This window comes from Notechis scutatus, chromosome 3, assembly GCF_049901735.1.
Source record: "Notechis scutatus isolate UNSWTSFEM ecotype Mainland chromosome 3, rNotScu1.2, whole genome shotgun sequence".
NCBI lineage: Eukaryota > Metazoa > Chordata > Lepidosauria > Squamata > Elapidae > Notechis > Notechis scutatus.
The window spans coordinates 34,450,313-34,566,805 of NC_142011.1; the positions used below are offsets into that span (position 1 = coordinate 34,450,313).

The 116,493-nt window shown below is 36.8% G+C and overlaps 3 protein-coding genes across 10 annotated transcripts; 1 reads left to right on the forward strand and 2 right to left on the reverse strand.

Annotated features, from left to right (window-relative positions):
- Positions 1-3,928: 3,928 nt before the first annotated feature.
- On the reverse strand, positions 3,929-18,529 carry LOC113422854 (uncharacterized). The gene is made up of 4 exons (XM_026683994.2): positions 18,026-18,529; positions 13,455-13,496; positions 10,526-13,239; positions 3,929-8,478 (listed from the first exon to the last, which is right to left on the reverse strand). The coding sequence occupies exons 2-4, from the start codon at positions 13,489-13,491 to the stop codon at positions 8,410-8,412; spliced, it is 2,820 nt and encodes a 939-aa protein (XP_026539779.1). The 5' UTR covers positions 13,492-13,496; positions 18,026-18,529; the 3' UTR covers positions 3,929-8,409.
- A 184-nt stretch (positions 18,530-18,713) lies between these two features.
- Positions 18,714-38,679, forward strand: GSS (glutathione synthetase). 7 transcript variants are annotated; one of them, XM_087959457.1, is made up of 14 exons: positions 18,714-18,986; positions 21,006-21,142; positions 22,527-22,672; positions 23,925-24,000; positions 25,861-26,000; positions 27,382-27,498; positions 28,691-28,771; positions 30,734-30,811; positions 33,390-33,456; positions 34,314-34,508; positions 34,754-34,835; positions 35,400-35,589; positions 37,711-37,873; positions 38,236-38,679. In XM_087959457.1, the coding sequence occupies exons 1-13, from the start codon at positions 18,788-18,790 to the stop codon at positions 37,832-37,834; spliced, it is 1,632 nt and encodes a 543-aa protein (XP_087815583.1). In that variant the 5' UTR covers positions 18,714-18,787; the 3' UTR covers positions 37,835-37,873; positions 38,236-38,679. The 7 variants fall into 7 exon arrangements, with proteins under 7 accessions (XP_087815583.1, XP_087815589.1, XP_087815587.1 ...); XM_087959463.1 differs by having other exon boundaries at positions 18,714-18,874; XM_087959461.1 differs by having other exon boundaries at positions 18,714-18,772.
- Positions 38,680-40,260: 1,581 nt separating this feature from the next.
- On the reverse strand, positions 40,261-94,760 carry ACSS2 (acyl-CoA synthetase short chain family member 2). Of its 2 annotated transcripts, XM_026684006.2 has the most exons (19): positions 94,492-94,760; positions 90,939-91,134; positions 73,147-73,238; positions 67,163-67,266; positions 66,104-66,176; positions 64,125-64,200; positions 63,221-63,335; positions 58,637-58,675; positions 53,282-53,419; positions 51,992-52,162; positions 51,489-51,622; positions 50,202-50,334; positions 49,665-49,721; positions 48,190-48,270; positions 46,615-46,723; positions 45,615-45,683; positions 44,524-44,700; positions 42,660-42,734; positions 40,261-42,080 (listed from the first exon to the last, which is right to left on the reverse strand). In XM_026684006.2, the coding sequence occupies exons 1-19, from the start codon at positions 94,619-94,621 to the stop codon at positions 41,953-41,955; spliced, it is 2,097 nt and encodes a 698-aa protein (XP_026539791.1). In that variant the 5' UTR covers positions 94,622-94,760; the 3' UTR covers positions 40,261-41,952. The 2 variants fall into 2 exon arrangements, with proteins under 2 accessions (XP_026539791.1, XP_026539792.1); XM_026684007.2 differs by lacking the exon at positions 58,637-58,675 and having other exon boundaries at positions 94,492-94,736.
- Between the last annotated feature and the right edge of the window lie 21,733 nt (positions 94,761-116,493).

A 116,493-nucleotide genomic window follows, 5' to 3' on the forward strand; every position in this document is an offset into this window, starting at 1 on the left:
TCAGACATGTGAACATTGCTTGGATGTATGTAATTCTGGAAGCACCTTGAAGTCACATTGTTGATTAGAACTAGCATGTAAAATTGCACTCAGAAACCTATTGGATCTGAGATGCAGGATCCGAGAGATACATGTAGTGGATTATAGGAACTAGTGCAGTCAACAAGCAGGCTCTTGTGTTTTATATCAACTATAGTGTGCACTGCAGGAGTCTAGCCATACAGCTATATGGACATGAGTCACTGCAACCAAATCCTCTTACTCAAGGAACTGCAATTGGTGGGTAATCTGCCCATCTAGCAGCAGCCAGGAGTCCAAAGGAACCCCCCATGGTACAGGCCTGCTCCCTCAAGGGCAGTGCTGAAGCTCATAAACTGAGCAATTTGGTCTTGCTTGGCTTCAACTTTAGCTTTTAGCCTGTTTCATTCCAACCACCAGATCCAACAGCCTCCAAGCACTGGGACTGAGGTCTGGCAGCAACTTCTGCTGGGTCCAGAGGGGCAATATCATTTATAAAGCTAATGGATTCACATCTTGATTTTTTTAAAGCTGTATTTACACAGCATACCTAACCAGATTAATTACATATGTAAAATTGCATTCACACAATATGCTAAGTTTGCTAAAACCTAACTTTAGTTTTAAATAAAGATTTCTGTGCCTTAATATACTGAACAAACCCACTCTATTAGTTTAGGGTCCAATATATTGTGCCAATACAAAAAATAGGTTAGTTCAATAGTCAATGGTGGTATTGTATAGCCTGCAGCTACTGCTTTAGTATGTCCTCCTTACTTACTCTGCCATATATAAAAAACAAGAGAGTGGGGAGGCTGCTTATGAAAGTAGTTTAGTTTTGTTGAGTACTTTATTTTTTGCAGGGCAAGTACATGTGCATAGGACCAGGTTTCAACACCACCTCAGTCAGGGCCATGTCAAAGCTATTTATTCCTTCCCTTTTCTTGCTGACTGTGTATTGAGTTTCAATTGTCTGAGCTTTAGGCAGACCTTGAAAGGGGAAGCTGCATCCTAATGCCAGAGTCTTTCTTTGATGGTTCTGCAGCAGACACAGGAGAGGTTAACAAGCATAATGAGCTTTTCTTCAGACTTTCCAGGATGCTATTTTTGGCAAACAAAGATAATGTCACAGTTGGTCTTGTTCATCTCTTGTAGCGTATATGTGCCAAATGCTTACCATGACTGCCATTTTTAAAGACAATCTAACCTTCACTAAGCTGTGTGGCAAGCCTCTGAGTGTAATAGAGATGAGAATGGTCTTCATTAACAAACCCTTCTCACAGGATTATAGTAATGGAAAGAGTTCCATGTTAAACAACATTTCTACTTCAATTTATCATTTAATTCTATTCTGTCACGAGATAATATACACTTGTAACTTCATTTATCTAACTTAAGATTTAGTAAAAAGATAATGTGAACATCTGTGTAATCAAGAACAATCAATAAGAAGTACAGGAATACAAAAGAAACACACCTATAAATATCAGAAACCAGGGATAAACAAATGAACATGCTTGAGAGTTATACAGGTAGTCCTCAACTTACAATGTATAAAGCATTACTGTTCAAGGAAAGTGGAAGCCGGACAAGGCTTTTTTTTTTTTTTTTTTTAAAGGTGCAGTTCAGTAAGTAGGTACTGCTTGAAATTAAGCAAAGGCTTAATTTAGTGATTTTCAAGTTTAGCAACTTTAAGACTTGTGGACTTCCCAGAATGCCCTAGCTAGCCTCCTGATTACCATTGTAATTTTCAACCCTGGATGCAGTGTACCTGTGGTTGGTATATTAGTATGTTTCTTTTTAGTCTGGTCTCTGCCACTTACCTATTCCAGTTTCAATTTATTTCATAGCCAAAATGGGGTTCTTTTGGGAGAAAGTAGGTACCAATACTTTGGCCAGTATTTGTAGTTACTGGACAGGAGTCAAGCCCTGAGGCAGGGTCTGGGGAGTGACCTCTCTCTTCCCCAACCAACACTGATTGGAATCAGCCCTCAGGAAGGATAAGAACCACCATAAAATGGTGCACTCAATTTCTAATCCCTACAGCCAGTCCAGAAGGATATCGTAATCAAGAGCATCAAAAGCCACTGAGAGATCAAGAAGCATAAAAATCAAGGCATGTATTCAATTCCACCACAGATCATCTACAACTAGCTATAGAAGCATGCTGTGCACTTTAACTTCAAGGCATTGGATGCATGGTTACTGATCTTATTACTCATGAATTATCAAGAGTCTTTCCTATATTCAAATTTCTTGGATTTTGAAACAGAAGTAGAAATTATAAATGGGATACCACATGTCAATTTGTTTTTTTAAAAAATGGGGTATTTCCATATATTTGATATCTTTTTTTGCTTACTCCTAAGTAACATATCAGAAGAAATCATATCAAATTGTGAAAATACAGACTTACATATAGCCTATTAAAATTATATGTATTATATGTATTAGTTCCAGCAATAACCACAAATAAAAATTGTATTTACAAATTAATAGGATTCACAAATTCAATAGTTGAGCTGATAAACAAGATAATTTATTTTTTCCAGAATTACTTAACTTATTCCATCAATGAAGCTTTTTATTTGAAACTCAAACCTAATTTACATTTCCATTATTCAAGTAAATTCAGTTATTAAATTTACTATCTGCTACAATCAAATTTTAAAGTTATAGATGCAGACTGTTTCCAACACACGTTTTTAATTACTCATGATTCCATTATTAATCCTGTTTACAATGGACCAGATCCAGACATTGCATACCAAAAGCATATAAATCAATGGGCTTATTAACAATGGAAGGTTAATTCCCATTGATTTCAACAGGATTACACTAATCAGGTATTATTACGTCTGGATCTGAGTTAAATTTTTAGGCTTCAAAACTTGGCACATCTTTAATGAACTGAAGCAACAGTGAACCAAAATAAATGTGAATGTTATCCCCTGGAAATCTTGTTATATCACACTCACTTTTTTTTCTAAAAAGCTTTGCAATCGGGGATCAGCTTTTCTACTAAATCAAAATAAATGCAGTTCTACCATTAGGTCCAGAAATGTTTATGAATATAGATCAGTTCAATATGTTCTGTGATGTTTAGAATGTTTTCTAGAATCTCAAACTCCAAAGGCTTTTGTGATATAATTATAAGCAAAGAATAATGATTTAAGTAGACTTTTTAGTACTTTACAAAAGGAGGGGGAAAACTGTTCCATTTAACAGGTATTATAAAATGATCTCACTCCAAGGTAATGGTTTCAAACTGAAATTACTGCCGCCTCTGAAAAATTTCAATTGAATAAGCACATTTAACTAATGAAATCAGCAAAAATGTACATTTAAGGATTTCATACTTCACAGCAGATACTATCTTACATAAAACAGGAAATGCCTTTCCCATTACGGTAATTTTCTTGCCATCCATGTATTATAATTTCAGTATTAATTAAACAAATAATTCATATTTTCTTTTAAATATATGGCACTAATTAGTTGGCAACATCAGTGTGCACAAATTTTATGCTTTAGGATCTAAGCAACTGATTAAATATTAGCAGATCTTCAAATAGGTTTATCTCATTTGTTTATTCCTACAAATGTAAAAGAAAAACCCATTTATATAAATGTTTTTTAAAGTCGACTGTCCCTTTGTTATGGTTAAAAAACCATCAATAGTTTTTTAAAACTAATAAAAATACAAGTTGCAAATTGTTTATGGATGGGCAATTCCTTGTGCTATGAACAAGTCCCTGTGAAGAATTCCTTTACATTTATATGCTGGATCATGCTTATGATTATACATTTTTCCATTCTCAAAATGAGAAAAATGTTTCCCCCAAACAAGTGGAGAAGAAAAATTAAATATAAATATTTATTGATATTCCCAATTTCAGTTTTGCCATAATTGATTTGAACTTCTGTACGCTTGTTCTTCCAAAGTTTATAAACTTTTTTTTTGTTCTGACATATTAACCTTATTACTATGTCCATAAAATCTGTCTCTGGCAGCTTTCTTTATAAATGCATCTAAATAGTAAAATCTGGTCAGTCAGCTTCTGCTATACAGAAAACAAGTCTAGATTTAAATTTCTATTTTGGGACACAGAGCCAACAGGCAATTTTCAGAGAAATGACACTTGCTCAGCTGCTTATCAGTAAAGGTTCATCAAGTGATAAATTTTAACTTCAGGATAAGAAAGAAATGTAACTATCCAGAGGTCATAAAGTGCAAGCCACAGACTATTTTATAATTTGACAGAAAATTAATTTATAAATTGTCAAGTGTATTTAAATTTTGTAATTAAACCAAACAAGATTATTTTATGGATATGAATCCAAACTTAAAAAAATTAGTCTAACAGAAATGCATTAAGATATAGGATATAACACTTAATGGGAATAAAGAAATTAGTCAAAGCTAACCATTGTAAAAGGGGCATCTTTCTGAAAAAAATGTGACCTTCAAAGCATAAAAAGAACACAGTCACTTTTTTTCCCCAGTCTTTTATTGTTAAATTTTCATAAATATCTGAATGGTTTCCTGAACTTCTAAGTAACAAATAACACTTTCTGCAAACTACATACTGCAGTAGAAAATGTCTTGCCATAAAATACTGCCATCGTGTGGCTGTTTAAATAGAAAACATATTTATTTCTGAGTTTACATTTAGGGATTCATGAATTAATGAAAGAACATTAATCTTACAAACATGTTGACTCTTTTGTTGGAGACACCAAGTTCTTCATCACTAGTCCTTCAAGGAATATATAGCCAAGCTAAAGTTCTGCTTTTGAATTATCTGAAGCAGATTTTATATTGGTTTGATATTTTAAGATAGCAGGATACTTTTACACAGTACATTTTTATGACAATACTTATTGTTATCTTTGTGGCCATTTGTTAAATAATCTGACACAAACTTGCCCTATCCCCAAAAAAGTTGGCTCCTATATTCTTTTGAGTTTACATTTAGATTGTTGAAATGCTACAACTCTCCCAATAACAATGGTACCAATTTCTTCAAGCAAGATTTTCATGAATTTCTGGCTTGTCTGGATAGTAAATTTTCAGGTGCACAGAATTTCTCTGTCACATTCTAACAGAATTAGTATTGTGTGCTTCTCCTTCTGCACCTTGTTACTATTATTGTTAAAGCGATTTAAGATTTTGTGATACAAACCTGACGTGGCCTACAAGAGTTGGCATTAGCTGATTCAACTAGTGTTGCCCATTCTACACCAAGATCTCCAAGATAACCAAACCGACTATGTAAGGAAAGCAGCAAATGTAAACAATTGGGTTAGGATTCTAGATTTTATGAAATAGCCTGAGCTACTGGAAACTTGTCTTGTTGGGCATGTGGGTATAATCCTATCTGGAGGAACAACCAACAAGAAAAACTTATTTGATTGAGCAATTGAGCCCAAAATTTCCACTGTTAAGCAAAGCAGTTGTTAAGTGAGTTTTGCCCCACTTAAGACCTTTTTTGTCACAGTTATTAAGTGAATCACTGAAGTTGTTAAGTGAATCACATAATTTTTAAGTGAATCCAGCTTCCCCCAATGAATTTGTTTGTTAGCAGCTGACTGGAAAGGTTACAAATGGTGATCACATGACCCCGGGACAATGAAACATATAAATACATGCCAGGTACCAAGCGCCCAAATTTTGGTCATATGACCATGGAATGCTGCAACAGTCATAAGTGTGAAAAACAGTCATAAGTCACTTCATTCAGTGCCATTCTAACTTCAGTTTCTAAACAAATTGTTGTAATTAGAGGATAACCTGTATTTCTTTTTCTTTATGTCTTTCACCCCCAGTAAACCCTTAACCCTGATACAAAGGCTCAACTTTCTTTACCAAATCAGCACCTTCATCATGAAAGGTGTTCTTTAGCATACCTCCCTGCTTGACTAAGTTACAGAAAAAAGTCAGAGACGCCTTGGTAATCCCCCTCTCCTCTGTATAAATCCATGATAAAAAAAATTTCCTCTTATGGAATAAAATGGTGAGTGTTTATAATAAGCTGTCTACAGGAGTATGGATAATTACAGTGGAGATCATAGGAGAAAAGCCTGAGAAAGGGGGATGATGCATCATATCTCAGGTGTCTGTATGCCCAGCATTACAAGTTATATGATTTGGTTTAAAAACAAACAAACCCTGATTTTTACCACCTTTTTTCTTCACTATGTGGATGCAGCATCTATCTCTCTTTTCCAACTAAATCTGCTGAAATAAATTCTAGCAGAAGACTGAAACATAAATAGTAGGGCAGCAACAAATATAATCCATGGCCTATACCTAAACAGTGATATTGTGGATTACTGCAACAGGTATAAGTGGAGTACTTCATTTTTTGTTACTTTCCTGTATAAAATAGCATTTTTCTGTGTGTTTGTGTGTTTGTAAGGCTACTTCAAGTTCTTTACCCTGTGCTTCTTTGCCAAGCACAGACACTTTGCTAAATAAATAATTCCCTCAACACTGTCAAACTATTTACTAAGTCTGCATTACTATTAGTCTTCCCATCCTTCCTTTCACCCATCTCCTCCCACTATGACTGTAATTTTGTTGCAGGTATCCTTGAGATTTTTTTAATTGACTGTTTCCTAGTATGATTTGATTGCTTGTTGTATCCTATGACTGTTATTAAGGGTTGAACCTTATGATTATTGATTAATGTATATTTTCTATTATGTACACTGAGTGCATATACACCAAGACAAATTCCTTGTGTGTCCAATCACACTTGGCCAATAAAGAATTCTATAACTATCAAACAACAAAATATAAACATATGAAATTAAGAGGACAAGTAATTATATATACTTTGGCAAACCTAGCTGGGAAAGATGCTATATGCTTACCAGAATAATCTGTAGCTGCTGAAGATAAGGGACTCCCAACTATTGAAAAATTGTGAATTTTTATCTTGTATTTAGTCAACTGAATGTTACTGTCTTGTTTTGTTGCCATGTCCATGGTTATTTCTCGTTCTATATTATGCTTTGCAGTTAAGATTTTGCTATATTTTTCATTCTGCAGTTTGCAAGCTATCACTCCTTGTGCTGGCAGCACAAAACAGGGTTCTTCTGTCTATGCTGCCATCTTGCCTCCTCCACAAGCATCAGTTGCCTCCTTCCTGCCTGGCTGTGCAGATTCCTATAGCAGGTAAGTCTCTGTTCCCCTGCTGCATTTACCAGCTTCATCCTGGGGCTATACCCTCACCCAGCACCTGGATCCTGGGCCAGCAGCAGGAGTAAGATGATGGCGAAGGTAAGCTGGGGTAGGGCTGGAAGTGGTAGGTGGCAGAGTGCTAGGCCAAAAGGGCAGAGATAGAAGATAGGTGGGCAACGCATATTGAAGAAGTCCATGAGAACATGACCATGTTCTATGGTTGTAAATGCAAGCTGGTCACCCAAATTTTGATCATGTGACTACAGGAGTGTTGCAACAGCTGGAACTTTGACAACTGATTGACTACCATTCACTCAGTACTTGGGGTGGGATCACTGCCTGAAAGAGAGGGGGATCCTTTAGAGCAAGACTGTGAAACTTACAGCGTCACTGCGTCATTACATGATGTATCATGACTTTTTCCCTTTGCTAAAGGCATGGATGTTACCAGCGTATGACGCATCTGGCCCGCAGGCCACAAGTTTGCCACCCCTGCTTTAGAAGGATTAAGGAGACATTCCAGCTTGGAGTTGGTTTGGTGGAGGAAACCTCTGAGGTCAAACCCCTTAGACCTATGTCTGCTGTTTTTCAGGGGCATCTGGTGAGATTCTTGCTCTTTATTGATCGGCAATAAAGCATTTATTTAGATCTATTCACGGAATGGTTTTGGTTGCCTGCACCTGACAGCACTGTTACAATTTGTATGAATGGTCATTAAGTGAGGACTACATGTATATGTGATGGTGATGACCGAATCTGCTTTAAAATGAATTGTCATTGCTTGATTTACAGCACAACTACCTGATTTTGGGGGAACTAGTCTATGAAAAGGTAAGCTGTTATTAATATGCTAGTTTGGGATACTTTTTACTATTTTTGCTGTAAGAGGCCACTGTTATCTACCCCTCTGAAATTTATCAAAGCCATTTTCTATTTAGTATACATTATTAAGAACTTAATTCTATGCATATTTATTCAGAAATAAGTTCAACTAAGTGTAATGGAACATATCTCTGCAGGAAGCTTTTATCTTCTCACCCGTTATACTTTGGAGCGGAATGTGTATTCTTCATCGGTGAAATTATACCTGTTTACGCCTCTGTTTTTGTGGTACTTCAATGGATTTTCTCTGAAGTTCATATCAAGATTTACCAACATTTCATTATTTTTAAATAATCTTTTTCTTACTGCAAATGACTGCATTAATTTTTTTCTTGGCAGTATTTACATTGTTCAGATCTCTTCCAACCATGATTAAACTTCGAAGACTCCTAAGAAAAATAAAAACATGTCAATAATGAAAGACTACCCTAAAATACAGATTACTTGCTTCATTTTGAGCTATGTTTGATTTTGCAAAATGTATCAAAATCTAGAGCTTAGTATATTCAGTAATATCTAAAAATACTATATTTTTAGTGTGACTTTATACACATGACTACAATGTACTTTATTATACAAATATAATCTACCTTTTCCAGATACTTAATACAAAAGCAGTGAAAATAATATATATTACATTATTAATTTAATTTTGTTTACACAACTGGCTGCAATTTTTTTCTTTGATCAGAAGGCAAGGAAAGAAAAAAGCAGTACTTGCTTTTCCAGTTATACAAAGTAATATATCATTTGTAAGAAAGCCTTAAGTTAACAAAAATCATTTTAGCATTTATGTCTGGTCTAAATACAGGCAAAACCAAATGGAAAAGACAATGTTATGCAAAATTTATTTTGCTTTGATGCTTGCTTGTACTTTAACTGGTATGTGGAACACAGTAAGTTTGATTGCATAACTATAGTACGTAATTTACTAAATATTTGTATCATTTATTTTATTCCATCTTTATTATTTTTATAAATAACTTCAGGTGGTGAACATACGTAATACTCCTTGCTCCTCTTATTTTCCCCCACAACAAACAATAAACAAGCATAAAGTTTTTCAGCTTCAATAAGGGACTGAAGATGACTCATAACTCATTTAACACTAGTCAGCAAATATAAATAATATTTAAATGATAAAATATTCAATAATTTACGCTATTTAAACTAAGGTAAGCAAAATCATTTAAAACAATATTTTTAAAAAATAAATATACAATTATCTTCTAAACATAATGCTTTGGAATCTGGGCCATAGCCTAAGACTTTCAGCCATGACTTATGAAAGTAGACATATACTGGATCTGGTTTTTATTTATGAACAGATAAGTAACGTAGATATATAGGATATCTATCTTTTTCTTTGATCAAAACTCTCTGGTTAGGATATGACTCCTAAAGAGCCTGCATCTATCGAAGGGGCTATTTAAGATAGTCCACCCCAGACACCTGATGGACATTGATTAGTGTTTGTGAGAAAAAGTAACCAGAGAACAAGATTGCCTCCTAATTTCCAAAGATGAAGTGAAAAATTGCCCAATAAAGATGTCACCACATAAAAAGTGAGAACAATTATCTAGTATTGCAAGCTAAATAGCAGCTATAATATAAAATAGCAGCAAAGTAGGTGAACATCTCTCCACTCCATGTGGAGAGATTCTTGTTTGGTAAACCTGTTCAGAATAGTCAAGTTTCTTTTAGGGAAGGACAGGAAAGATATAGTGCCTGCAGAACAAATCAATGATTTTACAAGCTTTGGCAAGCTCATTTTTGTTCAAGGCTGGGTTTAGCTCTGAGTAATCATGTAAGTAATTGCTGTGACATTTTGCATTTTGACCTAGGATACTTTGGAATTATTCAAACTTAATAGCTCTGAAATATAAACTGTGCTCCTGAGGATTGGGTCTGTGCCCTTGCCTGGTGCTTCTGGCAGAATATGTGTGATTCAATGTAGCTAATGACACTTTAAGGAAGGCAGTGATGTGTGGCTCTTTTTGAAGAAGCCATTTTTAAATCACAAATGTATTGGACAACTTCCATCTGTCTTCAGCCTCCCCATATGAGAACAGTTTCAAAATGCAATAGCCAGGAAGCTAGCAGAGAAACCTATTATTGACAACAGCAACATATTTTAGGAAAGCATTTTCTCAACATACATGCAAAATCTTTTGGGATAACACTAGTATTTAAGATTGAATCTATATTATAATGCATTGTAACTATTGTCTTGCTTGTCAAGAACACATTAAATAAAGACAACATCTAAAAGTACTAGTTGCTTTTCTTAGAATTAAAAGTTAAATGTATTTTTCTTCTAAAAGTATTAACTAAAAACAATGGGCTAATTCCTAGGTAAATGCACACTGTACCACAGCATTACTCCAAATTAAGTCAAATTAAACGTGTGAGTGTGTGTGTTGACAAAATACAAACCTGGGTAAGTTTGGGATCCTTCCTTTTTGAAATCTCGGATCTGTTTCCTGAATATACATCAATTTGCTCAGGCTTGAAGAGAGAGATTTCATGGGAACATTTACACTGCCTTTTAATTTGCCGATTAGGATCCACTACAAATATACTCTCTCTATTGAGATAGTTCTTTGGCATGTGGTTTTCTGAACCAAGACAATTAGACACTTTTGATGTGCTGAGATGTTCTTTAACAGCAGTCTGGCAGCATGAACATTCAGGTTGATAAACAAAATGTTTTGGTATTTGATGACATTCATTAGTTGGTGATGAAATGTGTGTGGTTAAAAGATCAGCCTCTTGTAAATCTGAACCTAGATGAAATTTGACTTTTCTTTCACCTATTTTCACTGTTTCACTTTTTTCCACATCCTCTTTCAAATTCCTTATGGGAAATCCATTTTCAAATAAAGATGCTACTTCAGTAACCTGGTTTCTTGGAGCTTTGTGTTTGCATGGATTGTGCGAAGAACATGTTGGAGAGACATGGTGACAATCACAGCACACTTTCTCTGTGTTGAAGGTTCCTGCAGTAGAATTCCATCTGTTTGAGGCAGACTTATTGGCTTTCCAATTACTATCTGGAGTTGGTCTAGTTTTTCTTCTACCCGACTCTGAAATATTGTTGTTAGGAAACAAACCACTTTGTGACATAGTTCCACAGGAGCACACTGAAAACTTCTTCAGGACCAAACCTCCATCTGCTATCTGATTAATTCCAAAGTTAAGTTTTTCCGTACTTCTATTATTACACACATTTAATTTATTTGGTAGCAGTTGTGTTTTAGAATTTTCACAAGGGGAATGGCAGGTGCTGTATTTTCCATAAGATTCCACAGGACTCCAAAGATCCCTCTTCATTTCCACACAGGGAGCAGATGAATGCTTACATTCATTTGGAAAAATGTGCAATGCTCTAGGACTCCTTCTCTCTGTTTGCAAAGAAGGAACATGTGAATGTTTCATCTCATCTACAAAAGATAATGTTGTAGGAAATGGAACAGAATAATTATTTGAATGTGGATGAAGTGGAACAGTTGAACTCCTTTTGTCAACTGGCATATGTGAAATAAAAGTATCATTTGCCTGTATCTTTGAAGTCAGAGAAATATCCTCTTTAAATTGTTCATCTCTGTTCTGTCTGCCAGTCCAGCCTAAAAAATAATTCAGTATGTTTTGCATCTTCAAATGATTTTTTTTTCTAATTGGAGAAATATAGTGAAGCCTTTCAAAACTGTTTTTAGGACTTAGCAAATAACAAGAGGAAAATCTATGAATGACTTTGCCAACTCGAGTTTGTTTGTGAGAACTTCTGTGAAGAGTTAAAAAATTTTCAGAATTTTTGTCTTCAGAATGCAAATCAACAGTTAAGTCAAGCAATGGGCTGCAATGGCATTTAGATGTCTGATTTAAAGACACATATTGTTCTTTTACTCTATTTTTGTCTATAGGTTCAAAGTCCAATGCTTTAAATGAATGAAATTTGGAGAAGATAGATGGCTTACTTTTATATTTTCGGTCTCTTTGCGATGTTTTCTGTTTGGTAAACACAACTGATTTTACAGGCTTGGACACTTCTAGTTTTCTTTTTTGAAAAGCAGATTTAACTGGATTTTGGGGTGATGACTGAAGAAAAAAGTGAGGTAGCTGATTTGCCTGTGAATATTTGAAGGGTGGGAAACATGAATATGAGGACCAAAGATTTGATGTAGGTAATGCTTGATCAGAATATTCATTGGAAGAACTAGATTCTCGTGGATCTGAGTGAGTTGCTAGAAGATAATTGGCTTCATTGATTAGAATTTGAGAAAGTTCTCCCTGCTTTTTAAAATGTATGGCCTGTTTTTGTGGCACTATAATAAGATGCAACTTCTTAAACAGTGGGTTATGTTCAGAGTCTTTAAACTGAAAAGCTAAAGCATGCCTCTGGGAATCTTCATCCTCACTCACATCTGAAAGTTCAGAAATAGAGTCTTCTGAACTGGAAGGTGAGCAGATTTGCTCAGTAATTTGGTTGTTAATTTGATAAGAATATTCTGAGGAGTATTCTGAATGGCTACTTACTAAATGACTTTCAAAACTAAGGAAGTTTTTAGGTTTCTTCAGGTCTTTATTTATCTCAGTAGATATTGGTGATTGTTTGAAAGATTTATAGCAAATATTGTCCTCTATTTTTATTTCTGTAGAAGAAACTTGCACAGCTTTGTTTTGCTTTTGAGGTAGAGAGTTACCATCTGATGACTGCTTCTGATGGAATTTATCAAAAGCACAAGCTTCTTTCACTGTATAAATGATTTGTCCTTCAGTGGAATTTTTAGTAAGGGTCTGTTGAGGGGTTGCTTTATTTAAACACAAATAGTCTCCATGAGAGGTACTGTATATGAATGGAACTATTTTGCTTGAAAAAGATTTCAGTGACTGGCCATTTGTATTATACTGGTAATTCTTACATTTGAAAAACAATATGGATTCCAATGATAATTCTTCTTGCAATTTGCTAGTGCACTCTACTTTTTCTCCTTGCAGCAAAGGATTCTCTTTGCAGAAACTTGCACTGTTTGCTTGGCTATTTTCCAATATAAGCACTATGCCATGCAATTTCTTTTCCCCTTTTTCTTTTTCAAACAAACTGCATGAATCAAAATCGAAGTAATTTTCAGTGCTAGAGTCAGTCAAATCTAGGAAAAATAAAGGAAAAAAACAGAAACATTTGCTTTCTAATTGTTGATGTTTACAAAATTCAGCATTACAACAAAAATGTAAACTGCCTGTGCTAAAAAAAACCCAATACATTAAGTAACTTAGAAAAAGCAGTGAAAATACCAATGAGTTTCCTTGTTGTCTGGCATCTTTACACTTTGTTCCCAACAGTCAGAATAAAAATCACACTCACCTTCTGTGTCACAATCCGCCAGGATTTTGCTGGACATAGCATCTGAAACAGAAATATAGTATGATATACATTTTATCAGAAATCAAAATAAAATTAAAATGTATCTGACAGGATTTCCATACTAAAATCATATCTCAATATTACAAAGAATTAATTTTTAGAATCCATGGTCCATTTATATTTTTGTTCATTTATTCACATAAATCAATAGATTGGATGTAATGAACTCATACCACTTACCATAAATATCACAATATATAAATTTAGTTATAATGTTCCTAATATGTAAGCAGAATCAGCATTTAAGAATAAAAATATTTTAAGAGATACAAATATTCTATTTATATGTTAATACCATATGTAGGTTTATAACATATAGGAGTACATGGTATTCTTCTAAGTAAATTAAATCAACTAGCGGTACCTGAACACACTTGTAAGTGGATCATAAGCTTCCTAACAGACAGGAAGCAGCAGGTGAAGCTAGGCAGAATCACATCTGATACCTGTACAATCAGCACAGGGCCCCCCCAAGGCTGTGTGCTTTTTCTACTTCTCTCCTCCCGATATACCAATGACTGCATCTCAAACGATCCATCTGTTAAAATACTGAAGTTTGCTGATGACACAACAGTGATTGGTCTCATTCGAGATGATGAATCCGCATACAGACAGGAAGTTATACAATTTGCCTCGTAGTGTAACCGGAACAATCTGGAACTGAACACACTCAAAACCGTAGAAATGATGGTAGACTTTAGAAGAAACCCTCCCATACTACCACCTCTTACAATACTAGACCAACACAGTATCAACAGTAGAGACCTTCACATTTCTAGGTTCTACTATATCACATGACCTAAATTGGACACCTAATATCAAAAAACATCATAAAAAAAGCACAATGAAGAATGTTCTTTCTGTGCCAACTCAGAAAGCTCAAACTGCCCAAGGAGCTGCTGATACAGTTCTACAGAGGAATTATTGAGTCTATCATCTGCACCTTTATAACTGTCTGGACAACAGGACAGACACAGACTTCAGAGGATAATTAGGACTGCAGAAAAAACAATTACTACCACCCTACCTTCAATCGAGGACCTGTATACTGCACGAGTCAAAAAGAGGGCTGTGAAAATATTTAGACCCCTCACATCCCAGACATAAACTGTTTCAACTCTTTTCCTCAAAATGATGCTATAGAGCACTGTACACCAGAACAACTAGACACAAGAACAGTTTTTTTTCCTGAAAGCCATCACTCTGCTAAACAAATAATTCCCTCAACACTGTTCAACTATTACAAAGTTTGCACTACTATTACTGTTAATCTTATCACTCCTTATTACCCATCTCCTCCCACTTGTGACTATATGACTGTAACTTTGTCGCTTGTATCCTTATGATTTGACTGTTTCCTAGTATGATTTGGTTGCTTATTGTACCCTATGACTATTATTAAGTGTTGTACGTTATGATTCTTGACGAATGTATCTTTTATGTATACTGAGAATATTTACACCAAGACAAATTCCTTGTGTGTCCAATCATACTTGGCCAATAAAGTATTCTATCTATCTTCTAACTGTACTATATGATTTATGTTTATTTATACCATAGAGAAGGATTTGGATATATTATCTATATATACTAATCTCTCTAAGAAGCAATAAATTAGAATACATCCTACATTTTCTAAATCATTCTTTCTTGTTCTTTTAACTACTTTTCTAATGCTCCATGTGTAAGTTATGTAAACATATCAGACTATTTTTAAATATTTCCGATTTGATCTCTTTGAGATTTTCATGTCTTCCACAATTATTTTGCATGACAATTACTTCAGTGTCTCTTTTAGAGTACATATCAACATGACTGTCACTCCTGATGATTTCAAGTCCTACCTGTTGCTTTTTCTATTCAGTTGTTATCCTAATATCTTAGCGCAATCATTTACATCTCCTTGTCTTGCTGTTCTCTGAAATTCAGTGTTTATTCAACAAATTTTCCTTTGCCTCTGTTGTCTTTTGCTTTTTGCCCTTCTTCAGACGTTTTTAGGATATCAGTGAGCATCCCTTTTCCCTCTTTTGCTTTTTGCATTTTGGGAACATTGGGAACATTAATGTGACAAAATTCAGTCTGGTGTATTTTAGGTATTCTATTTATCAAATCTAATATAATCCAATTTATTTAATCTGTAATTTTCATTGCATAACTATATAAAATGCTGCTGTTGTATCTTATTGGTTTCATGACTTTGTTTTCTTTAATTAAGCCATAATTTTGCAAGATGCTTGCGATTCAAGCTGCAGTCAGCACTAAAGCTTTTCCATCTCTATTTGTGGAGCATAGACTATCAAAAATAATATTTTATGTTGCTGAGATTCACTATTAAATGCTATAATCATTTTTTAATTTAGCTTTCAACTGTATAGTTTCAGATACCTAGGCCAAATGTATTAATTATTCAAAATGCTATTTTACATTTCCATTCAGTCCATAATAAATGTGTCATTGTTGGTGCTGTGTAAACACTGCATCACAAGTCATCATAGAATGTTCAGTTTCACTTCCTCTGAATCTCTGGTTGGAGTATAGATTCAAGTAACTGTAATATTGTAATGGATTTGAACTAAGATCAGTCTATCAGTTTTGGGGGTGTATCCAAGCATGAACTTTGGCATCCTTTTAATAATGGATACCCTATTGCCTTAGTCTGCAGAAAAACGGATGCTTCTCTGATGTGATATGATCCATTCCATTCCATTTTAGTTGCTGATTCCCAGAATGTTAATGTTCCTCTTGACATTTCTGCTTTGATCACACCAAGTTTGTCTTATTTCCTGGATTTGACATTCCACATACCAATGGTATACATATATATTAGCAGTACTGCATTTAAGTCCCCTTTTGTCTCTGGCTACAGCAGCAGCTGGATGTTCTTTCAGCTTTAATCCTGCCACATTAAAAGCACTAGTGCTTTTCATACTTGCTGTCTTCTCCCCCAATAGCTTTTTGGATATCTTCCAAACTGGGGATGGGGCGTGTCAAATTTCAGTGTCATGTCAAGTTTATCCTAGCTGAGAGTATCTTTTTTGTTTTCTTGGCAGAATACTGAAGTGGATTGCTATTTCTTTCTTAACTATTTCTCCCTTGGAACCTGGCATGTTTGGAATGTTTACTTAATAATTGCAGATTGGTATTGGTGAACCTAAAATTATGTTGTAATTATATATACACTTCCCTGGGATTAAAGTTCATAGAAGAAATAACATTTACTTTTGAATTGATATGTATAGAATCACACTATTAACTAAATTATTTAAATAATTAAATATTTAAAATAAGCAGGCAAATATATTTTATTGGACCTATTTAAATCAATAAACTAATATGCAAGATTTCATCAACCTAAAGTGATCTAACAAAAGTTGTTACTTTTTGATAGCACTTACTACATCAATTTGAACATTAAAGCCCAAAACAAACTGCACTTGAAATATTGCTATCTAATGGACCAGGTTATTCTCAATTTTCCAGGAACCTACTTCTCTGCATGACTATTGGAAAACAACAGACAAAAGGTTAAAAAAAAGATTGCACTGATCTTAACTCTCTTCACAAACTTTGTTATTTACATTAAGTGAATGCCCTACCTTGTTAAATTGTATTATTGACTCATTCTTCAACTGAAACACAAACATGAAATGTGCTATTATTGATCCGTATATTGCTTATATAGTCTGAAATTATATAGTCTTCTCTTCTACAAATAAAAGATGACAAAGGTAATACTCATTACTGACCATAAAGTTTAATTCGGCTGAATTAAAAATGATTTAAGACTGCCTTGTTGATTGGCTAGTCATAAGACAAGGCCACTGTTATGAAGATATATAAGTAACAGGGAAAAAAGATGCTGTTGTGCCGTGGTTCAATAAAAATGGAAAAATACCGAGTCTCTCAATTCCGTTATTACTACCAATTGTAAGTTAGCAACTCTTTGTATGATGCCTATTTACAAAACGTTCTTGCTCCACAGCCTGTATAATTCAAATTTTACACAGAAGAAACAAGGAGTAGGTATCAATATCAGGCTGACCTTCTCTTGACTAGGTAGGGACATGTCAACTCCTACTTGGATAAGAAGCTGCCAGGGAAACCCAATAGGTGGGAAACTATGGAACTGTTTGTTTTTCAAAGTGTCTGAAACAGTATTAAAAAGAGAACAAGAAGAAAGAGGGGAGGTGAGAAGGAAAAACAAGGATCTTCTAAGTCAGGGGTCTCCAAACCTGGGCAACTTTAAGACTTGTGGACTTCAACTCCCAGAGTTCCTCAGCCAGCTCTGCTGGCTGAGGAACCCTGGGAGTTGAAGTCCACAAGTCTTAAAGTTGCCTGAGGTTGAGACCCCTGTTCTAAGTGACAGCTATTTTCACACATGGATACATTTGTGATATGGATAAATAAGAGGGTTGTACCGATGAATGCTTGGATAGTAAAGCATTGGATAGTAAAAAGAAAGAGCCTGTTCCAGAAAAGGAAGGCTCTCCATTCCGATTTTTGAACTTCACCTCAACCGTTTGGAGGACCCATGAACGCCCCCTTGGAAGGTTTACTCCTGTTCGCCCTCCCTCCTTTCCTCAGTGTCCATCTCGTTCCACGACGGACGCTTCTCCTCTCACCCGCCGGGCGTCCCCTTCGCAGGTCTTAACAGCAGTTCATCCGTGCAGGGTTGTTGTTGTTTTTTCACCCCAAGGCAGCAGACGTGATGTCAAAAACGCTCACAAGTCTGACGCGTGACCTCTACACCCCTCTGTGACCGGACCCCTACATGATGAGGTCACCTTTCCCGACCTACAGCCGTCTTTGCAAGGAAAACAGCAGCTTCCATAGACAGCTTCCCGGTTGTAAAAATGGCCTGTAAAATCTTTTTGCCCATCCCGTTTATTTTGACTTCAGCCCCAGATTCCAGCCCCTCCCTCCTTCCTTGCTGCGGACTGGCCACCATCCACATTCAAATATGGCGCCCGGATCGTGAGGGAAAAAGCGTGAGGGAAAAAATCCCTAACGGAGAAACATGCAACAGGTAAAGAGCAAAGAGGGGAAGGCGCCGGGACCCGCCTCCGTATTTGCATAGGCTCCTCCTTTTTCCTCGGCGTTTGCCTTTTTTTTTTTTTTTTTTTGTGGGTACTTCTCTGATATGATTACATCCCTGTCAATCAGTGCAACGGACACCGTGGATAGGCTGAAAGGGTAGCCAATCTGCGAGGGACTATCTGAGCGGACATAGTTGTGGATTCCCGTCAGAGTGGTCTCAGGTACCGGGTGGATGGATGGGCGCCTGGGCGGCGGGACATATGTCTTCTGTTTTTCAGTGGTTGCATAGAAATTTAAATCCGCGGAAAGGGCGCGGTGTGTTAGTGAGTATCAGTGCTCTGAGCCGAGGATGTAGCAGCCGGCGCCCTTCCCCACCCACTGGTAGGGAGAAATGGGAGGACCCAGTGGTGCCCATGAACCCACAGCCTTTCTCAGGTGACAAAAAGTGGGGTGCGGGACTATTGAGGGCAGAAGGAGGCAGAGCAGCGTTTGTCCTTTCTAACAATGAAGTGGGGTGGTTTCTGAAGAGTTAAGCCGCTGCCGAGGGACTTGGGGAAGCAGAAGTGGACCGAGACCAAAGCTAGCCAATATCTGGGGTGCAGAAGTCAAACCTGAGAGGCAAACGTGGCTATAGCTTCTTTAAAAACTACTATAACGGAACTGTCTGTTCATTTTATGATGGAAAAGAAGGCACTTCGGGCCCACAGATTCCTGACTGAGAATGGGGTAGATCTGTTCTAAAAGATGCTGTGGTTTACAGAAAGTGAGGGAGGGAAAGAGTGATTAAAAACAATTATTAACTAGAGACAGGCCATAGATGATTCAGCATTTGCTTTTTGTGTACCAACAGTTGAGATCCCCCCCCCCCACTTTGTTTGCCTTCATTTATTTTAATGTTAAAACAATACTAGAGTGTTCTAGAAACAATGAATTTTTTCTTCCATAGTTTCAGCCGTAGATATATGATATTATTTTAATAAATGGAATTGGTCTTATATTTTTTTCACATTCCTTTGTAACAGAGAAGAAAAATGAATTATTGCAATGTGTGTAGCTATCCAGATTTCTTCCAAATAGGCTTAAGGTTGCAAGATGCTCTAGGTACTTTACTGAACCTGATAAAACAACATTGTTTATACTTGTTCAGCTAAATAGCTTAAATTTTCTAAAGTAACTCATTATTAATACTAGAGGTTGGTTACATTGTTTAGCATAAAGCTTCCTTTGAACAAACTACTTCCATTAGCCTGGGTTTCTGTATAATGTTTAAAAGATCGTAAATGCTGTTCTGACATAAGTTGTCAAGATCTATATCTATAGGGATTCATTATTGTACTTCTTGGCTCATGGAAATATGCATTAATAGATTACTGCTTTGCCCAGAGGTATAACTGCCAGATGAACTTTGTTATTACACTAAAAATAACTAGAAATGGGGGAATTCCTCTAATAAAAAAAGATATTCAGTCAGTGCATTTTTTCTAGCATTGTTATTAATAGAATATTTCTCTTTCTCACAAATAGAGATACATGAAAAAATGTATTTGTGGAGCTCAGACACAGGATACATAGACACAGACATTGTTACAAAAGGCAGCATTATAATTTGATGACTGTGTGAAATCTATACTAACAAAGAGGAAAGTTCTGGACAGAATATAATGATACTTCAATTGTGTATTCCACTCATTCTGTTCACTAGTGGTCATGAAAATCTGATTTTATCTGCAATACTATTTCATTTTGAGGTGCTATGTATTTAGGAATCATTTAGTTTATTTCTGTAAAACAATGTTTTCCCTCTGTGTGTGTGTGTGTGTGTGTGTGTGTGTGTGTGTGTGTGTGTGTGCCTATGCGTAATTGGAAGGAAAATTGCTATCCTGCTACCCAGGAATTTTGTAATTTTTGTTTTTATATTTACTTCAATAAAAAATAATCAGAATTAAAGTTCAGTCTCTTAACTCTTTGTGCACTTATATCATGGATCTAAGAATTAGATTTGTACTCTCATGTCTTTGGTCAAGTGTGAAGTTCACTAAAGATTCTACTCTATAAAGTACCACTATATTTTTGTGGGATATATTCACAGATATATATTAGACAGATTGTGTGTTTTTAGGATAAATTACATAATTATATCTGTGAATAAGATCAACTTCTTAGTGGTGGCTCAAACTTCTACAAATTCATTCCAACATATTGTGGAAATTTTAAATCAAACTTTAAAATTTCATTATGTTCCAATTGCCTTTTGCTAAATGTTTGGATTGTTAAATATTGAGCTTCTGAACTTTTTAAATGTGTTACACAATTTAATATTACATGATTTCACCTTGGATTTTTTTAATTTATTGCAATATATTTTTAATGGATATTGAATATTATTTTTCTCCTACACATCATCTTGGTGTGTGTGTATAAAATAATATTTTTAGAATTTTATATCTTTTTCAGTCTTTGCGATGACTACGCCTTGGAAAGATATTTTGCAAAATGTGCAGCTCATTCAATATGTGGCTCCCATTGCAATAGACAGAGCACTACTTGAAGGTGTTCTAATGAGGACTAAAGATGACCCCAATGCTTCTGATGTAAGTTGAAAACTAGAATTCATGTTGCAAAATCTTTGTAGCACCATATACCTATCCATAGATACCGACTTGACAGGTCTTAAAACAAGTGCTTATGTTATTGTATAGCAATGTTGTAGTATTACTCAGCAGTTATTTAGCTATTTCTATACCCCCTACAATTTTATTAATTATATGTCCTTTATTACTGGATTAATTTTTTCATGTTTGTTCAATAGAAAATCATATCTATTTTATATTCTTTATATGTACTGCTCATTTTCTGCTATCATTTTATATACTTTCAAACTTCAATGGGTAGATAAATTCACTCATATACTTGTCAATGAAGATAGCTGACAATTATCTGCATATAAGCAAAGTTCTCAGTAACTTGTCTCCATGTGATAATTTTTTTCATGTATGATACCGTTAACGAATCTGGCAACATGTAGTGATCCAATGTGAGCAAGCAGGCCAAAGTGACACAACGTACATGGAAAGCTTTGTTTCTTTTATTTACTCCCGCTTGCCTTTCCTTTGTAGCTATATTATTTATGGAACATTTGTTTCCATTAAAGCTCCGATTCTGAAAATACATAATGCTGTCAATATAATTCTGCTGTAGTTCTATTAAAGTTGCCTCCTTACATACCATATTTTTAGCTCTATAAGCCACACTTTTTCCCTCCAAAAAGAAGGTGGAAATGTCTGTGCATCTTATAGACTGAATGTTGACGAAGCCCCACTCACCTGCCGGCCCCCACCCTTTGGCCTCTGCTTCCCAGCAATTGGCCTCCTTGCAGCAAACAGCCTGGTCAGCTTCAGCACAGCCTGATTTAGCATGAGCAGCTGATTGGTGGTTGGATCAACCTCCTGGAATACCGCCAATCAGTTGTTCCAGGCTGCGTCCCATTTTCAGCTCTTTCCAGGCCTGGCAATCCACAGTGGCGATCGGTGGCGGTGATAGGTGTGGCGGCAACAATCCCTGCCGTCTGGAACAGGCTGAAAACGAGACATGTAGAGGCTGAAAATGGGACATGCGGAGGTGGTGATAGGCGGCAGCGATGGCAGCGACGGGTGGTGGCGATCCCTGCAGCCTGGAACAGCTGATCGGCGATATTCCGGGAGGCCGATCCAACCACCAATCAGCTGCTCTTGCTAAATCAGGCTGTGCTGAAGCTGACCAGGTTGTTTGCTGCAAGGAGGCAAATTGCTGGGAGGCAGAGGCAGATTTTTTTTTTTTTCCTTCCCCAAAAACTAGGTTCATCTTATGGCCTGGAGCGCCTCATAGTGTAAAAAATATGGTACTTCCAGTATGCTTAAAAAATTTGAAAGAGCTTCATTTCATTACTTGTTCAAAGGGAATGAGCCAGAATATCCATTACTTTTTCATGTTTAACAGGTTGTGAATTTTGCACCTTTTACACTGTTCCCATCTCCAGTATCAAAAAGTCTGCTTGAACAAGCCTATTCCACTCAACAAGACTTTAATCTACTAGTGGATAAAGTTAGTCAGGATACAGAATTCCTAGAGTGCACTCTTGCCAGGTATGTCTGCCTATTGCATATTAAGAAAAAAAGTATTTCAGATGCAGTTTTCATAGTTGCTAGATGGGTAATCCTCAGTAAACAATTTCCCTGTATAGTGACTTTTCAAATTTACAAGTGCTGAAAAGTAGCTTTACATCTGGTCCTTGAACTTAAAATTATTGCAGCACCCCTTGGTCAAGTGATTGTGATTCAGGTGTTTTTAAACCAGCACATGTTTACCACATACGAGCTTCACAGCAAAATCAGTGGAGAAGCCAGCAGTAAGTTGCAAGTCATGATCACATGATAGCATTCTTAAAGATTGCAGGTGAATTGTTTAACAACTGCAATTAAACATATCGTAAGTCATGGAACAGTTGCATGATGTTTCACTTAATGATTATGTTACTTAGCAACTCAGTTGTGGGTCCTAATTAATTATGATCATTAAATGAGGACAACTTACATTAAAATTGATTTAGTGGAATGTGGAAGGAACATGCATACATTCTTCCTCATTGTTCACATCAGGTTACTGTCTGCCTATTCCAGTGATATTTTTAATTGTTTGCAAATGACTGGAAAACTAAGGAAATATATTATGAATGTATTTCTAAGTAAATAATATCAATCAGCATCCCATTTCATGTTCTATCATGTTTAAGAACAATATATATTATAGATTCCAAGATTGCTATACTTTTTCATGTGAATGGTCTTGTGATTCTTGTGGTTACATGACAGTTGGAAATACATAATGTGAATTCCCAGGTATTATGTGTATGCTGAAAATTCATGTATACATTGTGAGGGGATTTTTTGTGCACAAAAATTGTTGCTGGAGGTCCAAATGGCATCAGAAATATGAAGAACTGGATTTTTAAGATAAATAACAACTGCATTACATATTAAACTGAGGAATACAGTGGGAAATTTTTTCCCCAGTAATATTATTTTTCTAATATGGTATAATTTTTTTTAAAATGTAGGCTCATTCAAGATCTTTTCCTGCTAACCTATTTTATATAATGAGCTACTTGTTCCAGAAATATATTAGGAAAAATTATTGAAGAATAAACATCACTCTAAAATATTTGGTCTAATATTTGGACTTCTCCATCCCTTGTATTTTTATAATTCCTTAACTTGTGAAGAATTCTAGGGAACTGAAAGTTTCAATGTTACTTTGTGTCTTTTTTAAAAGTGGTTCTTGTATTTTTACAATAAGTCCGAATTCTACATATGATATCTGTTTTCTACTTTTTCCTAGTATCATTAAAGTGGATGACTTTACAGCTCAACTGTTTAAAATTTACAAGCAGGTTTTGGATGAAGGAATTGCTCAGGTATTTCATAAAAGCTGTAAAGCTGCTGATTTATTTTTAATATGTAATCCTTATAGCACTTAACTTTAAAAATACCAATAATGATGAAGACTCACCCCAACGCCACCTACAGTTTATTGTGAAATGAGCAGCTACATAAATATGAGGAATAAATGAATGTTCTAGCCACTTATTAAATACAGTCTTGGACCTCAAGGAAACCTAACCCTAGATTACTGCCCTACTGGCATATTTTTTTTTGCCCTATCAAGTACCTTGATAGGTAGTCCTCAGGTAACATAAACCTAACATTACAATTTGGCATAAATCAGCCAGGAGCAAAGTGGTTTGTGTAGTTAAGATTTTGGGTTGGAGGTTTCCAAGCCCCCATTCAAGGTGTGTTACCATAGGGCAAGGTGAGTTCCCATCCTTCACACCAGCTCCTGCTGGGGATATGAGAGGAGCCCCCCAACTGGGCACTGCCCGGGAAACTGTGATGTCATTGGCTAATCCTTTCCACCTAAAAGTGCCTCAGAGTTCTTACACGAGTTCAGTAAATCAACCTAAAGCTAATCATCACATGAAAATGAAACCAAGCTGTCAAAAATCCCTAATTTTGGCCCTAATTTCTCACACCTCTGCCAATACAAAATTTTAACCTAAAAAATTTACTAGTAAGCACTTCCTAAAACATAGCTTTTCCCTGTTACTAATAGTAATCATTCACTCAAAAAGTAACCTTCACATTAAATGTAAGTGTAAAGCAAAAAGAAACCTAACCCTAACAATAGGGGAAAATACCCTAAATGTTATCTCGTCAGGCAATCTCTATTGTAACAGAGGGCAGGTTGTCTTTGCTTAACAATAATTCCTGCTGCAAAATTATGCAGTCATAAAGTATGACCTCACATGACTGCACCAAATAGTGATTGCAGTTCTAACTGTTCCCCATTACCATTAAGTGAATCACAAACAGTTAAATGAGGACCTAATAAGATTGCAACTTCTGATTTCATACTGACTTCCCCAATGACTTTGCTTGTGAGAAGCCAGTAGGGAAGGTTACAAAATGCAGTCAAGTGACCACGGGAGTGCTGTGATAGCTAGAACTTCAAGGACCATTCATAAGTAACATTCATTCAGCAGTCATAAGTTTGGTCACTCAATAAGTGGTTATTAACTTAGGATCATCCAACCTGTTATTGAAACAGGTTATCCTATATAATTCTAAGACTACCATTTACCCTAGATACTTACAATAAAACTAACTCTCATATCATGCTGAATCAGAGACTAATCTAAGACTTCAGCAAATGATAAATGGCTTATTACCCTGGTGATTTCAATCTGCATTTCTTGGGAGGGGGTCTGATGTGGCTCAGAAGTTCCTGGCATCAATGCCAGGCTTGGATTATCCCAGGTCATTCAGAACCTGACACAAGACATCGGTCACACACCCAATCTGGTTTTCCTATCAAAGCAGTGGCAAAGTGATCTAAAATTTGGGGAGTCTCACAGTTGCTCATGTACTAGCCAACTCCCATATGGATTATTCTAATGTATTCTACAAGGCAGTGTAACCATTTATATCAGCCAATCCCATGGACGCCTAATCCTAGACCTTCATCCTATTAACAATAGAAAAGTTCTTCTTTAAAATTTCCCTTGCCAGTCAGTCCCTATGGAAACATGAACCTAGTACTAGAACCGCTGTCATGTAGATTATCTTACGGTTAAGTGCTCAGTGCACCCAATAAACTGATGAACAAATTGATGTTCAATGAATAATAATGCAGAATAAATAGTCCTTTTGGAATACTTGGAATACTTGCCTGCTATCGTGGCAAGTTTCTGTCTTACTTCTGTTTCTGTCTTACTTAGTCATTGGTTTTAGGAATCAATCGCTCTGATTACATGTTTGACTATGGTGCAGATGGTTCTCCAGCTCTAAAACAAGTAGAGATAAATACCATTGCTGCAAGTTTTGGAGGCCTCACATCTCGAACCACTACAGTACACCGGTAAGATTGCCAGCAAACTTGGGTTTTTTCACTGTATGATTTTAGCAGAGCAAAGTTGACTGGAATTCGCCCTTGGCTTGCTTGTATTTATTCAGGGCTTTTTATATTCTGTAATAGGGATAGCTTAAAACTATGTAAAATGCTGAAGAATTGTCCTTCACCTTTTGTGATTTCATCCAACAAGTTTTCAATTCTTATTTTAAGGCTACTTAAAAATATCATGTATCACTAAGATTTTGGCTAACTCAGGTAGAGCAGAAGTGCATGGGAAAAGGTTAGTTGAAATGCCTTAGTTAACGTCCATCTAAGAATATAAGCTACTTATATTCACCCTCTGAATCATCATGCCCCTCAAAATGAGATCCACTCCCATCTTCTTGGCCTTGAAAGAGCGTCAAAGCCTGGCTCTGCCATTTGGCCCTGGGCTCTGAAGGGAGTGTTCCATGCTGGAGATAGTTAGTGGACAAGGAAGAAGATCCCACCCTCCCAGCCCACTGGATTTTGTTCTTTATTTCATCTGTCTATTTAAATATTTAATATTTTAATGTTTTGTACTTGGTTTTTGATATTGATATTATGAACTACCCAGAGTCACTTGACAGAGAGATGAGTGGTTTATAAATTTAATAAATAAATAATAACTTGAATCCAAAGCTGCCAGCTTCTCATCTACACAACAACCTATTTGTGAGCTCATTGCTCATCCAGTATACAGCAGAATCCTTTCTCTTAAAAGCACCAGCATAAAATTCTGAATCCTTCTAACGATCAATATAATAAATTAATTCTCTATGCTTACTTGTTTTTATTAAAAATAAAAAGCTGAGTTTCTTCAAAATTATTCATATGAATTTTGCCTTGAATTATTGTTGCTGTGCTTGTGCTTGTAAGATGCTGTTATAAAACATAGACAGTTTTGATACAATGGAGTATAAGTAGCTCAGGCTTAAACTATGGAGACTTTGGTACTTCTGAAGTTGGTTTTATGCTTGGAAATGTTTTGTTGTCCCAACTAGAAAACATCAGTGTGAGTGAGGGACGAGTTTTTTTTCTGTTTATATAATATAGTCTGCCCTCCCATTTTGGTGGGTTGTGGTTTTCTCCTTGATAAAACCTGTTGCCAAGTCCAGAATGACATTTATTAATGGCACCCTTGAATAAATTGATGCTTTGATCACAAAATATAAGGCAATAATAATCTTTCCATGCTTGCTTTAATTTTGCAAGTGAAAATGTTTTGCATATATGTGCATTACTCATGAAGGATTTTTAGAGTATATGTTTCAGAAAGTGTTTAGGTCTTTAATTTCTCTAATAGCTTTGTCCTAGCAGTTATGTATTCTGAAATCTTTTATGACTTTTGTATCTATCCCAATCATAGGCATGTGCTGAATGTTTTGGGGAAATCAAAGGACGCCTCCAAACTGCTTTCCAATAATCCATCAAAAGGAATTGCTATGGGCATTGCAAAAGCTTGGGAACTCTACGGCTCAGATAGGTAAGTTAAGCAGCCTATAAAATATCTGCATAGCGCTGCATGTTATTTTTATGAATAAGTGATGCTCTGTGACAGATAAGGCATGTTTCCTAGGTTTAATCAAAGGAACATAAAGCACACCCATTCTGCCTAATCTCACCAGAAGGGCAGAAACAATTGGAGGAATTGGCAACTCCTCAAATAACCTGGCCCTATGTCATAAAAGGCTTTATAAGTTGCAATCTTGAACTGTGTCAGGAAGCCCCTGGAAGCCATCTAGTAACCAGTGCAGTTTGCAAAGCAGTAAATGTCAACTGCTTTAGGCTTATCATAGCATACTAATTACTGCCAACTTTGCCATATTTTGGACCAGCTGCAGCCTCCACGTAGTCTTCAAGGGCAGCCCCATTTAGGATGCGTTTCAATAATCCATGAATAGTAATAGTGGTGATCTTTGAAACCACGATTGAAGACAATAAGATCTAAAGGCAGCAAGTAGAATTTTGGTAAAACAGTAACAGAAGAAGACTATGACTGGAGTTTCAAAAAATCAGTTGAAATAAGCAGGAAGTGGACTGAGGCCCTGCAGTATTTATTGTATTGTATGTAAAGGATGGACAACCATATTGTAAGCAAAGAGACAAATAGGAGACCATCACAAACACCTTAGAGCAGAGGTGTCAAACTCAAGGCCTTAAATCTGGCCCACAGGGCCAGTCTGAAAATAGCAAAGGACTGGCCCGCTTGCGGAACCCCACGGCCCATTTTCGGCTTCCTGCAGCAGTCTGCCAGCCAAAATGTTTTGGCTGGCAGGGTGCTGTAGGAGGTGTCCATCCTGTCTCTCCCCCGTCCCCGCCCTGCCTTGCCAGCCCATGGAGGATAACTACAATGCTGATCCAGCCCTTGAAAAAATCCAGTTTGACACCCCTGCTATAGAGGATTGCATAAAGATGAGATTTATGTATACATAAGTGTACAAAGTGGAGATTATTTTTGTAGATTGCTTTTTGTGGGTGGCAAAAACAATTACCTAGAAGAAATATGAGACTGATAATACTAGAGGGATGAAATCCATTATTTTTAAGGAAATAGCTTTATTACATCTGTTTTTTTATATTTCTTCCTTTTTTAATAGCATTAAAAATGCGCTACTCCTAGGAACATTAGGATATTTTATTTAATGCAATTACTACATAATGTATTTTTATTTCAGAGCAGTGGTGATGTTTCTGGTTGAAGAGGCTCAGAAAAATATTTTTGACCAACGTTGTATAGAAAATGAATTATGGATAAGGTAACAGTCTCATATAATTAGGATCAGCTTGCTATTCAGTAGTGCTGGGCAAGATATCTTAAGCTGAAAGTTTCAAATTTGAAATAAGAATTTTGAATTTGAAACAGACTTCCTTTTTCTGATCTAGAAACACTTTTTTAAATTCTCCAAACAGTCCTGCTTTGTACTTGAAACAGCTGTTTTACATTTAAGGTGGGAATGCTTTTTGCAATTGAAATGTTATATTTCAAATCTGAATACTTGTACATATCTCTGTTATTAAATTCATTCCGTGAGAGCTTACATCATTAATATTTGGTTCCTTAAAATATATTTTAAAATATATTTTGAATGTTCAAATTTTAAAACTATTTTAAAAAGGCTGATAAACTCGTAGCTTCACACAATTTCTAAATCTTTTTTTTTTTTGGGGGGTAGGTCCAGGAATTATACTATGAAGTGAGAGAAATAACCCACTAAGTAACAAACTTTAAAAATAAATAAATAAAAAGGACAAAAATCAATATCTTCCCCCCAAAAAATCTCTTCCAAAATCTCAGGCATGTTCATTTTAATTACTTAACTATCTTATACGTAGTAGCTCTCTGCCAAAATAATAATAAGAAAAGTATGACCTATGACCAAAACCATTCATTCTGAAAAATACAAACATGGTTTGCTATCATCTTCCTTGATTTTGGAATGTTGAATTAATATGCAGTCCCAGAATTTTAACTGTTTTCTATCCTGAGAGATTCTCATTTTATTGCAAAGAGCAGTTTAATTTTCCAGCTTGAATTCTGCTAACTATGCCATTTGTTTTGTTCTGTGCAAAGCTTTTTAATTTTTTTTCTGTATCAAAACTACAAAAATTTATGCTCTGTGATGCTAATGCATAAAGCACATAGATATTAATAAAGAAAGGGACATGCCATTGTATGATTCTTCTCAGCTACCAGGACCTCCACAATCAAATATAGTAGTCCTTGGGACACCAGTGCTGCCACAAGGCTGTGTAACTTCCTCCTCAACAGCTGTGGCTCGGGGCTTAACCAAAACATTGTTTTATGTTAGTCCAGTTTACATTGGATGCCTATTACAGAAAATAATAGTCATTTGATGCTTAAGAGAAAAGCATATCAGTATATATTCTACATCTTAAGATAACATTGTCAACTAATGTTACGATCAACATGTCAGAATCAACTCACACTGCTAGAGTTGCCACGCTATTACTTCCCCAACCAAGCTCATCCTGATCCTATGTGAAATCTTTCCAAGTAAGTAAAAAGATTGTGAACTCTGGCTAAGGAAAAGCTATTTCATTAATAGAATAGAATAGAATAGAATAGAATAGAATAGAATAGAATAGAATAGAATAGAATAGAATAGAATAGAATACCTTTATTGTCATTGCATTCAAAATACAATGAAATTTGAAAGCTACTCCAGCACAGTGCCCCAAACACCACATCACAATCACACTACACAGTATTTAAAAAGTAAAATAATTAAAGTAATAATAATAATAATTAAAAACCTAGTCTAAAACCTATTTAAAACTTATATTAAGTTAGTTTCAAAATGCCACTTTATACATAGAACTAAATCACAAATGCAAGCCAAATGAAACTTAACCCAATAATAGGCATATCTATATGTTATCAAATGTAGAATATTAATAATAGATTATTGGATTATAGATTTGTGTTATGAGGAGGCACTTTGTCCCTCCTCATAACACAAATGACTTCTCTTTGATGTTCCCACTATGTCCCATTAAGTCTAAAAGATAAATGGGGTCAGATTTACCTTTACAGAAACTGTTCTGATTCTTCATTACCAACCTTGTCTTTTAGTATGGGTACTTAGGTGAGGAAAACTTCTTGTCTTTTCTGCATAAAATGGAAGCCCTTTTTTTATTTGAAAGCACTTGATCTTTATTTAAAATTCCAATTTTCCTTGTCTTTCTTTCACTCTAAGGAATATCAAGGTGATCCGAAAAAGTTTTAAAGATGTGTTTGAAAAAGCATCCTTGGACAGTGAAAAGAAACTGTATATGTAAGTAGTGTCCATAGGTCTGCCTCTGAATTTTGTTAAACCCTAATGATAATACAATATATTAATTATCTTAGGTGGAAAATTATCTTGCCTACATCCAGGCTCTAATGTCATTTTAGAAAAACTTTGTTGAATCAAGGCAGTAATTCTGCCACAACATATTAGCCTGTTTTAACTAACGTTTTCCATAGCATGTAAAAGGCCAGGTTTCTTTGCAGTGTCTCACTTTCCAAAGATCTTTCCTCAACATGCAAAGCAGTTTTTGTGGTTGGCACAGAGCAGTAACTATCAGCCAGATAAAATGTTTAATGATATTCCACATAGGAACAGATGGTAATTTCACAATTCTTTCTCCCAGTTACAGATCATGCAGCAACATACACTGCTCAAAAAAATAAAGGGAACACAAAAATAAGACATCCTAGATCTGAATGAATGAAATATTCTTATTAAATACGTTGTTCATTACATAGTTGAATGTGCTGACAACAAAATCACACAAAAATTATCAATGGAAATCAAATTTAGCAACCCATGGAGGTCTGGATTTGGAATTACACTCAAAATTAAAGTGGAAAAAAACACTACAGGCTGATCCAACGTTGATATAATGTCCTTAAAACAAGTCAAAATGAGGCTCAGTAGTGTGTGTGGCCTCCATGTGCCTGTATGACCTCCCTACAACGCCTGGGCATGCTCCTGATGAGGTGGCGGATGGTCTCCTGAGGGATCTCCTCCCACACCTGGACTAAAGCATCCCCCAACTCCTGGACAGTCTGTGGTGCAAAGTGGCATTGGTGGATGGAGCGAGACATGTCCCAGATGTGCTCAATTGGATTCAGGTCTGGGGAACGGGCGGGCCACTCCATAGCATCAATGCCTTCATCTTGCAGGAACTGCTGACACACTCCAGCCACATGAGGTCTAGAATTGTCTTGCATTAGGAGGAACCCAGGGCCAACCGCACCAGCATATGGTCTCACAAGGAGTCTGAGGATCTCATCTCGGTACCTAATGGCAGTCAGGCTACCTCTGGCAAGCACATGGAGGGCTGTGCGGCCCCCTAAAGAAATGCCACCCCACACCATTACTGACCCACTGCCAAACTGGTCATGCTGGAGGATGTTGCAGGCAGCAGAACATTCTCCACGGCGTCTCCAGACCCTGTCACGTCTGTCACATGTGCTCAGTGTGAACCTGCTTTCATCTGTGAAGAGCACAGGGCGCCAGTGGCAAATTTGCCAATCTTGGTGTTCTCTGGCAAATGCCAAATGTCCTGCACGGTGTTGGGCTGTAAGCACAACCCCCACCTGTGGACGTCAGGCCCTCATACCACCTTCATGGAGTCTGTTTCTGACTGTTTGAGCAGCCACATGCACATTTGTGGCTCACTGGAGGTTATTTTGCAGGGCTCTGGCAGTGCTCCTCCTGTCCCTCCTTGCACAAAGGAGGAGTTAGTGGTCCTGATGCTGGGTTGTTGCCCTCCTACGGCCGCCTCCACGTCTCCTGATGTACTGGCTTGTCTCCTGTTAGCGTCTCCATGCTCTGGACACTACGCTGACAGACACAGCAAACCTTGCCACAGCTCACTTTGATGTGCCATCCTGGATGAGCTGCACTACCTGAGCCACTTGTGTGGGTTGTAGACTCCATCTCATGCTACCACTAGAGTGAAAGCACCGCCAGCATTCAAAAGTGACCAAACCATCAGCCAGAAAGCATAGGAACTGAGAAGTGGTCTGTGGTCACCACCTGCAGAACCACTCCTTTATTGGGGATGTCTTGCTAACTGCCTATGCTTTCCACCTGTTGTCTATTCCATTTGCACAACAGCATGTGAAATTGATTGTCAATCAGTGTTGCTACCTAAGTGGACAGTTTGATTTCACAGAAGTGTGATTGACTTGCAGTTACATTGTGTTGTTTAAGTGTTCCCTTTATTTTTTTGAGCAGTGTATAATAGGAAGGATTAAACAAAAGATTTTGTTAAACAAGGATTAAACTAAAATTTTAGATTAGGGCATGGATAGCTCGTATGTGAGCTTAATTTTCATACATCTGTAGTGTTTGAGCATTACAAAATATTTGTGTTGCATTTGTTAAAAAAATAGTATCAGATATTTGTAAATGTTCACATGACCACCAGAATGTAAATCAAAAATTATTTTTAACTGGATTTGTGAAATACATTTTTAATAAGTAGCTAATGAATGGCTAAATTAGTACTGATGGAAATAGAATTCATTCAAGGGTTTAAGTGAATGACATCCTGGTTACTATTAAAGCAGTTTCAGTCCTTAACACATCTAGTTGTGTCCTAATTACTGAAAGGTTGGAAATCAGTTATTATATTTATCAGCAGAACTATAAGAGAGTGATCTGTTTGATAATGCTGATTTTACAGTATTTCAGTAATTGTACTGTTTTGAAATGTAATCAAAGCATTCAACATTAATAGAAATCTTTGTGTTAATGGAATGTGTTGCACGGTTTCTGTGTCTGTGAGAGAGAGAGAGAGTGGGGGAGAGAAGGCTTGAAAAATGGAGAAAAGTGCTTACATATTTCCTCTCTGTTTCAGAGATGGGGAGGAAGTAGCAGTGGTATATTACAGGGAAGGCTATATGCCAACAAGTTACAATGAACAGGTTAGTACCGTAATGATCTTTGACAGCTAGGCATAAGGTATATAATTTATTTTAAGGACCATTTGTACAATTATCACATATTTCAGGATGAACTACAACAATCTCAATCATATAATAATTAAATAGAAATAATGCAGAAGTCTTGTATATATTTAAAATGAAATCATTCTAAATACATTTTGGTCCATGAGCTGTGAAATTAATTGAAAATTATTCAGGTCTTCCTATGATAGTTGGCTGTTTTTCTCTGAATTAATTTCAATAGTTCATTGCCATTTCAAAAAACATTGCTAAGATGTTTATATGACTTCCTTTCTAAATTATTCAGAAAACAATGACAAAGTTCTGAAGTGATTTCGGTTGGAAGAGGGGGGAGAAATAATTTGTAAATTTAACAGCAATTACTTTGGCTGACATGTCAAATTCAGGCTGGCTATTTCAGTGGATAAAGAGGTATTTTTATGAGGATGAAGGTTTGTTCTCACAAGCTTGGAAACGAACCCTCATTCTACACCCAAGCTACAGATATTTGTGACTATTGAAAAGATATTTTTATGTATATCTTTTGCTAATATTCAGATATCCAGAAGGTTATCTGGATTTCTTTTTACCTAATTAAACAGTAGTGATATATATATATAATTTTATCAGTTTTTATACTAAAAGATTCTGCAGAGATGTGCTAATCTGCAGTTTTCATGGAGTAAGTATTTGTTAGCTTATTGCAGGAGATGCAGACGCAAGGTAGAGAAGGAACATAAAAGTTTCCTCAGCTGCATGACCTACAATAATTGTGCAGTGTCTTAAATATTATGCTACAAAAGCATCTGCAATGAGATTATTTTGTTTGTTTTAAGAACTGGGAAGCACGGTTATTACTGGAAAAGTCCAAAGCAGTTAAGTGTCCTGATATAGCTACACAGCTGGTTGGAACCAAAAAAGTTCAGCAGGAACTCAGCCGACCAGGAGTCCTGGAAAGATTCTTGCCAAACGAACCAGAAGCAGTGGCTCGATTGAGAGCAACATTCACAGGTCTCTACTCTTTGGAAATGGTAAGCAGCAATGTGTTGTGGGAAATGTACACTTAGTATATGCAGTGTTATAATGCAGTACAAAATTGGAAAGCACAGTATTGATAATACATAGAAAGTATATACCTTTAATAAAATATTTTGGTAAATTGTGAATCTTATTTTTTGTCTAGGGCTATTATGTCTGTTTAATATGCACTAGAATTTTGTTGTTAAAGCTTAAGCACTTGGTTTGGCTACTTTGCAACAGTCTTCTTTTCCTCAAGGATGAAGAGGGTGATAAAATGGTTGCCATTGCTATTGCTGACCCAGATCGATTTGTGTTAAAACCACAAAGGGAAGGAGGAGGTAATTATTTGCTAGGCTTGTATAATGAAAGTTCTAATTATTTATTTTTTAATCATAAAAAATAAGTGGTTCTAAAACCACTTAGCCACTTATACCATCAGATATTTAAGTTAAGAGTTATACAGTAGTGGTTTAAATATGTTCAGGGTGAGAATGTTGTTTGCTGATAGTTTTAACCAAAAGATAATTCTGCTATAATGCTGAAAGAATTTAGTTATTCCATAATCATTGTTCATCTGCAGTCTGTCTAGAAGTACTTAGTATCATTTATTAAATTGCAGCAAATCTAGCATTAACTAAGCAATAAAAAGACATTCCACTATGAAGTTAACTTCCACAAATCCTACAAAAAATGTTCTTTATCAGATCACACATACACATGTTGTGCTGTAGAGTTTGGGGGATAAATGGAAATCTGCCTATGTAAATGTTGCTAATTATAAGAAACTGTTTCTCTTTTTATCCTTTGCACTTGTCTATTATTTCATATTGCTGGATGGGACAAGAACCTACCATACAAATTAGCACCTTTTTGTCTAATATTAACTTCCATTGCATTGCCAGGGAATAATCTCTATGGAGATGAGCTCAAACAAGTTCTGGAGAAAATTAAGGACAGTTCTGAGAGGACTTCTTATATTCTCATGGATAAGATAAAGGCTCTCCCAACACTAAATTACTTATTGAGGGCTCATTGTCCACTGAAAATATCAGAATGTGTGTCTGAATTGGGAATCTTTGGAGTCTATATCAGGTGAGAAACTGGCTGTAATTCCTAGAGATACTAAACTTTTATATTCCTGTTCGTTTGCAGGTTTTCAAAACAGTTTTTTTGCTAACACTCTGGATAAAATCTGCACATTAAGTTCATAAGGAATAATTATTATCTGGGAAGTGTTTGTTCCTGTTGGCCTTGAAAAAATGGACAGGTCCTGGGTGCTGTGAGTGCATGCACCTGTATTTTAGATCCATGCCTCTCTTGTTTCATGTAAGACCTACCAGGAGGTAGCATGAGATTGGGTCGAAGCAATGGAGAATTCTTCTGTGAGAGGGGATGGGCCTCAGCACAGCTGTTGATGATAGTTGTATATCTCCACTGCAAACCTTCTTGTGATACTATTGTGTGAAGGCCATAGGGACTTGGATGAGGAAAAACAGGTTACCCTCATAAGGCCTAGTGACTGTAGAACTCCCTGGATCCAGAGATTTCCTGGACAGGTCACACTTCTTCAAGTAGAACTAGTGCACAATATATGGGTCCTTATAACTTGTAGCTCTTGCTTGAAGAGCAGGTAGCAGCTATGATTCAGCTATGCAGAGTTCTACCTTGTTGCCAGTTGCATCTGCATCTGGATCAAACAGACCTATTTATGACCACTCATGCCTTGGGCATCTCAGATGGATTATTACCATGTGCATTAAATGGGGCTACCCTTGATTATCATTATCATTGCTGTTTAGCGGTGAGCTTCCAGTTGTAATTGAAAGTACTGATTCTTACCTGTAAAACCTTTCATGGCTATGGGCCAGGTTATTAGTGGAATTGTCCATCTTGAATTATTTCGGCTCTTCTGTAAGATCGTACAGGGTTGGTGTGCTCAGGTCCTATCATTTAGACCATATTCTCTAGTGAGGATGGAACAACAGCCCCCTGAGGTTCATTGGCCCAGACTTCCTGTCTTTGAAAGGTATTAAATATCTATCATTTCCCCAGTTATGGGTCAAGGAGCAGCATGATTCTGTTAGTTGAATTTTTCCTGATACTTTATGTCTTAATGTTTATGTTCTTTTTTAAAATTATTTGTTCATTATATTGTTCTTACATATATAGATTGTGGATTGTTTATTGATAACGTATGACACTCTGAATCATATGCAAAGTACCCAACACACATATACACACGTATGTATGTGTGTGTATATATATGTATATTTTTAAACTGAAATTTAATTTAGTATTTTAATAAAATATTTGTTGGTAGAGCATACTTTGTATGCAAATAATCACGTTTCAGTTTTTAGCATCTGAAGCTGTGGCTTAAAAAAGTATTATGCTAAAATCTCAAGAATTGTTCATAGTAGACAATACCAAGCTAAATAGACTGGTGATCTAATTCAATTTAACTTACTGACTATAAAGATGAACTAGGTGTTAGAAATCACTAGATGTTGTATTAGACTTACCATGTACATCTAGGGATATCTGCCCAGTCCTCAGTACAACTAGCTGATTTAAAATAGCACCTTGCTATGTTTAATGAAACCACATAATAGGGGAATGTAAAATAAATCAATTTTAGAAGAAAGTAATCCTATCTGCCACCTCCTGGCACTCTTCCTGCTACTTCTAATAGAAATACAATAGGGGGGAAAAAACAAGTAAGCATAGTTCTCGATATTCTGCGCTTGAGTATTACCTGTTAAGCTATATTGATTAAATAGATTTCTGATGGATTACAAAAACAGTCTCATGCTCTAAAACTCCAGAACTGTCTTTGTGTTGGGATAATAAAGTTGGAACCAAGGGGCTGTATAGATCAGTGATGTAGATGATGGTGTGGATGACTGTTTTTTCTAGATTTTTAAAATGATTTTTGTGTTTTTAATCATTTGTTAGCTGTCCATAATTGTGTGCCATAATACAGGCAGCCATATATTTTAAATAAATAAATTATTCCATTGCTTACAACTGAAATATTTTCAGTGATATTATAAGAACAGTGAAGTATTTTGGCTTGCCGTTGCAGAATTGTTGAGCAAGTATATATAGACAAATGATCTGCTTAGAATCAAGCAGCTTTGCTTTAATGGAACCCTAACAAGATTATAGATAAAAGGTTGAGTAATGTTATATATCCCTTTTTTTCCCTTGCAGACATGGTCAGAAGTTTGTGCTGAACAAGCATGTGGGTCATCTCTTGAGAACAAAGGCTATGGAACATGCAGATGGTGGAGTGGCAGCTGGTGTAGCTGTCTTGGATACTCCCTATGTGATATAAAAAAGGACACTTTTTTAAGGCATGATTGCCAAATACCCTGTTTTTCCAACAATACGGCCCTCCCCCAATAGGAAGTCCCAGCATGTTTTATAGGCATGAAATGAAATTAAGCCCCTCCCCCCAAATTAAGGCCTATATTAAAACATGCGTAATGGGGGGGAAATGGCGGGAGGGCTTGCTGTTAGGAAGTACTTTTGTTGCACACCTGGATATGGTGCTGCCTGCGTTGACCCTGATACAAAGTGCCCCACCAACGCCGAGGTCAACATCCAAGCCGTCGCCGCCCGCCCTAAGATGCAAGGGGGGGGGAATTAAGTCACCCCCGAAAAGACGGCCTAGCCGTTTTTTCGGGGCTCAAAAAAAAAATAAGACCTGGCCTTATTATATGAGAAACACTGTAGCAGACTTCGTAATCAAACTTAAAATTCTGTTTAATAATTTGCAGTCCTACTCAGAAAATAGAGGATTCTAAATTACCTACATTGAAATTTTCTGATGCACGTCATGGACGTACTGTGCTTTTAAAAATCATGGTCAACTGGTTGATAAGCATCTCCTAAAAGAGCATGTGGATTTCTGATAGCAGAAAATATTCTTGATAACTTTCTACATATTCAAAATGTAATTCCATTTTTCTCAGAGTAGCATTAAGGAATGAAATTCTTCCAGAATTACAGTCTTTTGGGAAACTTCTGTTTCACTCTGTTTCTGCCTAAAAATGACCTGAGAACAAATAAGAATCGTGTATCCATATTGGTTTTTATGGTGCTTTTGATGAGCTCCTTTAAAAGATGCACAAACACTAGCATTGGATAAAGGGACATAATAAAAATTTCAGTTTCAGTGATTCTCTGCAGCCATCTATTTTATAAAGCAACAAACCTAAGAAAAAGGTGAAAGATGTGTTTAGTAGGAAATTATTTCAAAACCAACTCTTAACATGCAAAACGTCTATAGCAGCCAGGTTTACTAGAACTAATTTGAGCTAAAAATAGTAGTGAAACTCATCAGTTCTGACTATTTCATGTCTGAGTAAATGATAGGTGATTACAAAAAATGTGTCAATACTTCTTGAAAAAGAAAGCAAATGTGTAATATATTTAGAAATCAGATCTACTGATGTGAGGAACATATATATTAATATAGTTATTTTTTTAAAACTCAAGATTCTTAAATCTCCAAAAGCTGTGAAACAATGGAATTTTTTGTTGCAGAAAACTGAATATTCTTCTTGTAATAGCACTGACGGTATAATATCTTTTCAGCCTTTCACACCTTTATCACTTTGCTTTAAAAAGATGACATCTCTATATGTCTCTGTTGTTCAAGAGCACTGTCTCACTTTACACATAGATATCTTGACTACAGCCTTAATGCATTTTAGAGGACAGACTTAGAGAATTAATGGAGCTATATGAGGGCATAAGTATTAAGAATCAGTAGAATAATTTTCTAAATAATATACTTGATATCGATTGGAAATTATTCTGAAAAATAATGGGTGACAATTGGGTCTGCCACCCCCACTTTTCCTCCTAAGATTAAGACCAGGGGGGTACCTTGTTGATAAAAGTTGACTGCAACCAATTAATAATCGATACCACAACAAGGATATGCATTGCTTTGGATTCAAAGGCAAAAACATGCCCTGGGGGCACAGGGACATTTACACAACACAGCTTTGCAATTTTTTAAAGCAGCCACCTCTTCTTGGGGTTGCATGGTTGATGTCTGCAATTGCAACACACTCCTAGAAAAAGATGTACTTCGTTTAGGGAGATGCAGCCAGGTGCTGGTACATCCTCCAAATCACCTGTTTGCCTTTGAATCCAAAGCAATGTACAGCCCTGATAATGAGTCGCAATTTGAAAACAGGTAGTCCTCGACCCACAGTAGTTTGTTTAATGATCGTTCAAAAAGAGCACTGAAAAAAATAACTTATGACCATTTTTCAGTTACAACCATTCCAGCATCTCCATGGTCATGTGATCAAAATTCAGACACGTGGCAATTTAGTCATGACAGCTGGGGACATGTGATCACCTTTTGCTACCTTCTGAAAAGCAAAATCAATGGGGAAGCAAGATTTACTTAACCCTATTAGTAATTTAATAACTGCAGTGATTCAGTTAACAACTGTGGCAAGAAAGCATAAAATGGAACAAAACTCAACAACTGTCTTGCTTAGCCACAAAAAAAATTGGGTTTAATTGTGGTTGTACGTTGAGGACTATCTGTAAAGTGTTTAATAGAAATCTTACTTTATAGAACCAGTTATGTTGGGGCCTTTTTAGTAGACCCTTTAACTGTTAGGTTTACTAATTTATAAACAAATGCAAACGGAAGAAACGATGCTAGAAATGTTAAGCAAAACAGGTGAGACTCCTGGTTTATCATTCAAAACAAGGAACATAAAACATGTGTAATAGGTTTTATCTTTTTAATTTATTCCAATTAAAACATTTTTCCCATTTTCCCAGCCATATTTATATCATTCTGTGTCCAAAAATAAGAGGAATTTGTATCAACAGCATTTAGTAAGCCACTGGCCTACTAACGGTGCTGTAGAACACAGTTATATGCATATCAATGTTGCAGATCACACACAAGTACACTTGGACTACCACCAGCAGATTAAAAAATGAAAAATATACTCATGAGCAAAGATAAAGCAATGGTCACAGTAGTCAAATACACAATATGAGGGGCATACAGATGTAAGTTGTTCTATGGATAATGCAGACATCTTCAGGGATGCAACAACATAGTTATCACAGGCAAAAAAATGTTTCAGATAGTAAATAGCAGTTTCCAATACAAAGACATTTCAAGGTGAACAGCACTATGTGCTGTAATGCCTTGGAAATTTTGAAACAAACCTTTCCCATTGTATATATTTATTAATCTGCAAGGATTAAAGAGTTCACATTTTCCTCACCTAAGTACCCATATCAGATCTAAAACTAAATTTGATTTTGCCTTTGCTCTTTCAATGGGAACCACTCTAATTTCAAGAAGCAAGAATAATGAACTATGAATAAAGTCATCTAACTGAAGAAAATGTGTCTGCTGTTTGGTGGCCATTTTTCTTTCTTTCATAAGAGCAGCAGCTTGACTTTGGTCATACACAGGATCTACACCTGGAAGACATTTCTTCAGTGTAACCAGACCATTCCAACAGTCCAGAATCTCTGAATATATTTATTCATTTCCTTTATGTGATTGTGGAACACAAGCTGATCAGACAATGACTTCCTTTAATATTTATAACATCTGTTGCTCACCCATTAATGAAAATAGTTATATCTCCCCAGATTCAACCGGCATTGACATTGCACCAAATATTTCTAGCCAAAAAAACCCAAAAAACCTCCCTCTACAGAATATCTAGGCATACAGCATAGCTTTAATGACTAGAACAGCTGAAGTTGCATCCATCATGGAACAATATACTGCAAAAATTAAAATGTGTGCATTCAAGCACACAAACATTATTGAAAATTAGAATCTGTAGATGATAATATTCCTTTGGGGGAACAAAAAAGTATAACAATCCTTTCCAGTCTACATTTTCAACAGAACACTGGAAAAATAATTTTACACAGCTTCATATTTGACTTCTTTAAAATGTCTCATTTCCTATGCTGTGCAGCTGGGGTACTCAGGAAATATTTTGTTAAAACAAATGCTTAATTGTTAAAATATGTATTTCAGTAATACTGCCTCAACATGAGGATTACTGCTTAATCTATTAGTTCTCAAGCCTTTTAAAGGCTCATAACTACAGCTCAGGAGGAAAGCCTCTTTCATACCAATATCTGCATGTTCTAAGCTCCACCAATTATAGCATGTTAAATGTAAAACTAAAAATAATTGAAATTGGGTGAATGAGGCTGAAATGTCATATGTGAAGTATTGGACAATTTAACATAGTGCTAGAGGCACAAAGCTAGATTTACAACATGAAAGGATTGGATATTGGAGCACCAGTTTGTCTTCTCTTCAGGATCTTATATTCAGAGCAGCACATAACAATTTCCCATTTCAAGTCATTGTCTCTCAGGGGCCATATTCTCATCAAATTCTTGCATTTCTGCTGTTTTAGTAGGATAGCTCTGCTACATTATTGTCTCACACCTGTTACTGAAAAGATGGTTTATAACTGCTGGATCTGCCACTGTTGAGGTATCGCCCAGTTCCCGGTCATTTTTTGCAATTTTCCTTAATACCCGCCGCATAATTTTACCTACAAAGAAAGTACAGTATTAAGTTGACTTTGATTATGAGAAAGAAATGAGGGAATTGATTATTAATCCTGTACAGATAATAATTTATGTGGCCCTCTAAATCTGTCATGCAAAGAAGCTGAAGTCAAATGATTTGTAAAACTGTAAGATTTATGCATCTGTACAAAGTGTAGGATTCTAGACAATTAAAATACACTCACAAATCAAATCTGACACAATGGATACTCCCAGGGACCCTGGATCCTAAAATAATGAGATTATAAACTGAAATACCAATGTTTGAATTTTTCTGGGCCTTGTTGTACAAATATGTTTTGCCAAAAGAATAATTACTGGCCTTATCCTATAATGGATATACACACCTACACAAAGCTTGCAATACATGTGTCTTTAGTTCAGTGTGTATGTATGCAAATAAAATGACTGTCTAATTTACAAGCTGTATACTTACAGATTAGTTGCCAATTAATTTCTAAAGACTTAAATTCTCACACTGATTCTGGAAGCACAACAAATATAGCATTTAGTAAGTAGCAAGAGCCTGCAACATAGTAACAGGTATCAAAATCAAAACATACCTGAGCGGGTTTTGGGCAGGCCAGGAGCATTCTGGATATAATCTGGAGTTGCAATAGGACCAATCTTTTCTCTGACTGCAAATAAGAAAACTCTTTTAGCTCCTGTGAACAAAAAAAAAACTGAACATGTTTTTTAAAAAGTTAGGGTTCAGAAGTCATTTGACCTCTTCTATGAGATGGCTGATAATTGGGGTCTTGTCTCTATTTAAATATGTTCAGTCTCAGAATTGCAATCTGCCACTAGAGCAGGGGGGAGACCTTGGAAACTTTAAGACTTGTGGACTTCAATTCCCAATTCTGGGAGCTGAAGTCCACAGGTCTTAAAATTGCCAAAGTTGGAGACCTCTGCACTAGAGGATGATACATATTCTTCTATACAACACATAGAGATTCCATAACATATGTTGTTGTAGTTGTAATGGGAACAAATATATGTAACTCAAGGTGGCATGTTGCCTTGCTTCTTTGTGGCAGCCCCTTAAATATTAGAATTACATGTCTATAACCCAAAAAACAAGTTCAAAAAACTCAAGCAAGGCAACGTGCCATCTCTGAGTTACGCATATTTGCCCCCACTACAACTATAATAATGTATGTTATGGAATCCCTATGTGTTGTATAGAAATTGGGAGGTGGAGCTGTTAACATCCAGTGACAGTCCTCCTGGAGTCCTGGCCAAGACTCTTCCTATATGAACTAACAGAATGATCTTGGTACTCCCACTCTCACAAGCTCTTGCAGTTACAAATGCAAGATTAAAAATCTTAAAAATCGAAAAGCAAATGTATTTCCTAGGAACATCTCCCCCATTAAAATGCTTTCAAAAGGCACAAGGATTTTTCAGAATTTATTTTTAACTGGAAAGGGACTACTCAGCAGTTACTTATCCCCAAAAGGCTGTTGTAGGAAAAAGAAATGCTAGCAATTATTTCTCTCTGCATATTAAGAAATAGCAAAATTATGTAAAAGGCCTGGACCAGATAAACATAAAGTATGCCAATGCATTCTTTACTTGTTGACAATTGGAGAGTCACTATGTACACACTTTTGCAGAATTCCCACCGTGTTCATGGGTGTACAGTGTGCTCTTAAGTACTGAAAGTGTTTGCCAGCTGGCAGCAAGAGCAAATGAAAGGCAAGGACTAAATTTAGTTTTGACAGAACCAAAAGGTTTCCTTTTGATTTGAAAAACACTTTTTCAAATCAGGCTGAGGAACAAGGCATGCTGATAGACATGGATTTTTGCCAGAAAAGCCACAACAAAGCTCATGGGGTACCATAGGATAGAGACCACTACATCCATCACAGGACTTCCCTTTTGCTATACATGTTGATGCTATATCAGCTCCACTAATGGGGAAGAAGACATTTGATTCCACAAAATATCAGACTGCACAATTTACATATCCCATGTGGTATTCCTGTCGTCTTTTAATAAATTGATACAGATTTTTCAAGCTTGGGGTCCAGAATTCTGGCCAACCCCCTAATTTGGCCATGTTGGCTAGGAAGCTGCAGCCCTGAAAAATCTGGAATTGCTAGATTTGAGACAATTATGTTTAACCACTAGTAATCTAACAAGATTGCGCTCAAACTTGAATACAGAGGTGGGCATACCAAAGCCTTCCCATAGAATATAAATTCCAACCTTCCCCATAACTAACCCCATTTTAACTGGGGCTGCTGCAAATTAAGTTCTACAAGATCTGGAGAAACACAAATTGCTCATTTCTGCTTCTTACATTCAGGATCCTTGTGTCCTATTTGCCACAATCTATTTGTTTTTTATATGTCTATAGATATATCTATTTGGATTGATGCACAACTTTCAACGTGCTTCTCTGACTTCAACCAATACAATTACCTTGTTTCCTCAGCTCATCAATCAGTTTGTTTGTGAAATCATGTCCATCCTTCAGAGTCACAAAACAATAGAGGCATTCTCCCTTTACAGGGTGTGGGTGGCTAACTACGGCTGCCTCCGAGATAGAAGCATGTTCCACAAGTGCCGATTCAACCTCTGCTGTGCTCAGTAAATGCCCTGCAAAAAAAACAGAAAGAAAAAAAAACATTGGCTTGTCCTCCCACTCTTTTCTTTTCATACAAAAGCAGTGTGTTATTGAATCAAGCTATAGATCAGAATGTAAAGCGTAAAGCTGGTCAAATTTTCTTATTAATTCCTTTGCTTTCATTTCTTTATTCTTTGGAAATAATCATACTGTAAAGGTTGAAAAATAAAATTTGAGATTACAAAATGTTGACACAAAAGAGTTTAGAAAAGCCAATTTTATAGAGAATGAGAATTTATAGTTGTCCCTAATAAAAGTTAATAATATTAGTAGGCACTAAAAGCTTCAGTTTTTCCCAACAGTGTTTAATAGTCTGCCTTTAAGAGAATTCATAGCTTCTTGACGCAAGGCATGGCTTGCTAGGATTTTATTTTCAAATATGTAATATTAATTGCATAATTATAATTTTAATATATTATATGCCAGCTTTCTTCATATTTGTATTTGTGAGGTACAAATAAAGTATAACCTTTAAGCTTCTCAGAGGAAATAATAACTCAAATAATATTAGGAGATATCCTATATATATATATAGAAACCATTTTAAGGACATAAGCATTTATTTATTGCCATTTTAATTTTCTAAAAGCTGGCTGATGTCCCATTAACAACATGACATTACTTAAATTTGTTCATGTCCTGATTTAGCTTTTCTGGTGGGGCAAAGGGTGAATACTGGATATTTTTCTTCTTAATCATGGTTTGTATTCTCTAGCAATGACCAAGTACAGTTCCAAACACATTTCTTCTTTCTTATTTGAAAAAAAAATGCATCATCTTTGGGGTGAAAACCAAGACCAAGATCTAAAGATATTAAAAATCTTATTATGTCAACAAGAGAATTGTACAAGCAACTATTATCCTTCCACAAGAATTTGGCTCTTACCAGAAACATTCAGCATGTCATCAATTCGACCTGTGATCCAGTAATAACCATCTTTATCTCTCTTACAGCCTGGAAGAGAGACAAAATTAAAGGCCTTTAGCTCCTTTCAATCTTTGCTCCTCAATTTTTCAGCCCTTATACCTGGGTCTGTAATGCGAAGAAATCCCAGCCCAAGAGGTCCAGGCCCAGAAGAGTTTATAATCAAACCTAAACCATTCATACTATTTAATCTGCCAGAGCTTGGGAAAATCAAATTCTAAAAAACAAAAAAATATGAGATTTAAACTCCTTTGGTTATTTCATAGGTTGAGTTGAATTGTGCCTTTGAATCAAAAATTCTAATTGGCACTAGTATTATTGTGTGTGCATTTTTGTGTGTGCTATTGATTGTAGGTGTACTGCTATCCAAAATAGTAGCCACTGAGTGTAACCTGCATGATTCATGATATTTTTCTTTTTCTTTTCCCTCATTCACTATTCAATTAACTTATTAACTTTAATGTACACCATGTATTATCTTCTGGAATTAGTATTCACATTCAGTATTTCTTGGCTGCTAATAACCTTGAGAAAGGGTAAAGAAGCTGAAAGCAGAGGTTTCTACATTTTCTCCTGAGTAAATGGACGAAGAATTGACTTTATCAATGACTGGATTATGGAAGCCTACCCAAGAGGATCTCACCAGGAGTGTGAGAGATGAAACAGTAAAGATTATAGGGGAAAGGCTGGAAACTCTGCTTGAAGAAACTTGAAAAGCTGACCAGTCAAGTGATTGCAAGAAAATGTGCTTCATTTCAGGGCTGTGAATAGTATCTTTAAAAAGCTGAGATCTATAAAAGAGTTCGACTTTAGAAGAATTCAGTTGCTGGAAACTGATGAGGTCATAGTAGAAAAGTACATATATGAGGATTTCTAACACGCTTAAATATTTCCAAAATAAACAGGAAGTAAGTTTCATAAGATAATATTTTTAAGTCAAAGTTCCTTTGTGAAGACTTACCATCTCCAGTCACATAATAACCAGGAAACTTTTGGAAGTAGGTTGCCTCAAACCGCTGTTGGTTTTTGTATACTGTGCGCATTATTCCAGGCCAGGGTTGCTTAAAAACCTAAAGATGATTATAGGTGAGAAATGTGAGGAAAGTAGAAAACTTCACTGGTTGAGTTCAAGCAAAATACAAAGTATGATGTGATTTACATGATTCAGATTTAGTACTATGTATGAACCCAAACAGTTGGGTTGTAAATCATGGTTAATGTTTTAGCTCTGTCTGTGATCCACACAACTGTAGTTTGTGTGGACATACCATGTTTTTTGGTATGATAAAAAGAATAGCTCAAGTTCCCAACTACATGTCATCATAATAAAAAAGCACTCAGATGGAGATCTGCTTGATGTCAAAGTGCAGAATTAAAACAAACAAAACAATATAATATACTGACAAATATTTCAGTGTACAGGAATGCAACAGTGATAGGACTTGGAAAGTTTCCTATTATCCCCACCTGGTTTTTAGAAATATATTTCTTTATAATTTTAGGTGATAGCATAATGAATAAATATTAGCACAAAGAACAAGTCTGCTGCAAAGTCAAACTAGTAACTAACTTCAGAAACAGAATGATATTGTATAACATAAACAGAAATGTGGTAATCAGACCCATAGGCTGGATAACTGCCAAGCAACTTTGTCCTCCAACCTCACCCTGTTATTTTTCAGCTACTGGGCACCAGTCTATTCTGCAGGCATATCCATGATCTCCTACTCCTGATAAAAAGTATGGGTAAAAAGCCATGCAAATTAACCCAAAATAAGTAGACAAAGTACTGTATCCACTTTTAGAAAGCAATCTGAACTTCCCAAACCCTCCCTCAAAACTACATATAGTGCTGAATAGAGCCACAATATCTATGGTATAGAATCTCATAACTGGATGGATTATTATTGATTAAATAAATCAATAAAAGCTGTGCTCAAACACTGGAGGAGGAAGAGGTATCTTCTAAACTCAAGGCTGACTCAGCTTTCTATCCTTCCGAGGTGGGTAAAATGAGAACCCAGATTGTTGGGGGCAATATGCTGACTCTGTAAACCACTTAGAGAGGATGGTAAAGCAGTGTAAAGCGGTATATAAGTCTAAGTGCTATTGCTATAAAAAAAGTAATCTGAACACTTGTAAATAGCAAATTCATCCCATGTCTGCTTATTTACCAATAGCTGAAAGTATTTAATGACAAGTGCTATTGTTATTTCCTCACTGAAATCTTCCCATAGTTTATCCTACAATTAAACACTTATTAATCCTGATAAATGGGAAAATACAGAAGTTTATGAAGGACAATTTGAAGCAAAACGGTCTTCACTGCACGACTACTTACAACATGTATTTTAAAAAAAACAGAACCGAACATAGTGTTTTCTCATCAGCATCCATTCAGGATCTCAAAATGCAATAAGGAAATTGAGTTAAGCACAAACAGTCCAGGCAAAACTTGTTATTAACTTGGAATTTGAGCCATGAAACTCCATATAGTGATTAAGTCATGCTATCCATCATCATCATGTTCTCTTACCAGATAACCTTCAGCTTCTCCTTCTAACTCTTCCCCTGATTCATCCAACACTGCAGGGACCACTCCAAAGAAAGGAAAAGTCTGTCCAGAAATATTTTTAGAAAGATTTTAAAGATCAAATCTAAATATATGGACAGGTGGCAGCTAAACTTGAAAAGAACTTCAAGACACCCCCAATCTCTTTATACAATAGGAATGGCAACCTTGTTCAATCTGGAGGCTGCAAAGTAGATTGCTGGAATATGTAGCTTAAACAGGTGAATTAAAATATTCAGTCTTTTTTTTTTAATGTGGCCTAAGGGAGTTTAAAAGAGCAAACTGGGTGTTTGAGTCTTGCAGAAATTTGCCACAGAAAAGAGAGCTGGAAACACCAAGTAATCTATAGATGGCTTACAGCCTACCTGTGCAATTATATCAACAGATTTCCATTTATTTCTTTAAAAAAAACTTCTATAGCTTTAGCATTAAGTTCAAAGTTTCTGGTCAGATCTCAGGCTGGATTTCAGGAATTAAACCTTTTTTTCTTTAAAAAATACCCATTCATTTAATTGATATAACTGCCCATCTTGCAAATGTGGCCATGAATGGCCAACAAAATTTAAAAACCATACAACCAAAGGACTAAAAACAAATAAAACATGAGACAAGCATGCTATGGAAAGTGAGAAAACCAGCAACCAACCCACTTGTGCTCAACTAACTGACCACATAGGTAAAGACAACTGGAAAAAACAACCATGAAATACTTTATAGGTAGCCCTCAACTCATGATGGCAATTAGGACTGGAATTTCCAACACTAAGCAATACAGTCATAAAGCACAATTGCCTTGCCTAACAATGCATCCCAGTTGCATGATTGACCATGCCATGATTAACTGAATCCCACATTGTGAGGCAGCTTTCTGACAGCTTCCCACACCCAAGTCAATGGGCAGGAAATTGCAAGTCCCTGGTGGCTCACAAGTAGACTGGCAAATAGAAGTGGCTGCTGTCAAATTGGGAAGAGCACAAGGGGTTGTGCAAAGGGGACAGAACAAGACTCAGTGGGACTGTGCAGGGGGCAATGAAGATTTGGCGAGGGTCAGGGAGGGTGCAAGAGAAGTAGGCACATGGGGGCACAGGAGTGTATGGTGAGGTTTGGAATTGCATGGGAGGGAGTTTGGAGGTGTGTGAGGCTGCAATGGAGACACAGTGAGGTTCAATAGACGACACAAGGGTATCTGGCCCATGGACCGGCAGCTTGATAGGCCTGGGCTAGAGCAATATAAGTATAGAGGGGCTGGGGGAGAGTCCATAGGTGTGGGGAGACTTATCCCAGCAGATTGCTATTTTTTCTGCCAGCTACCCTACTGACTTATGAATGACTGTGCATTTCACCATTCCTGGTCCAGATAGGGCCACAGTTGGTACATAACAGATAGCTGTGCAATAACCCTGCTGCATACAAAGAGAATATGCCAGACCTATACTTACAGCTGAGCCTGGCTTCATTGGTGTGGCATAAGGGAGAGGAGTCAACACATGACCACCCTGCAGGAAGAAACCAAAAGCAGCAATGAAAACACCTTAAACCAATGAAATATGCCTCACACAATATTTTCAGGGCCTGAATTGAATGAACACACAGAGGTTTATTGCAGACATTACTATCATCATCATTTCAATTTTATTTTTAAAACATTCATGTCTATTTTGTTGAATTTTAACCAATAAAGCACAAAAGGCACCATGAAGGGTCCACAAGGAATAGTTCTCACCTAGCACAGCATAAGAAGAGCTTGGGTAGTGAAAGAAAGAGAAAAACCAAGTTCTAATAAGAAACCTTGATGGTAAGGAGAAGCTGCAATTGTTTCAGGAAGAGACTACATGGTACAAATACACAGCAAAGGAACAGCATCTAAATTATGAGTTAGCAGGTAAGATTGATATCCAGGCCTTGGAGAACAAGAAATCACCAAAATAACCAAATAATTCATAGGATAATAAGAAAGCTGAATATAAAGAACTCACTGTTTCCGTTTGCCAGAAGGTATCCACTATAGGGCATCGTTCTTCACCAACTACCCTATAAAACCACAACCAAGCTTCTGGGTTTATGGGTTCTCCAACTGTTCCCAGCACTTTCAAGGATTTTCTACTGTATCTGAATAAACGGTACGAATTTTAACAGGAAAATTGTTCCAGAAGGAAAACTTGTTTTACAATTTGATTTCAAAGTTAGCCATTTACCATTACTGAATAAAGGAGAACATTTTCAAAAATCTACAATGCCCTCACCTGGTCAAAAGTAGATTTAAGTAAAGCAGAAACACATTAACCCATAGGCAATTTAATTCCAATATCTTGTAAATTCCTATGATCACTTGCTAATGGCAAGCAGCCTAAGGCTGAGAAAAACTGAAATCCAAAACATTTGGACAGTTTCAATGATGTGATCTGATCAGTATCTATCCTAAATATTATTCCCTCGCAGATGATTGAACAAAAAAAGCAGGCAGAGTTCACAAACTGTGCTAATACACGATGGAGCCTCTTAGGTTTGGTTTAATGTGTTACATGGATAAGCCATGATGTTTTTTTCAAATCATGAATTAATTTATGTATGAGGCAGCTACCATAACATTCAACAAAGCTTATTAAAAATAAAGATGTTTAGCACGTTTAATCTAGTCTAGATGCAGCATGTACAATTTGAGGTCTCAAGTTATATTTAGCCCCCACAGTCTTACAAGCAGCCCCCAGGTTCTCTAAAACTGAATCATATTTTTTTTTTGCAAAAAGGTGAAATACATTATTTAAATGTAGCTTTTTTCTTGATCACTACATGGTTCTTTGTCCTGTCATGAAACATCCCTTGGAGTTCAGCCCTGATAAGAATGCAGGCATCACAATTAGCCTTAAAAATATCATTTGGCCCTAATCTGGATATTTTCTAGTCCTATTTCCAGAGAGGCTGGGATCTAATCTGCAGTCCCTGGTGCCCATATTCTTCCCAAGACCCTTCAATTTACCTTTTTTTTTTTAATTTGAAGGAGGTTCAGGCAGACATTCTCTAGCAGTCACCAGAGCTCCAGCTAAAGAAATTCTACCCACATGTATTCCCCTTTCCCCTGACTTTGACATTTAGAGCAAAAGTTAAGTATAAACATGTACCCAAAACACAGCTGTCCAGGGATTTGAGTAGTCTACTTTGCTCTGGTGCTCTAAATCAGTGCTACATATACTGTATATTTCCAAAAGGCATTCCTGGAAATTATAGGCAATCAGCCTTATTGTTTTCCTTAAAGTCATGCTTACTTCTTGACAGGTTCATCTCCATATTTCATGAGGAGGCGAATGGCAGTGGGTGCTGTGTAGAACTTGGTCACCTGGTACTTGTCAATGATGTTCCACATACGGCTAACATCTGGGTAAATAGGGAGCCCTTCAAACTGAATAGAGATAGCAATTAACAATGCATCATGTTGACTGCTAATTTCAGCACATGGACCTACATATTACAGCCTATTATGCTCCCAACGTTCAGGAAACCTCCACAACACTAAAGCACAGAGTGGAGAAGAAACTCCACGAAACTTTCTTTTAAGCCTGTCAAAACAAAGAAAAATTCTTTCTTTTTTAAAAACAGCACCAGATCAGAGTATAGGTTAAAATATGATTTAGGGAGCTGTATTTTTCAATTATCTTAATTGCGTCCTCATTGCTGTTAAGAAAGTTGTAAGACACACTGATGCCATTCACTCTACAAAGGAATTAAGACTTGATGTTTCCATACAGTCAGACTTTATCATAGAACTTACTAAAACACTGGTTGCCCCATTTGCCAAGGGTCCATACGTGAGATAGGAATGGCCAGTTATCCATCCAATATCAGCTGTGCACCAGTAAATATCCTCAGGATGATGGTCAAACACATATTTAAAAGTAGCAGCCGTGAAAAGCATATATCCAGCTATTGTGTGTACAACACCCTGAAATAAAGAACACAGAATATCCATGCAAAGGAACATTTAAATATAAATTAGCTCTCATTGTCAGGAATTGCAACATTGCTGAAAGTGTATTAAGATAGCAGGAAATTAGTTTTAACTTGCTGAATTTATCATTTTTCAATGCACATCTACAAGATATGATCAGATTTTTCAGGAAAATATGAAGCGAAGCCAGGAAAACCTGGTTTTTCCTTCAGATGTTAGGGCTATATTGGTAGCAGCACTGCATGCATGTTCATTTGGAATATTAAGCTTTATCTTAGACACCTTGGCTTTTGTACTTATTTATTTTTAATTACATATTTGTATTTTATTTTGGTTTTGCATTGTTTTTGCCCAGAGTTATTTGCTTATAATAAGCTACTCTATAAAGTTTCCAAATAAATAACTAATTCTTCTGAAATGTTCCCTTTAGTTTTATCAATCACTCCACAATTAATTCTTGCTGGAAAAGTGCATGTATCTATATCCTGTTGCCCACACAAATCTCTTATTTGTACTCTGCTACCTTTCACAGAATTCCACAACAGACAAAATCACACTACTGATTTTCCTCCCCAATACAGTACATTTAGAATGATAGCGTCTTATGCAGCTTTTATTATAAAAACCAAAACAAAGCCAGCCCCAATCTTCAATATACCATTCTTGAGCAATGTATTAGAAGGTGGGGTCCTTGGTACTCTCTCAGCTTGGCTGTTTTCTTACAGACATTTCATTACCAAACTAGGTAACAACATCAGTGCTAAAAGAGAGTGAAGTTTGCAAAATTTCCACTCCCTTTTAAGAACTAAGCATTAAAGCCCCCAAAATTTAACCTTGAGATAGATTATCTTTTATTGTGTTAGAAGGTGTCAGCTCCAGAGTTTTTGGAGCTCTGCAAATTAATGGAACAGAATGGGCAGAAATTATAGCATTCTTTGATTTCATTATTATAATTATCCTTTATTCAGTACTCTATCTCAAGTAGAATTATAAACAAATGAAGTTTAAAAACAGTGTGTAGACATAGAACCAAGAGCAGTAAAAGAGTACAATTTGACAAAAGCAGTACTATATCTTTCTACTTAACACCAGTCCAGGAAAATGTTGACATACCTTTGGTTTCCCTGTTGATCCACTGGTGTAGAGAATAAACAAGTCATCTTCTGCATCACACCAGACAGGTTCACACTCCTTGCTAGCATTTTTCATTATGTCATGCCACCAAACATCAACTTCTGGATCCCAAGGAGTCTGAAGGAAACCACACGTCATAATACTTAAATGCAGTCTAACCAGGGGAAAAAACAAATGCACTCTTGCAGCTGAACGAAAAATTATTCCAGAGTAGCTGAAAAGTTCTTGTTTTACTGATTCTAACCCTTGTTATTTGCTACAAAGCTTCATGACACAGCAACACTTGCTTAAACCTGTGGACAATTTTATTTCCTACTTGAATTCAACATATTTTCTATGGCTACTGAGAGACTCTTTAATACTACATTTGTTTTTCTTGAAAATAATGATTTTTCCAAATGTAAGGGAAGCTACTAGCTTTATTATTAATATTAGTATATCACTGGAATCAGAACACAAGATACTGATAAAAGGAAAACACATATGCTACTCTAGTAGTCACTATTTCTAAAAACATGCTTTGCAAGCTCTGTACCCATTACCGGTACATTAATCCAGTGAGCTGAGTCAATATTTCTAAAATGTGTATAAATGTAGAATGGGACTGACTTAGAAATCTATTTACGCTTAAAGAGTTAGCATCAGAAGTGATATATTAATTGGTTATATTAATGATATTTCTCATTGGACTTGTCTTTTGTCTTTAGGGAACATAATGGAATTAAGATATACTAGAAAAAAATCATATAGACAGGGATTACCATACTGTATCAAAAATCCAGATACTCCACTACTAGATGGCATCTTTTCTATGATTTTGTGAGCATCCAAACATTTTGATGCACAAGTGGTTTCACTATAATCATTATAAGAAGCTTCATGCTCTTGTTTTTTTTTCTTTTTGACTACTTGAATCATGTTTAAGTTTGTATCTAATATCATATTAAATGTAGAATCGGTTTTTAGTTTTTTTTAAGGACAGAATTAATTTTAATCTTGATCTTGGTCCCTTGAATCAGTGATCCCCAACCTTTTTTATGCCGCGGCCCGGTACCGGCATCAGCTGGGCGCCGCGGCCCGGTACCGGCATCAGCTGGGCGCCGCCATCTTTTTGATGAAAAAGTCCTTCCGGTGACCTCACCGGAAGCACTTTTTCATCAAAAAGATGGCAGTAGCGCTTCGGTGAGCTTTTCCGGGTAGAAATGGCTTTCTACCCGGAAAAGCTCACCGGAAGCACTTTTTCATCAAAAAAAGATGGCGGCGCCCAGCAACCAGCGGCCCGGTAGGACTTGTTCCGCGGACCGGTACCGGTCCGCGGACCGGTGGTTGGGGACCCCTGCCTTGAATGATCCCTCAGATCTTGATCAATCCCTTCTATCCAGTCAAAACCTTTACATCACTTTACAGTAGTACTCTTTTTCTTCTTTATTCATATAAGCCTCCAATAGTGCATTCCTCTTATGGTAGCCAAGAAAACCTAAAAAATGCTTTCAAAACATTTGCAAATCTGACACAACATGCATTTTAACTCCTCTCTCTAGCAATGTGCACTTTTAAGTAGAAAAATCTTTACCTGGGAAGCACAGCAGGTATCAACACAATTTTAAAAAGAGTCAGAAGGACTTTGCATGCAGAATATTTTTGTCAGTGTTACACATAATGAAAGATTGTCTATTAGTTCTGCTTTGTTTCAAGGAGGCAGCAGTGGCATAAAAGTGATTTAAATATCTGAAACAAACAGAACAATCTAAGCAGCATGTCAGTGTCCCATCTTTCTACTGAAAGAAGAGCATGCTGAGGCTAAAAGACAGCATTTTGCATGTATATGAGCAACACTTGGAAGTCAGCTCCTTCCAAATATGTTGAAGTTCAATTTTGAGGATGCCCGGGCACCCTGAGTAAAGTTTGCCTTCCAATATTTCTGATAAAACCACAGTCTAAGGCACTTTTGGATTTGCAACATAGTCCTGGTCCAACATTCAAGTTAGAGCCATTCCAAGAACAGCCAACAAAAGTTGAGCCACAAAAAATTGACAATCCATGCAGTAAGTTCTAGCATATTACACTAATCAACAAATGCTTTGGGTTTTTTCTATGCAATTCAGACGTGTAAATTAAATCTCTCTATTCTCATACATTTCCACTGTAATTCCCTACAGTCAGATAAATTATTTAACTCTGATAGATCTATTCCCCCTTATGATAATGGCTGGCAGCATCTCAAAATATAATGTCTTTGAAGGAAGCATTTGCTTTATTAGCAAAACTCCCCCATATTGTTAGCTTTTTAAATTTATATATCATAAGAGAAAAATCACTATCCTTAATTACACAAGAAATGCCCAACATAATTTTGTGTGAACTTCATGTATTTTTTTAAATGTGTAAAATGTTTTTTAATAACATTACCTTTTTTGATCCTAAACATAATGTTTTGAATGAAGAACCATTGAGTGTTATAGTATCAATTAGCAAAAGTTTTAGATGGAGATGCCCAGGCAGCAGGCAGTAGCTGTAAGCAAACTCACTGCTTGGCAATGAGGCATGATCAAGTCATTCATTATCATTTGACACAAGCATCAAACCAGTATTTTCCAGAGCTGAGAACACAGTTTTTTTAAAAAAATCAAAAATGGAAGCACTGTCTTTCTACTGATTCAAAATGTAAAATTTGGAGGTATAAAAGAAAAATAAAACTTCCAAAAGAATTGTTCTGTTTTTGCATGGCTGTCAGATATGGCTTTGTCCTTCACCAGAATGAGTTACGTCTAGGCAGTGACCTCTGCAGAGATTCAACATGTAGCCCGAACCAGATAATACTAAATAATCCAATCCCCCCACCCCCACTGCCAAAAAGTAGCAGAAACAACCATTCCTAATAGAAGCTGATACAGTAGCAAGTCAAATGAGATTAAATTGGATTTTCAAATTTTTAGGATATATAGGCTCGTCTTAAATACTTAACTGTAATAATTGTACTATATGATAGATTATATATTAGTCCAGCACATAATAAGGCAACTAATACAGCCAATCAAACAAACTGAATATATGAGGATGCATTTAAGTTGAAGATATTCTAATTACATCTGAATTAATTGTAAATTCTAAACATTTTTAAAGTGAAAACAAATTTCATTTGTTTGGTTTATTCCAGCCAGCTTTGTGTTTGAAGCTGGGTTTTATTTAAAGCAGCTATGTTCATTTAAAATATTAAAGTAAATTGTAGTCTTGTAAAAAAGAAACAGGATCCAGTTCCAACTGAATTTAAAAAATGATCTTTGAACATTGTAATCCAGGTAGCTCAAAAAACACAAAGCTTAGCTATTCATAAAGGCTGGCATGGAAATTGTATATAAGCAGCAACACTATTTGTACTACCAGAAACTGAATATCCTTATGCAAAATAATTTCACCTTCTTTACACAGCCTAAGATTTACTGAAAGAAGGAGTAAAACTACTGATAAAAAGGAAGCAATTTAATAAATCTAATGTAGCTTTTTCACTCTGTGTACAATTTCTTTATGAATTATCCCATTCTACCAAATAATCCCTTTCCAAAAGCAGGCTTAAAAAAATAGTTTGCACAAGCACCTTCAAATTGGGATCAAAAAGTCATTTCAGAGATTCTGAATTCCTGAAAAAAATAGTTTGCCAATATCAAAGCAAATCATTTTATAACAATATCATGATGCTAACTATTACCAAAGAATGAGAAAACTTTGTATTCACCACCATTATCCCTTCCTCACAGATATTCCCACCCTCTTTTGTAAGTTTGCAATCCATGATTGGCAATGCTTTTTCTTACTTGAGAATATAATCATGTCTGAGTTTACCCATTTCATCAATCCATTGTATTCTCTAACCATGGCTTGTTATACAATGACACATCACATTGCTAAAACACACTTTGCAAACTGTAATGGTTGAGTTCCTCAAATATGCTCTGCCAAAACCACGTTAGTCTAACCATGGTTTAGTGGAACGTGAGAATCTAGTCACCATTGGAAAATACTGTACTTCAAAAATAATCTGGCTCATCTAAACTCCTAATGCAGGCAATCTATCAGTAGAAAAACCCATCAGATAGGACCATTCAATCTTTTTTAATACCGAACAAAATTGTTTGATATGCATGCATTATTACAAAGCATCCCTATGTTTTTCAAATTATAGATTCCCTCTATTTCCCCCTCCCCACTATCTATCTGGCAACTCTTCAAATCAGTGAATTTGACCATTATGTTGCCTCTTTCTCATCTCTTCTGAATACCATAATCAACTTCTCCAAAAATGCTGAATTTCTTCAAAGCTTTCCTCTCTCATTTTTATCACCCTCTCCACCTCACAGCACTTTATAACTACCCTGATGATTTGTTGAAAATGATTGCAAAGAATATGAAAACATTCTAAAAATATTTTAGAGGCCACATACCTAAAAATAGAAGATTTCAAGGAATTTGGTTAAAGGCTGTTTCAGAACAATTATCTTCAGAAGTATAATCAATGCAAATTGACTGTAATTCATAAACCCTAGGCTATAAATTATGCCTGTTATCTGTTTGTAATCAACCAGTTGCTTCACTTACTAGCATTGATATCACAGAGCTCTGTAATTATAAATTCCATTAGCAATATTATTACCATCATTCAGACCCAGAGCTAATTTTCCAGAATTGTTCTTTAGAAAACAACAATTTTTCACAGCAGATAACAAATGTGAAATGATCTTTCACACAACTTATCAACACTAGTACTTCAATTAAGTTTTGCTAGTCAGCAATGAAAAACAATGCAATGAAGAATTTCAGGGCCGATTTTCAACATCTTTCAAACAGGAATGTGCAGTTTTTTATGCTGTTTGTGAAAGCAAAACTGAGTCATGGAGGTCATCTCAATAAAATGATTCTGCACAATCTTAATATAATTGAATCCAGGAAATGAGTTGGCAGTTGCAACTGAACTTATTTCCAAGGAAACATTCAACCTTTAAGGATACAGATTCCCTCATGGTCTCAATACAAAAATAAATCCCATTTACACTTTTAAGAAAAAATAACAATTGCTAAAAAACGATAGCACTGAAAGGCTATTCCTACCCCCTAATTTTCCCTACCCCCTAATCCCAAGCTGTTGAAATGTGCCTCCAAGTTCCCTTCAACCCATTGTGACAGTGACGCCCCCAACACATGCAGGTGCTGGAATGAGGTTAAAAGGCCACACATTGCAGTGAGAGAGCAAAAGAGCAGACAAGAGAAGAGGTATGCTGGACGTGGTAAGCAGAGCAGAAGGATGCCGTGAAAAAAACTTCTGCTACACACAGTAAATACCTTTGGCTGGACTTTCTTTGAGCTCTCAGTCTTTTTTTCCTGCCAAAAATTCACAAAGAAGATATAACTGTTTGAGAAGCAGTCAAACTGAACTTGGGCACTTATCTGTAAATGCTATGATAGCAAAGATGGGTTGTATAATTAGAAAACTAAATACCATGGAATAAAGTGCTTTTGTAAAAAAAATAACATAAAGGAAAATTGCATACAAGGGATCTGATAACCTATCAATATCTGTTTAGCCAATTTCATTTCAAAAAGCATTTCCCCTCCATAGGAAGCAGGGCTTTTCCATGTAACTGGTCCAGAGTCTGTGTTTTGTGTAAAGCCCATCCCTTCCTAAATGGCAATTCCTACATTACAGCAAAACTGTTAGTTGGCAATGAATGTAAAGGTCCATGAAATGTTGCTATTTATTTAAGGTGCATATTATAGGTTCCATCAATTACACTATTAAACTTCCCACCATTCCCTTCTCCAAACAAAGCCAAACAGCCAACTAATGTGTTGTCATGCCAAGGCAATTACTTTGCCATAGTTTGGTGGCTCTTGGTTAAATCCAAACCAGATAAATTATCTTACCCTAAAACAGGAGCAAGTAATGAGATTGATGGATTCCTGAAGATACTGAAATGGATCTGCAAGGATTTCTAATTTTCCAATTGTTTGACAGCAACAATAAAGCTTTCCCTCTCCTTCCCCTCTTTTTTTTAGTCAAGTATGTGAAATAAAGTTATAAAGTTTGGAAAAATGAAATGTATGATTTTGACATACATTCCTGGCTAACAGTGGTGGGGTGTATGTGTTTTGTTTCTTCTCTATCTCCTGGATTTTGTTAACAGCTTCTTGGTGAAGAATGTTGGAACAGTTGAAGTTTTTTGTCATTTTGGCCGATACTACCCTGGCTAATCTTGAAAGACTTGACCAGAATGTAAGCTGGTTAGCACTTAAATAGGAAACCACCAAGAAATCTCAGAGATGTAGGCTAGCACAAGAAAGTAAAATGAATCCTGGAATAAGGTAATGGCAACCCACCACTATATTTTTGCTAAAGAAATTATATAGTCAGCATGACTTAAACTTAAAGGAAACTTTACTTCTTTAAAATAAAAATATTATCCAGTGGTTGGTATTATTTTTTCATAGACTAATGCAGCAGAGATTGCTTTTTATGAATCACCATGTGTAAAAGATAGTGAGATTAGTATGAGAAGGGAAAGCAAATGCTAGGCAAACACATACCCATATTTCACTATTTCCTACCTAATCAATTTGATGAACCTCAATGTTCCAATCAATACAATAAGGAAAGTTTACCATTCTAAGGGAAAGAGTGGTTGCTAATAACAGAGTAACAGAGTTGGAAGGGACCTTGGAGGTCTTCCAGTCCAACCCCCTGCTCAGGCAAGAGCTGTATACCATTTCAGACAAGTGATTGTCCATCTTAAAAACCACCAGTGAAAGAGCACCCACAACTTCTGAAGACAAGCTGTTCCACTGATTAATTGTTCTAACTATCAGGAATTTTCTCCTTATTTCTAGATTGGTCATCTCCTTGATAAGTTTCCATCAATTGTTTCTTGTCTTGCCTTCAGATACTTTGGAGAATAGGTTGACCCCTCTTCTTTGTGGTAGTACTTTAGATATTGACACACTGCTATCCCATCATCTTCTTTTCACTAGGCTAAGCATAACCAATTCTGCAACCATTCTTCATGTTTTACCCTCCAGCCCCCAAATCATCTTTGTTGCTCTTCTCTGCACTCTTTCTAGAGTCTCAACATCTTTTTTATCATGGTGACCAAAACTGGTTGCAGTATTCCAAGTGTGATCTTACCAAGGCATTATAAAGTGATACTAATCAGTAGGATTTTACAATCTAAATCACTTTAGAATCTTGATATATTTTCTTTGATGTACACCAAAACTAGAAAGTGATTCTGCAATTATAGTTAGGCTTCCTTCTTACTAGAACCACCTGAAGAAATAGGTAGCAAATATCTGAATCTAGTTCACATTTCTTCATTTGCTTGTACCATAAGAACTGATGCAACAATCTATTCTACAAGAGTCAACATGGCTACAGAATGGCAAAGGCTTTATCTATTGGATATACACTACTTCCCAGCCTTCTCCTCCATTCTCCTGATGCACTAGACAATGTTTCTTATAACTTTTGAAAGAATTATGGGAAATTATGAGAATTTATGGGAAATTTAGTCCAATTCATCTGGAAGACATCCAATTAGGCTAGACACCAATGCATTAGCTACAAATGAAGTTAAGCACCATCATATTGGCACATGCAGGTAACTTAACAGTCTGGAATAAAGTGTGCCTAAAATGAGCTGGAAATGACTAGCACATATGTGCAAAGGGAAACTTTACCTTTACCTTTTAAAATGAATTATATAAAATTAAGAGCTGCGTTAAAGACTGCATGATATGTTGATGGCTCAATTTTAAAAAGCAAGCTTTATGTTAAAAAAATAATATTTTAGGAATTCTTAAGGACACCAGGTGACCAGTCACTTAATTTTCCTGTTAACAAAAGATACATTAATATAAGAAATATGCAATATTTTAAAAGAGTTCAGAGAAACAGCTTATTTATTAACCACAGATAGATTTTCTCTCCTGCCCAGTAAGGAAGAGGATATTGGCAAAGGATTCTGACCAACAGCTTATCTGAAGAACTTAATATAGCAGACGTACATTTCTATCAATAGTGTCTATCAGAATTTACAATCAAAGCTCAGGGATGCCTCTTCTGTTTCTTCTGATCTTTAAAAATTGGTGCTAGTCTGGCATGGTCAATAAATGCATACTTCCCACTTGGCTGCCAATCCTGATCTCTTCTGGTTACAAATCCATGTAAAATGTCATTGGAAGTCTGTTGAGATAAAGCCAATGACAAGCACTTGCTATAATGTTGCTATTAATGGATATGAGATTTGTAATGTGCTAAAAATAGTCTATATTTGATGAGCAGCAAAAATTCAGTGAGATGGTACATCCATATCTACCCAATACACTTCCATCTGAAAGTAAGGGCTCACTTCTTCAATTCCTGCATTCATAAAACTAATGCATTCAGGAGAAAGTTACACCATTCTCTTTACCACATCAACATTTAGGTTTGAGGAATATTCAGTTATGTGATCTACTTCACCACTAATGAATTGTGAAACAGAACAACCCAAATACTTATTAGTTTAGTGAGAACTAAGTAAAAGTCAACAACAAAACTTCTCATTAAACCGAGTGACTAAAATATAAAAGTTCATAATTGCATGTTTAAAATAAGACACTAATTGCAAGACTAGGATTGCTTTGGCTTGCATGAATATTGTAAAAGATTGTGGTCATTTATGTCTCCAACAGAGAAAGTAGCTTTAAATTCATATAAAACTTTCCAGGAAACAGACAACTCTTTTACTACTTTGGAGATGTGACAGGAGCAACTAGTTATTATTTATTAATAAGGCAACACAAGATCAGGAACAGTAATAGACTGATAAAATGATTAATCTGTAGGAGGATATGGAATATATTTATATGATATATGTTTGAGAGCAAGCAGAGGTAAGTCCTCAAAGATATAAACAAGACAAATAAAAATTACTGTGTCAATGGTTATACTAACTAATATATTTGACAGATATGGTGGAATTTTAGCCCCAGAGTTCCTAGCCAGCATTGCAATTTTTGGAGTTGGGGAACTAGACTGGGGAATACTTGGTTTAATGGATTTTTGGATGCTGATTTTAAAATATGTCTTATTTCCACCAGTAGCAAAAATTCCGTGCAAACATAAACAGAAGAGAATCTGAATTACCATTCACATACAATTATAACTTTTTCCTTAAATTTGGAAAAAATGACTTTCCTTGATTAAAAAGGGAAATACCCTAAAAGCAATCAAGCAAATAGACTAGTAATTACAGCTTGCCTCCTGCAAGCCTAAGTGGGTTAATGAAAATAGCCCATCTCCCAGTCTAGATCTACAGAACACTGGCAGAAAATTCACAGACTTAATTTTATCATACAAATAAGTTGGTGAATTCTTGCTGTTTTCAAAAAATAGGAAATAAATGTAACATATTTTTAGATCTTTAGTAAACATGGTTTTCTATATAAGTTATGGTGATAAATTAATTTTAAAGAGTTCCAGAATTTTAAAGAATTCCAGAACTTGACAGAGAGGAGACGAGAGGAGAGGAGAAACAAAATGTAACTTTAATTTATGTTAACCGTTTTTGTTGTATGTTACAGATCACATGTACTTACCTTGACAAGACTATATAAAAATGAAAAGACAAATATTGTCTTCTGTGATCCATAACAGCACATCACATTTATTATCATAAAATTATCCCACTGGCAACAGAAATATTATCTTCCCATCCCAGCTCCCCGCAATACTGAATTGCCCAGTATAAATGAAGCACAACCTTGAGGGCAAAAATCTAAACTCCCTCCAGCATGGTAGTTAGGATATGCAATCACTTCTCTTTCTCTTTCTCTACAACAAAAATGCCTGCTCAAGCCCCACAGATCCACCACATTTACACAATAACTCACTTGCACACTCTGACAGATTCTTTTCAGAGGTGGAGATTTGCTGCTTGACCCATCTTGAACTAGTTCTTCTCTTCCTAGGTGCTTAACCACAATACATTTTTCCAGAGGGTTACCCCTAAAATAGAAGAAAGATGAATTCATGAACATGAATCACTTCAAGAAAATCTTAAATATTCCTGAAATTTTAGTTCAGTAAACAAACTAAATTAAACAGGTAGGATAGTTATATGGATAACAACAATAAATAGTAATATTTAAAGGAACAGTGTGGTTCTACTACCAAATATGGGTACTTTAATCATGGTTAAAATTGTATCCAGTCTCATATTAAAGGGCAGAATGAATGAATTTTAATAAAAGGTCTTAGTCCCCTTGAGTGACCTTTCACAGCTTCCAAATCATGTTTGGGATGGCTGTCCTATGAAGTCAACCCGTAACATGACAAGATCTTGACTGACTTTTATTGTCATTTCAAACTAATACTTTAGGAATACATTTTTACATATACATATATATCCATATATTTCTTCACACATGATGTAAGAAATTATGGAGAGGCTGAGAAGGTAATTGAAAGGAAAGTAGGGCAGCTTCTTATAAATGCTAATTCAACTTAGATTCCAAGAAACCTGGAAGAAGCATTCAAATCATTTCAAAAGACTCTCCTTAATAAACTCACAATAAATGAGATTGGAAATTCTTTTAGAAGTTTTCAAGATTTTGCATTTACTCAAGGCTAGCACTAAAACTGTCCTACTGAAATTTGTGCAATTCTTGCTTCCTTGATCTTCTGTCTGGAATGCTAGGGTATTTTTAAAGCTACAGTGCATGCTTTTCTTATTCCTAAGCAAACAATATATATCACAAATTCCCTTCACCGAAAAGAATCTTTGAATTTACTTACTTAGCTTTACATTTCTGTAAGGCTTCATCAGCTATCTGCTTCAAGTTAATCAGCTTATCACCTCTATAAAAGGCATCTAAAACAACAAGTAAATCATTAAAAGTGGCTCATCAGAACAGGCCAGGCTCTTGAAGGTTATCTATCATAAAGGAGTAGTTTAAAGTAAAAGAAAGAGAGAACAATGCAGTAACAACAGCAGTTTCTTCAAAATTCAAGGGATTTGAAAGGATCTGGGTGAGCATTAGATTAGGGAACAATCAGAACAAACTGGATGGCCTTTGTCATACCTTAGAGTTCTGGTATTGGCATCCTTGTTATTTCATGACAGAATTAACAGAACTTAACAGAATAACGAAGTTGGAATGGACCTTGAAGGTCTTCTAGTCAACCTCCTGCTCAAGCAGGAGACCCTGTACCATTCCAGACAAGTGGCTGTCCAATCTTGTCTTAAAAGCCTCTTGAATAGTTTTAATAACTTGAACAACTAGAATAGCTGATTATTATTTTTTGTTACACATTAAAATATAATGTTGCAAGATCCCTTCTGAGTTGATCATGGGACCAGAGGTTTAATCTTCTAAGTTTTCGGACTTGTGCTGGAGCCCATCCTTAGGGAACCTCTCTAGGGAACTTGTCTCCAGAATGTGTACATTGGGGTGTTGTATGCATAGTATTTATGTGGTGCCTGGTTGTGTGTGGCTCTTAGTTGTTAATTGGGGTGTTGTGCTGTAGCACAAGGAAACAAGCAACACTTAATAACCAGCCATCAACATCTCAATTAACAACTAAAAGCCACACACAACTGGGCAACACCTAAATACTACAAATAGAACGGCACATATCTTCTGGAAAGAGAGAGATGTTTCCTGAAGATGGGCTCCAGCACAAGTCCAAAAGTTTAGAAGACTAAATCTCTGATCCCCATGATCAACTCACGATTGGATCCTGCAACATTATCCTGGGACATGCCTTCATTTGTACAACATAATGGGTTTAACAGTTAAATGAATGTAGGTCTTACAAATCTGAAATCAATTTATTTTATTAGAGAAGGATCATCTAATAAAAAGCATTAATTGAGCAAGCCATGTTTTTTTCAAAAGTAAGGCCTGTTTTTTTTTACTAGAGCATTTTCTTGCGTTATGACAGCTAAAAAAATTAAATTCTTTTAAAAAAATAATTTGGACATTAGATCATAGCAACAAAGGTTACGAATTAATATGTTAATAATTCCATATTACCAGAACACTGTTATATTGACAATAGATTGATCAAGCATATTCCTGCGTGTTTTAACCTGGAAATAGCTCCTTCTTTTATTTCTTTTTTTTTCCAATAAATTTTTATTATTTTCCACCAGTACAAATCTTAGTTACTTTTCAACAACATTGACATCCACATATAATATTGTCTTATACTTTAACATCTATTTGTACCTATCAGTCTATATTATCCTTGTTTATCATTAATCATCGATACATATTGCCTTTATATTACAGTTATTATTATACATATTTAATATTGTCTTATTCTTTTAACATCTATTCATACCTATTCTTAATACATATATTACACTTATTATTATACATCTTTGATCCTTCTGTCTATCCTATTATATCTTGTGTATCACTTTCTTGAGAATTCTTATTAAATCATCTTTTCTAATTCTTATCTCTTTTTTTCTAGCCACATGTACCATCTATGACAAATTGAGTAGTATTCTTATTCTTCTTTCTCTCTCATTTTAAGTGTGAGAATGTCCATCTCAGCACAGTCTGCTATTTTTTGTATAATTAACTCTTCAGTTGGAATCCTCTGCTCTTTCCACATTTGCGCGTAAGCTATTCTGGCCGCTGTCAATATGAGTTCCTTCTTTTATTTCAATGATGAAGAGTATAAAGTTATCATTAATTATAAACCCAGTTAGGTTATGCTGATTATATACTAAAGAACCTACAGGTTATCAAAAAGCTATTTACCTGCAGTTATGAGAAGTGAGCAGTTGGAATCGAGAATCCTCTCACAAAGAGATTCTGCTGAAAAGCCTGCAAACTGAAATCATAATTATAAATATAACTAACAAACAGCAGTAGCCACAACAATGCCAAATTGAACTATTTTGAACAGTATTTCTGACTGAGTAGGAATAATGCAGATATAAATGTTTTTAGCTAATTAGTTAAAAGGTAGTTGAAAACTTGACTTCACAATACAAAACTCCATAGAAGAAAATCTTTGTTACAATCAGTGAAGAGGGCATTGCAGATAATTATAATCACAAATTGTAGACATGTTTCATTGAAACCTAGCTTAATCAAAATTGTTGCCCTTTTCCTAATGTATAAACACACTGTTGAGTTAAGAAAGTTTAAGAATATGCTTCCACCATGCCTTTTGAACTAAGAAAAGGAGATCCCTGGCTGGCTACTGAATGAGTCCAGAAAAAGGCATGGCTCCTTTCAGAAGAAGCCAACAAGAACAGTAACAGCACTCATGCTGGATTAGAAGACCTTTGCCTAATTCAGGCCCAAATACTGCAAACTTTTAATGCAAGGCATCACAGCAAATAAATATGGTGCTACGAACTGATGCTCTGCAGTTTGTCAGTATTCTGCTGAATTATATAATGCAATGTTTTGGGTTACACTCCTTAAAATTTAGGGATATTTTTTAAAACTAAATTATTTAAGCCTGAGGTCCACTTTGGAAAACAAAGTGATTAATCAGCATCTGCTTAGTCAAAAAGGGCATAGTGGCATACTCACCTACTCAAGAAAGTAATTCAAAATCACAGGCGGGGGGGAAGCTAGCTTAGTTTAAATTGCTAGCTATATCATAGTTCATTTCAATTAGGTGTTATTGTACAGTACCTGATCCACAAAATATGGACAACCATTAGTTGGCACCAAGAATTTTTTGTATAATTTGCTATTCATTTGGATTTGCAGACCGCACACAATAATCCTAATTTCAATCAGTAACTCATAACCTTCAAGGCTATAATCCAATAAATGTTTTTGATGAATAAACATTCCTACCACAATAGAATGAAGTGCTCCAATTCTGGCACAAGCTAGCATAGCGACCACCAGCTCAATTATCATTGGCATGTAGATGGAAACTCTGTCTCCTTTCTTTACGCCTGTGAAGAAAAATAAAAATCTCAGATCAGCCAACTAACAATTTTTCCAGTCAGCCACACAAAACATTATAACAATACCTGAAAAATCAAATGAACTTCTTGACCAAATAGACATTGGTTAAATTAAGGACCCCAGAGTTAGAGAAGGCATCTTCGCTCTGATTTGATCTAAGCTAGCATCAAGATGAAATAAAGAAATGTTCAACACACACACACACCCTTCAAAAAGGAATTAAAATGCATAACTGATGTCATTGTTTTATGTATTCCTTGCTTTTATTGTTTTTATAAATAACTCAAGATTATTTCCCCACAACAACTTTGTGAGGTGGGTTGGAGCGAGACGGGGTGACTGGTTCAAAACTATCCAGCTGGTTTTCTTGCCTACAACAGGACTAAAACTGACAGTCTCCCAGTTTCTAGCCTGATGTCTTAACCACTAGGCTAAATTGGTTCTATAAATTACTGAGAAAACTGGTATCAAAGAAAAGGAAGTGGAAGAAGCATATACACTGCAGTTAAAGTTAAAATACAAGTCTTGAATGAATTTGAAGGTAGATTAATTTTCCAAGAGAATGACTGGAAAGTAGAAGCAAATAAAGAGGGTAAATAAAGCAGCTTTCAACAGAATAAAAAGAATTATATGTATGAGAAATGTGGAATTTTGCCAATAAAAGAATGAAAAAAGAGACTTGGTGGAATGATGAAGTAAAAGCAGCTGCAGATGAGAGAAACCACACATAAAACAATGAGTGTACCAAAAATGATAGGAAAGAGATATATTGCATATAGCGAATGTAGTCAAAGAAAATATAAAACAGTTCAAGATTACAGAATTACAGAAAACACAGAATGATTGCGATAGAAACTTTGAAAACTGGAAACAGATGAAAAGGGCCAAAGAAAAGGGCCAGTGGATTAAAAATAAAATAATGAAATTATTTGGGATAAAATTCAAACAGTGTAAGTCTAGAAGGAAAGGTTTGGAAATGTGTATGTTTGGAAATCTCCACACCACAAGCCAGGCAAACACCTGGGCACAAACAGATCCCCCCTGATACCTCCAGCTCAAACACACCCCAACCAGGCACCCAAATGAAACCTAGCTTCCTAATAAATGATAGCCGTCCATTTACTCAGAGCCCAGCTGCACTAAAAGCCTCCAATACAGGAAACACAATGTTACCAGCCAATCAAGACAAAAAAAGCCACAAAACAGACAGAAGATATTAAAAACACCAATCAAGCAGAACACAGCAAACTCCAAGACCAATAAACACAGACCAAGACTCCCAACCAATCAGGATGAAGAAAAAAACATTCTGGCACAGCAGTAGGCTAGCCCCAAATTTAAAACTGAAACGGCTGTGAAAGTCTGACTCACAGACGAACACAATACAGAAGCCTGATGATGGCAGATGAGATTCTGCCGAAACGTTGCTACAACTTTAAAAGCACAACTATAATGACATGGGAAAATACCCGAACAAAGGTGAATAACATACATACATACATACATACATACATACATACATACATACATATCCATACCCATACATATGTACATATGCTGTACATACGCAAATGTATATTCACACACACACACACACACACACACACACACAAACACACACAAAACAGTCCATTTTGAATACATAATAGAAAAAAGAGTCTTGAGAGTTAACAAGGTTGATATTATATGATACAAAGCTGTTACAGAATCTAGTTGTTCTGCTTTGGATATCACAAAGCCTCCTCCCAGAAGACAACAAAGAAAATTAGTCATGGAGAGGATATGTAGCATTCCTGGCTGTGGACTCTGGTCAAACAGCGCTTATATGCCATATGATATGTCAAACAGTGAAATTGAAACTAATGCTATAAATATTACTGCCAAGAAAAAAATGGCAAAATCCAAATTGTAATTGCTGTGAGAATATTGAAAAATGCTGGGCTACAGAAATAGTTCGTATAACTGTGACATGTTAAAATATGAGTATTTTTGCTTATGGGGTAGCTCTGTGACTTCTTTAGCATGTATGAAGACTACATCCATATCTGAAAATTGAAATAATTCTGTTATTTACTGCCATAAAAAGAGAAATGTAGCAACGATCAATGTAAATGCACAGGAGGATTTGTTTGTTAAACATGCCTGAGAATGTTGGCAGAATTCTGCCTGAAAGGTGATAATGAATGAAACTCAGGAAGAGATTGTGGCTTTATACTAAGCCTGGGGTTTGTAGATTAGCTTTTCAACTTTGCTTTTCAACATGTCACTGAGAAATAAATGAGGCAGTTTATTGTACATATATTGATTTAAAGAAAGTGCATGATAAAGAAAATATATTTGATTTATGGAATGTTTTCTGCAGGTATGGGGTTGGAATGCAGCAGAACCTATGTATGATGCAGGTAGACTAATGTGGGAATAATATGGATTATTAGTGAACGATTAACCCTAATCTTACTATTTAGGACAAGGATCAGATTTATGGACAAATGTGTAAGACATGTTTATGGTAATCTGAGAGATGTGTCGTTTGGAGAAATGAATGTACTTGTATTTTTGTATGCAATGAATGTTAGGTTGTATGATGCAATAAGAAGTATGGCTCTGAAAACTGATATGTCAAAGCCAAGTTAATTGTGTTTGAAAAGGAAAATGGAGTAAAACATTGTATATTTTACATAAATGGAAAAAACAGAGCAAGTAGATGAAAGTGTCTGCTTTCACAAACAATTTATTGAAGATAGAGAAATGTTGATATGCAAATGCTGGCAGTAAAATGGTCTGTGAGGAATGAACGCTGAAAGAAGTAAAATTGTGATGAGTGTATGTCTGCCTACTATGTTATATGAAAGTGAGAGCTGAGTAATTCAAGGAGAAACCAGAAGTTTATGGGATAAAACAAAAATAGGCAGAATCAAGAATCAATGAATGTTGAAAGAATGTGAACTGAATATAACAATGAGTTACCAACATGAAAGAGGAATATCAGTCTGATCATACTGAGAGAATAAATGAGGATCAAATCTAAAAATTTTAAATTTTATGCTACAGAATTTTATTTTATAATCATTACATGTATCAGTGTAACTACTAATATTCCTATAATTACCTACATTTTGAAAAATTATTATTTGGGCTGCAAACATGTTCATATATTCCCTAGCTCTGTGCCAGATATCAAGCAGACAACAGGTGACAGTAATAATTTAAAACACAGTTACTGCCTTCATGCATACTGCCTTACTCATCAGTATATTTCTATTCTATTACTAAGGAGTGCTTTTGTATAACTGGTTAGGACTATACTTGAGAAATTGTATGCTTCATTTAGGGTGGAAAGTTATCAACATGTATAATGTTTTCATATAAGCTGTGATATTACCTCAGAAGGGGAAGACACTCCGATTTATAAAATGTGTACAAACATACAAAATATACACGTGTACAAAATTAGAAGAGAGGGGTAACAAGAAGCCCTATTCAGGTATTTTCCCTTCAAACACTGCTATCAAAATTACACTCCTGGTTCTTAAATGTTTCAAGATAAACACCAGGAATGGAGAGTCTCAACAAATACAGGAAATTGTTCATGGCATAAATTTATTAAGAGCATGCAGGGAACCGGCTGATCTCAGGAGTAGAACATTCTATAAAGATCCACAGGCCTGCTATAACGTTACTGACTTTAAGGATAAATAATGAGTGAATAAAACTAAACTAAAATATGCATATGGAATAGGGTATGCTTAGCCATCTTCATTTTAAAAAATGCACCTTTTCCTTACCTACTAACCTATGCATCTTGCAAAGATGTGGAAAATCTTATCTGACTGAATTTAAAAAAAAGTGTTAATCCTGTTTCAATTATGGACTCAAAAGAATTGAGACAATGTGGCAAAGTCGAAGTTAATACTAAACTTTTTGTACCTTAACAATATACCAGAAGCAGAGCATAAATCTGGCTATTTAAAGAGCTACTGATGGTTATAAAAATTACTGACTTTATTATGGCTGTAAAACCATTAAAATAAGGCTAAGCATCATAATAAAAATTATGATCTGGATTGTTAAACATAGGACATTTCCAGTACACCTACAAAATCACCTTCTAGAGTATAAATTAAATACAATTCAAATTCAGATGATCATCAGTTATGGATGGTGAGGAATAGAAGATAACATTTAAGGGCCAGACAACATAGACAACTATGGTACATAACCTCCTTTAGTCTATTCTCATATGATCAGGAACCTAGTGGCACATTTTCTGATTTTTCGTCCCAGATAATATTGTTAATTCTGAGGGCACAAGTTCACAATAATTTCATTGTGGATGAGGGAACTGACCCTAACATGTAGAATAATGGAATTGCAGTGAATCTCAGCAGTCATCTAATCTGACCTCCTGCTGAATGCTAGACTGTGGTAGATAATCTGGTTGACATAGATTTTACACTAATCTGTCCCTAATGGAGCCAGCTTTTTCACTGTAATATTAATCCAGAAGATAAGAATACCAACTACTTCTCTCCAAACTAGAGCAGAGGGGCTTTTACTAGTGTTAAATTAACAAGACAGATGAAAATGCTGTTTGATATATTACCCACATTGCTATCCTGGACCCTCTGAGATGGCCTCTAAATGGTATTGGAAAACTCCAGAACTCTGGTCTTGGGATTTCAACATTGAAACTGTTGCCACTCTAGTAAAACAAGATCTGGGATTTCATAGCCTCCATGATAATCAATCTTCAATCAGAAACAAATAACAACTTAGGCCAGCGCATACTCTCAATTTAATTTTTGCTTTGCAACATGAGGACGATGATAGCCTAGATATTGTGGTCACTCTGCTCTACTGGTCAAATCATCACTTGTTGAACTTTTATCATCACCTCTCTCTGGTACAGGTGAGGGACCTAAAAAAAGTTCTCTCCTAAAATGTATAGAATATGATGAGTTCTTCAAATGAGCTAGAAAAATGCACCAGAGAATCCATAACCATTGATCCAATCAAAGCTCCTCTGTGGAAAGAAGCTAAACTGGCCACTGACATGATTATACTTAAGTCTCCTAATCACCGTTGTGAAATCAGGCTTTCTTCCTGGCTTTATGGAAAGTTCTGGATGATAAAACCAGTCAGGAGATTAATAGAGTACAAATGGTGTAAGGTCCAGCACATGCTGACACAATACACATTAGTTCACAAACTGTAAGTTAAGAACTTACAATACTATCATTTGCTCTGGAAAATTTTACCTTAAAGCCCTTGGAGGCCTGCTGTGACAAATTTGTGAGACATTTTGAGGACACAATTCAAGTGGTAATTCTCAGTTTTCTAGGTCTGAAAATGTGGACAAGAACATGGGTTCAAGGTACCTAAGAGATTGTCTTCACTTCTTTATTCACTAAGATTACCAGGAAAGGATTAGTTTTTTTGTGTGTGTGCCAAGCTGACATTGTGTCATCATGCATGTTTTTCACAGGCAACCATTTTCTGTGATGGTACCTGTACTCTGAAATCTTCCTAACCCACCAAAATCAGAGAGGTGTCTATATCTTTGGTTGCACTGAAGACTTATCACTTCTCTCAAGTCATTCCTGTAAGAATGTTGGATTAATAGACTTGATTCTCCCTGGTGCTTTTTTTAATGATATTGCTTTAATTTATTGTTACATTTTAATTGTTTTCTGATTTACGGGAAATATATAAACAAAAAATCATGATAGCTATTTAAAGCTTGTGTCCCCTCCTCATAGTTTCGGAGGAACATCATCCATAGTTGGGACAGCAAGTGACTATCACTCTGGTCAAGATCCGGAGCAACTTCCAACAAAAAGCATGTGAATTCCTATAGCATCAGATACCTTGTTCCCGAAGAACATTGGCAAATTGGCAAACTTTGCTCAGCAATTCACTGTATGTAATTTTCATGGAATCTCCTGGTTCATTTCCTTCCCTATAAGAAAAGAAAAAAGATATATGAATGCAAAAAAAATGTATATCAAATTTAAACTTCACATTTTTTACTATAACCAAAAACTAATAAAGTCGCTTAAAGCAGATTGGTGTTCTTTATATGGAAATAGAGAGTGGATAGTTTATGCCACCTTGGGGAAAAAATGCAGCTTTCAAATACAGTTAAAAATACACAAAGCAAATCCTATCTATAGAAGGAGACCTCAAAACAATAGACAATTAGGGAGCCATACATTCCAATTTCCAAAGTATGTATTTGCACTGACATAGTATAAGATCTGCTACTGCTTTTGACTGGTTGCCATTTATCAAAATATTAGTTCACTGATTTCAAATAGCAAATTTCTAAATATGAGAAATCAAATGTTCAGGATAATTTTCTTTGTCTTTTTTTCCCTTTCTTTTCATGTTCCAAGTTTGTGCAAAGAATGTGTTGGTACTGATGACATATATGTCTGGATAAAGGACTAGGAATATTTTAACATTACACCAATTTGAATCTGAATAAATGTAATCCTATACATATTTACCTGGAATCCTATGTAAACCAAACCATGCACAGAATTGCAAGCACATTTGTTAAGGAAACCAACAGTCCTATAAGAATGTGTGAAAAGATTAATTTGCTATTTTGTGTAAAGGTATCTGGCCCTAATGTGGGAATAGGAAGCTGGCACCTTAAATCAGATAGGAAAGGCATAATTCTGCCCTATATAGTAGCAGATGTTGGCTTATCCTTCCAAACAATTTCTGCTGTTCTTCTGTGAAAAATTAGCATTGTTTTCTAAATGAATAGCAGAAAATATTTATCAGCCAAGCACAATTCTTTTGTTCCAGATGCAGGTGACAAACAGTATGAACCTTTGTGATTTTTATAAATTGATATAAAAGATGACATTTAGCTTTCTACCCATGCTCAGTCTAAATTTCAAGTGCTCCTAAAATAACAAATATAGCCATAGTTACTTGAGCAAGGATGCAGACTCTTATGAAGTGCTGAAGAGAGGGATCAGCAATCAGTCAGTAATTAAAACTGGCATATATTTCTGCTTTGCAGATACAGCTAAGATCATGCCAACTGGCAAAATGTTGGAATGCAGCCAGATTGCTAATGCATAAATTTAGTGTTTTTAGACTATTCCATTTATTAAATATTATGTGTAATCATAGTATCACTCATTAACTCTTTACCAAGTCAAACCCCTTCATCAACTGCTAATGTCCTGTCTGCATTAGGTATTTATGTTCCTAGAATTCTTAACAGAAACAAAAAACAGCTGGAGGAGGCAGAGCAGTCATGGAGGTTTGGTCAGAAAAATGTATTTTTTTAATACCATACTCCAAACTGAATGTAACAAAAAGGCAACATAAAAGCCACATACTTCAAGCATAACAAAATGCTACATGATAACAAAATGCTGCTTAATTAATGGTAAAGTTTCTGCCCCAAATGCTCGAAAATTAGTGTTCAGACAAGGCAACATCTTTGGGATGATAGATATAGACGTCTAGGGGAATGTAGAGATTCTCGGTCTTTCAGATCACAGTTGTCCCAAAGGTGCTTTTTCAGGAGGCAACTGGACTTTGTTTTTTATTTGAAGATGATTCACTTCTCATCCAAGAAGCTTCCTCTGCTCTGACAGAAGCTTCTTCAGCTCCTTCCATTCCCCACTATCCTATCAGAAGTGAAGAAGCTTCTTGGATGAGAATCAAAATGTATTCAAAGAAAAAAATAAGAAAGTCCAGCTGCCTCCTGAAAAAGAACCTTTGGGACACATCTGAGGCAAGAAAAGAACAGCCAAAAAGTAAGGAAGGAAAATTTAGCTTCTTTTAAAAGGCTTGATAACACCAGTTAAAGATCAACAATTAACACAAACTTTCTTGCCTGCAGTTCAAGCTGAAGAAGGATCATAGATTTTGTCCATCAGGTAGGGGGGAAATATGCTATTGGCTAAACAAAGTTAAACTAGATGAAACCAATATGATCTACTCACACAATAATATGACATACCTTCACTCTATAAAATGATGCCATGTTATCTTTCAATTTCCTTTCACAGCTTTCCCATTTCCAAACCAAATTTACTAATAAAAATATATATGTATGTTGCAACAGATAATAAACTTACACAATAGCAACATATGTTCCATAATTTCAATGCTTAAATCCATTTCTACAAAGGCCTCTCCACAAATACTTAAAAATCGACACAAATTCCAACCTAATCGTCACTGGCTCAAAATTATTGTCCACAGATTTTTTTTGTCAAGAGATTTATAACTGTATAACATTTCAACAGTTTACCTTCATTTGAAAACACTAAAATCATTTTGCATAATATGGGCAGTGTAGAATGTAATTGAAAAAGGTATTCATTCTTTGTTTTATTGTTTTGTATTTTATTTTTTATGATAAAACAATTTAAATTAAAAAAGGAAAAAGGTATTCATTCTTTCTTGCCTACAGATAAAGACTTGGCACATGATATAAATTATCAAGGATACTGAAGAGCATATCAAAATTACAATGATACAAACTGTTCCCTTAACGCTGGCATAAATTAAAGTCATAGTCTTTCAAATGTGAAATTCACAAAATAAATCTGAACAAGAAAAAACAAAACTCTGAATAAAGCCCAAATATAAATAATTTTTTTTTTCATTTAAACAGAATCATTGATTTAGTTTTATGAGGTAACCAGAGGTAGTCAACTTGTAAAATGTAAAATTAACTTAACTATCATTTATTAGAAGCCAACAACCTTTCATCTGTTGGGAAAGATATTGGCACAATAATCAGAACATGATATGACAAATCTGACTCTTTACCACAGAGTAATTGGAGGTTACTACATTCTCTGTTGGCAAGATGGACAAAGGATAATAATTGCATTTTGAAAGCCTGACGATCCCCAATAACAGCTATTAAGGCAATTGGAATATTTCAGAATGGTTGGGCCTTCACTTATGATCTCCTACACAGTACAATATTAGCAAGTTCATATCCATTTATTTACCTAAAGCTAAAGTAACAGATATAAAACACAAGACAAGTTCAGTACTGAAGATAGACCATGAAAAATTGATCCCACCATTCTTCAACAGATAGCCAAAGTAATCTGAAGACCAAAAAATAAAATAAAAATAAAATAAAAGCAGCCACTGCAAGCTCATATTAACAAGCTATCATAGATATTATAGTATCAATATATAAAGAGGGAGAGTTTGCTTATAAATATAATAGAATGGGTTTACAAAAAATATGTGTTCTTTCTCATGTTTGGACCTATAAATACAAAAACACATTCATCAACCATTCAAAATCCACTACTGTATAGCTGGGTGGCTAATAAATTTAAATACTAATTTGTAATTCTGGACATGATTAAATGTGAATGGCAATATCTTTGCTTTAAAACAGTTTCACCAATGATGTTAGAGATGTTGAAAGGGCATTTGACTCCAAAAATCTTTTGCAAGAAGTTTTCAACATATTCCATGAACAAGATTGGTTACTTTCTGTACTTCTTTCTGTTATGTACTCTTTAGAACTGCAATCAGGTATTCTCAGAACTAGAACTTGTACAGTTTGGCTGCACCTTAGAAACTAGACAGGATCAAATGTGGTCAATAATAATAAACCTGGATAGATGCTGCAATAAGACTGCAAGGACTGACTACAAATAACAACATGACAAGTAGCGACAATGGTGCACTGGGAGATCTGCAAGAAATATCATTTGTTTGCCAGCAAGAACTGGTAGGACCATAAAATAGAGAAAGTCATAAAAAAATGAAGAAACCAAACTACTCTGGAACTTTAGAATTCAGACAGACAAGCAACTGCCACATAACACCCCAGACTTAACTGTCACTAAGAAAGACAAAAAAGTATGAATAGTGGGGGTGGCAATACTTAGAAACAGAGTACAATATAGCCACATCTTCAGGGTCTTTCTCAATACCAGTATGGTGGGAGCTATTCGAATCTCAAGGAGAATCTCGTTCCAGGGAGCAGGTGCTACTATAGAGAAACATGTTTCCAGAGTCCTGATAGATGCCATTGTTTAACTGATAGACTTGCAGCACATGGATAGGATTAGTATTTGGACAGGAGACCATCAAGAAATTCTCAGCTAGGCTGGAAAACTGATAAAACATTCCAAAAAGAAGGAAATGGCATGTGGATATTTCATGAAGTCATCAAAAATGAAATTTGAAGCAGATTTTACTTTAACCTAGGGAACATATTTTCTCATTAGCAGAAATTTCCATCTTTCCCAAGAGTTAAGAACATACTGTAAATGCCTACAAACTGCTGCCCATTTTTCCACTACAGAGCTCTACTAAAAATATTAAATACAAAATTCTTCAAGTCCTTGCTGCACCAATTTTCTGATGGTATGCAGAAAACTATTTTGCTCAGTGTTAAACTAAGGTTCAGAACCCAGTTCAATTTCTATAATGAAAAAAATGGAATATTAATAAATATGTACCCTTCAGTGGTGGGATTCAAAATTTTTTATTACTGGTTCTGTGGGCGTGGCTTGTGGGACTGGCTTGGTGGGCATGGCAGGGGAAGGATACTGTAAAATCTCCATTCCCTCCCTTCTTCTGGGGGAAGGTTACTAAAAAATCCCATTCCCTCCCCACCTCACTAACCTGCTTTCCAGCTCTATTCTCCTGAGCAGGGCAACAAAAGAAGACCCAGCCGATCAGCTGGGACTCAGGAGGCAGAGAATAGATGGGGGTGGGGCCAGTCAGAGATGGTATTTGCCAGTTCTCCGAACTACTCAAAATTTCCACTACCGGTTCTCCAGAACTGGTCAGAACCTGTAGAATACTACCTCTGGTATGCTTTCAGTTTCCAGAGTTACATGCTTCTTTAGAATGAACCCAATAATATTTAGTAGAAATTTAACTCGGTTTAAAAGGCAACAACATGCCATAGGCAATCATTTTTTATTAGACAAAAGAGAAATTTACAATTTGTCTTTAGAATAAAGTTCTTCCCAATTGTAGAAGAAAGACCTGTTTTTTATCTCCAGGTAGCTATAAACTTTATTGCTGTTACATCTGCACGTCATTAGATGGCTATTTCAGTATATCCACCTGGTATATGGACTCACTCTCCTGTACAGACATATTAAGCAAATATATGAACATATCTATTTACCTAAATTTATTACTTAAATAATGTTCATGTACTTACTTCTTAAAGTCAAGTCTTAAAGTGTTATAAGTGCATGACTATTGAATCTAGAATTATTTAATTTGAACAGACTGGAAACATATGTTGAAAAGTCAATTTCCCTACCATTCAACATTGATCAGAAAGCATCACACAAGATTGCCAGTTCCAATGTACATTGCTGACAAAAATGTTTTGTAGCAAGTGAGGAAATCTAGAGGTAGTCCTCCACTTATGACCACAATTTAGCCCAACATTTCCATTGTTAAATAAGACAGTTTTTAAGTGAGTTTTGTCCCATTTTACGACCTTGTCACAATTGTTAGCGAATCACTGTAGTTATTAAAGTTAGTAATATGGTTATCAGGTGCATCTGGATTCCCCCATTGACTTTGCTTGTCAGAAAGTCACAAAAGTTGATCACATGACCCCAGGACATTGCAACTGTCTTAAATACATGCCAGTTGCAAAGTGTCTGAATTTTGATTATATGACTATGGGGATATTGCAAAGGTTGTAAGTGTGAAAAACAGTTGTAAGTCACTCTTTTCAGTCACTCTATGTACTGGTGTAACTTTGGTCACTAAACGAATGTTTGTAGGTCAAGAACTACATGTACGTGGTTGGTTCATTTTATTGAACAGTTGTCTTCAAAATTCAGTTCAAGGCAACCTATATGTTGTTTTTTAAAGCTCTTTTATATGACTGCCCATTTCCCCATTAATTCTTATAATAACCAGAAATCTATCTTCCATTTCAGTTGCCTTGTGGCAAGATGGGCATAAGCAAATTTAAATAATAATAATTTATTCCATTTTGACAGGTTATAAGACAGCTAGTGGTTAAAAAAAATAAAGCCACCCTCAAGTAGAGCTTGATACCTGCTGACTGCATCCATTCCATTTTCTTGTTATAAATGTGATTTGCCAATGCCCTTCTCCAAGATTCTTTTTTCCAATTTCCAACTAGCCAACTGCCCTGGATTTCCCAGATAGTCCCAATGGAAATATTGCCCTTTACCTTCTGAAGTTGGCCATATTGCCTACATGCTGCCACCTGCAGAGGGTGGTGAACCACAGTAGTACCCATTATCACCAGATACAGCTTTACTGGAGTGTACTCTCTAATTCAAAAGTGCTATATAACTCTTTCAGAGCAGTTTTACATAGATATTAACATAAAAGTATTAAGGACTGATAAGAAAATGTCATAATTTCTAAAGATATAAAACATGTCCTATCTTTCAAATTTTCTGTGAATATACCAAGAGCTAAAATACTCTAGTTTCTTCACTTGCACTTACACCTATTGCCAAAATCAAGAGAGTGCATGCTTTAATGTTAAAAATGACTTGTCACATTGTGCCAAAAGGATAGCCTTGCACAAATATTCATAAATACACACATCAAAGAGGAAGCTCTGGTACAACTCAGGAGATTGATAGCACTTTTTCCAACCAACAAATTCGCTTTGCAGTTTCCTCCCTTGGATCATAGCATGACTAGGTTGGCATAGGCTTTAAACTAGGTGGAAGAGGACGGCAGGTTGGTTATGTAGATGCAGATCACATGGGGGACAGATTACATCTCATCAATTAACAATTGGCAGCCCGACTATAGATTTGGTGGTATGTTTTGGGTGAAAGCTGGAAGCATGTTGTTATGCATGGCAATCAATGAATTTCCTGTATAATGTGAGGTTTGCATTTCCACTATGTAGTTCTGCAATAATATTTAAAAAGTAGATTTGTTCTATAGATAGGTCTAGGCTGAGGTCGATGGTAGATGGAAGGTGTTTAAGTCATGATGGAATCTTAAATTAAATCTCAAGTAAAGAAATTTCAGAGGGTAAGAGTTAAGAAAGCATTCTTATGATATTGAGGAACATTTGTGTGCCTATGGCTGTGTCACAGATATGTAGGTACATGTTACTGATAAAGGCGAAGTAATTATGGATAACACTGGAGGCTTTTAAGAAGAGACAGGACAGCTACTTATCTGAGATGGCATAGGGTCTACTACTTGAGCAGGAGATTAGACTAGAAGATCTCCAAGATCTCTTCCAACTCTGTAATTCTGTTATTTTGTTAAGTACAAAGTCTATCAAGTTTTTATACAGCCTTTATCGGTATTTTCAATGGCCTACTGATGTTGCCATTTCTCAGCAACACTTTACCATGTTGTACAATATCATCAAAATGGAATTTCAAGCAGATACTGTTTCTCTATGTGCATGAATATCCATTTCGTGCATCAAGATTTAGGACATCACCATTAGTCCCGCACAGTTAGCTTAATTAAAAACAATTCTGGATTAATGTAACAGCTTACAGGCAGGAAAGGCTGCCTAAAGCGTTTAAGCAAATTATAGTTCCCTCCCTTTCATTAATTTGCAATCCAAGTATTATCTCCAACATAAATTTGATTTAATCACTGAAAGAGAACTAAAGGCTTTTTCTACATTTCTTTTAGTTTCTCTTCAAAAATGCACACAAGGTCATTAAGAGAATTGGGAATATTCACAGGCCCCACTTGTAAATTATAAAATCTCATTAATTGCTGTATAGCACGGGCATAAATTTATATATCACCATAATGCTGTCTTAAACAATGACCATGTGCATGTGGTATTTTCTGAAATTAAACTAGGATACAAGCATAGACATGATCTCTTTCCATTCTCATCCAGGCCACCAAATCCTATTCTTCAATTTCCCCATGCAACCTACATGTTGATTTTGAAATATTATTTATCATATGGAATTTTGAATGTACTTTTCATGGTAGACAAACAATTCACAAAAAAGCATGCTGTCTAAATCTGAGGTGGAAAAACTATGGTTATTCAGCTACTGTCAGGGTTATAGTTCAGCAATTATGCCTAACAATAAAGAATGTGGGAGCTGCAGGTCCACCAGCATTTGAAAAGGCGTAGGTCTCCCCCCTCCACAATCACAACCATATAGCAAAAAGTAACTTTAATTATATATATATTTATAATAAAAAGTATTATTTAGCTAATTGACATATTATTGATCTTTACTGTATAATTGAGGAAGAAATCCTCTATTTTTTCTGCAATTTATGTTTCGGCGTGTGTTACTATTAATAATACCTACCTAATAATTATCACACTAAGAATCTTTCCTATGCAGATTTAGATATAAGTAATGTGAGTTATCTAAGGGTTAAACTCATTCTTATGCAATTCCTAATTTATTTCAAAATAGCTTAAGCAAGCAATATACACTGTCAATTAAGTTCCCTGAAAATAAGAAAGTGGTTTTCCTGAGGATGTCTCTTGTTAACTATAGAAAGATATGACACCGTGCCAGTAGAATTGCTGATAGTCATTACATGGACAAGGAAATTCTTCCTAAAAGTTCCTCTACCATGAAAGAAAACGATTTCTGATCCTCCAGATATGTAGAGAGTAAAGAAGATAACCTTGGCACAGATAAGCAGAATTTGTTATCAAAGCAACAAGGTGAAAAACATGGCCTAAGCTCAAGTCATGCTAAAGGTATGTAAACATCTCTTAGAAAGCCACCTCCCTAATTCTCAGAAGTATAAAGGGGGAGGACATAAATCACAGTCGGATTGGCAAATTCCATATTATAGCCAATCTTAATAAAAATAGTTTAAGTCTTCTTGTGGAGTTGATTTTTTGGCCTAGCATATGTTCTGGGGTTGATATAGTGTTGCTGAGTAGCAATTCTCACAATTGAGTTTATTTATTAGCAATTGTGAACAGCAGTTCAATAGTTCAGAGATCCATCACTTTCTCACACCCAGTCTAGAACAACTTGAACTTAAATCCTAGAGTTATGATGTAAACTTTGTGTTTGCTCATTTAAGAAAGCTTTTCTATGCCCAGTCAGTCCCAAGGTGCTGAATGTACTGATTAATAAAAAAAAGCAGCTGTAACAAAAAGCAGCTGTGACAGTGATAGTTTGATATCAATATATCTCCTCTGAAAAGTATTCCTTTAAAGTAGCATTATGAGTCTGCTTTCTTTCATATTCTAAATTTTAAAAATAAGATGGGATTTATATAATCTTTGAAAAACCTACTACATGCTCCTACTTTTAATACTTTTAGGTGAGATTCAGATTCTTTAAGCATAGCTTGAAGAGACAATCCCAAGAACATTTCAGAATAAGAATCAGAATAGAGCTGGAAGGGACCTTGGAGGTCTTCTAGTCCAGCCCCTGCTCAAGCAGAAGATCCTATACCATTTCAGACAAGTGGCTGTCCAGTCTCTTCTTAAAAACCTCCAGTGACGAAGCACCCACAACGTCTGAAGGCAAGCCATTCCACTGGTTAGTTGTTCTCACTGTTAGGAAATTTCTCCTTCGTTCTAGATCAGGGGTGTCCAACCTTGGCAACTTTAAGACTTGTGGACTTCAACTCCCAGAATTCCTCAGCCAGCAAAGCTGGCTGAGGAATTCTGGGAGTTGAAGTCCACAAGTCTTAAAGTTGCCAAGGTTGGACACCCCTGATCTAGATCGCTTCTCTCCTTGATTAGTTTCCATCGTTTCTTGTCTTTCCTTCTGGTGATTTGGAAAATAAATTGACCCCCCCACCCCCTCTTTTTTGTGGTAGCCACTCAAATATTGGAATTCTGCTATCATGTCCCCGCTAGTCCTTCTTTTCTCTAGACGAGCCAAACCCAAATCCTCCAACCGTTCTTCATATGTTCCAGCCTTCAAGCCTTTAATCATCTTAGTTGCTCTTCTTTGCACTTTTCCCAAAATCTCAACATTTTTTTTTGTAATGTGGTGACCAAAACTGGATGCAGTATTCCAAACTGTGGTCTTACCAAGAATGTGGTTTTACATATTTGAAAAATATGTAACATTGTTGAGCACTACCACTTTTAGTTTTGAATGTACACCATCCAAATGCAGTAACTGTGTCATCTTTTTTGCAGGAAAAAAATATACCAGTACATATTTTTTGACTTCCTTAAAGGATTTGTTTAGTTTAAAGAGTTTAAAGTAGTTTTGCTTTAAGGAGTTTCAAGACTGGGATGCTAACGCATCTTTCTGACTTTGAATCTGAAGCAAACTACAGCCCAAGCATGCAGCAGATAATAGTGTTCCATTCCTATACAATTGTTACAGTTTTAATAGAATTAAAAGAATTATCAAAATTCCAGTCACTGTTTTTTTTAAATTATTAAGTCATGTATATTTAAGGAAAATTGTTCAATAGCATTTCTCTACACAAACAGCAGTACTTATTTCTAGTCATTAAGCAAGATCACCTGTGTAATTATAGAGCATGAGCAATCATCTTTCAGAGATTATGGCATTTGTCTATCTGGTTTTCTTACTCAACTACCATCCTGGCAAGGTGATAGCATTGGTGAAATGCAATTTCTGAAATGAACTCTTGCAAAACTATAACCACAGCCAAGTAGAAAGAGAACATTCTCAATAAGCACATGTATTAGAAATGACGTTTTAAGACAGAAATCTTGTAATTTGTACACGTGCGCGCACACATACACTTAATTCTTAATACAGAAAAAATGTTTCACTAAAATTTCTTATATGGAAAGGAGTTGAAGAGTGTTAGTGAAACTTTTTGAGAGATTTGGCAGAGTGACTAGAAAAAGAAGGGTCAATTTGAGATTTTCCAATGAATTTCTGCAATATATTATAAATTTATCCCCTACACTAAATCCAAACCAGCAATACGTAAAGCTATCTATAAAGCATTGAAAACAGTCTGAATGAGTAGTCCTTCAGGTAGTCCTCGATTTATGACCACAATTGAGCCCAAAATTTCTGTTGCTAAGCGAGATAGTTAAGTGACTTTTGCCCCATTTTATGATCTTTAAGACCTTTCCTGCCACAGCCGTTAAGTGAATCACTGCAGTTGTTAGTAACATGGCTTCCCCATTGACTTTGTTTGTCGGAAGGTTACAAAGGGTGGTCACGTAACTCTGGGTCACTGCAACTGTCATAAATATGAGTCAGTTGCCAAGAATTTAATTTTGATCATGTGACCATGAGGATTGTGTGAAAAATGGTCATAAGTCCATTTTTTCAGTGCCCTTGTAACTTAGATCACTAATTGAACAGTTGTAAGCCGAGGATTATCTGTAATTCAGAAAACCAAGTTTGGCCTAATGGTTAAGGCACGAGACCTTGAGTTCAAGTCCCACCTTAGGCATGAAAGCAATTGGGTGACCTTGGGCCATTCACTCTCTCTCTCTCAGCCCAACTCACCTCACAGGTTTGTTGTTGTGGGGAAAATAGGAGAAGGAAGATATATATCAATAAAGGAGAATATTTGTAGCTCAGGGTTGAAATGATGCACTGATAAAGCACTGATGATATTACCCAGTTAGGGTACTGAAACATATGCAAGAAAACAAGCAAGCTCAGAAAGCACCAAGGTATATGTGAATGTATATGTGAATGGTATGTCTATGTCTATGTCTATGTGTGTATGACAGACAGACAGTTTTCACAAATTGATAATCTGATGCCTGGATTTTACCTCTTATCAATCCCAGCAATCTGGCCAATGGTAAAAGATTATTGGAGATGCAATCCAAAGCAGCTGGAAAGTATCCATATTGCCAACTTCTGGTTTAACAGCTTGGATCAACATTGTATTGTCCATTTTGTACCTCACAAAAATGCCACATTTTATTGATTGATTGATTGATTTATAAGCAAACACGTGGATCAAAATGTAATAGACCTATGTGTATGTGTAACATATGAAGGGACACCAATAAACTTAGCCCCTACCTAAAGGAATCCTGTGAACCCGCCATTTTACATAGAATCCATATGTTTTTTTAGAGAATACATTGCTCCCTTCTCACTCTTTATCAAAGTGGCCTTTCTCAATCTGCTTTTCTTATACCAGAAAGACTGCTTCATGGACACAGTATCATTTCTCCCACCTGCAGGGAAGCAATTTAGGGAGGATAGCTCTGCATTTCTAAGGTCCAGAAAGGGAGAGGTTGGTCCATACCACAGCACATATTATTTTCTAACTTTAGCATAAGGAAACTATACTTTAAAGGTATGCACTATCTTTTCATGTTTGCAGAGCAAACATCAATCCCTAAAACCAGATTAGAAAAAATAGATAAAGTCACTTTGCTGAGCTAGAATACCCAATGACTTTCTAAATCAGGAGCTGTGAGCAAAGTAACTTTCAATTTCATAAACTAAGAATATTTTTATTTATTTATTTTATTGCATTTTTATGCCACCCATCTCCCCTGTAAGGTGACTCTTGTTCTTTAGCTGAACAAAAAAAATTATTTTTATTCCAATAGCATCCCTTTTCAGGGACAAATTCCCTCAAGCTAAAATAAAATGCACCAGATTATATAATCTTCAGAGTACAAAAGCTTCTATTTACACAATCATGACGGCAAATTCTAATCCTTTGCTGCACATAATTTCTGTATCTCTATAAGCAATAAGCAATAAATATAGTAAAATCAAGATTTCCAATTCACATATTTGCAACACTACCAGAAATAAGCAGCATAAAGATTTAAACATAAATTATAGAGCCTTGGTGGCGCAGTGGTTAGAGTGCAGTACTGCAAGCTACTTCTACTACAATTTGGCAGATCAAACCCCACTAGGCTCAAGGTTGACTCAGCCTTCCATCCTTCTGAGGTGGGTAAAATAAGGACCCAAATTGTTGGGGGCAATATGCTGACTCTGTAAACTGCTTAGGGAGGGCTGTAAAGCACTATAAAGCGGTATATAAGTCTAAGTGCTATTGCTATTGCTATAAAAAAGTAATCTGAACACTTCTAAATAGCAAATTCTGCTTATTTACCAATAGCTGAAAGTATTTAATGACATTTATTCTTTGTCATTGGCCGAATGACATTTATTGGTTTTTATTAGCTCTGGTGCCTCTTGTAATGGTAGGCAAAATTTTAAGACAAAAATGAATCCTAAAAATAAATTATTGGAACAGGAAGCAAGAAAAAAAGATGGCTTAATAAGAAACAAAAGAATATAAAGTTAAGAAAATAAAAAGCAGGGAAATATTCATATCCTCATTAGGTTCCCTGAAAGTTTCCTAAAATAATGGATGACACTTGATGATACTTCCAATTGCTAGATGGAAATTTTATACAAACCTTTGAACACCAGTCTGATCTTTTATTTGCATTTGAACTAGAAACTGATTACCAATGTTCTCTGCAACTTTCTTATGATGCAATCCATATGCAAACCCAATTCTAAGGAATATCCAGGATAGTGGATACATTACATGGGTCATGGACAATGTTTTGTTCTCCAAGTGTTATCGGGACATTGTTGTTCTCCAGGTGCTATTGATTTCAAATTTGCATCAACTATTAATGCAGACAATCATTATTTCTCATGACTATCCTTATGGTATATAAAAACTCTAAAACCTCATTACATTGTGACATTTTTTTCTCTTAAAAAGCCCCTAATGCTTTAGTTTGGAGGAAAATGTCCTCCAGATGTTTATCAAGCACCAATTCCTAGCAATCTTAACAAGAATAGCCATTGGTGAGAGATCAATGCAGCTGAAGTTTAGCAGTACCAGTTGTGATACATTTTTTTTATACTTAACTAAAGCCCTGGGACTTGTTATAAAATTATAAGATTTACACATGGCACAGAGCAAGTGAGGAAGGTTTGCACAAAGAAGCAACCTTATATAAGACCAACAATTATTTAAATAAATTTACTAACAGATTTCACACAAGCAAAAGTAGTCACACAAACCTAATTTAATGTGTTATTATTTAACCATTGATTATTTTTATGGTTTTATGATGATGTTGATTTAATTTCTATTTTCATGGCTATAAAGTAAACCATCAAGTCATTTGGAAGTCAGTGGTATACAATTCATATAACAAATAAATAAATATATGACATGTATTGTCATTGCTATGGTGATTGCCACTAACGTAGACAGGTTGTGGATCTTACCATTAAGCATTAACTATAATAATTAAATTGACCATATAAAGACAAAGGGTATATGTGCATTAGTTGCAAAAGAGCAAGCTTGAAGGAAGAGATGTCTCCTTAGTGCCCCGTGGGTAGGCTTCCAAGAAGCATTCAGTTTACCAGTTTGCAAACAATATTTAGGGCCTGTAGCACTCCTAGATGAACTTTAGCAGCAGTCTTGTATACTCTGGTTTTGTAGTTACAAAATGCAGTTGTTGACAACAGAGAGAAACTTCATTAACATTCAGCTATGTGTATTCTGATTCCATTTCTAGGCAGAAATAGAATAAATTTGGAAAATCCATTTATTATCAAACCCTTCTCAGACCATCTTGCACACTGCTTCCTGCAATATGCTCTCTTTTTCATCTTATATTTCAGATTTAGATAACCTTCAGAGCCTCACTACTGGCTTAATAAGAATATACTAACATCTTGAATAAAGAAAAAGGAAATGTTCTACATTCACAGAAATACAATTCACCTCAGTTCAACAAACAACTTGTTTGTTGCCACTAACTAGAATGTTACATTTCTCTAAAAGGCAATTAAAAGTGAAAAGCAACCAAAATCTGAACATTGCTTTTTAAAAAATGAAACTGGCTTACCTCTAAACAATAAGAAGCGTCAGCCTCTTATCAATAAACCAATTTAATAATATCCTTCTAGCTAAAGAGATATAGTATCCAAAACATTTGCCAAATCATAATGGAATCTCCAAAACATCTCAGTCTGGCCCCAGAACAGTCACTCTTACCTCAGCCAGAAGGATTCTGACCCTGAAAGAGATGGGATGTTTTGGAACAAAAGCATTTTAATACAACATTTAGCTTCTGCTCAAAGGACAATGAGACTGGAATCCTACTAGAGTTGTGCCTAACTTATGAACCTAGTAATATTGGATAGTCATTCAATGTAAACCACTAGATTTGTTTTTAAGCCATAATAACACAGTTACTAACAAAATGATTAACTGCAAGGAGCTCATAAGTAAAAACCTGAACTCTAAAACAGGAGGCCCTAGAAGATTAAGCAATCTTCTTACTCTCCATAGTATCAATAGTCCTTGACTTACAACTATTCGGGTAGTGACCATTTGAAGTTAAAATGGCATTGAAAAAAGTGGTTTATGACTGATTTTGACTCAATCATTACAACATCTCCATCATCATATGATCAAAATCTGGATGCTTGGCAACTAGCATGTATTTATGATGGCTGCAGTGTCTTAGGGTCATGTGATTACTTTCTGATAATCAAATTATTCACTGTAAGAACTGCAGTGATTCACTTATCAACTATAGTAAGAAAGGTCATAAAAATGGGCAAAATCACTTAACTGTCTGTTTAACAAAAAAATGGGCTCATTTTTTGTGGTCATATTTTCTTTCCTCCAATAAGCTGTATCATGTATTCACACTGAGCCCCAGTAACTGAAACTGTAGCAAAATATTGTCAGTAGTTCTCAATACCACTTAAAAAGATTACAATGTACCATTAACTTCATGCATGGATACTGAGACAAACTAGAATGTTGCAGAATGTTCCAGAAAAACTAAAATAAATTCTATGGCCTCAAAATGGGGCATAGGCATATCATTTCCAGCTTACATTAAGTGAACCCAAATAATCTGTTTCCTTGAGTATATCAAATATAAATTGAAACAGGAGGCATATTCAAGGCAAAAAGAATTATATCGACATTCCATAGTTTGTTAATCACATCTAGCACCCAAGGGTGTAACATTCACAAAAGAGAAGAAATGCCTGGCTGCCAGACCATCATTAATCAACATTAGAACAACTATAAAATTCAAATTCTGAAATGTCAACTATTGCTTTAATATTGAAAAATGCAACTTATTTATATCTCCTATATTTTTTCCTCAGATTGCCTGAAAAATCTGATTTAGAAAAAATGTAATATAATTTGAACTCTGAAGTGTGCTTAGAAAATATTTCAAATATGCAGAGTATGGATTTGCCACCAATGGAGTAATAAATACAACTAGTACAAAATGCTGCAACTAGGGTACTAAACAAGACTACCTTTTAGAATAAGGTTACATCATCTGAAAAAATTGTGATGGCTGTCATCATGCTAAAAAGTTAAGGCTAAATACTTGTGCTGATATACAAAGCTTTTTTTGGTTTAGGATTTGAATATCTGATGACCCATTTTCTCTAGCAAGTATCAAGAAGGGATGCCCTCTCGATTATATCATATTTTCCAGATTTTCTCTATATGGCCACCCAAAAGAAAGGTCATTCCAGATATAGGCAGTGGAGCACTTGTGGAATTCCTTTTACAATTCTTTATGGTTGTCATAGTTTAACTTTGTTCCAGTTACTGTATTGTAACAATAGTATCACCATAGTTTATTTGCTGTTGTTTTATGGTTTTAATTTCTGCAGCTTTATATGGTTTTATTGATTTGCATTGCTATAGGAATTACTTTTAATTACAGTAATTGGCTAAATAAATATTAACAATAAGTCAGCTTTGTAAACACCACTATTACTACAGCCTGCAAAAAATGGAAACATTCAGGAATATAACCTGAGTGAAATCCGTTGGACTTACGTCCTACTAAATGTTGACAGGATTCGTGTCACATTTCCTGATTCTTCTTTTGCTCAGTAAAGCAAAAGGGAACTAGAAACTAGAACTATCAGAAAGAGGAAATAAGTGATATTAATATCCTTGAATACAAGATACAACGAAGCTATTACATGGCAGTTACTTTTTTAAAATGTTAGGTTTTCAGTGTTATGGTTTTAATTTATTGATTGTCACTCAGAGTTACGGAAGTAAGTGGATGGCCATATGTTTAAATAGATAAATATGCAAAAGATTAAAAACTGCATATGTAGATCACTGTGAAAAAGGAATATATGCTAATGAATAGACCATGGTTAACTTTGTATTTTTCAGCAAGTATCTGTTATGCAAAAATATTTGCTTTTATGACTAATGCACATAGCCAAACTATACTGTGGTTTTCAAATTCTATCATTTGACTTAGATTAGCCTACAGCTGGAAGAATGTGAACTTTTGAAAATATTAAAGTATTGCTTTGACAAACTGAAGCCTATTAAACAGAAATAATGAATAAGATAAATAAGAGCAGCACTACAAAGATTTGAAAAAAAAAACGTTAGAGTATACCCATTTGTTGTTTAAAATATTGTTGCAAATGCATGCATAGGTCAGAACATGAATTTTGCATTACCATTGTATTAGTGAATGGTTGCCAGATAATCAATAAATGAAGAGTGGGTTTTTTGCAATTTGCATTGTAGACAGAACATGAAAAATGAGAAATCCATATCTGAGAATAATTTTCTCTACTTTCTCATGCACCTTACAAGAGAGTTTCTAATGACACAATACTTATTTATTCTTTATCATCTTCTCCAATATTTCATCCCACAACCACAATTTAATGTTAAATTTATATCGGAACTCTCTAGAACGAAGTAAGAAGCAGAACATTACCAATAAAATGCTATCTTGTCTCCAAGTTTATTCTCGTAAACATTTCTGTCCAAAACATTGTAGCAAATGTTCGTTGTAGCTCCTTTCATCCATTCAATAAAGATTTTCCCTTTGGTAACATCAAAGTTGTACTGTAGGAATGGTCCAGTGTGTTGGTTCCTCCAGTAAAATTCTTTGGCTATCTCACTCCAAAATTCTGTAAAAAAGTTTTTAAAAAGTTTCAAACACAAGATATTCATAAATACTATCAGATATCGGCATATAAAGACTTACCTTGCAATTTTATGAACACTTACTATGTAGTAAGCAGGCTGGTCTCACTTTTGCTAGATATTGGCTGTATTCTGAAGTTTATATTAATAGTCATTCTTAGCAACAACAAAAAAGATCCACAAGCAAGATTTTTTTCATGATGATAGAATTTCATTCACGTGACATTTATTCAGAGGCAAGATAAGAGAATTTGGCAAAGAGAGATTAAAATCCTTCTAACTCATATCCTGATTTCCATAGCAACTAATCTGAGCAGAAAGTTAATATTTTGAATTCAATCATAATTTCCTTCTTAAATATATACTATCATTATAACTGAAAATATATACTGCCCAGAAGTTTAGTAGAACCTACATTCAAGTATATGTTCATAAATGCACCAATTATATAATCATAGCCAATTATCTTCTTTTTCCCAATTTGAAATATTACAAAAATTGTTTAAATAATTTCCTTTTATCTATCACAATATTAAATGTTACTCACTTTTATAAATAAAAATATTGTGGTCATAAGTTGAGGACTAGCTATACTTTATATACTTAGTTCTGGGATTTGCACTGGCTCTGCAGTGTTTTGCATTCATACTGTAGGGGAGCCAACATAGTACTTGTCAGCAACTCCTCAAAGTAGCCATGCTTTTTCCCACAGCTGCCAATAATTCTGCATTCTGTGATTCTATGTCTGGGTCTTTAAACAGTCCAATGCAACTTTTTTACTTTCAAATCCAAACTAATGCACAAGTTGACAGTTTAATATCAATAAACATGTTGGCAAAATCATGTTCAGTTCATTCTTAATTGCATGCTTTGTTTTCAATTCTGTTAATTCTAGTTTTAACATTAATATATTTTGGAGCCTTAACACTATTTTTTCCTTGATGCTCATCAAACTCCCTGCCCCTTCCTGACTACAAAAATATATTGCTATAATCAAATCAACTGAAAGGCTGACATGCTGAAAATGAAGGATGGTGGTCTCTAAAACCATCTTGATTTCCAAGCATGCCACTGGGCTTCAAATGAATCCCAAAGACATTTTTTGAAATTAAAAAGCAGGACCAGAGGAGGGGGAAAGGTTCAGAGGACCATGGTAGAATGGTCAGGGGAGAAATAGAGTATTTTCTACCCAATGTGTTTATCCACTATTTATTTTTTGTCCTTCATTGAGAAGTATATGTTAGTAATTTTGTATATTTCTTTTGGTGCAATGAGCTAAGTGATGTAGATGAGTGTTTCACTTGTATCTCTCTGTGGATGCTACCTATTACCTTCTGCATAATGGGTGTTCAATTCAGTAAACTTATATTCTACAACTTCTCCTGGAAGCAGAAACGCCTAATATAATCTCTTCCTTATGTACCAATGGGGGTGTAGAACAGCATATTATGAGTGTATATTTTATGATAAAATAATAAAAAATGTGTTATTTTCTTTAAATATATCTCATACTTAGAAACATAACTTTATAGACCGATAGCTCTTGCAAGTTTCAATGAGATTCATTTGTGTTCATCTCTTTGTTTGTCCAAAACCATGCAAACTGTGAATGGTGCTAAATGAAGCAGCCACTAAACAAGTACCTTTTGCAAAAAAAAGCCTTTATAGACAACATGGTAAAAACACTGTAACAAAATATCTTGGGGGTGGGGTGCTTCCATATATCAGGGGAAGTCCTCCACTTAAATCCCACACATCTTAAAAGTTGCCAAGGTTGAGAAACAGTGATCTAGATATTAAAATCTGGCTGCTTGGTTTCTCTGCTAACCTACTGCTAAAAGGTTGGCACCCAATTATGGTCAGTATCTTGCTACAAGAGCCAGTTTAGTATGGTGATTAAGGCTTCAGGCAGAAAATGGGATATTGTCAGTTCTAGTCCCATCTTAGACACAAAGCCTGTTGGGTGTCCTTGAGCCACTCATTCTCTCTCTCAGACAAGCAATACCAAATCTCTTCCAAAAAAAACCTTGCCAAGAAAACTGAAAGAACTTGTCCAAACAGCAACCAGGAATCAAAAACTTACTCAAAGACACCCCCACAAAACTTGCTACAACTAGGAGAATGTTACTAACCTCAGCTAAATCTTTGACAGCCTAGAACTGACAATATATAATCTAGGCACAGTTTTGAGCCAAATACTGAAGGACTAATGTGAATAAGTCTTTATTCTGGCAATAGTTATTGTAGTATTCAAGATCCACACAGCATGAACTCAGGGTATGACTGAAGTTCTTCCCCAATTCTGCTGCTCAGCTGGAAGTGTATTGTCATCTTTCACTTGGATGTTACTTCAACATGAAACATCATCTAACTACATTATCCCCCTCCTGAAGGTTTTGTGAATTTAGCACATAAATACACTCATGCTCATTTAGATAAGCAACTGTGTAAGGAAGCAAATGACACATAATTACATATTGTTATAAATTAAGGGGGGGGAATCTGATGAGATTAGTATTAAGTATTATGTATGGAAAACCTATGTGCAAGTACAGAAGCTTCCAAAGTGCTGGTCCTATTTCATAATCTGATATAACCAATTCCCCAAAACACATTTGTGGATTACAGAACACCCACATCTATACATGTCTAACTCTGAACTGCTCAACTGCTCTTTGTTTTAGCATAACAAGTTAAACAATAAGGAGGTTTTTTTAATGGTCCAGGTAAGGTGAGGTGGTGTTTACTTTATAGATCAACAAGTGATTATTTTTCTTCTGTTTGGACAAATAATTAACAGGTCGGCTGGTTGTAACTTCAGAAACTGAACTTGGAGCCAGCCAAGGGAAGCACCGTCCACACCCTACACACCCCTCCTTGAAACAACCCAGCAAAGTAATTCTAGCAGAGATGCTAGGAAGACACTTGTTGCTCACACACGCGAGAGCAGAGATACCCGCTTCGCAGCCCGGACTGCCCACCTGCCACTAACGGATGGGTTCCGGGGCAGTGATTGGTTCGCCTTCGGGATCCTGATGCATCCGATCAAAAGGATCGGGAGCTACCAGTACCCGACCCCTATTATAGGAGGAGCAGGAAGAGGACAGCTATGCGAGCACATGGTAGCAGGAGAGAGAAGAGAAGCTGGATCGTGGCGCCCTTGGGACGGAGGCTTCTTGCTTCCAAGCGTCCTTCTTTCGCCCTCCGGCCCCTGCCACGGTCCGCCTCCCATCCCGCCTGTCACGGTCAGGAAGTCAGGCAACCGCGAGCGGCCTGGAAGCTTGCCCCGAAGCTGACAGGGAAAGGCGCGCCAACCTCGCCCACCACGGCCTGGCACTCACCCTGCGGCTCCTCCACCGAGCGGCGGTAAAGCTCGCGGTATTTTTCCAAGGAAGACACATGCGCCTCCCGCGCCAGCTCCGGCGGCGTCCGGTAAAGCCGGACGGCGTGTTCTGCTTTGGGCAGCACCATCCTCCGGGCTCCAAGCAAGAGAAGGAGCGGAACGCTAAGGCGCGGCTGATAAGCAGCGAGCGAGTGGCGACCGCCGAACTAGGAAACACCCCGGCGGAGCTGTCTTTACCAGGCTCCGGCTTCTGGGAGGAGCCGGGGCGGGAGGAAACCCGGTCAAGCTCCGCCCAGGCCTAAGACTGCTGCTGGGTGAATTGGGCCGAGATACGAGGAAGAGCGTCTGTTTGAGCTGGACTGACCCGACCGCCTCTTCTCGCTTACGGCTGCTCTCAAGCACGCCGCGCCCGCCTATTCTTTTCCCCTAATGGGTGGTGCAGTTGGGTAATATTAAACTCTGGACTACTTAATGGGGTAATGCCTCCGTCCTCTTTACGTCCTCTTTAGGCGGTAACGGGTGTTACTTCACACTTGCTTCACTGAACTCTGATGGCATTTGGCGTTCCTCTTAGTCTTTCTGCTCCACGGAGCCCTGGATTTATGCACGTGAAGTCCTTGGTCTCAAACCAAGAAAAAAAAAATCACACTTGAGCTTATCTCGATCCAGTTTACTCAGCCCAATCCTCATTTGCGTTAGAGTCTGATTTGATTTTTTTCACCGACTCACAGGTCATGATTTGCTATATGGATGCAAAATTAGTAGGTCCTTCTTTTTGAGCTGGAATCTTGACGTTTTTCTCAGTGTTTTTTTTTCCTCTCAATCTTGGCAACTTTTAAGACCTGTGAACTTCAACTCCCAGAATCCCCCAGTTACTGTGCTAGCTGGGGAATTCTGGGACTTGCTCATGATAGAAGCATTAAAAAGATAATGTTGGAATCAAAAGGACTGATAAAATTGCAATTCCAACAAAGATGAGCCTTTGTACCATGGTAGAATACCTTATGCCACCAGACTTGAAATTCTAGAACTAGAAAACCTTGAATTACGCCGTCTTCGGTCTGACTTAAGCATGGTATATAAAATCATACGTTGCAATGTCCTACCTGTCAATGAATACTTCAGCTTCAACCATAACAACACAAGAGCACACAATAGATACAAACTCAAAGTTAACCGCACCAAACTTGATTGCAGGAAATACGACTTCAGCAATAGAGTGGTCAATGTCTGGAATACTCTACCCGACTCTGTAGTTTCTTCCCCAAACCCCAAAAACTTTAACCTTAGACTGTCTACTATTGACCTCACCCCTTTCCTAAGAGGCCTGTAGGGGGCGTGCATAAGCGCACCAACGTGCCTACCGTCCCTCTCCTATTGTTTCTCTTATTCTTTTATTTTTCTTATATGTACCCATTTCATGTATTCACAACTATGTATACATTTATACTTATTATCTTGTAAACAATTGGCAAATCAAATAAATAAATAAATAAATAAATGGTTCTCACACTCTAGAACAGGGGTTGCCAACCTTTTGGATCTCAGGGACCACCAAACTCATAATTTTAAATCCCGTGGACCAGAGACCCTGGGAAAATCCCAAAAAAAGTCTGCAGGAAAATTTCCCACCCCGTTTTCCTACCTATCGATCATTCTTTATTTGGGATCGCAGGATACCATCTCCAGCTCCATTCTCAGAGGGAGGGAGGGAGGGAGGGAGAGAGAGTGTGTGTTTTGGCTTCATGCAAGGAAAGCAGCAGAAGTCTTTCTCTTCCCCCAAATTCCATCAAAAATGAGTCTTTGTGAGCGGTGCAGCCTCTTGGAGCAGGATGCCTTGCAGGGTCCCAAAGGCTCATTTCTGGCAGAGTTTGGGGGAGAGAAAGAAAGACTTTTGCTGCTTTCCTTGCATGCAGCCAAAAGCAGAAGAAGAAAGAAGCAGAAGGAGCAGCCCAGTGGCCAGGCAAGTTGCGTGGGATGAGTGGGGCAAGTTCCCCCCTCCGCCCTTTCTCTCCTCACTACCTCCTATTGTTCACAATACAAGCGATGCAAGCCTTGTGTTCCCCTGGGCCATGTGGGCAGCACTGGCGCAGCCTTGTGCTCCCACGCAGCCTGGATTAATTGCTTTGGGGGTGACATTTCTCTGCAGACCACCCAAATTTTCTGGCAGACCACCAGTGGTCCTCGGCCCACTGGTTGGCGACCACTGCTCTGGAATATCTTTCCCCTCAAACTGAAGTTATCCCAGTTCTTATCAGCCTTCCAGAAAGCTTTTAAAACATTTTTTCCCAATAGCCTGGAGCACCTGCAACATACCAATAGTTACATTTATGTTCAGGGTATTGACCCATTCTCCCACAGTCTTAGTTCTATTTGTTTAATTATTTTTAATAATGGTTTATACTTCATAGCAGTGGTGGCAAACCTTTTTCAGCTCCCATGCTGATAATTGCGCGCACGCTCGTGCTCATGTGCCAGCATCCAGAAGGCAATGCGTGCTGCCCCACACACACACACCCTGAACCTGCACACACAATCCCCTTGCTGCACGCTGCACATCTGCACATGCACATGCAATTCCCCTTGCCGCATGCCACATGCCTCTGCGCATGCACTCATGATCTCCAGCATGCGCTGAGCATCTCTGCACATGTGCACAAATCTCCCACACACACACACCCGCCCATGTGCACCAGATACCCGACAATCAGCTGTCAGGCAGCGGCAACACATGCACATGTGCAGTGGGGCTCTTCCGGGCGAGCTCTTGCATGCCAGGGAAAATGGCTCTGCGTGCCACTTCCCGCATGGCTTAGGTTCGCCATCACGGGTTTATAGTATACTTGTTTTAACACTGTTTTGTTGTATGCCACCTAGAGTCATGTTTGTAACGGGCAGTTATATAACTTTGCTAAATAAATAAAAATATATAATTGTCTAGATTGAACTTGTTGAGTTTTGATATTGAAGAAAGATTGCTATACCCATTCAGCAAAGTAAAGCATGTCCTTGTGAAATTATTATAGGCTGGATTTGCCCACTTCAGTTTAATTTTAATTTAATTTTAATTCAATATACAACTTCAAACCAAAGCAGCCATCTGTATATTGAATTATACAGAGCATACAAAACATTTGCAAGACCAATACTCGAATACAGCTCATCAGTCTGGAACCCACATTACGTATCTGATATTAGCACAGTTGAGAAAGTCCAGAAATATTTCACAAGAGTTCTCCACTCCTCCACTCGTTGTAGAATACCTTATGGCACCAGGACTTGAAATTCTAGACCTAGAAAACCTTGAATTACGCCGTCTTCGGTCTGATCTAAGTATTGTATATAAAATCATACATTGCAATGTCCTATCAGTCCATGAATACTTCAGCTTCAACCATAACAACACAAGAGCACACAATAGATACAAACTCAAAGTTAACCGCACCAAACTTGATTGCAGAAAATACGACTTCAGCAACAGAGTGGTCAATGTCTGGAATACTCTACCTCAAGGGTCTCCAACCACCGGTCCCCGGACCAGTACCGGTCCATGGATCATTTTTTACCAGGCCACAAAGCTTGGGCGCCGCCATCTTGTTTCTACGGCTCTTCCGGGTTTTCGGTTGCTTCCGGGTTTTCGGTTGCTTCCGGGTTTTCGGTTGGAAAGTGCTTCTGGGTTTTCAATTGGAAAGTGGCGTTTGGGTGCTCGCGCCTTAGTTTCGTCAAAGAGGGGGGGCGGCTCCAAACGAAGAGCCGTCCCGATAGCGGTGGAGTCTCGCATTACTCAGGTACCGGTCCGTGGAAGAATAAATAATCGTGAAACCAGTCCCTGGTTCAAAAAAGGTTGGGAGCCACTGCTCTACCTGACTCTGTGGTTTCTTCCCCAGACCCAAAAAACTTTAACCTTAGACTGTCTACTATTGACCTCACCCCTTTCCTAAGAGGTCTGTAGGGGGCGTGCATAATGTACCAACATACCTACCATCCCTGTCCTATTGTTTCTTTTATTTTTCTTATATATACCTATTTCATGTTTTCATAACTATGTATATACTTATACCTATTATCTTGTAAGCGATTGACAAATCAAAATAAATAAATAAAATAAAAAATAAATTAAACCAAATATAGCCCTTTATTCTACACAAAATAGTTTTCTTATTTAAATCAGCGAGAAATGTGAGATGATCAACAGATATAAATTTCATATTTAAAAAACAGAAGAAGAGACAAAGTCTATGAAACTAATTCTTTTATTTGGCTAACTGTAGGGTAATAATATCTTTACAATGATTTTATAAACCTTCATTCAGTTTAATACATTTTATAGATGCTTATTTTCTTCTCCTAGGCCATACTGCTACTCATGTTTTAGGAAAAAAAATATTTAAATTGATTGGGGGCTCTTTAAGATAGGGGATATAATTCTGATATTTGGACCATATAGGATCTTTATTAATCACACATCATTATGATTGTACTATTGCCTGAATTATTGTTGTGACATTTTATCCATGGAAAAATTAATTTAATTACATTTAATCATGAAAATTAAGAACAAGAAATCTAACAGTGTACAATTTTGAAGTAAAAGGTTCATACATTGTGGTAAGCCATAATTTGTTTAACCACGAGGTAGAGAATAAGCTACAGTTACTGCTATAAACATTGTTTGCATACTACCAAGTTAAGGTTCACACAACAGTTTATAAACTATGGTTTCTATACTACAATGTCTGAATTCATACAGCATGCTAAATCAAAACCAAACAAATTATATATGCAATGCATATCATATTCTTGTGGCTGCAATAAGGCACTGTTGGTTTATAAGGAAGGTGCCACCTAGTCTTCCTTTACTGTATGATTCAGCAGCTACATGGATCATTTGTGAAAATAAATTGTACATTGTAAATCATGTCATAAGGACTGAAACAATACCAGAATGAACATTCTGTAATCTACTTCCTCCTAAATAGATCTAAATGTTGCATGATTTTAACAGGGTTGTTCTTCATGATGCTAAACTATATAATTTTTTTCCATCACCAAACTACTACATTGATTATTCATTTCAATTATATCCCGCCTTCTCTGGATGCACAATGGGGCTTTAATCCCCCAGAATCCTTGGGCTATAAGGAAGTGATTAGCACAAACTCACTCAGTGAGTATATGGTTGGATAGAAACAGACTTTAGGTCTCCCTGATTAAAGTATAAGATATTAATCACCATGAGTCATTTACAGATCAGGACCAATAAATAAGCACAGCTCATAAATGCCAAGCTGGAAAATACATTGATAACAATTTTAAAAAAAACATGACACTCCATATTATTCTGCTGAGAAAACAGCCCATTTTTACCCCAGGACAATAAATCATTCACCAATGAAAAAAATCAACCTGAAAAATTGTGATGAGGAAGGAATGCAACAACTAGACACTTCCTTGTCCTATTTGTGCATAACCATTTTTTCTTGTCCAAAGTTCCAGCTAGAAATACAAATAGGCATTTTAATGGTAGCTCAAAACAGACTGGAATAGCATAAAAGGAGCTACAAAATATTTCTACAATTGAGTTTCACTAGGATAGTATGGGCATAATTAAATCATACATATATGCAAACATGGTAGACCACATGATGTTCCTAAGTCTCATAGCCCTGTAGTTGCTATCTGAAAACTGAACATGTGAACAGAGTTAATTAGCAAGCATTACATCTCACAGTATCAGGTGATCAGAAAATGATTTAATCTGCCATGGTCCATTAATACATATGAGTCACCATTTGAAGTTGCTGTAATCAAGTACTGTAGTGAACTTTCTTCTATGAAGCTTAAATCAGCTCATAAATTTGTCTGAATTTATGATCTTGTTTGGCAGATTTATTCCTTAAATTTAAAACCACAGCATTGGATAAAGGCCAAATGGAAGGTTTTGCTGTTGACATTATGAATAGCAAAACTTTCCATCTGGTCTTTATCTAAGCACAGGATCCAAGAGACATTCTAGAGCAGTGATCCCCAACCTTTTTTACGCCGCGGCCCGGTATCCCCAACCTTTTTTATGGCGCAGCCCGGTACCGGCATTAGCTGGGCGCCGCCATCTTTTTGATGAAAAGTGCTTCCGGTGACCTCACCGGAAGCACTTTTCATCAAAAAGATGGCGGCGCTCAGCGCTCGGTGAGCTTTTCCGGATAGAAATGGCTTTCTACCCGGAAAAGCTCATCGGAAGCACTTTTTCATCAAAAAAAGATGGCGGCGCCCAGCAAGCCAGCGGCCCGGTAGGACTTGTTCCACGGACCGGTACCGGTCCGCGGACTGGTGGTTGGGGACCCCTGTTCTAGAGGATGGGAGATCAGCAACATGGTGTTGAACTCTATTTTCAGCCTGGTGGCCCCAATACTGGATCCTAATGATCTGTATCATTTATTATCAAGATCTAGTTCAGTGAAAGTAGTGATGTTGCCTTTGGGAGATCTTTCTTTGCAAGGTTTTGGATCATAGACTTAAAGTCAGAAGGGCAAATGGTACTGATCTTAAGGGAAATTTTGTTATCAGGGACACTACTTCTAAGGTGGCAGGATCTGAATATCTCTTGTGTTAAGTTGGCTTTAGGAACAAGTAGAATATCTAGTGTACCAACAGCCCTGCTACACATTTGTATCCCTCTTGAAGCTTCCTGAACTTATCTTGGACTCTTTATTATTTATTCAATTTTTATGGCCACCTACTCACCAGCTAATTTCCAGATGGTGATAGAGTCTATGGAGATCAGTCAGAGAAAGCTAAAGTGTTCACAGCCTTTTTGGCAACATCTCTGACTTAGTACACCCCGCTAGTCATATGTTAGACCAGAGGTCTCCAAACTTGGCAACTTTAAGACTTGTGGACGTCAACTCCAGAATTCTGGGAGTTGAAGTCCACAAGTCTTAAAGTTGCCAAGTTTGGGGACCCCTGTGTTTGTCTTAGATAAACACAGAGATGTTATATCTACTGTAGCTGTATCCTGACCAGTTAAGAACTGCAGTCCAAGGCCTTTATAAGCTGAGGTGGTATTTAGCAGGTTCTGACCAGTTCTGGAGAACCGATAGTGGAAACTTTGAGTAGTTCAGAGAGCCAGCAAATACCTCCTCTGACTGAAGATTTTACAGTATCCTTCCCCCTGCCATGCCCACCAAGCCACGCCCATAGAACCGGTAGTAAAAAAAAATTAATCACACCACTGGGAATGGTATGAAGGTAGCATTAGGTGCTGCAGTGGATGACTTGTATTGGGAACTAAATGAGGTTAGTCTACCTCTCTTGATCCTATCAAATATCTTGGTAGCTTTAGAGACAATGGACTGTGTTATCTTTCTAGGTTGCCCACGACCATTGAAGATTCAGAGGTACTGTTCTGTAGTTGCTCCATTCTTACTGCACAGTATTGGGCAATTCTAATAGGAAAGGAAAGGTTTCCCCATCAGCTATTACTTTTTGGGGTGCCATGGTTGATCAGTCCTTTCCCCTTTACTGTTTCCTATGTATATGAAATACCTAGGAGACATTGTCCAGTCATTAAAGGTGAGATACCATCAACAGGCTGATACTGAACTTTATATTGCCATCACAAACCCAACTGGAGATGCTACCCAGTCTTGTCCTACCCTCTAGTGGCTGTTAGGAGTTGGACAAAACATGCAGAGACTGAACCAAAGAAAGAATGCTGTGTGCACACCATCTCTATTAGTGTCACTGTTGCTCTCAGTTGCCCTTTAGGGAGCGGGTCTATGATTTGAAATCCTGTGCGCTGATCTATGATAAACTCTGTCATCTCAATTGCTTTATAATATTTTAAAATTTTGGTAAGCTATTTCATCAACATTGCTTATTTTGGAAGATATAAACTAAATAATTATATATTTTTAAATTTTCAAATGGAAATACCTTGATTTTCTGTGATAGGCAGTCTTCAGAGTCTTTAGTATTGATGTGAAAACTGCTGCTTGTTGCTTCACTGATCTTTTTTCTTCTGCAAAACCTGCACTAATAACTGTCATTTAATATGTTGGAGAGTAGCAAACGCTACTTAAAGATGACTTGAATATTTAACAGGAGCAGGACATCTCCCTAGACCCCAATCTGCCTATGAGATGCTTGTAAGAACCTCTACAAACTGCAACATGTTATGAAGAAATACACTACTTTGAACCCAAATACTATAGGGAAAGCAGCACGCATGAGTAAATGAAAAATATCCAAGGAAGAGGAAGGAATTCAGGCTGACATTAGCAATGCTTGGCACGCTGGGTAGTTCTGAGCTATTGAAAGACCAAGCTGAGCCTCTAAGAGATGGTATCAACTTACCATTGGGATAGTGAAGATAAAAGGACACTGCCAAGGTTAGTTAATTGTAACTCTTGTATTCTCTCCCTTCTAGTTAATTTCCACTCTTTCTCTTTTGCAGAAAAGCATTTGAGAAAACATCTTGTGATCTTCACTTGGTAAACATCTGTAGAAAGAAATCCTGAACATTGGGGCTCTAAAATACATTCAGTGGGTATAGTCGTAGAGTGGATACCGTGGAAGCAGAGTGACTCACAAAAGAGGCGTGCACAAAGATAATGTTTCTGTGCAAAGAGTCAGGCTGATTCAGCCACAAATATGTTCTGCTGCCCTCTGATGGAGCAACAAAAATGATTAATTAGCAGTTAGATTAATACAAACCCTGGAAATTCTCCAGAATGAAGCCCACTTTAGTTTAGACTTATCCTGCGCTATTTAGATATGGCTGAAATTTAAAGAAGAATGCAAAAGAAAGTAATTTTGTTTGGTGCATGTTATGCATCCATAATATAAAACTGAATTACCCATTAAATCTCAAGTGTGGCAGTGACCCCAGCTTGACTTCCTCAGCTGCTTCCAGATATGCTAGGTGACTGGTCCCTGAAGTTCTACTTAGTAGGGCCTCTCCCAATGGAAGGCATCTTGGAGGTCTTCTCAAATGGGAAACCATATACAATTTCAGACAAATGCCTCCAGAGACCACCAGTTTGAAGAAACTGGAATAAAATTACTTCACTTCTCCTGCAGTGACACTCTCCCTTACCTACATTGTCTCTCCAAAGCAATAATTGTGACGTCTCTGCATGTCCACTGTATATTCTCTGACAAATCAGGTATGATTGTTCAATCATATTTTGCTGAAGCAACAATAATGAGCCAGCAGTGAGCAGCAGCAGCCAAAAAAGCTAATGCAATCCTAAATTGCATTAACAGAGGGATACAATCGAGATCAAGGGAGGTACTAATACCACTCTATAAAGCCTTAGTAAGACCACACCTAGAGTACTGCATCCAGTTTTGTTCACCACATTACAAAAAAGATGTTGAGACTCTAGAAAAAGTGCAGAGAAGAGCAACCAGGATGATTAGGGGACTGGAGGCTAAAACATACAACGAACGGTTGCAGGAACTGGGCTTGGCTAGTCTACTAAAGAGAAGGACCAGGGGAGTCATGATAGCAGTCTTCCAATATTTGAGGGGTTGCCACAGAGAGGAAGGGGTCAAGCTATTTTCTAAAGTGCCTGCAGGCCAGCCAAGGAATAATGGATGGAAACTGAACAAGGAGAGATTTAACCTGGAAACAAGGAGAAACTTTCTGACAGTGAGACCAATCAACCAATGGAACAGCTTGCCCTCAGAAGTTGTGGGAACGCCATCACTTGAGACTTTCAAGAAGAGATTGGACTGCCATTTGTCAGAAATGGTGTAGGGTTTCCCGCTTGGGCGGGGGGGTTGGACTAGATGACCCACAACACTGATTGTCTGTTATCTGTTAATAGCTGGATTTGGGCAAACCTGAACAAAGGAAAGAATGTTCTCAGTGTAAATGGGAGGTTTTTATGGGACGCTTCCATTTTTAAAATAATTTTGTCTCCCTAAAGTCTAAAAATGGTCAAATGTTTAAAAAGACATTTTAAAAGCAAAATGATAAACATCCATTCCCCCTGGATAGGTTTTTCATTTTTAAGATAGAAATTTAGATGCAGAACAAATGTTGCCGGAAGCAAATGTGCTGTCTTTGGTAATGGTAAGGTAATGGTATGTCTGTGCCTGCTCACTGCAAGAATGGATATTAATATAAACAAGGTGTTTTCCATGAGGTCACATGTAGATTACAATGTCTTTACAATTCTCCACAGTATTTAGCCAAACCTTCGGAAAACCAAAACGCAAAGCAATCTTGGGCACCAGGGGGCAGTATAGAACTAGAGATCAGATTTGTATGTAGCTCTTTTCAAATGGATGTCTTTAAAAAAGAAGAAAATGAAAACACAATTGGCCTTTTTATCTGTCAGTATTTACATGTATATTTTTTATTTCCATCCAAGCCTTGTCTCAAGTCAGACCTCTAATATTTCTCTTTAATGAAGAAACTTTCAAAGATCTATTAAACTGGTGAATTAGTTAAAAACAAATTATGTTAAGATAATCCTGTGGAGTGTGGTTTCTTAGGATATTGCAGCAGATGTGCACAGGGCTGCAGATTGCAGCTGTTCAATTCTTTGTCAGTGTCTTTACTATGAAGAATAAACATAGTCGCTGTAAGTCAAAATACCCACTTCTAAATGCAGACAGATTTTTAGTTGGCTGCAAAATTATACCCTAACTATTCAAGCAACCGAAATGCCCATCAACCTAACAGGAAGATCAAAAAGACAGCTGCCCAGGGAAATAGCTATCTCCCTTGCCACCAAGTCATAGCATCTGGATTGGTTACCCCTTTCTGCCCTTTTCTGGATTATACTATAGCAGAGTTGGAAGTTAAAACCTACCCCGCTCCTAGAGAAATGAAATATTTTAGGATATATTAAAAAGGCAGAATATTTCCCCTAAAAGATAAGTAGAAACTCAGAGAGGCATAAACTCAGCACACCATCCCCCCATCTTTATTAATGGGCCATTAAGGCCTGGGCCAGTCTATTCTACATAACAAAGATCTACCTCCTTCAGGCAGAGCCATAATAGGAATTGCCCAAAGCTCTTTCATTACATAATCACCCAGCAAGAGTCAACCAAGCCTGGGACTCAAAAAACAACCTACAAAGTCACCCCATGGGAATCTGATAACCAATCAGAACACAAGCTCAAATTCAAAGCCCAACAGAGGGCATAGAACCCAGGCACTCTCAGCATCTCTCCTTTTTTTCCGCCCAGGACCTCCAAGGCATGTGATCCTGTTCATCAATAAACCTTCTTTCCAAGCAACTTCCATGATTCCAGGGTCTTTTCCCCGCCTTGGAACTGAACCCAGAAGGATATTTCTTCCAACAGCAGAATCTGTCCTCCTACTGCCTGTAGATTTATCCTTTTTGTGGGTGTTGGTTTTACGTCAAGGGCACATTTCAAGCTTTATTCTGTTTCTGTACTTTCTCGCATTTGAAACCCCCAGAGTTCAGTAGCAAGAATTATCAAACAAGGAAGTAAATTGCCAAATCATACTTCTATACAAGGCTTGTGGCTCTTTATTGGGTCCTTGTGGATTCTCAGCATGTATTCTTCGTCTTAGTGGGACCACTTTTTTTTCCTTTTACCCAATTGCCTTGGAGGTTTATTTTGTTTTTCAGATTAAAATCATGCTGCAAAGAAGTCGTAACAAACGAGCAATTTACTGTTCCGTTTGTAACCCTTGGGCATGATGGAAGAGACCAAGGAACAGGGAGACATCGGCCCTGCGGCTCCCTTGGCTTTCTTTTCACCTCTCCAGTGTGGCACTATTATCTCAGGCTGGCCTGGGTTCTTCCGAGGTTTGGCCTCTGTTACTTGCTTCCCATTCACAAGGCTTTTCAATTCGGTTCCTTTCCTCATTTGTTTCCCTACAGTTGAACTGAAAACAATCATCACAATCTCCATGGAAACAGATTTAGTGGCTCCTATGGAAACAGACGTGAAGGAAGCACCCCTGCAGAGTTGCAGCTTTTGGAATAACTCCCACCCACAGTGTAGACAACAACTCTGAATGAATTGATGAACTGCTGTGATACCAGATACTACCAATAAGCAATATAAGATGACCTGTTTATTTAAGGGTGTTACAGTCCGACAACAGTTGCGGATGGATATCCTGGCTGTACATTTTGCATGGCTGTATCTGAAAAGGGCCATTTCATATAAGGGCTAGAAATATTGGCTTAGTGTCATTATCCAAATCTCCATCTTCCTTATGTTATACAGTACCTCCTTATACTGCATCCTAGATTTCTACTTTGGAGGAATGCTCTGAGCATTCTGTATTCTTAGCATCCTTTCATCGTTATCCATCTCATGAGGCAATTTCTGCTTGTGCAAATCCATATTCTTTTTCAGGATGTGGTTATAAGTGAAATGGTATATTTAATCAGTTCTGAATAGTAGTTAGTATAAATTAACTAACGAATAGCACATTGATAAGAATGTTCACGTGAAATGAAAATAAATATATTTCATTTTGGAATGCTTTCAGTCTTACAATATTCATTGCACACAGAGAAGAGACACCTTTTGGATGACGGAATTATAATTTTAACATTTTTTTTTAGAGGGCAAGGAATGAAATTGCCATGATGGGGACCTAATTATGGATATTGGGGGATAAATCAATACGTTCCTAGTTCTGGGTGATTGTATTTCTGCTAGCATACACCTGCTCTACTTGTCTTAAGCTGATCCAGAACAGAACACACCAATTTATTTTATTTCCTGCTGGAACTCAGTAAAAAAAACTACATTGCCCACACTAAATTATTGCTACCAAAGATTACTATCACAGCCTCGGGGAACCAGAGAAAGGGATCAAGGGGGAGCAGCATGTTGCCCATAAGGTAAGAGTGGCTCATTCAACTCTTGCGTAATATAGAATATAACTTAGCACTGCCCTGTCTTCCAGATCCATTTGTACTGTATTCCATCAGTGGTCATGTTCTTTCTTCAGCTTTTGGGGCGGAAAAGGATAGTATTGGAGGCTATCCAGAAGGGTCACTGCTATATTGTCAGCTGAGCAATTGTGACTTAATCTTCTGTTGAACCATGGACCTTAGCAGAGGCCAGGCTGTTGACTAAAAGCCAAAATATACAATAAGCATGTACCCAACAAATTGTAGATGATCCTTCTCCCAGTACGATATAGTCTAGCATGGCTTCTGGAATCCTGCTCCAACAATGTGATGACATTTTGAATTGTTGTAAGTCAACAGGTTTAGAGGACATGGGCTCATGAAAGATATCAGACAGTCATTTTCTACATAACAGTTTTATAGCTATGTGTTATGACTATTAAAGAAATGAATCATATTTCAGACAAGATCTGGAACTGGAAGATTGTTCCATGTTGAATAGAATAGGTGGTTTTGAGGCAACAATGACTCCAAGGTGGAGCAAATGCTCTTGTGAAATATTTCCTGTTAGTACCATTTGTTATGTTATGCATAAAGTAAAGCTCTTGCAATGCTAATGGTGATTTGCACCCTCAAATTAAACTATCATTGGCATGACTGTTCGGATAATGTTTGGGGATTTGAAATTAGTCAATGGGAGAGATGAAGTGCACAGGCCAGTGGTGGGATTCAAAATTTTTTTACTATTGGTTCTGTGGGCGTGGCTTGGTGAGCGTAGCAGGGGACGAATACTGCAAAATTTCCATTCCCACCCCACACCAGGGGAAGGATACTGCAAAATCCCCATTGCCTCCCCACCCCACTAACCTGGTTTCCAGCTCCATTCTCCTGTACAGGACAACAAAAGAAGACCCATCTGATCAGCTGGGACTCGGGAGGCAGAGAATAGATGGGGCGGGGCCCATCAGAGGTGTATTCTGAACTACTCAACATTTCCACTACTAGTTCTCCGAACTATTCAAAATTTCTGCTACCAGTTCTCCAGAACTAGTCAGAACCTACTGAATACCACCTCTGGCACAGGCAGTTAACTAAATGGGATTGTGTTTAGGAAAAATGCAAGAGCTGGGAGAAGAATGCATTTTCTGGGAAGAATGCATTTAGAAAGTTTCTTTGGAAGCCTCTCAAAACTAAACCCTGCACTAGAGGGAGAATAGTTACATGCCAGAGACTGGTACACAGTATGTTTCAGAAATATCTAGACAGTTTAGAAAGTATACAAGAATAAACAAGATGAATTTTAAGAGAGATAAGGGTAAAGTCCTGTAATCTGACAAGCAAAATAAAAGACTCATGTAGAAGGAGGTAACCCGGGCTGCAAAAACACATTCTATTCTGCCTTGGTTATTATAATTCAAAAAGCACAGTGACAAATTAGAGAGAATTTAGAAGAAGGGTACCAAAATGGTGTGGAGTTTTGAAAACCAAGGTTTATGATAAACATAAGATGCACCAGCAGCCAAAAAAAGCTAACACAATCCCTGGTTGTATAAACAGAGCTATAGAATCAAAATCACGCGAACTATTAATACGCTTTATAAAGCTTTAGTAAGACCATGCCTAGAATACTGCATCCAGTTTTGGTAACCACATTACAAAAAGTTGCTGAGACTTTGGAAAAATATAAAAAAGAGCAACTAAGATGACCTGGAGACCAAAACATATGAATAACAGTTGCAGGAATTAGGCATGGCCAGTCTAGAGAGAAAAAAAAAGGATTAGGGGTGTGATGATAGCAGTATTCCAGTATTTGAGGGGCTGCCACAAAGAGGGGGACAACTTATTTTCTAAAGCACCAGAAGGCAAGGCAAGAAACAATGGATGGAAACTAATCAAGGAGAGAAGCAACCTGGAATTAAGGAGAAACTTCATAACAGTGAGGACAATTAACCAGTGGAACAGAAGTTGCCTTCAGATGTTGTGGGTGCTTCATCACCGGAGGTTTTTAAGGAAAGACTGGATAGCTACCTGTCTGAAATGTTATAGGGTCTCCTGCTTGAGCTGAACTAGAAGACTCCCAAAGTCCCTTCCAGCTTTATTCTGATTGATCTTGTTGATTAGGTTTGCTCTTGGTTGTTGGTTATTTTATACTGTATAATTTTTTTATTTGATGTTAGCCACCTAGAGTCACTACAGTGAGATGGGCAGCCATATAAATCAAATTAATTAATAAATTAACAACGTTAAATAATATAAATATATTTAACCTACAGAAAATGTATTTGAGATGACATATGATAACAGTGTACAAATAGTGACAAATGACTGTCACTTAGAAAAGTGAATGGATTAGGCTTCTGTTATCTTGGAGGGTAGAACTAGAACCATTGGATTGAAAAGTAGCAGGGAGGTCACTTCAAGGGGATTTTCTGATGGTAAGAGCTGTCTTCCAGTGGAAGAAGTTGCTATGTTTCCCTTCATTGGAGGTCTTCAAAGTGAAGTTGGATAGCATCTGTCGAAAGCACTTTAACAAATCCTACACTGAGCAGGATGTTGCACTAGATTTTTTAAAAAGTTATAGCATTATTTTTAACTAAACAATCTTTAATCTTACGGGAAAAAGGAAAAAGGAGAAACTAAACATACAAGGAGACATAGTTTCATGTAGTGGTTAAGGCATCAGGCTAGAAAACAGAAGAACATGCCTTCTAGTTTTGCCTTAGGCATGAAACCAACTGGGTGAATGTTGGACTGTCACAGTCTTAGGAAAGAGAGAATAGAAAACTACTTCCAAAAACTTTGTCAAGAAAACTTCAGGGATGAGTCCAGGCAATCACCAGGAGTCAAAAGCAGTCTCAAGAGCACCCTCCCTCAAAACCTGTTAAGAAAAAAAAAGGGGGTGGGAATCTATTTATTAGTAGTTACCAACTTATAATAAATTCACTACTATAGTAAAGTAGGACATTGCACTAGATGACCTTTGAGATGACTTCCAACTCTACTATTTTTTGTTGCAAGAAGAACTAGAAGTCTTGATTCAGGAGAGCATGCCGTACATGATTTAACAGGCATTACTGAAATCTAGTGAAGCAAAATTTCTGAAAGGAATGAAACTGCTGAAGGGCACAACTTATTGCAAAAGAATAGATCAGACAAAAGGAAGGAAAAAAGTGGTATCAGAGATGTAGAAGTCAAGAAAATAGAGGACAGAAATCCAGCCCAGAGCATATGGCTAGGAATAAGTGAAAAGGAAACAGCAATGAATTTAGTGAGGGGGTGGGAATGGGTTGGAGGAGAGACTGCCAAGATTCAGAACCAGGTTACAACATTTCTGGGAATGCAAAACGGTAATAATGGAATACAAAGCAGATAGTATATGTAGACTTTAGCAAAGCCTCTTACAAAACCCCAGTAGAGGAAATGGCAAAATATGAATTGGGCTATGCACTAAATGCAAGTTGTATTCAGACAGTACAAAATGCCACACAAATACAGAATTAGTTCATAAGAAATTTGTCTAGTGTGTTGGCTTACTATCATAGAGCCTCAAACAACTGAGCTGAAGACAATGGATCTGAGAAGGTAACTTAGCTTTTCAGCATGGCTACAGTTAATGCACATGTAATATTTACACCGAAACTTTGATAACATTCAGAAATCTAGCTTTAGGGGTGAATAAATGGAGACAGATTAATAGTCAAAAGTTATTATCCATAAATCCTCTTAATCCTTAAGAATTCATATAGTGTTTCCAATTTTAAATTGCCTTTGAAAACATCATGACCACAGAAACAGGTCTTTATGAAAGATGCATTATTGAAGCATTACATGAATCATAATCCTTTTCTCTCAAGAAACTATCAAAGACTTAGTTGAACAAAGGACTGCTTATTCATTGAACGAATATTCCCATTTTTTAAAATAGCTTGCTCTGGGCAAATTACTCATTTGTGTAGCTGTGTATCTTCATTAACGTATTAGGATTATTTTTTCTAATGACAGACTAGGACACCCAGCTGTATAACGGGAGGTGCTCTGTTGGCCAGGAAGAAAAAATATTTAACAATGTGTGCTTTTGACAACCCAACTTCTTGTCTCTAGAGCCTGAAAACAGGTAGACTGAAAAAATACTGATGTACCATCTCTAGTCATAGAACTGAATGAGCTTGTGCATGAGCCCTCAAAGCAATGTTTCGCACTCAGAAGAAATCCAGCAGGTGAATACATTTTCCTCTGTACTCTGCGATTTCACTTATTCCCTCTGAATAGTTGGGTGCTACATTCCGTCTCTATACTTCTGTCTCTGAGAGTAACATAGAAAAAACACCATTTCTCAGGGGTGGGATTCTAGCAATTCACACCTATTCGCTAGAACTGGTTGTTAACATTCTAAGCAGTTCGGAGAACCAGTTGTTAGAAGAAATTACTGGCCTAATCCTGTAAGGAAGGCAGGAAGGAAATATTCTGGTGTTGCTTACAGAAACTGCCTCTCCGTTAACCCTTATTACATTCTTGGCAGGACTAGACTTTCTGTCTCAGGAACGTCTCTGGAGTTTTTTTCCCTTCCTTCGCTGGTACTTTGCTTGTGTGGAGTGACCATTCAAAGTTACAATGGCACTGAAAAAAGTGACTTAGGACCATTTTTCACACTTACAACTGTTGCAGCATCCCCATAGTCATGAGCGGCCAGGCAAGGAGATGTGTGCCTTGATGTGAGTGATATTGAGTTGGCCACACCCAGCCAATAACATGGCCACCAAGCCGTGTCCACCCAGTCACATGACCACCAAGCCACACCCACCACCTAATCCATGCCCACAGAACCTGTTGTTAAAAAATTGAATCCCACCCCTGCCATTTCTTCCCAAACTATTTTCTGATATTGTATTTAGATTATGAAAGTTCAACTGACAGTTTAACTGGATTCAAACTTCGTATGTCTTGTCTGTAATACGTTGTATGATTCCAAGCATTGTACTTTGTAAATCATTATTATTTAAGGCTTAGGATGTTACTTGTACCCATCACCTATTATGATTTAATTTAATAAATGTTGATCAAACAATGACTTAAAAATAGTTTGGTGCAGTAATTAAAATCATGAGACTGGAATCCTGCCTTAGGCACAAAGCCAACTGGGTAACTTTGGGTCAGTCCCTTTTTCTCAGCTTGGAAGCAATGGAAAGCCACTTCTGAAAATGTTGCCAAGAGAAATCCATATATTTATGCATGTAGTCACCAGGAGCCAAGGTTGAATCAAAGCCCCTTGCCCTATAAAATAGCCCGATGTGCAAACTCAGTGATTCTATTCTTTAATAACCACAAAGGCAAATATCTGGCTGGACTAAAATAGTTTTCACCAAAGATTGAATATTCACTTATAATCAGCCAGCATCCAGAAACTGGTTAAGGGCATGAAGAGAATCTATTTATTTATTTTATTTTTATTTATTTATTTGATTTGTCAATTGCTTACAAGATAATTGGTATAAGTATAAACATGAGTAAGAATACAGGAAATAGGTATGAATAAGTGGGGACAATAGCACAGGGATGGTAAGCACAATTGTGCACTTATGGCATGCCACTTACACACCTCTTAGGAATGGGGTGAGGTCAATAGTGGATAGTTTAAGGTTAAAGGAGTGGGAGTTAGAGCATGTAACAATAGAGTCAGGTAGTGCATTCCAGGCATTGATCACTCTGTTGCTGAAGTTGTACTTTCTGCAATCAAGTTTGGAGCAGTTTACATTGAGTTTGTATCTGTTGTGTGCTCTTGTATTGTTGTGGTTGAAGCTGAAGTAGTCATTGACCGGTAGGACATCTGTGACTATTTGTGAAACATGAACATTCAGATATAATAAACGGTGATAGGCTTCTATGATGTGCAATTCTGTTTTCCCTAGTGTTCTCCACGTTTTCAATTATGTGTCCCATAATTCTCCAAATTCTAATCCTACATATCCAAAGATAAGCAAGCTTGGAAAAGTTAATTAAAGGAACAGACAGGTTCTCTATGGCAGGGGTCCCCAACCACCGGGCCGCGGACCGGTACCGGGCCGTGGAGCACTCTCTACCGGGCCGCAAAGAATTTTTTTTTAAAAAAAAATGGCGGCTTTCTTCACCTTCGGTGAATGCTGCTGGGATCGGGATCAAGGACACAAATGAAAGAAGGGGAGGGAGGAAGCAACCGAAGCCTGTCCTTCTCTCTGGGTCAGCTCTCTCAGTCGCTCTCTCGCTCCTCCACCAGCCCAGGAAGAAACTGCTTCAAAGAAGCGGGGGTTCCTGTCGCCGCAGCGCCTCCGAAGCGCCCGTTTCTCCCCACCCCCACCCTGTCCGCCCGCCCGCTCACCCGTCCACCTGCCCGCTCGCCCGCCCGCTCGCCCGCCCGCGTGCGTGCGCGCGGGGTTCAACCCAGTGCTCCGTTCTGCCTGCCTGCCTGCCTGCCTTCGTTAATGGTTGAATCGAAACAGCTTCGGCTGAGTAAAAGAGGCGAATAGTTATTATTCTCAGCCGAAGCTGCTCCCAAACAACCAGAAACTAAGGCAGGCAGGCAGGCAGGCAGAACGGGACACTGTGGATTGAAGCGCGCGGCGGGCGGGTGGGGGTGAAACGGGCGCTCGGAATAGCTGCGGCGACAGGAAAAGCCCCCTCCTTCTCTTCTCTCCCTCCCCCGGTCCTTGCAAAAATTTTCTGCTTGAAACCGGTCCCTGGTACAAAAAAGGTTGGGGACCACTGCTCTATGGGACAAGTTGAGAAGAATCGGTCTTGTTTGTATGAACATAACAACAGCACTTAGACTTGTATACCATTTCACAGTGCTTTACAGCCCTCTCTAAACGGTTTACAGAGTCAGCATATTGCCCCCAAAGATCTGGGTCCCCATTTTACCAATTTGAGAAAGATAGTTGAGTCAACTTTGAGTTGGTAAGATTCGAACTGCCAAATTTCTGGCAGCCGGCAGTCAGCTGACTGTTACAAACACCACAATAGTCCAAGATTAGAATTAGGAGAGAGCAATGAAGAGCAGTGGTTCTTCCTTTAATTGAAAAACAAGGGGTTTGGTGGGTTGTGGTGTAGCCTCAAAGGAAGCCTTTACACCTATCTTGCACTAAGATCTGTTAAAATATTTGTTTGCCTTTGAACACAGTCTAATTACTGAACAAAATTAGGGGTGTATACATAAATTATTTTTATCTAATTGAATGTATTATGAAAAATGCCTCTTTTAGGAAAGTAGCATAAACACTAAAAATAAAACTTGTTTAATACCTATAAACTACATGATAAAATTGTACATTTGCAGCTTAAACTACACAACTTATTGTGCACTGGATTAGAGTACATGGAATGCATGCATCCAAGAAGATGCTCAAATCAAAGTGCACAAGTTATGACCTGCAGGTCATACAACAGCCTCCAAGGGATTTTGTACAGCCTCTGAAGGTTTTCCAGATGTTCTCTCCCATTTCTTCCCCATCTTCCTCATGTTCCCATGATGGCTTATGTCATAACAAATCAAAAGAAGAAAGCATATATTCATGTAATCAAGGAATCCTCCCTAGTCCAGCACAAGTCTTTCCCTCATATATTCCAGCCAGGAGGCAATAAATCAGTTCAAATAAATATGAATAGGAGCTTTATGCTCTCCAAAATCTTTGGTACATTAAATAGTTGACTATGAAGCAAACTACAGTAACTATTTACAAAGCTGAATGATGCATAAGGTAGGTAACCCTTTCCAAATCTATTTGTTAAAGTAAAATGAAGACTGAACTCAATCCAAAACGACTTACTGTACTGTAGTCCTCTTGGCCAAAAAAAAGCAGTGACAGGGCATATAACTGGTTTCAGAGAACTAAACCAGACGGAGTAGTATAAATATCTGGAATGGGAGATCTCAAAACCTAAGAAACTTTTTTTGACAGTACTGTTGGACTTTTTTTTTTTGACAGTACTGTTGATCTGGGTGCTACTGTAAAGGTACAGTAGTACCCAGATCATGTGCTTTAAATGAGGCGAGAGGCTTCCTTTGTAGAAGCAAGCTAACAAGGCATAAAACATTGAATTTTGCAGGATCCAATCTGGGTTGGTCATTGGGATAGAGGTATAGTCTTCCGAGCTTTCAAACTCATGCTGGAGCCCATCCTCGGGGAACTTATCTCATACCAGAATGGGCGCACTGGGCTGTTCTATGTGTAGTATTTATATGATGCCTGTTGCCTGCATCTTTTAATTGTTAATTGGGTGTTTGCTGTTGCATAAAGAAGCAACAACCAACGACTTAATAGTCAGCCATCAACACTCCAATTACTACCCATAAATACTATGCACAGAAAACCCACATTCAGAAGAGAGAGAAATTCCCTAAGGGTGGGTTCAAGCTCAGAAGACTAAACCTTTGGTCCTGGTGAACTGATTCAAGTTGGATCCTGCAACATTATACTAAGACATGTACATTTGCCTTCACATGGAATTTTCTACAGGCTGCAGAGATGCGCCTCCTTTATCCTACGATAAAGGAAACCACAAAAGTCATCCAATGTCTCTTCTTACTCTGTAATTAATCTCCAAAAATGGAGCTGTAACATCCAAGTTTTTACAGAGTGCATACCAAATTGTATATGTACATACCATTCACACTTGATGGGGCACATACTTTGTACTCAAAGCCCACTCCCTTGCATGGCATCTGCTCCAACTGCTAGCACTTGTGACAGAGTTTAAGAGTGGCTTTCAACAGAGAAACAAATTCCTGGCTGCCTCCTACATGAGAATATGAACAACGAATAATTTATAGAGTGGGGCAAAACATAATGCAACTCTTTGTGCAAGTGATACATGTATAATAAATGCTCTCTAAATGCTCTCTACACACATACATAAAGGGTGTCAGTTACATATAGGTAATGGTTGAATAATCAACTTGAATCCAAGGAAGATAAATGTTTATTTTGATCAGGGTTGCTTTTGATCAGATGAGGAAAGTTAAATCAGAAAGCCAGTGTTCTGCCTGCTATGGCATAGATTTATGCCAACATTGAATGCCAAAATAAAAATCCAGAAGAAAAGCTACACAATATCAACAAGTTGAGTGTAAGCGGTTTTTGTGTGTGCAGGGAAAATATGAATGTTTCAGC

Excerpts from the sequence above, each read along its gene's own strand:
- ACSS2 (XM_026684006.2), bottom strand. The coding sequence starts at position 94,621 with ATGGTGCTGCCCAAAGCAGAACACGCCGTCCGGCTTTACCGGACGCCG. Across the intron at positions 52,163-53,281 it reads GATCAACAGGGAAACCAAAG|GGTGTTGTACACACAATAGC; the intron begins GTATGTCAACAT and ends TCTTTATTTCAG. Across the intron at positions 46,724-48,189 it reads GAGAAGCTGAAGGTTATCTG|GTTTTTAAGCAACCCTGGCC; the intron begins GTAAGAGAACAT and ends AATCATCTTTAG.
- LOC113422854 (XM_026683994.2), bottom strand. The coding sequence starts at position 13,491 with ATGTCCAGCAAAATCCTGGCGGATTGTGACACAGAAG. Across the intron at positions 13,240-13,454 it reads GGCGGATTGTGACACAGAAG|ATTTGACTGACTCTAGCACT; the intron begins GTGAGTGTGATT and ends TATTTTTCCTAG. Across the intron at positions 8,479-10,525 it reads AGGATCCCAAACTTACCCAG|GAGTCTTCGAAGTTTAATCA; the intron begins GTTTGTATTTTG and ends TATTTTTCTTAG.
- GSS (XM_087959457.1), top strand. The coding sequence starts at position 18,788 with ATGGGCGCCTGGGCGGCGGGACATATGTCTTCTGTTTTTCAGTGGTTG. Across the intron at positions 30,812-33,389 it reads AGTGAAAAGAAACTGTATAT|AGATGGGGAGGAAGTAGCAG; the intron begins GTAAGTAGTGTC and ends TCTCTGTTTCAG. Across the intron at positions 33,457-34,313 it reads CAACAAGTTACAATGAACAG|AACTGGGAAGCACGGTTATT; the intron begins GTTAGTACCGTA and ends GTTTGTTTTAAG.